The following is a 114,614-nucleotide window of genomic DNA, read 5'->3' on the forward strand; positions in this document are numbered from 1 at the left end:
GCTGGTGAATAATGTGGTATAAAGTGAGCACTTCTGCAGATAATGGCAACACATCAAACCGACAGTGAGGTCATTACCGAGTGTAAAGCATGATACTCATTTCACAGTTTGTTTTACTTAATAATACTGACAGTGAATAGGGCCTTTTAAATGAAATAAAAATAACTGTTATTTGGTGGTATTTGAATATGAGGCATTAGAGAAATCCATCCTTATGAAAAAGGAATCAAACAACCAAGTTTAAGATGTCTTTGATGGGGGAAGTAAAATGTAAAGACACCTCCAGTTCCACGTGACACTACCAAGTGTTGAACACTATAATCAACCTGGAAAGGAGATTAGCAGATGTTATCTATACACGTCTGCCAATTGCACACCTTTCCCAAGGATCTACTAGCTTTTATTTATATGGAAAGATTATTTTTCCTTCAGTACTCATTCCACTAGCGTTATCAACAACAGTGTTGATCTGTAATTTATCATTGCACACTTTAACCCAACTGCAAAGCACTCTCTCCATGTACACACACAGACTTCTCCACACAGTACCAAATCTGATATGGAAATAAAAGACATTCTTAAATTGTGTGACAGAGACTTAGGAAAAAAGTTCAAAGTACTCTAGGAGCTGTGTGTTGTGCAGGCAAAGTAGAAGAACAGATTAATATCTCTAATTACAAAATGGGGATTATCTTTAAATGTTTCCATTTGGATGGGTAATTAACTGAGATAATGGTTGCAAATACATGGCCTGAAGTGTTGTTACCTTTCATGTTAAAGCAAGGCTAATACCCATAAGGAAGAAATGTTCTCAAAGCATACTTACCACATTAATCAGGTCTTTCCATGTGGGAGGACAAATTCACTCCCATAAATTATGAAGATCTTCCTCTGGCTTTTATCTTTAAGCGGGAGAAATCCTACAGTGATTTCATGTAGAGAGCTTGATGGCTTGCTACTGTATGAGCTTCAGCAAGATTAATCTGACTCCGAAGCAGGCAGTGCTGTTTCAGTACTCATTTGCATGGAATATTGTAGTCAGAAAATAAAGATCTGCTGCATAGCTTACTTGAACACTGGTGTTTCATCAGTCATTGATAAGGCACTGAAAATAAACTTTGGTTAAGAAATTTAAAAAATGCAGTTTATGAACACGACTACCGTAGGTGAGTATGACTCAGTATTTTTATTTTTTCAGAAATGCACATTTTAATGAAAGCTCACACAAGTGACTGACAGGATATTACCTTGTTTATGTAAATAGGACAGCTGAACTGGAAACCATTTAGCAGATCCTTACATGGTAGAGGTTACAGAAAAACTGAGAGCTGTACATCTCGTCTCAGCAGCATAGGGGAACCAACCAGAACTTCAGACATGATCCTTATCTATGGAATATTTTCTTATTCTGCACTTTCAGATTCACAGTTTGGCTTGCTTTAAGTCAACACACGACACACAGCATTCCTGAAATTTGGCTTTATCTTCAGACCCAAACTTGGCTGCTCCTGCCCAGAGCTAGTGACAAGGGCGCTAGGTACATCATGCCAGGGATGTATCAAAGACAAGTCCATCCTTTCCTGGGACCTTCCCTGCCCACTCCATGCTTCTGAGAAACGTAGTCATCAGCAGATGCAGAGAGGCTGCTGCTCACCTTGAGTTTGCAGCTGGGGACCAATTGGCATAAACATAATAGAAGACGTTGTCACTCCATTTGGCAATAAAAGCTAAGAAGGAACATTCCTCCCCCAGACATTCAAACTGCTCCATATGCTCTTCGTGGTGAGCTAAGTGGCTGCCAACCCCCACCTATACACCAGACAGAGAGTAGCTGAGCAGGGAAAGAGTCATAATGTGCTACAGCTTCCAGCTGCTACCCTACGCCCTGACATTTCTGGAGTAGGTGTACATTTTGTGAAATAATACCCTTAGGCGTTTTGCAGAGAATAAGGTTGTTTTCCAGTGCAACTACCATCAGTCTCTGTACACACCACAAAATTGCTGTAATCCTCATTGTTCTAAATGACTGCCTCAGACTTAGTAAAAACACTTTGGTTATATCAAATAAACATGAAGATCTTTCTTAAACATAACTGCTGAGAGACTGGAGATGCAACACGTGAGATACAGCAAGCAGAAAACCAGCAAGGAGATAGCAAGGAGGGACCTTTGAAAATGACAGGATATTTTGTCTCTAAAACTCATTTCTGAAAACAAAACAAGGAAGAAGCATTTCATGCAATGATGAGATGACAAAAAATTGTAAGAGAAAAGGCATCACATAGGAAGGAGACAGGAAAAAATATAGCAGGAAGAAAAAGGGGGGAGTATGACAACAACTCAGACTGCAAGAAACTGTGAGAGGTTTAAGTTCCAGGCTAAACCAGAAATAGATATAAAATGTATTCAGACTCTGTGCATCCACAGCGATCAAAACTATGCTAGCTTTCTTTCCAACAGCTTCTAACACCAGTACAGAGAGTCTTACCTCTGTACGAGGCTTGTACACCTACCCACATCATCATAACTACTAGACTGTCTGGGATCTTTCCTTCGCTGATTTGGAGGTTATGGCTCTGAATTAAGCCTGCACCTTTTACCAGTGGTCAGGTGTTAACTACAGTGATGACTTCTGAGGTGCACGCATGTGTGTGTGTGGTGGGGAGGAATAATGAGGGAAAGCATAGCAACAAGTTCTTGTTCTGGGCTGGGTTGTCTGAGCCAGTTTCTATTCCAGTTTCCAGACCAAGAACACACTGTTTGTTCGTGGTCTGTGGAGACCTAACTTGTTACAGGATTTTTGGCTCTCCTCCTCATTTCCACTTGCTAAATTGTTATAAAAAGCAGTTATGTTATGGCAGGGATTTTCACCTTTGGCATTTCTGAAATATCTAGCCTTAAGCCTTCTTGTTTTTCACATTATTTCCTTGTGTCATCAAGTGGTGTAGCTTCAAGAAACATGCTGTGTAGTCATGATTAGCAGAGGAAAAGTTCTATGGCACTGTGAACTGGGAGGCCGAGGAGCAAGTGTGATCCACTTTGGATCCACATATCCACTTTGGCTGGTTTGAAAAAGTCCCTGCTTAATCATTATGCTTTCGAGGCAACCTTGCTTAATAAAAAGGGGCGCCTTAAAAGAAAATTCTGATTTCTTTGTCCTGCTGGTGTGTGTCAGTGGTGCTGGCACAGAGACTCAGACCCTTCATAGGATCCCCGCTCCAGCCCCAGATTCTTCTTTATCTCCAAATTCACAGCTAAGACTCATTGTAGAGACTCCTGTTTCAGAGGTCCACTGAACAGGAAGGCACAAAAGATATGATGAGGCATCATGGGAAACCACATCTTGTAACCGCTCTTCACAAATATCTTCATCAGGTAAACCAGGAAGTAAATCTCTCCAGGGCTGGCAATGGGTATAATTCTCACAATAAAGGGGGAAAAAAAACCCCAGGTCTACAAAGTGCAGACACAGAAGATGCTCTTAGTGGGAAGATGCAAGTTCAAATGTACGGGAGGGAAATGGGGTGAGAGCACAAGAGGTCTGAAGGCAGAGAGTTTTCCTCAAGGTGGAGAGGATGCTTTTACAGTAGACTTTGCTTTTTATTCAAAACTGGTTTGTTTTGTGCATGTTGTTTAGCTACTGCTCTTATTCAAAACTTGCCTTGTCCATAGACCAACACAATGTTCTGTTGGACTGTAAGAGGTCTAAACATCCTCTCCTTAGTGCAACATGAGTATCCCCCCATCCACTTTGACATCAAGCACAAGCTGATCACATAATGCTGGGCTAATATTAATTGTGCATATTGTAAAAGCTGAGCCTACAGCACTAAATTCAGGTGCTGCATACTGCCTCTCTCTTGCAATGGTGTCTAGCCCAAGCAATCTCAAATTGAAACAATGCATTTTTTCAGTGCCTACTCAGCTTTGCTCTTGCTTTTCTCAAGAAAGGTCAATTTATTGAGAAAAAGGGGGAAAAAACCCAAACTAAAATCAGCCAGGCTACAGTTACTTTGACTGAGCTAACCATAACTGCTAACAAGTACAAAAAGCTTTGGGAAACCACCACCACCACAAGAAATGTAGTTAAACTAAAAATATCGCAATACAGTTTGATTGAGACTCGATCACTGTGTTTTCAACAAAGGTTTTTCTTTTATTGTTTGTTTTCATGCAAAGGTCACTAAAAAGTCAACTATTGTGTTAAGTCTAAACTCTGAAAGATCTTGCAACTTCTTACCAAAAAAAGTCTCATATCCTCTGTTTTATTTGGGGAAGATTAATTTAACCTGAAACCCACAGTTACTATCCCTGATTAAGAGGTTCAGCACTCCAGAGCACTTTTCGTAGAATGGCTTAATTTCTGTTTCTATAGACAGTTTGACGCAAAAGAAGGTGCTGAGAAGGTCTCCAATAATTAATGTTCAGTAACTGAGGGGGTTAGGGACAGCATATGAAGAAGATCAGGGCTAAAGAGATCATGCAGTTGCTATAAACTATGTAAAATGGAGCAGATGCAATCAGGTATTTGCGTCAGTCTGCTTTACCTTTCGTACACATTTGCACATTCATACAGCTATTGTACATCTCCACTAAAAGCCAGGCACTTATGGGTTACACTTATCCTTCTGATTGCCAAGATAAAAGCACCTGGCTCTCTCTTCAGTTACCAGAATTTCCAAATCACAGTCACCCTTTTTTAAGAACATAATGGGGTTTAAAAATGGATGTTTTACATAAATTCATACAGGCATAGTAGCATTAGTACGTTATTTTAATTGAGACGACACCAAGCTCTAGCTGCTTTGAATGGCACTTCAAGTACATAGATGCATATTAAAAGCCACTTGCTGAAATAAACTGAAATAATCAAAATAAATTCTGATTATGCTTAAAGAAAAGTCATTTCAGAGCAGTAAAAATTGATAGTCAAATCTTGTTATTCAGCCATGGCACATGGGATTTATGTTTTGATGTCTATTAGTTCTTTAATTGTTTTCCCTTCAAGCATTGATTTGTTGAGATTTGATAGCTCTCTGGGGTTGTTATCAATTACTCTGAAATACTTTGTCCTGAAAAAATCATCAGTGCTATTGATAACTGGCAAGTCTGAGTGCTTAGCTGCATGATTCATGAATATCAACTGTTAATAAGAATTCCTGACTAAAAATACTAAAAGTTCAGTGCAGTAATAACGCTCTTTAATGCAGACCCTTTTCTCATAATAGCTGTCTTTATACAAAGGTCTCTGTTTCATACAGATGTCAGCAGTGGCAGAAAGTGCTTCCTTTTAGGAGGATGCTGGTCATGCTTGCAGTCGAACTGCTAAGCAGGAGGGTATCTGCATGAGCAATGGAAGAAATGGCTTGGATTGGTACCTAGTTCACCTTATCCCGAGTAGGGATTAGTTACACCTGCCTTCATCCAGCCTATTCTTAAAGACTTCAGTGGCTAAGACTGCCTAGGGAAGTCATGGCAAGGCTTCACCATCCTTGCTATTATAATTTTTCCAGTGTTTATCTGAGTCCTTCATGGTCCAGCTTATTTCTTCCTTATTTACCAAAGACATCAACAAGTGGTGATATTTTTCCCCCCGTGCAGTTTATTCCCATTGCTTTGGAAGATCCATTACTATTGTTTTTTGAGGCTAAACAACTTTAATATTTCCACTCCTTCCTCAGTGGTGAAATTTTCTACACCTGAAATGATTCTTGGTAGGAAATGTGTCCATCTCAGCCAGAAACCTGCACAGGAAAGCAAGTCCAACCAACTTTCATATATATCATTTTACTGCAGAGACATAGCAGGAGGTGCTCCAAAAGCCCACTGTGACCTCTGAATGCAACAGGCACCCTTTGTGTAAGCACCTAATGCATGACTCCATACATTTATGTAAAATCATACATACAGAGTTAAAAATGAAAGCCACATGTCAATATGAGAGATTACCCAAGAAAACAGCGACGATGGAAAAAGTAGGGATATTGAGATGAACATAAGCACTCAGTATGCAACTAGGTTGAAGTCCTACTGGGATTTTTGTGCATGTGAACAGGTCAGATAAGAAAAGCAGGGAAACTTTATATATCTCAGCATTTGGTTCTACTATGACTTCAGTGGAGAGCTGTATCAGACCATGGCAGCCAAATATTCACATTTCAAAGAGGACTTTAAGAATTAAAAAAATAATCCAGAAAGTTTCAAACAAGATCTGCTAAAATAAGGAAAAGATGAGAAGCATCAAAGGAATCCAGCATATTTGGTTCAGAAAGTTACGCAGTTATATCCTTTGGGATCATAAGTACATTGAGGTCCTGTGCACAAAGCAGCATTGAGACAAATGACTGGAAGCTGAAGCTAAGGAAACAAGATTCAAAGTCAATTCAGCCCACTAGTGTGGGAGACAAGACTGCTCAGGTTATTTCACTGGACCTATAGATCTGTCAGTTGACTAAATGTCAAGGAGCTGCACTTGTATCAAGACTTGATTAGGTTAATGTAGCAATTTCCATACTTGCTGAGTTTTGAAATCCTTAATTCACTGGGTTGTTGTCACTCTATAATTTTAATATACAGCATTTTTTCTTTGTTCAGAATATGAAGTTTTATATTGGAAGAGCCACTGAAATTTTTAGAGTTGAGAAGCTCGATTCCAGTCTGTTTCATCGCAAGAAAAGTAGGATTTTTTTCATATGCAAAAATACTGAATAGGTAGAGAATAGTTTAAAAAACAGAGTTGAGAGGAAATAAAACCATTATAGGATTTGACTCCAGCCTCCATCTACAGCACAAACAAAACTCAAACATGAGCCTTGCTGACAACCAACAAAGCTTCGCAGTCCTCTGTGCTTCCTTATTTCTTCTCGGACTGGAACAACATGCTGCCATGCCACCCAAAGCAGCATTTCTGACCTCCTCTGAAGCATCACATCGCATGTGAGAAAGCCTCTTCTGATACCACAGTCTTGTAGTAAGGCCCACAAGAAGAGACAACTCAGCAGAGACCTTCCCCTGAACTGCCCGTTTGTGCACGTGGCGTGGCCAGGCACCATTCCCGAGATAGATACGTGCTGTTGTGCTTCCCACAGCAAGCTCTACACATGCTCCTCCAGCATCTGCTCACAAAAACCTGCATCCCCTTTCTCCAAAATTACATCAGTTAGTACAAGTCAGGATGCAGGAACCAGGCTTGGTACTGGCAATTTGCTGCTAGAAATAACTGAGACTTTCACTTTCCTGGGCTGGCAGAGTTCCTCTATTGATTTGCCTTATCTTACTCAACTCTCATTATTTCTCTTAATTTGATTTCACAGATATATAATTAAGCTACTTAAAACACTAGCACTAACTGCTTAAAACTTATGTACGGGATAGTACATTAAAGTGTGTAAGATAAGGGTATTATACCCACCACCATACCAGGTGGGTATGAAATGGCTTTGATTGTCCGATGCACTGGCTAACAATTAGCAAAATACTGTGGGAACAGAAAACTGTTTCCAGAGATGCATCTGACTGCAGTTTTACAGACCCCTGCAGAAGCACAGAAACTTCAATCCAGTTTCTAAATTGTATTTTAAAACCCCCACAACTTAATATGGGCTTAAAAGGAAAGACAACTGTTTGCATCCAGATCTAATAAAAAGGCTTGGGGAAAGAAAAAGAAAAAAAAAAAAAAAAGGTGGTGATTCTGGCTTCATGGTGAAGCAAAGCCATAAGCATGTCTAGATACAACATTGTGGAAACAGGCACGAAATCAGATATTATGAATATTGCAAAGGAATTTATAAATAAAATATAACCAATGAGAATCTGTTCGTAGATCAGATTCTTGTTTCCAAGCAGATGAACTTTAAAGGGAAGTTGTTAATAAGTAATGTTTCCCTAGATAATGAGACACACTATGAAATTGCAGTAAGAAGAGGGAAAAATGATGGGATGGGGGGAAGCCAAGTGCAGCAGAGCAAGGAGCAGCAATTAAAAAATGCTGCTACACAATGCCAGAGCATTTAAATAAAACAGAAGATTGCAGAGGGTGAGGGAAATCATGGGAATTCTCCAAAAGCAGTTGAAATCCACAAAAAAAATGGCATGTGTGTAAGACATTTTTTAACAATGTTAACAAGAAGTTGAAGGAACCACACAATAATATTTCGTCAAGCTACAAAAAACCCGACAGACTCGTATAGTTACCCAGTTTCCAGAGATAAACAGATGGCACGAGTAACAGAAATGGAAAAGGTGACAGCTGAAATGAAAGTACAGAAAGTTGACGCAAACTCTACCAAACAGTAGAGACTCACACAAACCTGATAAACAAGCTTGGACGCAAACACAAGCCACAAATCAAACAAGGGCAAAGACAAGACACTGAGAAGGAAGGGGCAAGCGAGTGACATGGAAAATAAACCAGCAGTCAGTCAACAGCAAGTGTACAAGATGCAAAAAGAATACAAGAAAACCAGTGATGTTGTGTAGAACACTTAATGGAAAAACCTTACACGTAGAATCATTGTGTCGAGGGTTATGGAAACAAATTCATGTCAGCGTCTGTGACTTTGAGATTTCTCACATAAGACATGAATGAAACGCAAAAATAAAAAGTAAAGGTTTGTCAGCCCCAAGTAAAAATTAAGACAGCAGGAAATCAGAAGCCAAAGAGAGAAAATAAGATTTTTTTTCCCCCATGCTAAAGTCTGTACTAAATAGTGCAAATTAAAACTGTACAATAAGACAAGACTGGGATCTTTATTATAAACAACAGTTAGATACATGGAAAAGTATAAAGATTGAAATTTCACATAGGGGACACAGCGTCCAACTAAAAAAAGTGCATCTATTAACTTGCACTAAGCTTAAGACATACAACAAGTAAATGTAAAATTGAATAAAACCAGGATGGTTATGAGTCAGTCACACGTTCATAAGTGACACACTTGTTTATCACTGACCCTGAAGAAGTAAAAATGCTGCTGCAGATATCCATCCTTAGCATTATCGGTGGGATAATAACTAGGATTTTGAACTATCTGATATTTTCTCAGACTTCCAAGTACGTTCACCACCTGAGACAACAAATGGAGTAAGTTTCTACAGGATACTGCCTCAGCACACTGTAACTTGTCTGTTGATTGGAGCTACCACATCCTGAAAAATAAAGTGGTGAATGAAAAGGCAGTCAGCGTATGGCGTGAGATCAGCCAGATGGAACAGAAGTACCACTCCAGCAAAAGGCGGTGAGCTGCTGGGTTGCACGTCAGCTTCATTATCAACAGATGGTCAAGCAATACTTGGAAAGAACATCTTAAAACAAAAGTCTGCTTGATAAAAGTCTAGCCAGAATTTTTAAGAGTAGGTGAAAACTATTAGCAAATGATAATAGCTGCTGAGGAGAGGCTTTTCATTTTGTTTTTGTTCTTTCTCACTCAGTTAGTGAGTTGTGGGAATTTGGTGGTGTATTTTTTGTTTTGTTTTGCTTTTAACCAAAAATACCACAGTCGAAACAGGTACTTCACTAAAGTGACTGAGAGGTAGCTAGCTAACTGCCGAGACAGAGTGGCATTGCTATATGGAAACACATCAACTGAACAAGAAGGCTGAACTCACAGTCGAATGCAAAGTGCCAGCTGTCCTGCTTAATTGAGAATTGTAAGGCAGGCACTAGAAGGAAACAGGAAAATAAAGCAGAGGTATCCCAGCAGAGGTATTTGTCATTCTGTCAGGCTGACCCTGCGGGGGAAGGAAGGCTTCTCTGTGCCCATAAAGACGAGAACCGCAGAGACAAGCTGAGCCAGCTTGGAAGCGTTACTTAAAAGGTAGAGTGCAACAAAGGTGTTGTCGAAAATCAGAGCCGCTGTCAGAGAGGCTATTTCTGAAAAGCTAGAATTGCCAAATTCAGCCAAGGACACTGGGGTAGGTGGTCATGATACTTGCAGAAGTCAAGCTAAGTGGCACAGAGATAATAACAGCTCGTAGCACTAGCAGCGGGTCATGAAACAAAGCTGAAATATGATTTTGCTGCAAAACTAAATGGATCCACCTCTCTATAATGTGAAATGATATTCAAAGTTGAGATTTTAAAATATTGCTGGTCCCAGAGAAATCTTTACAGAAAGAAAAAAAAAAAGAAAAAAAAAAAAAAAGAAAATAAACCAGCAGCATTTCAGTGGAACAGTATCACAAACTGGCTGTTGTCTGCAGTGAGTTTGTAGAAATATGTGCATATCACATTGCCACCATATCATCATCACATAAGGAGGAAAACCAAATCTTCAATTAAAATCCCAAAGAATGCGTTTTTAAAATTGAAAGGAAAAAAGTTCACCTTTGGATTGAGAAATTCTCCCCCAATAACATTAATGCCAAACTATCAACATGCGACATCAAGACAAACGTACATTATCTGTGGAGCTCACTGGCCCCAGCATGTCTACAGAAAGAAACAACAGCAGGACTGATCATTCACAATGAAGATGATTGCAAAGTGCCCAAGAAGTCCAGGCCTGCTGGAAATACAGATTTTATCAGCATCAATCCTGCTCACTGGCACAAATCACTACATGGTGGAAGAGCTTATTTCTAATTTCCCTTCAGTGTAGAAGGCCTGAGCACTTCCGTGAAACACCATCAGTTTGGAGAGTGCTGTGTTTCTTTCAGGTTAGAGATAATTTTTTTATTGACAAATCTATAATGAAGTCAGCTAATCTACCCTAACGCAATGTTATTTGGTTTTAAATTTACTGACTCAAACAAACGTGACAGAGGGACAAGTTACGTGGTCTGCCCGTACAGGGTGCTGTGATCTTGCATAAAGAAACTGGAAACAACTTTCAGGACTTTTTACTTGGTGAGGACAGCGCATGTGCAAGAAGAAACAGGACCAGGACATTGCACTTCTGCATCTCAATCCTGTCTCACACAGAACAAGAGGGAACTGAAAGAGTCTATGGGATAACTTACCTGCTTTAAATGCTTTTAGCCACAGGAGACCGAGTCAATTTTGCCTGGAATTTACTCTGCTCATTTGGAAGCATTTTCTGTCACGGATGTGAGCATGTGAAGGCATGTGAGAAGGGAAGTGGTTCCTGATTTCATTCTGCTCTCCATCCTGCTCTTTTATGCTTAGCTGCATCTACCTCCGTACCATTGTGCAGGAGTTACTGTAACCTCCGTGTCAAGGGACCAAGAACATAAAATGGTTTAATGAGAAAATAATTCTGTTTTTTTCCATTTCTATTCAAGCAAGCTTTCTGGCACTATATAATTTATACTTGCTATCGAAATATCGTCAGACAACCTTAACCCAGTCCTTGGTAATGTTGTTATTACTGCAAGGCAGTGTTCCAGTCAGATTTGCATAACACATTGAAATACATGCAACTTGCTTTTGGGTTTTTTTTCTGCCTCTCAGCCTGATCCAAAATGTGTTAAATGAATAGAAGAATACCAGGAATGTTGCAAAGGCTCAAGCTCGACATATTGCATGTGGAACCACAGCACAGCTGAACTGTATCACAGCTGCATCACCACAGGAGAGTACATGAAGAAGCAGCCGTACTTTCTGGAGATATTCAAGGCGCAGATACTTTTGGGAAAATATGGCTGGCAAACTGGTGTCTGATTTGATTCTGGGAAGCCACAAGAGAAATACTCTATGTGTATAGCTTAACAGGACATAGGACTCTATGGATTCATTTTCCACCGTGCTTTACACTTGAAATTCACAAAACTTAAGTTTTAGCTTCTCTCCCCATGAACTGCTCAACAAGGTTAAAAAGAAGTTAACATCCAGTAACTGACATGAATCATCATTACACTGCCAGGAGTAGAATCCAAAAGAGATGTTATTAAAAACATTAGAAATATTTAGACAAGAACAAGAGTCAAAAAGCCAGTTCTTGGGTCTGTTGGATGTCAGCGTATTGCTTCAGAGTCCAAAGCAGCATTACAAACATCCAACTCTGGGCTTAGTGATGCCATTTTTAATAAGTTAATTAAAGAAATATTAAATTCCTATTCATAAAATCTTCCTTCTTCCAGATTGGACATTGATAAGTTAGTTCTCAATAAATAAAAGATCATCAGCTTTTATTCTATGATAAACCTTGCAATTGCAATGTGTTTGCGCTCTCCTGTGTTACCCACTGCATCTTCTCCAGCTGCTATGAGCTATTAGTAATGTTTCCAGAATGAAAACATGGAACTGTTCCTGTTTCTTCCCAAATGCCAGAATTGACAAAAATGAAACAGAGTGACATTGCCAACAGTTTTCACCTAATCTCATCATCCTTGCTGAAAGTAAGTACACAAATAATAATGCAAGGCATAACTCAGTCCTACTCCTACATAGGTTAACCAAATTTTTCCCTCGACTGAAGTGAGAGGAGACTCTTTATATGCCAATACACAATCCCTAACCAGAGCAGATGTGTCTATACTTCTCATTTCTCATCTATACGTCTCATTTCTCATCTATACCTTCATTTGAGGGGGACACACACAATACAAAGGAAAAAAATCCCAAAGAACAGGTCATAAACCCAGTAAAACAGGTCATGATCCATACATCATAGCTTAGTGAATGTCTGGCCATGATAAGCAGTCCACAGTTGTTTACAGGACCATGTTAAACAGCAGAATGTGTAAGTATGTTATTTCCACATAGCCACATGCCTACCACATAAGTTGGGGCCCATCATGATGCTTCAGTGCAACAAGCTTGCGAAGCAGCAGCCTAAAGCAGGTAGGTTTTACAGAGAACTATTTTGCCAAAACATTTGATTTTTCAAAATATTCCTTAGCTGCGTAGCCAGAAACTACTAAAGCAAACAGCCTCACAGTCCTTCAGGAGAGCCCAGTTAGGCGAAGCCAAAAACACTGCATAGAAGCGGTGATAAGTATAAATGTGATAAAGCAAAGCATTGATTTCCAGCCCACTAAATTGCTCCTTTGAAAGGCATCCACCTCCTTACATTGGCTACATGGGAAAATTAAGCTCCTGTGTTTTCCTTGCCTAAAAATAGCTGACACAGAAATCCTCTTTTCAGAGCTCCTTATCTCCAGTATTCCCATCTTACAATAGTACTGATAAGAAGTCCTACCCAAAGTAGATTGCCTTCAATAGCTCATAAAATAATTTCATTTCCTGTTTAACATTCAGCACATTTTGTGCTATCAAAGCTTTAAGAGCTTCCTGGACTTCCCTATTTCTGTCCCTGCAGCAAAGGCTTCTAAGAATCTGGTCAAGACCTCACTGCAAGCACAGAATCACAGCAATAACAATACATGTTTTATAAGGTTATACAATTAATGACATGGTAAATCTGCTTTAAACTAGTGTTTAAGGATAATTCTGACCGTGTTGACATTCCCTATCCACAAGTCCTTTAAGCAAAGCTGAGGAGGACGTATAAATGTAGATTTGGGGGGAGGTGATGAACAGAGAAAGCTCTTTTCCCACTCATGAAACAGCTGAAACAAGTAAGCAAAGCCACCAGCAGTAAGTGAACTCCGACAGCTTTCTAACACAGAAACATGGAGGCGAGTAGGTTGTGAGGCCTCAGCTGAATACAACCCGTAAAGACCCCTTTGATCCATCACCGGTGTCCCATCCAAACTGTGGGGAAGGAAAGGCAAGGTGGTACATCCCCTAAATGGAGAAAAATGGGAACACTCTTGTCATCAAACAAAAAGGAGTCAGATGGACTAAGGCTAACAGTACCAGTTATATTCTACTTACCTGTTCTACTGGTGCATTTCCACAAATTTAGGACCGTTCCCCTTCAAAGATCTCACTGAATGCAGCCTCTGAGCACTCAAACTGGAAAGCTTGCCCCTTAAAAGTTCCTGGACAGTCCAAAGGCTTGGGCATTTAATTTTCCCTTAGTGGGATAACTAGTTTGCCAAGAAGGACCCTAGACTGCAGATGTGGCTGTTATGACTGAGAAAACCATGTGACAGAAAGGTACTAGAAGACAGCTGACCTATGCTGACCACTGGCAAAACAGGACAAGACAAAGAGGCTGGAGGCCTCAGATCTTGCTTCAGTGCAAGCAACAGCATTTTTATTACTCAGCTTACAATAAAAATAAAATTAAAAAAATCAAAAATTAATCTCCACAAAGCTCACAGCAGTGTTCAACACACTTGGAAACAGAACACAAATGAGAGGTTCACCCTGAAGTTCCCAGATGATGGGGCAGAGCACACCCTCAGCACGGCTGCTGCTGACACAAAACTGGGAGGAGTGGTTGATATACCAGAGGGCTGTGCTGCCATCCAGAGGGACCTGGACAGGCTGGAGAAATGGGCTGACAGGGATCTTAGAAACTTCAGCACAGGGAAGTGCAAAGTCCTGCCCCTGGGAAGGGACAACCCCAGGCACCGGGACAGGCTGGGAGGGGACAGGTTGGAAAGCGGCTTTGCGGGAAAGGACCTGGGGGCCCTGGTGGGCTCCAGGTTGAACATGAGCCAGCAACGTGCCCTTGTGGCAAAGAAGCCTGACAACCTCTTGGGCTGCATTGGGAAGAGAGTTTCCAGGAGGTCAAGAGAGGTGATCCTTCCCCTTTACTCAGCACAGGTGAGGCCACATCTGCAGTGCTGTGTCCAGTTCTGGGCTCCTCAGTACGAGAGAGACATGAACATACCAGAGAGTGTCCAACCAAGGGCCTTCCACCTCAACCACTCTGTGATTCTGTAATTGTACTCAATACCATTGTGACAGCAGAATGAGTAGCAGCTATCAGTATATCACAAATAACAGTCGCATTTTGATGCTACTCATGGTGGCTCTAAGGCTGCCCATTACCCCCCAACAGCATTTCTACTTGTGGCTCAGTACAGCAGGTTGAGATCTCAACTAGAATAGTCACGGTAGGTTGCTGTGTCTGCACGTGTGTGTACACGCATGTGTGCATGCATGCACGTGCTTATGCATGAAAATAATGCAACTGTGATATAGCAACACAATACCATACAAACAAGAACAGAAAAAAAAATCATTATCAAGATAATACTGACAAGAGGAAAATATTTGGTTGTTATATGTTCAAAACCAGAAGAAAATCCCTGTAACTTGCTCTTCTAATTCCCTTTTGTCCTCAGCCCAAGTTGCCACAGGTGCCTCTCAGCAAGCTCAGGGGTAGATAATGAAATCTGCACCAAGGGCTACTGCACAGGCACAGAAATACCCAAGCAAGGTGTTAAAGTGTTAGTAAAGATGTATCTATGGGAACTTGTAACACATTGTAAAAAGTGACTTCATGTTATAAAAAAATTTGGACATTTTAGACTCAAAAGATACTTATTGCCTGTTAGGTTAGCTGAAAGATGTTGCCTGTTAAACACCTGGAAAGAAATACTCATGTTGAGGTTAATACAAGCTGTGATTAAAATCTTCACGTTCTCTTTGCTTTTTTCTTGTCTAAGATAATACAATATATTTAACATAGAGATGGACTGAACTTGTAATGCAAAAAGAAATATATAAAAGATGTACTAGAAACTACTTCTTTGCCATGAACAAGAAACTGCAGAGGACGTAAGCTCATTTTTCTTCTCTTTGTAGCTCACCTTTAGACACCTCACTGTCAGCCCCATCACTTCTCGAAGCAGGTGGCTCACGCTACTCCTGCTACTCCGGCGCAGCTCCTGCCTTACATTGCCTTCCCCCAAGGAATTCACCACCACCAGTTCAACTAGTTAAGCTTCCCTATTTAGAGTGAAATTATCACACTAAAACTTGAAGGTAACAATCATCATAGACTTGCCAATAGCAGGTCAAGCACTTTTTACAAGAACGTTAGTTTACAAGACAAGCAATTGCTCAAGAACATGGAAACAAAACAAAAAGAGAAATATGACCTGATTGGCTTGTGAAGGACTTCCAGCCCCTTCAGAACAGGAACAAACAGATATTACCAAACATTCCGGCAGCTTCAGAAAGACGGTCAGAGAGAGGAAAAGATCCTGGTTGAAAGGAATTTCTATAGAGCTGATCCCAGAAAAGCTACGGGCTCTACATGGGGCTGGAATGGGCAACTGAAAGAAGAGACTCCAGGTTCTCCTTCAGGACATGACCATAAATTTACTGCTTGACCTTAGACTAACCAACGTATTACTTGTGTGTTGATAGCCACCGCCTGGAAGTAGGATAACAGGTCACAGTTATTGTACCTCACAAATACAGTGAGGCTTAATTGTTAACATTTGCAAAGTGCAGAGATAAAGTTCAGATGAAAAGGTTCACTACCACTCAGTACATACAGATGGAGAGAAGAGATAACGCGTTAACTCTATTTGCTGATGTGGTGCAATATAATTCAATTCTACAACCGCAAACAAATCAAATGAAGAGTTATGGCTACGCACACATGCACGCACACACATTCTCCTTCAGCCCTGATGCTATCAGCTATTTGTGCAATACAAAGATGTGATCCTGAAAACCCCGCTGCGTTCATAGCCTTACAGCTCAATTCCATCTTCGCAGTATGCACAAATGTGGGCGGTGTGTCTCGTAAACATCTTGCAATACACACAGTGGGGAAAAAGATGAAGATTCTGCATATTTTTCCCTTCTGTTGGAATAAAGGCAGAATATAGAAGGCAGAATAAACAGAAATATCTGTATGTATGCATAAGGAAAACACAAGACAACTTCACACTTAATACATTCCTTATATTTTTTTCTTTTTGCTAATGTATCACGTGTGGTTCCAGGCGTTGTGTCAGCAGATGGCACGAGCACAGTTCTCACAATGAAGTGCTGTGCTGCCATCAGTGACATTTAGCAGAAGCGGTAGGGTACCCTTTAGAACAAACCTGTAACATCAGACAAAAAAATAGTCCTAGAAGCTCAGTCAGACTGCGAGGCAGTCAGAGCTGATGAATCACGACGATTGGCGAGAGTGGAGCCCGAGCAGGTAGCTTGTATTCCCCGTGCAGTTCTCACGACCTCTTCACCTACCGTACAGGGATTATAGCCAGGCTCACGTAGCAGATATAGCTGCTGTGCTTAAAGCAAAGGGCACCTGGCATCCTCCCACCTCAAACCGTGTAACCCGCGGGACAGGCAGCTATTTCCTTGTTCACTGGCTGACAAACGTACGTGACATAGTCCTGCAGAATTACAGGATGGTGAAATAAATAGATGAAGAAGGAAGACTCATCTTCTACTTTAATGGCACTTCAGTCTGAGACAGAGACTATATATAGACAGAGATCTATAAACAGTTTACCACCACAAGAAATTAGTTGAGAACCCAGCATCAGGTGTTCCATTCTCCATGTCTTCTTGGAATAAACTTATACGAAAGGGGGCGGGGGGAGAGAAAAAAACAAAGGCAAGAAATCTTAAAGAATTCAGAAATACTTTAGGCCAGGCTTTTAACAGCTTTATTCCCTTTGCTCTCTCAAAATTTCATGCAAGATTTAGAAGAATTGACCCCTAATATTAAAACTACATTGGTCAGTAGAATCGCTTTAAAATGCAAGAGCTCATTTAAATCAAGATCAAGGAGGAGAGCACGATCATCTGTTCTGAACCATCACTTAACTCAGATCACATTTCTCCCCCAAACCCTCAGCTGCCATCGAACAAGAACACTGCTCTCCCTGTTCAAATTCCTGCTCCGTGACGTTACTGATCCTATAGAGGGGCCTGATTTTAACTGGACTTTTCCAGTCAAATGCAGCCTCCTAGAAGAGCCACTCAAAGGCAACGCACTTGCACAAAGCTTATGCATTTGACAAAGTGATGGTGTTCCCACAAAAACATTAACCAAGAAGTTCTACCACCTCTTTGTTAAGGCTGACATATGCAAGTTCAGGCACCTTCATGTGCCAAGTTTCTCAGCTCTGAATGGAGCTGGTGGAGACCCAGCCAAGGTAGGCACCAGAGCCTGGGGAGAACCCTACCGAGCAGTCCTCAGGAGCCCACTCCAGGATCTCCACACTCCCTTGACTTGATTGCCTAACACTTTATTGACTATAACAGGAGCTCAGTCACCTAGCGTCTACCCTAAGGCCCAATTTCAGGTTTCAGGCTCTAGCTGAAATCCATACGCATTGCATCAAAACAGAAAACTGTTAGCATTTCAGTCACTCAAATTACAGGAAACAAAATGTGGTTTAAACACCACCTTGATAATCTTGGGTAAATTCTTCAAGGTTGACCTTCAAGAGCAGTTTTGACATGTATTAGCATTATATATATTAGTATTAGTTCCTGCTAATCCTTATCTGAAGCCTTTGCAAAAGTTTGCTTAGTTTCTTTTCTCATTTTATTCAAGTGATGTGAGAGAAAAAAGAAGAAGAAAGAAAAAGACAGGCTATGCTAAAGAAATAGCATTCTGTATGTACCTCTGGGGCAAAAACAAAAGAAAAAGGGGAAAAAAGGAAAGGGGGAAAAAAAAAAGGTCATATTCTTTGCTGCAGGAATGAAGACGGCACACTTGAGGGGTAGCTTCATCTCCAGGAGCTCTCTCCTTGTTCACACCCAACTCCCCTCCCTCCAGGCAAGGCCTTCAAAGCTCCTGGTGCCGCAGCGCTAGCGCGGCATGAGCCCCAGCGGGCCGGTACCCGAAAGCTCCTACAAACACGGGGAGGTTTGGTGCCATGATATACACCAGAGCACAGGAAGTAGTGGTTTGGAGATCAAAAGCTGTCTAGGTAGGGTTTGTGTCAGACACCACTCTCCCGTCCAAGAAAAATCTCACCCAAGCCGTGAGAGGGACTCCCTGACCTCAGAGGTTTCCTTTACTGCACCATTACTAAAAACCTTTTTATTTACAACGTGTATTTTATGCATGTGAATTTGTTGACTTTCCACAATTAGTAAGTTCTTTCTCAAGGTTAGACACCTAAAACAATACTATGGAAATAGTTCCAGGAGCACAAATATTCACTATAAGCTAAAAAAAAAAAAAAAAAAAATTAAAAATAAAATAAAAAAAAAAGCTGGGGCAGGAAGAAGCATACAGAGTGATAGTGGAACATGTGAACATGTCCCTTGCTAGGCACAGTTTCTCACGGCTCCTATGTGAAAACCTTCTTCTAGATAGCAATGTGAATGAGAGCAGAGAGTAGTATTGCAGTGTTCAAGATTGCTGGGTAATGACTCTCATTACTCTTTGACCAGGTAGGCTAATTACCCCTGCCCACTTGCAGCACAGATGCAGACACCCAACTTACCACTGGAATCACCACGGTGAGGGGCGAGGAAGCTGCTTTTCTAAGAACGTTTACGCTCTGAGGCTCAGAACCAGGTTGGCTGTCACAGGTACCACCCTTCTGGTCCTGAATCTACAGATCCTGCCCGTAACGTTCCTTCAAGAGCTTTCACAGAACTATTACCTACACTGCTCCCATCGGGTTTAAACATTTGCAGATGCATGAGTACAGTAATAACAAGAGTTCCAGATTCCACAGCACTGGCCAGTGGTCAGAGATTTCTGTATTCCAGTGCACGCCTGGCCAGATAACGGCAGGTCCCTTCCCTCGTGGCAGTGCTGAGGTTTGCCGCAGCTAGGACCTTGACAGGAGGGACTCGCCTTTTGGATGCCTCATCAGCATCTCACATGACTGGGGTGAAGTGCATCGGATTTTAGGGGGAAGAATTTTCCCTTCAGTTAAACTAACAGGCTCTTTGGTGGAGTTTTACAGACTTTTCTTGGAGTACGATGGGAGGAATCCATCCCGAGATCATTTGATACCTTCATTAACCGATTTCCTGATTCTTGAAGACTGCAAAGGTCTTCAGAAAAACCTTGCTGTTTTCTGATGGCATCATGCAAATCAAAGGTTAAAGTGACTTTACTCCAATATAAATCTTTCACCATTATAATAAGAACAAGATCTAATAATCCAGTGTTCTGTTCTGACTTAAAGTTGTCATTACATTGGAGCAACCAATTCTTCAGGCAAGGGAAAATGTTCAGATTGCTAAGGGGCTGCGGAACATTATTCCAATAACAGAACAATCAATAAACATCTCAAGGTGACTATTGACAAGAGAGCTGGAAGAGTCACTGTCTGTATCATTTCCCTACCATAAGCATTAAAAAAAAGGGGGGGAGGGAGTGGAAATACAAAGTCATTTAAAGTGCAAAACATTTAAAGAAGTTTGGTTCCATCATTTCACTATAGCAGAAAACTTGGGTAGAGCCTTTGTGAATACTTTCATTTTAGAATCTGTAATTACAATTTCCTGTTGCCACCTGATTTACCAAGCGGGGGCAGGAGGATGCAGTTAACATGCATATGGTAGGAAGGAATGGAATCATCAAGATTTGTACCAGAAGTCAAATTAGTAATTTTTTGTCAGTGCTTTTCCATGAAAAGTTGCAGAAATTGGTCTTTACGCAGAGATTCCATTTAATGATACTCTACAGTCAGTTTATTCACTAAAAGCAGCCTCTCTTCATAGGGAACAAAGGCATGGGTTAGTTATAGGTTCTCTAATTGACTGAAGTCACCTACTTTCCCTGCATTTTCATTTCAATATACAACACAGAAAAGTTATACATTCCTCATATCCCTTGACGCAGTGACTATAACAGCAAGCGCTGAAGACACTGCAGTATTATTAAAATATTAGATATAGTTTTGTCTCCATTTTAATGTGAAAACATTTGCAAGTTTTACTTATCCCTCCATTTTTTTGAAAAGTGACTGAAGTTTGAGATAGTGAGTGACGAAGGAGAAAAGACAAAATGCTTCCTGTTGGTTCAAGAACCTGGTTTGGAGGTTGGTTTGTTTGTCTTTGAGATATAACAAGTATTTCACTAGAAGCCTTTTGTTAACTTTCTGTTTCTTAAGCCAGCGAGCTGTAATACATCCATCTCCTTGAAATTATGTAAATATTGTTTTCACTGCAAACTTTGAGGTGTTGCTTTATGGTCATTAGGACCAGGAATTCCGCCCTTGACTTCACAACATGTTTTTTGGTGCAAGTTAAAGGAGTTAACAAGCCCAGAAATGACAAGATGTTAGAGCTAAACAAGCGAAGATGGAATTAATGTTTAGCATTACACAAAAGGTCACAAACTCAGGCAGCTGAGCTACAAAACGCCAGGTTTTTTGTGTGGACGCAAAGTTAACATACGCACACGAGGTGGTTGAATTTCTGGATGCAGTTGCTTAAACCCTGAGTATTTCCCTCATGCAGACTGGATGCAAAAGAAGAGTTGCAGAGACAACTAAAATGTGATGTTACTTTATACACAAAGTTTGGGTATGGATACCTGACAATAACAACTTAAACTAGGATTTCAGCATATCACTGCTTCACGTAAAAACAATTTTAGCAAGTTTCAATACCTAGTAAAACCTCCCTGTGGAGGAAAAATAACCAGAAGAAATCAAAACTATTAATATTCACTCGGCTGACACATATGAGATCTCTAGCCAGATTAATGGTTATACTTTTACCTCCCTATACAGTTATTAATAGATATACTTATTTCTTTGGCCTTAGGAATTCTGATAGAATAAAACAAAAAAGTAGCATTATTAAAAAAAGAAAAAAGGGACCTCATTTCACAGGAGGTCATATGAAAATCCATGAAGAGGAAAAGCCAGTGCAATGGCCACAGGCACATTTCCAAAGATCGTTAAAATCAGCAGACACCCACTTACCGTTGAATGGAGTCACAAGTCTCAACTCATTCCACTAGATGAATACTGATCTACCACTAAATAATTTTGTTCATCCCTGTTAATGCTTTAAAACTCTTAAAAATACCCCTACATATTTTTCCAGAAGACATCTGGTAAAATCATAGTCATGGTGTGCACTGACCTATACCGGAGAGCCCAGCAAAGGACGACAAAGATAACTGGAGCGTGTGACGCACGAGGAGAGGCCGAGAGAGCTGGGACTGTTGATCCCGGAGAAGAGAAGGCTCAAGGGATCCTACAACCTGATGGAGGGGCCAGGAAGAAGATGGAGACAGACTCTCCTCAGCGGTACCCACTGACAGGACAAGAGCCAAGGAAGGGCACAAACCAAAATACAAGAAATTCTGTTTAAATATAAAAATACCTTTTTACTGTGAGGATGGCCAAACACTAGAACCGGTTGCCCAAGGGGCTTGTGGAGCCTCTGTCCTTGGAGATGCTCCAAACCTGACTGGACAGGGACGAAGAAACCTGCCCTGGCTGAGCCTGCTTGAGCAAGGGGCATTGGACTGGGCATTCTCCAGAGGTTGCTTGCAATCTCGATGATGATGCAATTGTCAAGTCTATGCAAGTATATATAAATATATATATGTATATAGACTGACCTCACATTAATACTGGGAAATGATAGTTTTTGATCAAAGTATGCAACTGAAGAAAATTTAAAGTTCTACCACTTCCACAGAAAGATATTTACATCTGTTGATGCAACTGCCTTGTTCTGGATTTTTGTTTGGGTTTTCATGTGTACCATAAGCTATCCCCAGAGTGTATCCAGGGATTTAGAAATTTTTGGTTTTGTTTCCACTATAATTTGAATTTTTTAAGTATACTTCAGACATTTTAAACTCTATTAATTTCCAAGGAAGTTAAATAAAAATGGAATCTGTAAGTTTACACAGCTTTCTGTGACACATTTTAACCTTAAGCTGTTCTAACACAACAGTTTAAAAAAGGTTCTCAATTTCAGAAGAGTGGTACACTGACCATTTGTGTTGGGTTTGCGTGGCAAGGTTTTGGTAGCTGGGGGGGGCTACAGGGGTGGCTTCTGTGAGAAGCTGCTAGAAGCTCCCCCTGTGTCTGACAGAGCCAATGCCAGACGGCTCCAAGACGGGCCCGCCGCTGGCCAAGGCCAAGCCAATCAGCGCCTCTGTGATAACATATTTAAGAAGGAGAAAAACACTTAGAGAGGGAGAGCTTTTGCAGCCGGAGAGAGGAGTGAGAAGATGTAAGAAACTCTGCAGACACCAAGGTCAGTGCAGAAGGAGGGGGAGGAGGTGCTCCAGGCGCCGGAGCAGAGATCCCCCTGCAGCCTGTGGTGAAGACCATGGTGAAGCAGGCTGTCCCCCTGCAGCCCATGGAGGAAGGATGAGGGGGTGTAGAGATTCCACCTGCAGCCCGTGGAGGACCCCACGCCGGAGCAGGTGGAGGCACCTGAAGGAGGCTGCGGCCTGTGGGAAGCCCACGCTGGAGCAAGTTCCAGGCCGGACCGGTGGACCTGTGAAGAGGGGAGCCCACGCCAGGGCAGGTTTGCTGGCAGGACTTGTGACCCCGTGGGGGACCCCACGCTGGAGCAGTTTGCTCCTGAAGGTCTGCACCCCGTGAGAGGGACTCCATGCTGGAGCAGGGGAACAATGAGAGGAGTCCTCCCCTGAGGATGAAGAAGCGGCAGAAACACCGTGAGATGAACCGACCACAACCCCCACTCCCCGTCCCCCTGTGCCGCTGAGGGGGGGAAGGTTGAAGCCGGGAGTGAAGTTGAGCCCGGGAAGATGGGAGGGGTGGGGGGAGGTGTTTTAAGAGTTGATTTTATTTTCTCATTCCTCTACTCTGTTTTGCCTAGTAATAAATTAGATGAATTCCCTCTCTAAGTTTGGTCTGTTTTGCTCGTGACGATAATTAGTGAGTGATCTCTCCCTGTCCTTATCTCAACCTACAAGCATTTCGTTATGCCTTTTCTCCCCTGTTTAGTGAATGAGGGGAGTGAGAGAGCGGCTCTGGTGGGCACCTGGCCTCCAGCCAGGCTCAACCCACCACACCATTCCTCACTTTGTTTTGTGAATACGAAGTATAATCAGTGACAACCCATAAGCAAAATGCAGCAATAAACCCAGAATTTAAAAAGTAGTCAAGCTCCTGGGCACTGTGGAAGCATGTATCGTCTTACAATGACAGGACAACAACATTTTAAACAGCATATTCTAATCAAATTGGGGGGGGGGGGGGGGGGATCAAAATGCAAAACAGCGACTTTACAGTAATTTTATACTTGAGAGCAAATTTGGTTCACACCTGGAAAGGCCCACTGCTTTTATAGCTGTTTTTCACAGTACATAAGCTTTCTTTTAATTCAGAAGGACAGTTTCAGTAGGCTCAAAGGTCCTGCAGTGCATCAAGTAAAGCACTTACTGCAAGTATTCTCGTTAGTATAGCGAATGAATCACCAGTAGAATTTAAAATAGAATTAAAAGCTACATCTTCCTTTGCCTGTATAACTTCAAAACGTCTACAGTTCTTGTTTCATATACAAAAGAAATACTTTTAGATTACTCTATAGTTACCTAAAGCATTAATTATATATAGACAGCACATAAAAGCATACTAACGTTGTGTAAATCAAGATTTTATGGTTTATTGCATTTGTTTACAATATTTGTGAGGGATTTTTTGGTGTAGCTTGACCTGAAACCATTAGACATATCTACATAGGTTTTTTCAAGATTCAACTCTTTTATCACACAGTGATCAATTCTCTACATTCATCTTCTGTAGCTCTCAATTCCAGTTTTCCAGAGTTCATGAGTACTGACACTATTGAAAAAGTACAAGTTCAAACACACCTATACAAACAGACAAACTAGACAGAATATTGCAGATAAGGCTACTTTTTTTTTTTCTTTATACATATATAAATTTGTTTAAACCAGGCACAGAGAACTTTGGAACACACAATATTGAAAGCCACCTATGATAATCTTTGAAGGTTAGGTGTTTGCAAATTCCACAGTCAAGCATTCGTCCCTATAGCTTTAAAAATGAATACACAGATCTTGTATTTCCCCAGCACTTCAAGTGAATTGTACCTTAAACACAGTGGTTCTAAAACTGTACCATATTTACCAGAATAAGACTATAGATGAGCTAACCAAGTGCCACCACGTTCTATTCAACTGTGTGCTTTACTTCACAACAGAGCTGACTGCTCCAAGGCCAGCCTCACGACAGTGAAAAAACATGCACAACTGAACTGAGAGCAGGCAATGGCAGGGCACTTCGGTACAGCGCAGAGGTTCATCGTGGGGCACAACAGTAAAAACTACTGGCTGCAACAATCAGAGAACCAGTGCTTACACACATAACTTAAGGAAAACTGCATTATCAAACTGTACTTTTATGTGAAGTTCAAGCACAAACTTTTCGCAATAGTCCATATTAGCCAGAAAGCTCTGAAGAATATATCCCCCCCCCAGACTTTAAAGATGTATAATTCTGCACATTCAATTCCACATTAAGTCACAAAATAAGCACTCATTTTTCAGCCACCTGTGAATTTAACAAAAAACCCTCACAATTTAAGAACAGCAAATGCATTTCCAATCTACAGCTTCATGTAACGTTACTAATAATATGCCTTGTTAAGGAAAGTCTCTCAAAACATACATACAATATATACTGTGGGTGAAGGACACAGTGAACACATTATTTCCATTCTCTCTAACAAATATCTAGTGATTATGTGCAGTGTTTGAACGTTGATGTTAAAAATTACATGATTCCTGTTCTTCCAGTCCCGTTCTACTTGTAATGAGAATTAGAACTTCAGAAGTGCACGTACAACATGGACTGTGAAGAGTATAAATTAGTGCTTGTTCCACATAGGTGCAGCTATAGGTCCCTGTGGAGCCCTTTCAACAGTCACAAATTCATCAGGGTTGTCAAAAGCTTCATAGTGGATTAATAAATCTTGAATAGCACACTCCTCGATCTGGAAGGAAAACATAACATGTTTGTCAGTGCCACATCTACATTTACACCAGTAGCACAATTAAGAACTGGCTTTACTGGTCCTGAATGCATGTCTGCTACAGACCTCCTAATCAGGAAGCAGCAGTAGATGAGGCCCTTCTTCAGACAACTCAAAAGAAACCTCATGTTTGCAGGTCCTGCTCCTCATGGGAAACCTGAGCCACCCTGATATCTGCTGGAAAGGCAACACAGCAGGGCACAAGCACTCCAGGTGGTTTGCATTGGTGAAAGCTTTCTAACACAGATGATCAAGGAGCTGACAAAGGGAGACACTGTGCTGGCTCTCATATTTGCAAACAAAGAAGGACAGGTCAGGGACGAGAAGGTCGAGGGCAGCCTTGGCTGCAGTAACCATGAGATGGTGGAGCTCAGGATTCTGAGAGATGGGAACAAGACAAACAGCAGGATAACAATCTGGGACTTCAGAAGAGAAGACTATGATCTGTTCAGGGATCTGCCTGGAAAAAATAGTGGGATATGGCCCTGAAGAGAAGAAGGGTCCAGAAGAGCTGGTTGATTTTAAGGATCACCTCCTCCAAGCTCAAGAATCGTCCATGCCAATGAGCAGAAAGCAAAGCAAGAGTGGCAGGAGGCCTGCATGGACGGAAAAAAAAAAAAAAAAAAAAAGCTCCTGACAAAACTCAAAACAAAAAGAAAGCAGAGACAGGCGATCCAGAAGGAAAAGAGAGACATTGTCTGAGCATGCAGGAACAGAAATAGGAAAGTCAAAGCTCAACTGGACTTGAATCTGGCAAGGGACATGGAGGGTGACAAGAAAGGCTTCTACAGCAGCAAGGAAAACATGGTCCCACTGCTGAATGACAAAGGACATGGATAAGGCTGGGGAACTAACAGCCTTCTTCATTTTTTTCTTTAGTGGTAAGACCAGCCTTCAGCAATCCCAGGCCCCTGAGATCAAAGTTTGCCAATACCACTGCAAGGCCACTCTCAAAAAAAAAAAAAAAAACAAACAAAAAACTCTTTGAAAGGTTGTGGCAATAAGGGTTGGTTCCTGAGGATTGGAAGGAAGCAAATGTCATTTCATTCCTACCTTCAAGAAAGGCAAGGAGGATCTGGCTGACTACTTACCAGTCACCCTCAGATTGATCCCTAGGAAAGTGAAAGAGCAAATCCTCCTGGAGGTCATTTCCAAACATGGGGAGGACAAGAAGATCACTGGGAATAGACAGCATGGATTTATGAAGGGGAAATCATGCTTGCCAAACCTGGTAGTTTTCTATGGTGAGAAGGCTGGCTTGGTGGATGAGGAGTAAGCAGTTGATGTTGCTTACTTCAACTTTAGCAAGTCTTTCCACATTGTGTTCCACATCCTCACAAGCTTAAGTACAGACTACATAAACGGACAGTGAGACAGACTGCGAACTGGCTGAACTGGTGACCTCAAAGGGTTATGATCAGTGGCATAAAGTCCAGCTAGAGGCTAGTCACTAGCACCAATAGTGACATTGAGACTAGGGACAGTACTGTTTAATGTCTTCATTAATTACTCACATGATAGGACAGAGTGCACCCTCAGCAACGTTGCAGACAATACAAAATCAGGAGAAATGGCTGACACACCAGAGGGTTGTCCTGCTATCCAGAGGGACCCAGAAAGGCTGGAGAAATGTGCTAACCGGAACCTCATTAAGTTCAACACAGAAAAATGCAAAGTCCACCTCCTGGGAAGAATAACCCCAAGCACCAGTACACACTGGGGACCAACAGGCTGGAAAACAGCTTAGCATAAAAAAATCTGGGGTCCTGGTGGACAAGCTGCCTATGAGCCAGCAATGTCCTCATGTGGCAAAGAAGAGTGACAGCTATGAGGGACAGCGTTGCCAGCAGATTGAGGTAGGTGATCCTTCCCCTCCTACTCAGGACTGGTGAGACACATTTGGAGTACTGGGTCCACTTCTGGACTCCCCAGTACAAGAGAGACCTGGACATACTGGAGAGACTCCAGTGAAGGGATACAAAAATGATTAAGAACTTGGAGCATCTGACATATGAAGAGATGCTGAGAGCACTGCAGTTGTTTGGCGTGGAGAAAAGAAGGCTCAGGGAAGTCTTATCAAAGCATATAAATATCTGATGGGAGACAGCAAAGACAACTGAGCCAGGCTCTTCTCAGTGGTGCCCAGTGACAAGAGGCAATGAGCACAGACTGAAATACAGAAAATTACATTTAAACCTAAAATTCTCTTTTACTGTGAAAGTGGTTGGACACTGGGACAGGTTTCCCAGAGTGTCCATGGAGTCTCCATCCTTACAGATATTCAAAAGCTACCTGGACTCAGCTTTGAGCAACCTGCTTTAACTGACCCTGCTCTGAGAGGGGGTTTGGATTAGACAATTTCCTAGAAGTTCCTTCCAACCTCAACCATTCTCTGATGCTATGAATGCTCTAATCATGGACTCAGTCATCAATTTGACTTTAATACAGGCCTACCTTATCAAACAGCAACATAAAGTTATTCCTAAATGGTATTTAATACCATTATGTAAATGATACTACACATATAAATACATAATTAATCCTAGAAACTGGTCTCTGAAACAGCCATTGGAAACTCCTTGTGTTACTTCACAGCTGCAGTACTTAGTGCTTTACCTGGATCAAAGCCAAAGGTTTTTCTCTGCTCCTAATCAGAGCAGCTTCTTGCTGGAGCTCTTCCTCTACAATAGCTGAAAACATGACAGGTGCTATCACAGGGGATCTAGTTGGTGATGTTGCTAACCAAGGACTGCAAAAAAAAACCAAAAAACAAAACAAACCCCACAACAAATGACATTATGAGGCATCATCAAGAACAAGGTCAGCACAACACACAGAAACAAGCTCCAGAATCTAAGCCACTGTCAAACTTACTTATGACTCTCCAGCTGTGGAGAATCCAGGACATGGTCATCCAGACCTGGGCTACTTCTAGCTGTGCACCTGGAAAAAAGTAGGAAAGGAGAGTGAAAGCCACTAACAGAGCATTCTACTACATCGTACTGTGAGGTACAAATTTACAGTAGGCAATTACAAGTTTGTAGGGTTTTTCCAGGGGAAAGGCATTAGGATGTAATGCTGAATTTGTCTAAGTGTGATACTGTGACTAGAGAAGACACTGATGCTTGTTTCCGACTACGAGAACTTAATGGATTTTCAGCTTAGGCATTAATTCTGGCATTTCCTAACATTTGAGCATTTGAACTGAAGTGCTTTTTTAAAAATAAAAAAGGGTTTTTTACATGTAAAACAGTCAACTGAGTTATGCACTAACAGCATTGACTATAAATATTTGCAATTAATATGAAAAGAATGGCTTCAACTTAAAAAAACAAACAATTGTCCTGTATTCAAATTAAGTGTTTTGTGTGAAAGAACCAGTGCTAAAAGTGCACTAGTAAATTACTTCCTCAGGTGTAAGCCCAGAAACTATGGACTTTCAGTACATATGTTGCAACCACCTCCCACATTCATAAGAATAACATAAAACTAGAATTAACAGAATTGAAAAAAAAAAAACCCAACCCTGAAATATCCATAAAGAGTTCCCAACAGGAAGATACTTTGTTCAGTTGCAAAATGTTAAACTCTCAACAAAAAAAAGTCACATTTGGTATATTGTATGTCTTACGAAACAAGTAGATTTGTCAGAAAAATCCTACATCTGGGGGGAAAGAGATATTAAATAATGAGAATAGGTCCCTATCTTTGGCAACTTTTGCAATTTCCAGAACTCTTAAAAAAATGTTACAGCATACTATGAAATGCTAGCAGACTTTTTTGAATTATTCTATGGCACTGTAAAAACCTCTAAGAGTGTTGGTATTTCAATAAATCAGTCTCAATTTTCTTTAAGGCTTTGGTAATCCTCTGTAAGTGGCCACAAACTCTTGGAAAAGAGGAAAAATCTATAGAAAGCAAAGAGAATTCCAGTAACTGCTAGGTTCTCTGCCTGGAATATTCTCCCCAGAACACAATTCCAAAGACAACAAGAATCACGATTCCTACCACTAAGCAATGAGGGCAAGATCTCAAAAAATCTGAAATGCAACATCCATCATCAAAAAAGGCATTTAAATGAACCATGCCCAGCTTTTTGTCACAAAATATAATTTTGCCCATCAAACAGTCAACTACCCAAGGAACAGAATGAACACAAGTTTAACTGCTCAAAGAAAAAAAAAAAAAAAAAAAACTGCAGCAACAGCTGCCAGGGCATAACGCTGGACTTCAGAAGAGGCTTTCTACAGTGTCGTTCCCTTGAATTAAACCCAGCAGATACACCTTCTGCCAGGTCATATTGCTTCTGTGTTTCCACCAGGAAAGCACAGTTCATGTGAGTCAAGATGATCCTTCCCCTCCATTTTCAGTAATGGTGATCATATCAGACACTGGCAGGACAGCCCACGGTACCCTGGGTGGAGAGGAAACCAAAAAGGTGTGGTACTCTCCAAACTGGATGTTGCCAAATAACCGCTATTCCAGAGCTTTGAAAGAACTGACACATGAAACAACAGCTCCATGACAAGAGTGCTCACATCTGCCGTACCATTCTCCAGATTGAGACTCTATCTGCAGTTCCTTTATTTTGACCTCATTACTATGCAATGCTTTTTCCAGATGTGTTGAAGAATTTTTAAAAATGGGGAAAAAAAGTAGAAAATCAGTATCTTGTAATTTTTTTCTGTTTTATCTTTGGTAAAAGAAAACCAATGGCAGGTTAGAGAATCCTATTTTATTTAAGAAATGTATCGGGTCATGCCAGATAAGTGTGATAAATGAATATAGGAATTCTGTATGACACAGAGTCAAGTGCCATATAACCTGTTTTTTTTTTTTTAACCCAGTTTCTCATACCTCTCCTACCTAGCTAATTCCTTACCCACTTTACAGCTGGGTTAATCATTATTTCAGAGAATAAGTTAACTAAAAGAAATATAACTGAGTTTTTAATGTTGGTGGACATAATAAGCAGCAAAGCTCAAATCAGTAGACAATATTAAGAGACGCTATTAATTTAGCAAAGGATAAAAATGAACAGTATGACTGTGGAACAAAGCAATGGGAAGGGAAATTCAGAAGTACGAAAGAAAAGACTGTGTGAAGTGAAGGCTGTAGTAAACTACAAGCTGGGAGTTTTTTCAGCTTGAAGAGAAAAAGGAGAATCCAGGGTGTACTGATCATGATAATGAATCAGAAGTATGTGGCTGGGAAAAAACCAAAGTTGTTTCCATTTGATACAAATACCAATATGCCAACACATATAACAATGAACAAAGCTCATTTGGACGAGCTTTCAGTTTTGGTCTCTTAGGTTCAAGGAAGACTAACCTAAACTGTCATAGATGCAGAGAAGAGTAACTGATACTGAGTCTTCCACCGATCATCTTCTGAGAGAAGACTAAAAATTATCTCTAACCTAGAGAGAATGACTACACTTCATAGAGGCAGCACCTGGACTGATTTCTGATATACAAGGACAACACAAAACCAGATCATTTAAATGTGCCTTAAGTCAAGCAAGCGTGGCAGAAGGTTGGCAGGAATGAACAGGCAACTCTAGATGGACTTCAAATTCAAAAAGGACACATATAAACAGTGGAAGCAGGGACAGTGCACCAGAGGAAAATAGAAATATTACTTCTGTGTACAGCAACAGAGTTATAACAGCCAATGCTCAGCTGGAGCTGAAACAACTGAGGGATGTGCAGGACAAAAAGAAGGGCTTCTATATTAGCAAGAAGAAAAACAAACCAACCAACTACAGAGGTTTCCTGATGTCTAGAAAAAGCTCAATGTTACACCCATTTTCAGGAAGGAGGATATGGGGAACTACAGACTGATCAGTCTCATCTCAATCCTGAGGAAGGTTGTGGAGCAAATCCTTGTGCAAGTAGTTTCTGAGCACACATGGAAGAAAATAACTGGGAATAGCCAGCATGGATTTATGACACAAGCCAAATTGTGTCTGATCAACCTGATTGCCTTCTGTGATAGGATGACAGGCTCTTCAGACTGCAGAGAACAGTGGATGTCATGTTCTTTGGCTTCAGCAAGACCTTTGACATGTTCTGTTATCATATCCTTATACTCAGTCTGAAAAATATGGACTGAGCAAATGGACTACTAGATGGGTGGAAAATGGGTTGGACTGAAGGGCTTCAGGGGCTGTTGATTAGCTGTACAAAGTCCAGCTGGAAACCAAGTACCAGTGGTGGTCCTCAGGGACTGATAGTGGGACCAATCTTGTTTAGCATCTTTGATAAGACAGAGTGCACTCTCAGCAAGGCCACAGATGGATGGGGAGTGTGTGGGCAGGGTGCGGCAGTCCACATTCTGGACACCATGCTGCCATTCAGAAGGCCCTCAAGAGGCTGGAGAAATGGGCGAACAAGAACTCATAATTTCAAAGGCGAGTGCAAAGTCCTGTATTTGGAAGAGAATTGCTCCACGTAGCAATACGGGCCAGGGGCTGACTGGCTAGAAAGCAGCTCTGCAGAGAAGGACCTGCAGAGTCCTGGCTGGCAGCAAGTCAAAGATGAATCGGCATGTGCCCTTACAGCAAAGGCGGCCAACTGCATACTGGGCTGTACTAGCGAGAGTGTAGCCAGGCAGTCAAAGGAAGTGATTCTTCTCTATGCTGTATTTGTTAGTCTATGTACAGACTATCATATCCAGTTTGGGGCTCCTCAATACAAGAGGGATGCTGTCAGGCTGGAAGAAATCCAGTGGAGGGCTACCAAGATTAGGGGCTGGAGCACACAACAGAGAACTGCGTTTTGTTAATCCTAAAAGAAGGCAGCAAAGGAGAGATCTCATTGCTGTCTTCAGCTACCTAACTGGAGGGTAGAGAAAAGATGCAGCAAGAATCTTCTGAGAGGTGCACAGTGATAGAATAAGAGGCAACATACGGGAGCTGCAAAATAGGAAATCCCAGTTAGATGCAAGGGGAAAATAAATAAATAAATAAATAAATGAATAAATTGCACTATGGGGATGATCATACACTGGAATATGTTGCCCAGAAAAGTTGGGGTGTCTTCATACTTGGAAGCAGTCACAACTCAACTGGACCAGGCCCTGAGCAACATGATCTAGTTTGAACAGGAGGCTGAACTAGAGAATCTAAATTATTCTATGATTTCAACAGCAGTGGATGACTTTTTAGCTGAAGCCTAGATAAATCAGCTTCCAGCTTTTGCTACACTTCAGAAAGATAACAACATAATAAAAAGCAGGAAAGAACCAGAGAAAGGGAAGGAGGGAAGGAGGGAAGGAGGGAAGGAGGGAAGGAGGGAAGGAGGGAAGGAGGGAAGGAGGGAAGGAGGGAAGGAGGGAAGGAGGGAAGGAGGGAAGGAGGGAAGGAGGGAAGATGAAGGCAGTTTTTTGCTTGCTGGTTTGTTTAATTAAGAGCACGTTTGTACAACTTACTAAATGCCTTTATTCTGGTGTCATTTCTCAACTTTATCTCTTTTTTCACCTGCTTTAGTAATGCTCACCTTCCTGCACATTTGACAGTAACCAACACCGATCCAGCCCATTTGACAGCTGTGCTCTTCCTCCCACTCACAATCCAAAGAACTCACAGCACTACTAGAAATGTATTCAAGTAGATTGTTATACTTAACAACCCTGTTTCAGTACAGATAAAAAGTTCTTTCCAGGTAAGACTTCAAACCACAAAAAACCCCAAACAACAACCAAAAAAACACCACAACAGAAATTTCCAAAAACTGGAGTTAATAGTTCCAGTGTCACAGCACACTCTAGTGATCAATTAAAAGATAAGTTTAAATACCTGTATCATCTCCCTCAATTTAAATGTGGCTTTAAATTGTAGGAAGCAGTTCAGATATTTTGTAGCTGTTTGTACATACATACATCTGTGGTTTTTGCTAGCAAGGCACTCAGTCCAGATATTAAATCAACTGCAGATATTTCAACATGCTAGATTAATTCCTCAGCTGGCATCAAAATAACTAGGAGAAATGGAACAGACAGGAAAGGGGAAGCTAGCATATACAGAAAAATTGAAAAAAAGCCTCAAAAATATAGAACTTGGAAACCTGGAAGTCTTGAAAATTAAAGACTGATGCAGACACGTAAGTGATTCTGCCTGGAAAAAAAAACCAGCCAAGTATCATCAGTACTGAACCAACCTGATTATCTCAGTTGGCTGAACTCGCATGACTCCTGCACAGCCACCAAGATGTCCCAGCACTCAGGTCCCCAGTGTTTCTTGAGGATTTGTCATCTGAAGCCAGTTCAGGTCCAGTGCCTCCCTGATCTAATGACTGCTCTCAGAAAAGGAACACAAAGCCTGGTCTCCTGCAGAACCTCTTGGGTTTTGCTGTACCATTTGAGTCATATACTACTTATTAGCTCATTATTAGCCATGCCAGAACTAGGCCATTCCCACGCGAAGCCACAAAGACTTGTTTCCACTAAGACTCTTCACTGCTCCCTGGAGTAACACAGTGAAGACAACCCAGGCTGCCACAACAAAGTTAAGTCATGGCAGGCCTATGATTTTAGCTTGGACTATGAGCTACACATGCACAGCTGCACAGCATAACTCCCAAGGCTGAGCTGTCCCTGGAAACAATGCAGCCACATCCACACGGCCCAGCTTTTGTGCTGATCTGCCTCTGGACTGAATCCAGTTCACATCTTCACATTCACGACATGGTTCATCTACAGAAAATTTCTGGGTTGCATAAATTGGAAGGTGACAGTATATGAAAGAGCGTTTATGCAACCACCAAAAAACCCTCATCCAGCGACTTAAGAAAATTGTCAGTTTAATTACTGCACAGTTTATCAAAAGAAAAAAGACAAAGCAGGAACAGTAGCCATGCAAATATCTTTAATGTCTCATCAGTGAGTCTGACATCAGCAGATGAGGATTACTTATGCTCTATGCACATGCAATTTCCTTTCCTTAAAAAGGAAGAGGTAAGGGTGTGGATAATTTATCTTCACAGAAATAGCCCTTGAATGCCATAGGCAAAAATCAGAGCCTACTGTGACAGGAACTGTACAGTCAAAGAATAAAATTACATCAAACCAGAAACTCAACTTCTAACTTTCAGATGGATGAACTAGTCACCTAGGCTCTTTATATCTAATAAAGAGAAATAAGCATCTTCAGACACAATTCAAAACAACCTGAAATGGCTCTGAAAGTGCCATCTTTTCCAACTCATTATAGTCAATCTAGTCATCTAGGCTTCCACTAGCTTAATGTATCATTTTCAGACAGCTAACGTATTAGACCTGGATTCAGCTCAAATAATCTACTTTGACAGCATACAGACTGGGAGACTGCACAGACTAGACAAAGCAATGCAAAAGGAAAAGAAATGACTTTACGAAGATCGCAGAGCAGGTGTGACAAAGCTAATAATAGTATCCAGTTCAAATTCCCTTATTACCAGCCCCTGCCATCTCCCATATGATGAGAAGCTTTATTATTTTGCTTGCAACAAAATTAATGATACCTGGTTTTCTGCAGATTTGTGCTTCATGTCCCTACATCTCCACTCATCACAATAACTTCAGCGTTATCCTTCTGTTCCTGAAGAATGCCCACCCATCACACACACTCTCCAAACCCCTCCTACCTCTCTCCTCTAACACCATCCCACACACAATGTTCCTATAATTCTACCCTCATTTTGGTCTTTATCTACCAAAAGGACACATACTACTTCTGTCCTAGGGAAACACCAGTTTCTATACAAGCTGAGCAACTAAGAGGAAGGCTCAGCAGAACTTTCTTTTCCTTATGGAGGGGACAGTTTTTGGAGAAGGATGGAACAGGAGTTCATAAGAAAAACTAGCAGGTAATGAGTGTCAGGGCTCCCTGTGCACCAACAGGCTCTGCAACTCTTTTCCCTCAGCACAACCATGTAAACCTCAGTCAGGCTGCTATGAACAGAGTTGAGTTGCAATGAAAAGCTGTGCAAAGGCTCACAGGGGCTCCCCCTCTTTACTCAGGAGCTATATTTAAGCTCAGTCCCTCAGTCTTAGGCCTTTCTTGAGCAACGCTGCAGCTATGCCCAAGCCCAGCCTTGCTGTACCTGACCCTGACTTGACTTGCACATTTGACCTCAACCCTGCCTCATCCCAATAGACCTGTCTGCAGCTCACCCTGGTTTCCGTCACAGAGCTGCCCTGCTCACCTGACTCCGGCACAGCGCGGCTGTGCCCTTGCCAGGGAGGCCACTGCCCAGCCAGTCCTGCTGTCACCCTTGGCTCCCTTACTGCCATGGGGCAGCTGGCCTGTGCTGCTTCCAGACAGTGGGTGGGAAAGTCTGAAAGATTTTCAGGACCTCTGTCTTGTAAATATTTTTGAAATGTACAGCGTGCAAAGTTACTGATGATAGCAGGAAGAGATGCAGGTGAGTGGACAACTCAGTCATACAGACTTTCAGGAATAAGGCTGAGATTTCTCTCCTCAGCTTAGACAGTTATTTTAACCCAAAACAGAGGTTTATTGGAGGTAGCGAGAGAATGCGTGGCCAAAACAGTTTGACCAAAAAGCAGTATTGTCTAATAACTAGACGTACAATTGATGTGTACCTCAGAACAAGTTATTTTTGTCCTTAGAATTGTAGTTCCCCAGTAATTACGATACACAGACATAACCAATGCATCAATATTTAAGTAAGCCCTCTTCATCCATGAAAAATTGCACCTAAACAATTAAGTCAGCTTACAAAAAACCCTCAGATCAGGAAATGCCAGAACTGTGTTTGAATAAACTGATTTTATCCACTCAGTGATTACACAGAAATACTCCTAAGCAAACTCTGTTTCATGCATGCCATATCTGAATGTTAAAGAATATCTAATTTCTACAGAAGTTAGAAAATATAGGTTTATCATTTTTATATATACACACATATACAAGTGTACGCACACACATGTACGTATTTTGTTTGGAGTCTGCCATGTTTGTATCCATATATATATATTTACACACACGTGTTCGTATATATAGACACAAACACTTTGAACATCAAACAAAATATTAGCAGTGGCATTAAATTGCTTTAGTCTTTAAGCCTCCTATTTGTAGGAGTATTCTGTTCATAAAATTGTTTTAATGATTCTATTAATAGGATGCTTACAGGATTTTTTTTTTTTAAATGACAATTTTATCCTTTCTTATTTCAGCAGAATTTAAGCAGGTTATTGTGGTTCTTGTATAATGGTTGATTAATTAGGAAAAGACTGCTCTTTTACCTTATGGTGTTCTGGGCTGATGAATCCTCAGTTCCTTTATATCCACCTCTTTTGATACCAGTACCAGGTGAATTATTCGCACTCATACATTTTTCTTCTTCCATTACAAGATCACGAAATGACTTTGGCAAAGCAGAATGTAATGAAGATGACCTAAAAAAAAACAAACCCAACAACTCATTGTATACTTGCACTTTCCAACACTCCATATTGTTCTACAATTCTGATAGCAAAGGGGGCCTTTTCAGTTACTAAAAATACAGTATTACTTGGCTTTTGTATCTCACCATTATGACTGCTGGACCCCATTCACTAAAATAAGTCACTTTGGGTCAAACAGGTAAACATCAGAAAATAAATACCTACGAGAACAGAACAAGCCAGTAGTATGGAAATTTCATTAGAAAGAAAACAAAACCAAAACCACGAAAACCCAAAAAAACACCCCTCCATCTATTCCCCCCAACTCATCCTCTTAAAAAAAGCGGTTTTATTTTCAAATACACCTTGTCTTAGAGAAGCTGTACCTTTTCTAACATTATTATTCCTTGAAAAGTATTCTCATAAATCACATAATGCCCTAATACTTTTGTTCTAATACTGTTCGTTTACCACCACGAAAGTCAAGTATAGGTGATCTTTCCCCAAGATATTGAATGAGTTACCCATACCTGCTGCAGGTTCTATAAATCACTTAATCCACAATAAAATTCATAAAACTGATATGCTTCCTTTTCTTTTACTTGCCCAAGTATCATGTGCACTGTTACTGAGCTAAAGACTGCATATTATCTTTCAAAAATAAATCAGTATGAAAATACAGCAATTTAGCATCATAGCTATACTGAACACTTTCTCATTCAAAAGCCTTCTCATTTACAGAATTCAAGGCAGTTACCATTAGTCTTTCCCTTACCTATCAAGATTTTGGAATTAATTCTTCATACATCTGCTTACATTTAACTTTACTCAGCATAGTAGTCCCACACATTGTCAAATATACAAAATACATATTGGAAGAATAGCTCTGCTCATTATCTACGCAAAGAAATAAGAGATCAATTACAAGCACTACTGAAGTAAAACAAGCTTTCTATACAATCCTAATTGTTTGTGCAGCTACCATAAGAGGGGAAGCATTTGAAGCCAAAGACTGAAACTACATCTATGTGGTATACAATTTAAGATAACAAACATGAGGGAATTTAAACATTGCAACATTGTATCTGAAATCTTACAACAAAAGCATCTGAAAGTTATATATGACACCTGAACGCCATGCTAAACCACGTGGGCTTAAGTTCTGGGGGCTTTTTTGTTGGTGTTTTTTTCAATGCTGTATGAGCAGCACAGGAGGCATAGAAAGTAGAATGGGAACCTCCAGATGCAGGGGCTCAGAGTCATTTTGCACATCTTCTATTCCTACTACCAGCTGGCAGACAGGAGTCCAGGCAACTGTTTGAGTAGAACTTCCCTAAGCTTATTACATCAGGTAGGCAAATGATTCCCTTAGGATTTGCTGTCACAGAAGCTCCTTCTGCTACTAACAATTTAAGTAGCCTACCCATTTTAATGAAAATTCTGTACTGCAATCAGATCCACTTGCAACACAGCACCAAAAAACCCCCCCAAACAACCCCCCCAAAAACACTCAACCCTGCGTCATTTTCACCTTGTGAACCTCCAAAACAATTACTGGTGGCTTAAAATGGTTTGGCTTAAAATGGTACAAATTTTCCTAACAATAACAACTCTAAGTTTCAGCTTGTCTTGCCTGATACGCTGTCATTTCTATCTAATTTGTAGCATCAGAAGAACTAATTTATACATCTTTTTTAAAAAAGTGGAATATGACCAAGTTTCTCTAAGCTGTAACTGCAAGACATCAAAGCATGAAGTTCCAAAACAGCTGTTGATGTTTCAATATAAGCTGGAATACTGACAAACTGACAAGCTGGCCATTAAAATACACAATTGTTAATTCTCAAGAGAGACTTCAAATTTAATTATGCCTCCACTCTTGAAAAGCCATAGGCTTTCCTGAACTTAAAGTAAAAATAAAACAAATAACCAACACCCTCCTCCCTCAATCAAAGTAGATTTGGAGAACTAATAAAGTTAACACCTAGCTTCTTGCATGACATACTTTCAAAATATTACTACTATGATTTCCACACCACCCCTCCCTTCTAATTGCCACTTTTCTTCAAAGGAGGAAACATAGGTTCAGTCCCCCACAAACTATGAAACTGGAGGTTTCTTTTGGTGGAAAAGGTAGGATATTGTGTATGACAGACTCTGTCTTTCAGTCAACCAAAAAAGAGCCGGAAGGTCCCACACCCTTCTGGCAAGTGTGCTCACTGCACATCCAAGATGAATATCTTATTTCATGGGAACTGAAGTTCTATGGCTTTGACTATATTGCACGCGTGGAAAGCTCGATCTATTGCCAAATACACTCCGATAGTCCATCGTGAATTTACAGACTACAACTTTGCAAATATAATATTAGAGCAGATGAGTAACACCATTCTACCTTACATACAAAAATTCTTTGAACAACTAGCAGGGACAATCAAATAATTGATGGCTTGCCTAAAGCAGCTTAAAGTTTATTCAACAAATACTCCCTTCCAGCAGCTAGGCAAAATTTTAAATATGCATATACCTCCCACTGGTTCTTTGCTTGAACTCTTGAGCTACCAGCATTTTCCAGAACAGCAGCCAGAGGAACGCACAGAATCATGCATGGTGACCACATGAGCGTTAGACTGGATTCCATCCTCCTGAAGTACACCCTGGCCTTTCCACTTAAGATGGTTTGTGCAACACAGTACAACCCAGCTACTTTCAAAACCTGTTTAATCAGAACCTTAAGAGCACAATATATTTTCTGGAAACAGTTATCCAAGCATATTCAAAAATCAGTCCATACTTGCTTTTTAAATGCGAGGAACAGTACATAGGCAGTTGGTAGTTTAAAATTAAATAACACCCAAGAGGTAAGGAATTATCTATCAAACAGCAAATTAATAGCATGAATAGTTGAACTATTCAGAAGTCAGAACAAGGAAGTCATGCCCTATACTTTTATATGCCTTTTATGAGAGCTTCTCCTGATACCTTATTTCCTATGTTAAGAAGTAAATCGTTTAACTAGAGGCATCTAGCTCATGTGCTTAGGTCAATCAGTACAAATACTTCTGAAGAGTCATTTATCTTACACTGACAAATAAGACTTCAGCAACAAAACAAAACAAAACAAAACAAAAACTTCTGAAGAAGCCCAGATAATTAGATAAGCTATGCAATGTCCTTCAAAACCTACTTCAAGCTTTGTTGTATCTAAAAGTTGTGTATGAAAGGGAGAAGGGAAAGACCAGGCTGGAGAAAGACACACTATACAAACATCGTCCTGCAAAGGAGTTCTCATAGCCCCTTCCCTTGATACCCAAAGTCTGTCAGAGACAAGTAAATAAAATTTCAGCTTGAAAATGGCTAGTAAAACAAAAAAGGAAGTTAACAGATGATATTTAAGATGACTGGTTGAAAATACCCACAAAATGCCTACACCAGTGATCCCTAACATCAGCCCAAGCCACAGCATAGCAGGTCTGGGGAAACTCCTTTGAAGACTCCAGAAAAGACCCACCTGTGACCACTGATCACAGAAAGGCCCCTGACTTTGCTGGGTGCCTGAGGAAAAGGATTGACTCATGCAGGCCCCAGTTCACTTCATTAGTGGCCCCCCTGGCCAGCTGCAGCCGTCCTCCCGCATCAGCACAGACACCCATGGACTTCAGGTAGTGCACAAAAGCGCGGCTTCCCTGGTGCTGCCACGCTGGGTCACTGACAGGTAGAAAGGTGGTGAGTTTGTAACAATGTGTAAATTAGTGTGTGAATGAGCCCGTGCAAGTTGTGTAAGACTCTGTACATCGTCATTATAGATGGTAGGTTACATATTGTTTATGCATAATTATAACAGTAGTAAGATTAAAAATAGTAAATGGAATATTTTTTAATGTAATAAAAGGATAGCACGACTCAGCATTTCCTGTGTTGGTCACCATCTGATTCAACCATCAGTCTCTCCTAGCAAATTTTAAGCCTCAGAGCTATAACTGCCCTGTGGCACCTCCAGCAGCTAAGCCAAATAACTTGCTTGACCTGTGTAAAGCAGGTAGCATGGTCTTTGGAGCATTTGAGAGGATCAGTGTTAAGGATTCTGAAACTCATCCACTCATTGGAATTCAAAAGATAAATCTTGCAAACTTTGTCCTATTGTGAAGATCTCAATTAAAGTTCAGAAGTCAGGTAGAGTTTGAATCCTTAGGTGCAAAGCAACTCATTCTATTTTCTCTTTAAGACAAAATTGTGGGCTTTGCCCAATGTTTTATCAGAATAACTTTTGGGAGCTGGGGGGGGAGTAAATGAGACCCTAAATTTTGGTATTAGGAGTACATGGTTGAAAACAAATACAGATGACAGATATCTAAGTCCTCCTTGTATAAATCAAAACAAAATAATTCAAACTTTTCTTAGATTCACTTGAAACATTACATGTTGGGTATTTTTAAAACCAAAACATCTTAGGCAGTTCATTTTTGTAAATAACTACTGTAGTAACATACCTCTATAGCTTGTAAGTTGGGCACTAGAAATACATGGCATATAACTATTTTTTTTTTTTAGTTAGTTATAATCAACCCATAATATACAGATGCCTACAGAGAAGATTTCTTGTTCCTACTTTCACTGACCCTCAGAGGAATCACAGTCATCACTGTCAGAATCACTACTTGAAGGACGTGTCATGCCACACTACCTCAAATTGACCAAAAGACTGCCCATTTCAGATCAGACTGACGTGATCCTTGACAGGCCCTGTAGAATACTAAAGCCCTTTAACCATATAGCTGATTGTACTGCATGGTGTCCGCTAGAGAAGCAAAGCTTGTTCTGGTGTCATAACTGGAAGTAGAATACCATTTTAGAATCAATTATTATCTGATTTATAATGCACTGGGATGATTACAACATACTCTCACAGTTTTTCCCCATATGTTACTGATAAATATTTTAAACACCAGCTCTATTTTACCATTGTTATGTTCTGGGATATTACTGTTATTACTATGGTCTTAGTAAGATAATAGCATATGAACAGACCTATGCGGAATCTCAAATCTAAAGGCACTTCAAATTCAAGGTGCTGATCATAATAGCATCCATCCAAAAAAGAAAGACGTAACAGATAAATGAAATGGAGCAGAGAAGCAAGCAATTCTAGATATTACCCTAAACCTTTTGACACAGAAAGCCTCTCAGGAAGCAACTAGTGCAAGGAAGCAGCCTACCTTTTCCTCAGTCAGCTAGCAATGCGATTTTTTTTCTCTCTATACACTCATCAAATAGCTAACAGGCTACATGTCTATTTTGAACCTGCAGGAGCATAGCACAAAGGCAAAGGTTCCAGCAGATGCTTACTACTCTTACTTCTGAAAGGAGCAACAAATTTATGTAAAGGATCAAAGGAAACAGAGTCAAAAGACAGAAGAGGGAGACGGCTCTAATTGTGGAAAATAGACCTACGCTTTGAAAGGCAGACTCCTATTTTACTTTGAAATCTATTCAATGAAAAAGGAAAACTACTGCAATAGCATTTAAAACAGCTAAATTGTATAAAAAAAGATTTCATTTAAAATAGGGTGACTGTGGTGGGTATGCAGCAAGCTTTGTTCCCACCGAGGCACAAACAGGTAAGCTCCAGAGAGAGAAGACTGACTCACAATTCTTCTAGGGTACCAGTACAGAAGCAAGCTGCAATAAAAGTCTAGACCTTCTTGAACAGGGAAAGGGGGAGAACTGCCCAACATTTACCTCAAGTTAAGGGCATGCACGTAGGTATTTATTCTGTAGTAATTAAACATATTAAATTTACATAGGTTGCAAATTTTACAGTTACGCCTTTATGCTTTAATCCAATACCAACTGCAAATGTGAAGAACAAAGCATGACTTGGGTTAGCACCTCACTACATTCATTGTTGTAAACCTAGTTCATTGAACAAACAATAAACCATTTTTTTCTATTTGATACAGTGATATTAACTGGAACATTTAAATTGTGTGTAATCAGCAGTAAAAGACATTTTAAACGCATTATGCATCCTTCCACCATAAGAATTGTTAACAGCATCTGTCACTCCCTCCAGCTCCTAGCCACCTAGACAACTTTATTATCTATAATTTTGGTCTATTTTTGCTCTACTCCAAAGTCATTCTAGCCCCTTCCCCCAGGAAGGCTAACATTTTTCTTTAAGTTTTTGACAGAGAAAAAACAGCATTTATAATGGTTTTCAGTAATTTCTTCCTGACTAAGTTTCAGAGCTTGTGCTCAACCTTCTTCTTCTTCTATGCTTCACTTTGATACCATCTGCAAATACCACATCACACACATGCAAGAACCAGATGGATGCTGTCTTCTGACTCACTACAGCAAAATTTCAAAGAACTCTTAAACTGCAACCACTGCACTTCCCTGCCCCCTTTGAATTTCTAGATTACTACCAAATGTAGATACAAATAGTTCAATGCCAGTCTTTTTAATGAACAGAACCTAGGCCATTTTTATTTAAGAAACTGCTTCTAAGAGACTATTCAATGTAAAAATCCCCCAAAGAAAAAGAAGTGGTATCTGATTTGTAACATACCATGCATTCCCTAGTTTTGCAACTTTCATAGGTGGGGCTGGTGTGGTTATTAGTGTAGTAGGCTCCATGCTGCTAGTTACTGATCCATTATCTTTTGCTGCCAGGGCAATCATTTTCCTTTGCTTCTGAGAAAGCCTGATTCCATGAGACGTTATTCTGCTGTGAATTGATATTACAAAGAGAGAAGATGTAAGATCAGCGTCCTCTGAGATGACTCACCTTTAATCTTGCAAATTAAACTGAGCCATACTTCTTTCCTAGATTAAAATACTTTGTCTAGAGTGCCAAAAGAGGAGTATAGCTGGGGGGAAAGGGGTTGGACGGCTGGGGAGCAAAAGGAGGATCAATGAATATCAAAGGTGACAGAAAGAAAAATCATCATAAAAGTATTCTTCACAGAGATGTCTATAAATGAAAACATGCAGAGTAGGAATCAAGTCTCCAAAACCAATGGAGTAGAACCAGATGAAAACTATTTTCTAATTTTGCTATTTTTTAGAGACTGTCAGCAGCTTAGCTCCCTTAAACCAAAAATATTAATGCATAAGAAGTGTATTCAATATAATATAGCCATTTTTTCTATTTGTAATGATACGGTTTTTAAGTTATTTGGATTCTTCAGTCTTGGCTGTTATGTTCACAGCTTCTGAATCTACTTAGCCAGCAACTGTCTACTAGACTCCAGGACTACTGTCCGAGCTCTCCTTTACAAGAATGCTACACTTCAAAGGTCATGAAAGCCACCTCCAGTTCTCTTCCACATGTCACCACTTCAGAAACACTAGGTTTAATCCACTGCCTCCTGAAAATGTACATCACTCTCCCTGTGTCTTTGAGATGCTTCTGCAAGCAAGAACCACCCTTGCATCTTACTGAGGAAGAATTGTCACTATCAACCCACGGGTGCTGGGGGAGGTCAGACAAGAAACAAACTTCAGGATCAATTACAGCAGTAGTCCACAAGTAATTTCCAAAGTGCTAGGGACAAGACTTAATTCTTTTTGGTTGGAAATTAGAAAGCTCAGCATAGCAGGCCACTCTGATTTAAGATACTAGTTTACTAGCTCTTTCTTTCAAATTTCAACAGCTAAGATATGTTTTTGCAGTAGTTGACCAAACAAGATTACAGTAAAATAAAGGGATAAATTTTGTACGCTCACAGAAAAACACCATAATGAGCTGAAGTAAACAAAGTCGTTCAAAAACAAATAGGACAACTTTTCTCCTGGTTGTTTTAAACTCTGAGCTGCCTGAACCACTAAGTAAATTCATAATAGGCTGGTCTATCACACTTTTCTTTTATAGATCTTGGTTTTTTACCAACCCTGAATTTGCCTTTGGCATGGTTCCACATTTCTGCATACTTTCTTCAATTTCCATGATGGTTCTTAGATCCATAGCAGGAGGGCTGGCAGGGCTAAATGAAAAATAAAAAGTTACCTTACAAGACATTCATTTTTACTTACATTCCACAGTTCCAGCCTTCACTGAAATCCTCTAAATCATACATAAGATTGGTAAACGGATGTATAATTTATGTCTGTTTCCTCAATTATGGCAAACCTCAAATAGAATGTTTCTGACAAAACTTTTATAAATATATACATATTTAAGAGCACACTATAAAAATACTTTCAAGACTCATTATACTATGAAACAAAAAGATGTGAACTATGATTACTTTAAAAAAATTAGATACCTAAATCCAGCATACTTATTTAGTAGTCAGCTGCTCATGCTAAGTATTAGAGAAACATTGCTCACAGCTCTTTCATGAAGGTTGAAGTAGATCTTTCTTCAAAGAACAGGATTAAAACTATTTCACATGGCAGAACACTCTGCAAAGTTAGAGCTCTATACAAACACCAGTAATGTTCTCAAACTTTAGGAATCAGGGTTTTTTTCATAAATAACCTAATTTTAAACTTCCACAGAAATGAACATGAATTTAATCCAGACACTTCCAAGCTTTACATAAAACTATAAATTAAAACCTGTGTACTTTAAGGCATTTGTAAACTAAGCTGTGTTACAACTAGATTCAAGGACAGGTTTTGAAATAAAACATAAGCAGCACTCCCTCTCTCTCCCTACATAAACCCAACTGCCAGAGACTAACTAGTGAATTAACCACTGGGAGGTCACACCCAACCCTGTTGTCACTGCTCCTCCACAGTAGTTCAACCAATACTAGAAAAAGTGAAGAAAGAGTACCAGGTAGACCCATAAAAGCACAGTGACATTACAACAAAGACCTATGGTTTTATTTGTTCCCTTTCCATGCAATCCTCTAAACTGCATTTGAAAAGAGCTCTAAGACAGCAGATGAAGGTGGAGCTTCTTCCAACCAGTCTAAAGACCAAAGAGTTGGTTGTGGGATGTGTTACCCTCTCTGCGTAGACTAGGTTTACAAAATACATAGTGAGACAAAATACAGATCCCTAATGGACACTGTTCACCAAACAACAGACTTCGGAGCTGCAACTTTTAATTTCTACAGCTGTATCACCCCTAGTAACAAAGCCAGTCACAGCCACAAACCAACAGAGCCTGGGAAAACTGGGAAATTATTGCTGTATGATTTCCCTAAAACCTATTAAACCTTTATTGACAACTGTCAGAGACAGGACACCAGGTAAGACAGAATGTCAATCTATCACAGTACTACTCCTTTTTCACATGCAGATACTGCTACAGATAAATTTAATGATCAATTTTTTTATTAGCTCTATCAGTTACACCTATGGTGTTGATTTTCACAGACTGTTTAAGTCTAAAGGCATGCCTTAAAAATGTCAAAGTACAATAGAGCTTCCAATGGCTTCAAGCATGGTCTCGTTCTACAAAAAACTGCGAAGTATTCTACAAAGTGTTAATCAAGCAGGCCTGCTAAAAAAAAAAAAAAAAAAAAAAAAAAATTAGAAGTCCAGACTGGTAGCACTAAAAAAAAAAAAAAAGAAGTATCTAGCAATTGTCTTTCTCAAAGAATAATTAAAAAATGTACCATTTTTATTAAATTACCAAAATCTTTACTTCATGTGTTAAATAACGTATGATCCTTTTGAAGAGCAGATAGCTTTTTAGTCTGAATAGAATATTATTAGCATTCACTACCAAGTGTGGAACAGTGATTGTAAGTTAGGTAGGCGCCACAACTATTACTCTACCTGAAACTGGTTGCTACCCAATTGGGAGAGCTTGTAGAATTATTTTTGGCACTGGGAATGGACTGTGGAACAGACTGTGTCAATGCTGATGATCCCTTGTATGACTTCATCTCCTTGTTAGGTTGAGAGGGTTTCATACCCTGACTGCATGCTTTGTCCTTCATCTAAAAAAAGACAGAAAAATATGGAATAAATATTCTCACATTTTTTTCATTTAGCAAAAAGAGTGATGCTACAAACTTGAATGACATGTAAGTGAAAAGATTTTAAAGGATACCTCAAAAATATCAATAACACAGTGAATCCCTGATCAGTCTGCTATTTGTACCTTTTTTGTTTTTTGTAATTTCCCCCCCCCCTTGCTTCACATTTCACTTCTAAAGCTTTAACACTTAAAATAGGTACAATTCTCTCAAACTTATTTCTCTTTGCCAGTTATGCCTCAGTTATCCTAGACCATACTTCTGTCCAACTACAGTAGTTGAAGACCAGCAGGATTTTCCTGGAGTTTTTGCCTTCTGTTTTTGTTTTTTTGGCTTCTGAACTTCAGATGTGCTTTGCATTTTAAATGAAGTAGATAAAGACTTTACATAATTGCTCTTTTGGTTTGAAATTTTCTGAACACTACAGCATAAAGAAATTCTTATTACGGTACTACGTGAATAAATTACCCTTAGAAGGCTTAGTAAGAAATACTTATTTATATTTGCTTTATCAGACAAACAGTAACTACTTGAAGTTGTCTACTCCATTTTAAGGACAACAGCTTCTCAGAAACACTCCAAAATATAAACTTTGCTTTTGATGGCCTAGATAAACACAAACAACTAAATTGTTATGAACAAAGAAATGCAACCTCAGTCCTCTCTGGATGAAATCCTTTTGTGAAGTCAGGGGACTGCAAGTCTCTGGGGCTACCCACTCCTGCGTAACTACCTTCAGAGTCAGACGTTAACACTTCTGGAAGTGATTCTACAGAGTTAGTTTTATCCAGTTTTACTGAGCCTAAGAAATGAGAGTAAAAATATTAAATCATGAGAACCAAACTAAACAATGCTTAAAAAACCCCCAAACAACCAAAAAAACCCCAAAATCATTCACTTTATATGTTGCATACAAAATAACCAGAAGTTTACCTAGTCCGGTATACTAGACTGTAATAAGTATAAGCAAGTTTAAGACTATTTTAAATATATTTTCAGAATAAGATTATGCCCAGTTTTCTTTCTCTTTCTCACAATACAGTTTCAGGAACTAACACTGACAGTTTTCTGTTGAAAATGAATGCTTCTACATCTTTTCAATAAACAGTGACTGATTTATTTATATTCCAGGAAAAAAAACCCAAACCAAAAACCACATTAACAGAAATGTTCCACTTACTAAAACCACATGGGAAAGTGTCCATTAACTTTATTTGATAAAATAGATGTTTTTACAGAATCTGAACTTCGGGCACAAGCTCAATATGACAAACACCCTTTCAAACAAAACTTAATCTTAAGAATTCACTATTCAAATTCTACTATTTCTTTTCTAGTGAACACCATAATCTTTGCAAGATTTCCTTATTGAAGTACGGAAATCGTATTGCATGTTAAACTTTATGTTCTGTTTCTATACCTAAAAGGAACCATTGTCCCACTGACCTGTAGAGGGTGGACTCTGAATAATGTCTGATAGATTATATCCTCCAGAGCTGTCGGACCGTTTTCGTGGCTTCTTTTTTGCTTTAGTTTTTGCTCTTTTGAAAAGGGCTTCCCTATTAAAGACAAACAAACAAACAATCCGAAGATGGATTAAAGCCAAAGAAATTGAGCCTCAGAACCATCAGTGTCAATTTCAAGTTCTTCAGTCAGCAGCAGCGGTTATACTTCAAGTAGTAATACCTTGTCCCACCAGCTGTCACTAGCTGCTTGTTCCTGCTCTGCTTATGCACTGGCACAACTATTCAGTAAATTATTCGCAGGGGGGGGTGTGTGTGTGTGCAGAAATCCAGGAGGAAGAGAAAAAAATTCTTTCCAATCTAGACCTAGTCTCAGGTCTAGTACACTGCACAAAGACTTCTGCTGAGACAGAGGAAGATACAGCAGCTGCATAGGCTGGCACTGCCACCTAGGTCAGGTTAAACCTGCTACACACGGCTGCAGCTCACAGCAAGCAAACTACATCCAAGTCTGCACTTTCTTCTGTCTTGATTTCTCCTAAATTAGTGAAGTTTAATAAACTCCACAGTTGGTCTCATTTTTCCCCAACACAAATATTGCCTCCAAGATGATACTACTGCTACAATAAAGCAGGTATATGGTCATGTTACGAAAATGTCACGTATTCATATATATTATCCGCCTTCCAATACCTAAAGCGGGCCTACAGGAAAGCTGGAGGAGGACTGTTTATCAGGGAGTGTAGTGATGGGACAAAGGGTAATGGTTTTAAACTAAAAGAGGATAGATTTAAATTAGATACTAGGAAGAAACTCTTCACTATGAGGGTGGTGAGGCACTGGAACAGGTTGCCCAGAGAGGCTGTGGATGCCCCACCCCTGGAAGTGTTTAAGGCCAGGTTGGATGGGGCTTTGGGCAACCTGGTCTAGTGGAGGGTGTCCCTGCCCATGGCAGGGGGGTTGGAACTAGATGATCTTTGAGGTCCCTTCCATCCCAACCCATTCTATGATTCTATGATATTGGGAAGAGTGGAATCAAATAAGAGGTATCTTTCATTTTAATAAAACTACTAGAAATTCAGAATTATTTGTATCACAGCTACATTTACCCTATTTCAAAAAAAGTTTCTTGTGGAAGAACTATATACATACATAGTCATTCCTGCATCAATACTGTAACCTTACAATGTTTGGGAGTTCTTTTAATCCTTGGAGTGCCCTGTGCCCTAAAGGCTATCATCTAGCCTTTAAAAACACTGAAAGGTTTGAACTCTAATACAAAACAGCCTCTCAGTTCCCTTGATCTACTAGTCCTTATCTGTACTAATTCATTTAGCGTAACTTTTCTTGACACAAGTGGTCAGAACAGTGCACAATACCGCAGGTGAGGTCTTATCTGCACAGTGACATTGTATTTCACTATCCATGTTAGAAGCATGTTACCAAGTCATCCTATCAACTTAACTTTTCCTAGTTGTGATGTCATAGTCAATATCTCCAGTTTAAAAACTGTACCAAAAAAAGCAGTTGTAATTTCATTATTCGCTTGTCAGAGAAAAGCAGCATATTAAGTTAGTCCTACAGATTCTATTGCTCTCACCTCTATGTCTTCTGAACAATGTTCAAAGACAGAATAAACAGAAGTCCACAAAACCACCAAGGCCAAACTACCTGATCTACAGTTGTTTGGATCACATTTTCTAACACTTCTTAAAACACAGGTTGCTTGTTTTGCTATTCTACATCCAGACAGAATCCACTTTAAACTAACAGATTAAAAACTCATGCTACAAAACTTCCTATTTCATATGAAATGTCTGTTAATATTAAGAAGTCTAAATTATCACAATTTTCCAGACAGATCTATAAAAATCTGTTTTTTCCTCTTGTGATTTCTCTTAATTCACGGAAATTCAATGAACTCCAGTTGGTCTCATATATACACAGGTACTCTCATCACACGCACAACTCCCAAACATTACCGTGAATGCTTGTTTTGCTACCTTTACTTACATGCTACTTATAAATTGAAAAAAGTGCTTTAATGCAGTTCTGTAACATTTTAAAATACTTAAAGGAACTGAGAAAAGTCTTTGAAATCTCCAGGTCTTCTATTTCTTAATATTTCAGTTCTGAACCCAAAGGGAGTCACGCACTATCCAAAGGGGGATAAATACCATATACAGCTCACTCAGTTAAAAACGTTGATGAAAAATAGATACTTACTGAGAATTTTGTTCTGTATTCATTCCTTCCCTTAAAAAAACAAAGTTCTCTCCATCTTCAGGCTCAAAGGAACTTATGTCAGGTCCATCTGGATATGGAGTAATTACTCTCCTGACCATAGCCGGAATCTGTAGTTGTAAAAGCTGTTACACTAAGTTTCTCTTAAGTTGTATGCTAGCAAATATATCATCTCATGTAAAAGGACCAAAACCAACTGTCATTTAAAACATTTTTACAAATCAAGTAATAATTATTTAACAAGCTTATTTAACTTATCAAGTTAAGTTACATCTCTAAGCAAAACAGGAGAATTATTTTAAGTGACAGACTCAGAATGTGTATGCTTCAGCTGCCTATAACTCCTGACCAAAAAAAAAAAAAAAAAAAAAAAGCATCAAGGTTTTGCAATCATTCATCTTTTATTACTGTACAGTTAAAGAAAACTGGATTATAATGTGCCTTGGTTTACCCCTTTGCATTAAAGTTGAACTTTCACATTATTTTTCTTATTGCTTTTAAGATCTATATGATCACCCTGAACTTCCCATTGGAGAAGTCTAATTTGCTTTCTTCTCCTTTCTTCTAAGTAACAGATACTCTTTTCCATAGGTTTTGCTTATGTTTTTTCATGTAAAAATTATTATAGAACATTAATACATTTATACATATATTTAATACACTGTTGCAGCAGTGGCTAGTGAATAATGAAATATGAGCTCTAAGAGAGTGATAACAGCAGCAGCTAACCTTAGTTTTTGAGTCAGATGTTCCACATTCAGCCTGTCATCTACAGGCCCTACATGTATGTATTTATTACTCATCTGTTTTTGTTTTAAACATAATCAGCTTACACTCAAGTTGTACAACTTACCATTTTCCTGTAATAAACAGAAAGATCCTTTACAACTTCATCACTTAAGACATCCAAAGTCCTAAAAAAATAAATACAAATTTATCTTACCAGCTTAAAAAAAAAATAAAAATCACATTAATGAAAAATTTAAACAAATCTTTTAGATGAATCTCACCTACAGACATTATTACCTATTCATGGTGGTCACAGTCAGAAGGAAGAAAACGAACACAAAATATAAACTAGTCGATGCCCTTGTTGTAAGGCAGGATTAAACTCACAACCTTTCCAGACAGCCTACCTTTACTTAAGGCCACAGCCAATATAGACCTATATATTTAAGTTACCATGAACTTGTCATTACTTTACCTATTTCTGCATATTTTCGAGTCTTCCTGACATGTATCCAACACTCCAAGTCTACACAAATTCTTCTATAAAACTCAGACGCAACATCCCTTGACATTTATGCCAAAAAACCGAACTGCCTTGCCCGCTTGAGCAGCTCTCTTCACACAAAGCTGTCACGACTAAGTTCTATCTGTCTCAGGTGTCAGATTAATAGTCTTGCTACCCAGTAATGACATTTTCAGATTTTCAGATAGTCTTACTGAATTCAGAATAATACTTAAGGCAATATTACTACATTTTTACTCTTCTCCCCAAAATCATACGTTAAGTGTTTTTACTTTATAAAGATGTGAGGAGGAAAATTGCTAATATGAATGAATTCCTGTATCTGTTATACAAGCAGAGCAGTTGTGTGACATAGCAATGAAGTGCTGGCATTCTGAACTGGTTCAGATCTCTAAGAACTTCTATAGGTAAAAGGAAGCATGACAAAAAAGGCTAGGAGTGAACAGAGTGGATCAATAACAGAGATGGGGTTTTTTTGTTTGGTTGGGTTTTTTGGGGTGTTTTTTAAGTCTTTCCTAAAAAAGAAGTTCAATCAATGCTGATAAGGCTTGCTCTGAGAAGATATGTACCCTAGAAGAAACTTGAAGCCCTGTCTGAAAGCATCAAGAGAAGGAAGGCCAGAGCACACCTTCAACTTCTCAGAACCCTAGCTGAATCATTGTCAAAAGCAAGGGTAATTAATTTGTTCAGACCTCACTGCAGACAGTTAAAGCAAGGAGACTACCAGAAGGCAGGCCCATCCTCTTTGGAAAATTCACCAGCTATAACAAACCTACTTAAAATAAATTCAATTTGCATAGTAACTATCATGTTAAAACAAACAAACAAAAAACATAAAAAAGACCACAGCAGTTTTATGCATCTTCAAAAACAATTTACAAAACCCAATTAAGGTTAGGCCTAATGTCAAAACCCACTGCATTCATGAGAGGTTTTTTCCCCTTAATTCAGGCTCTTCATGCCAGATTATAACATAGGGTTTTGTACTACAGAACTGGTACACTATGTACAGATATTGAACTAATTTCTTTCTCCCTGTTTGCCAAAAATAAGCCTCCCTTTAAACTAGCAGCATTCAGTTGCATTTTAACATTTAACTGCTCTTATTCGTTCTTCCAACCCCTTTCCTTTTGGGGATGTTTGAATTTAACAGCTAGTACACGAACACATTTGCATTCCTCCTTACCTTGCCTCAAGCAAAGCTGCCATATTGAGTCCTATGAACTGCAAGCAGGACAGTTTCAACTGTTCAGCATTATACATAGCTGAGAACTCCAGCAACTCAGCAGCATTCTTTAAAGTAACTGCAAAGAAGAAACACAACAAACTAAATTGGATAATGTGCTGCAATATCATGCAGCAGTTTTTAAGACATTGCGCAGCATGACCTAGTTACCGAAGCATATCATATATTTCTCTATTCCTAGAAAAAATGCTAAAGCTGAAATGGCCAGAAACTACAGCAAGCTCCACAAAACTTTGTAGCAGCTTGAATGCAATGGCTGCTTCACAGAAATAGAAAGGCTCTATCTACAAACTTATCAGTTTCAATATATTGAAATTCAGCAGTCCAAAACAAAAGGGAAAATAAAGTTAAAACCAGAAAGTTTCATATACAGCATGAACAGTTCTTAAAGCTCCAAATGTCCCTTTAGCAGGGATAAAGAAAAAAAGGGGGGAAGAAGGGGTAGGGGAGAGGGAGAGAGAAAATAGAAGTCACTAAGAAATGCCAAGCAAAAATTGTATGCTGACTTCTTGTATGAAACCAAGCAACAACACTTAGTGTTTTCTAGAAGAGACAGATCTTCATAGCCATATAGAAACAGCACTGTTTCAATCAAACAGAAGAACCAGCAGAACTAAATACAAGGCCAGAAACAGAAACATAGAATTCATTTTATCATGTTTTAAAGACAAGAAGTTTGAATTCAATGAAATAAAAGTATTATAAAAGTTTGGTTTATTTGCTGTAGTGTGTTTGGTTGGGTTTTTTTTTTTGCTTTTTGCCTTTTTCTTTTTTTTACTTTATTTTTTAAAGAGTGTAAGCATATGGAAGATTATGCTACCCAAAACATCACCCAGACTAAAGAAGCAACTGTTAACAGCTATGCAATGAACAGCTAAATGGAATCAGAGCAAAGGAATATAAGCAAATATTTCTGTGCTGAAATAGGCAAGAACACTAACATCTAAAAAACCCCCCATTTTTTATTCTCTAACCCTTTATAATACAAGTGGAAGAACTCACGTTTTTCTGCAATGGCTACTTCACAGATTTCTTTGAGTCTGGATATAAGAAGTTGGTCTGCTACCACAAGAACATTACATATGAATTCCACATTTTGAGAATCTGGAAAACAAAGCATCACGTAAACACTGTGGGCAAGTCAAAAGTAACTATTACACATACAGCTTCAATGAGATTTTACCAACGGACAAATGTAACTACTTTGCAAATTTTGATGGGATTTTCACAGCACAAGGAATAGCTTAGAAGAACACAAATAAACATTTTTTTGAAGGAAGACAAGGAGGGAAAAGGAAAACTGCAGTTTGACAAACTAAAGAAAAGGTACAAAAAGGCCTGGGGTACAGCTATCACCTCAAAATATACAGCAAGAGTCACAAAAATTCGGATTCTCTACATAAGACTTCAATGCAAGCATATTAAGTACTGAATTTCTACTTAAAAATATAAAAATTGCAGGAGCTACAGTTGAGTTGAAAATATATTAATGGCACCTTTTATCGCAAGAGCTTCATCTGTATACAGGTAATCTACAATTATCTGTAGTATGTCAGAATGGATTGGCATTTCCAGAGCTGAACAACAGGAAGCCTAAAAGGCAAAAGGATTAAAAAAAAATAAACAAAAATAATAAAAGAAGCTGACTACTTGGAATAAAATACAAAATTAAGACAGCAATTATATTTAGCAAATGACTCAGACTGAGAGTCATATTTTCAAAGTTAAGCAATTATTTAAGCATTTACTCAAAATCTGTTCAAGTTCTTCAATTAAGAATTGATTGTAGCAGAGCAATTAAAATCTTCCCAAACTTCTGAATAAATATCCATGAAACAGTTCAGTGTTTCATCAGTTTGAGCATCTTCTCCAACAATATTATTACATTACTTTACCCTCGATTGTTTAAAAGTAGAACTACAGGAATCCCCTATGCAAGTACTGAACTGCTTTCCTTTCAAGGTAAAGCATCTAGTGAAAACATAAGTTCCCATGCAAGAATAAAATGAAAGTAGCCATTACTGTTAATCCCTCAGAAAACAAGGTCCTCGGCAAACCCTCCATTTGAAGAACCACCTTAACCACTAAGGCAAAGCTTTTGTATAAGCACACATTAGCCATTAAACCATGTAATTGTCACCATTCAAGTTTATGCAACAACACTGCTTAACAACTTTGGTTTATTTCAGGTGGTACTGAAGCAAAGTTTTATACTAAAAGATTTCTTTTGCTTCAGAACATGCTACTGGAACTGACATATGTCCCATCTGAAGTTTAAAAACCTCTTACACACATTAAGATTTTTATACAACATCTAGAGCACTTGATTCACAAAATATTTACTTATGAATTTAGTATGATTTAGATTTACTTACAAAATAATAAATAGCTTACAAACTACATACAACTGATATAGAAATCAATTATTCAAATGGACGTTTGACACTTAAAAAAAACCCCAAATCAATCAATCACTTGTCTCACAGTGTTTTGGATATGTTTCCTCAGGGATGACTGAGGAAAAGGCAGCACAGTAACTTACAGGACAGATAAAGTTCTGTTATGCAGTAGAAGAGAACTGCCAGTACTTTGCCAGCTTGTTAGATTTACATATTACCAAAAAGCTATGAAAGTTGAGAAGGCTCTTGCATACTGCTTCAGCTTTCAGTCTCTGAAAAATGCTTCTCCATTTACACACTTCCTCTCTTTCAATGAGCGTTATCAAAAGTATTCAGATACTTAAACAGAGGCATTTAGTGAAATTACGATGTCCAGGAACAACCAGGGCACTGATACACAGCTAAAAAGAAGGAACCAAGACAAATAAAAGACCTACACCCTGTAAAGCAGCAGCTGGTGTCTAAGTGAAATAGTCCTTGCTACCCTCTATTTCATTAACAGTAAGAGTCAACTTGAGATTCTACACATTGACTCTTGATTCTGCTGCATCTTTCACTCAGTACATATCAAAAGCTATTCCATACTGCATACTATTTAAATTGTAAGATCTTTCAGAGAAAGAAAATGAAAATTCATCCAAAGCAGTATTCCATAAGAACAGTCCAGCAGCTTCTAGAAATCCATGAACTAGCTCAAAATAAACCCTAAAACAAAAGTAATACTTTAATTTCCTTTGATATATGTTATTACATTTATTATTCTCATTTAATACACAATCTCTATAGTACGAATATAGAGCAATAAAAATCTGAGGGTTTTTTTCTTGCAAAAAGGATCCAAGAATCTAGTCTTTCCTTTTCCCCACTATTTAGGATATGTTATTCTAGGAAAACTGAAAAGCTGTCACTTATTTGATGCAACAAAACATACCACCACACATGTTTATTGGCAAGCTTACCTCAATCCATGAGCTGCTTAACATGCTGTGAAAATAATCTGTAAAGAAAGGCATTTCAGTTCAAGATACAATAAAATTTCAGTTAAAAAAGACAATATGACTTGTATTAAATATATAAAAATAGACACACATACCAAGTCTTGCACAAAGTACACACTTATGACACAGGAATTCCTTTCCATCTAAAGATTTCAGGGTCACATCGCAGAGGTATGAACTAGAAGATATTTAATAGGATCAGAACTGTGATTATTCAGAAGAGCTACAAGTTGTAAACTCTACAAATAAATGCTTACTTTGGCAAGTTAGGATTTATCTTTTAAAATAAAACACACCTGAACTTAAATAATACATAGAATGAACCTAAAAGTACAGGCACGATAGTTTCACGACACAATTTTTTTTTGTCCCAAGTTGAACTCTTAACATTCCAGTTGAAGTATTTCTTTCAAAACATTGTCAATTACTGTTTCAGAACTACTATGACCAAATAAACTAATTATGGCTAATTTTAGTCAATCTTAATGGTCTACGCTGTTACTTATTTCTTTTACTTTAGTAGCTACTATATGCTTTAACAATGCATTTTAAGAGTGAAGTAATCCAAATTCTGTGAAAAAACTACTTTTATACAACATAGCTTTTACTACACAAGTACACCATTCAAGCCTTTGGGTATAAATAACCCAGCTACACCAATAGAACTAAAAAACAAACAACATTTTGATAAAAGCATAAGGAATTTTTCTATTGAAAGATATTCCAAAGATTTTCTTAATCAGAAAAATAATATAAATTTGCTTATTTGCAATCCACGTAGTCTTATCGTCACAAAAGCATATTTGCAAAAGTCAAACTGCTTTTGACTGGTTTACCCACATTTCTCCTGGCATTAGTATTCTGTGACACAGTTAGTCCACAGAACACATTAAAGCACAGCAGAAAGAAGCAAAAATATAGCATACATAATCTATCCCAGATTACTAATTCATAGATCAGTCTATAAGCTTCTACACAGAACTTCCAAACACGAGTTACTGTGATAGAGACAAGTGTACACCAGAAGTTAAAAAACAGCTGAACAACCTTAGTCTACACTTAACAGATAGAGATAACATAAGAGGAAGATCGTGGGGGTAGGGGAAGCTTGATTTAAAAAGTTTACCATTTCTTCTGATTTAACTTTGGTTTGTTCCCATTCTTCTTGTTGACAACATTAATTTTTCCATTTTCTAACCTGACTCCATCCAACCTGCAAATCATTAACATTACTAATAAGTAATACAATTAGTATACAGTTCAAACCATTAAGAACAGTTTTACAAAGTAACAGCACTTCAGTGGGCTCATATTGTGAATATGAAAAAGGAGCAATCATTCATCACAGAAGACTAGAAAGGGCCAGTTGTTACTTAAAAGTCTTTGCTGCAGATGTAAAATAAAACTGGCACTCTTTCCACATCTTGTCTATCTTATTTATTACCTTATATGAAAGCTATACTGCTACAGTCAAGGCCAAAGTCCAACACCACAGAGTCAAAAATCCAGGAGTTATATATACTGCTACCAGGCAGTTATCTGAGCAAAACCAGTGGTTCGGAAGAGATGCATGTTTCACCACAGGCAGCTTTAGCACCCTAATTCATCAAGGAGGCTTGTGAATGGGATAGCAAAGACACAGGAGTGCTGCTGGTGGATTACAAAGCAATACACTTTCAAAGGGAAAGTGCTTTAACATGGAAATTTTACTTAGGAACTCAGTCGTAGCAGCAGCTTCACATCTTTGCTGATTAATTTTAGTGTTTGCAAAAAACACAGTGAAGAAAAAACTGCCCTGAAAAGGCTCATTCCCTCCTTTTAAAGGAAAAGACAAATGCAGGAAAATAAAACCCAAATCTGAGTAATACGGTTCTACAGAGACGTTTGGTCTCAATTCCATTGGTTTCATCCTGTAACATTAAAAATGCATCAGTTAAACAAGAACTTAACTTTGCTATGTGCTGCTTTACGCTAAATATGTTCATTGTCTATGGAAAAACTGGTAGATTACAGACCATAGCATAAAACTTCATCAATCTAAAACTCAATTAGATCAGCTGTCTCTAACAAAACAAGTATTGATGTTTTATGACAGACATTCTGGAAAGTCAGAAGATTGCATCAGATGTCTCAGAGAGCTCATGCCTTTCAAAAGATACACAGAAGTATAATACACAAATGCCCAAGAGGTTCTAGGACACAGTAAGGGCCAATAGCACAGTTCTATCATATAGAAGCCTATTGAAAAATGCTGCTTTAAGTACATAATCATGCTACGAAAGTCTGCTTCCAACATTATTTGAAAAGGTCATACATGCTTTCTCTTAGCAAAAAGCATCAAAACAAACTGATGTTGCTTTAAACAGATGACACGGTGTGTGTTGTAAACTGTTATACTTAGAAACAATAAAATAAGGAGAAAAAGGCAAACTTATCAACCCCAACTAGCCTTCTAACTTCACTAACAACTAAAGTTAGATCAGCTTACATAAAAACACTCCGTGAAGAGCTTGCCAGAATATAAATGCATTTCGTTTCACCTACCTTCCACTTAAATTGCTGAGTCCAAATTTCTTCGCAGCACTTTGCAACATTTTTATGAGGTTAGCTTCTTCACCAGCAACTTTGCCTTTTTTAGATTTGCTCTTCTGTTTTTCATTTATAACTTGCACTTGATTATTTCTATAAATCTCAAATGCAGACTTTCCATTAACATTTTCATCAAAACTCATTTTGCTCAGGTTAGAAATTAAAGTATCCTGATATTCTTCCGATTTTCCTTTATGCAGGATTTTTGGTTTATGACCATGAGTCAAAAGATCACAGGTGTCAGTGTATATGAACTGCAGAAGGTATGCAAACAGATCTGGATGAACTTTCTCTATTACGTAAAGATCACATCCAACAGCGTCTTCATCTTTACGGTAGACATCTGGAGTGTCTAGCTGGTTGTCACTGGAAACAAACAGCTTCTTGAAGAAGTCAGAGCGCACAGCCAAGATGTATTTGTGTACAGGGTAAGTTCTCGTGCCAATCTGAAAAGTCACATCATGGATGCTGTCCATTTCATCTGTTTCATCTAACAGCTTGCCAAAATCCTCTCCAAAACTTGATGATGACACACTTGGAATTTCATAGAGACTAGAACAAAATGAAATCCATCAAAAAACCCACTATTTACAAGCTCAGTAAAATTTTACATAGTATGTTTAATGAGGAGGGTGAGGTTGTTTCCATTTGGTTTGTTTGGGTTTTTTCTTACACTGCTAAGACTACTCAACATTTCTTGTCCTATTCTTTACAAGAAGAACTAATAATATGGTATTTAGGCAATTAAACCACATATGTAAGATCTGTCTAGCTTCAGAATATCAAATACAGTATTTTGTCTTTACAATGTAGCCATTAAATATGTATTATCAGAATATCTTATCTTCATCTAATTTGTCCAACAAGAAAACATAGAAATGTTTGCTGATTTCATATTACAATCCAAAGCAATAAGAAAAAAAGCTAATATTTACTTAGTTATCAGATGTATTGGAAACTATTATGAGAATGCAAGGAACATGGTTAAGTCTTCAACTTATTTGTTTTACTTTAAACATTTTTTCCAGATAAATAAAGATACACTTTTCGCTTCTATTTAAATGCTGATTATTGGTGATTACTGAAGGGGTGAATTTCTACTGTATTTAGAGCTCAGAGCATGTTAAGAAATACATTGCAAATGCTTGCCTTAAACACTTTAGATTAAAAAAAAAAAAATCAATGCTATCTGTACCAATTATGCAAATAAATAAGTTGAGGTTTTTGGGTAACTTCAACACAGTTGTTTACTAACAAGTGCTATTCTCTAGCAGTATGGATAACCACATTTACTGTGACTTCTGTATAAGCCAAAAAATGGTTTTGCAAAGCAAAATAATTTAATTGCAATAACACACACACACACACAGAGAAAAATTACAGTTGTTGATATTTTAGCTATACCTTGTTTTGGGATCTGACTGTAAAACAGCAAAATTGCAACCATTAGGGTCGGTGGCAATACTAACAGCTCGATGGACAAAAGTAAGCTTCTGAAGTCGAATTCTTTCATATACGCTGTTTGTATCATGTTCACAAGATGCATCACATGAAGAATTCTGAAGGCTTGATACAAGTTCTGCTAAAAAAAAAAAAAATTAAAAAAACCACAGAAAGGTCCAGCTAATTAAAATGTAACTGATATAACAAAAAGGCAAGATTTATCACTTCTGTAAGTCCATCGATGGAGTCACTGAATAAGGCTAAACTATGCTGAAGATTTCAGCTCACTTAACTGAAACGCAGGAAGACATTGTAAGAATAAGGCTTTACATTACATATAGGAGAGGTTTTATCCAGAATTTCTTGTGGGAGTGTTTTTCCCTTACATGAAGAAGTGGCAAACACTGAAATGAAACAAGCTGCGCATCAGTATACAACAGCACAAGATTGTTTTCTTGTCATATCACTTTACAGCAGATATAACACAATTGCCTTCAGAGTTCACATTGTATCTGTTTAAATTACACCCAAACTAACAAAATACTATTGAAAAACATATTCTCTGAATACTAGATTATTTTTGAAGACCTGGATAACTGAATACATGCACACCATTCACCACATTCATTAAAACCTTCCAAAAACCAGAAGCTCTCATTCATTACAAGTCAGTGATGAGCATCAACAAGACATTCAACGAGACAACAGGTCTGGATTCTGAAGTGTTCTTGAAGATACGAAACCACAAAAGAAGAGCAATAAGCAGAAAGAAGAGAGTGCCTACAGACACATACCAGCACCAGGACAAACAGCGAAAAGGAGATGTGTTTGATGCCTCTGTGATGAGGGAACTACTATGTGATGTGTAGAATAAAACAAAGCAACAGAGTAAAACTAGTATGCAATTCTAGATTGAGCAACAGAGGAAAGATTTTTGCTGTGAAAGAATACATAAACAGACTGATAAAACTAAAGATGTAATCTCAGTATCAAAGGAAGTAGAACTACAACATAAAGCTATAAAGTTCAAATACATCCCAGGTTGGAAGTAAATCCATTTCTAGCCATAGAGTTTTAAGACCCCTAAAAGAACAGAGCTGACAGTTTCAATTAAAATCTTGTCCTATAGTAGGCAGGTATCTTCCTCACAGAAAAACAATCCATTAGGACCTACTCAGCCAAGTTAATATGAGCCAAGTTAATACGGTGGAAATTGCTCTGGACCCTGTATTATGCCCAGATAAGGAATCTGGAAAACATGATAAGGTTTCACAGACTTCATAACGCAAGCAAGTACAAGCTCCTTCTTTCATTCAGTGCCAGTCTCTTAGGATTGGTCATCTAATAGGTGACAAGATCATTACACTGGACCCTTGTGCTACTGTTACTTTTCAGAAATACTCTTCTCCCTGGAAATCTCCACCTGAAAGTTAACTGAAAGCTGCAAAATAAGTAAATCTTAGTATTACTTAGGAAAGAGAACAGTAGTGGTCAATGCTACCAATTGTCAGCCACAGAGGAAAGAACAAACTCACCACATAATACTGTAAAGAATCAATTAAACTTTTATATTGATTTGAAGTACTTAAAAACCATTAAGAAATCACAGCTAACCTTTCTTTTCTGAGATTTTTTTCCCTTCTTCCAGCCACTTCCCTGTAAAGGCTTCACCGTCCTGTGTGACAAACATTATTTCGTTCCTATTTAAAGCAACATCAGACATGAAGACTTGCCGGCCATACACCCAACGACACTGCTTCATGGAGTTGTTAGATGACTTCCAGCAAAACACCTATAATATTTTTTCAGAGAAAGGGGAAATCCTCATATCATATAAAAGCAGTTACATATTACACACTGCTTTTTTTAAAACACAAGAACATGCCATCTTAAAGCTGCATATAAAAAGGAGAAAGACATTCTTCAAAATTATACCCTGAAGGGTTATGAGCATCTATTACAAAGAACCCACAAGTAAACCACAGAAAATCTATTATGATATCAAGATCCATTTGCCCATGAAGGGCATTTGAAAAGCTTCTCTGAATATTCAAACATCTTCACAGCAGTCACCTATAGGACAGTTTTTACTGATATTTCAAAAAAGACAGCAAAAGGTGTCATCAAGTCAAGAAACAAGTTTACTCTAGTTCTTAATTTATAGATTTGTGCCACGGTTTTGCTTATAAATCAGGCAAAATTCAAAGCTAGCACAACAAAAATTTAAACCATTTCCTGTTAATTGTTTGACAAAAATCTCAAGTTTCTCTGTACCAGCCAAGGTTTTGGAATGGAGTTTGTGACCAAACACAAACTTCAAAACATTCAACAGAAACATGAAGAACCGCATGCACTGTAGAACCCCCAACAAGGTATACTGTAGATGTCTGTAAGAAGTGAGCATGAAGCAACAATCCCATGCAAGGTAAAGCCCAGATGTGACATTAGTGGTACTAAAGTTGGGCTTTCATCTGTCAGTGGGCACCACTGAAAAGAGCCTGGTTCCGTCATCTTTACATCTTTCTTTTAAGTATGTATATACATTGGTAAGATCCCCCTTGAGCCTTCTCTTTTCTAGGCTAAACAGTACTCTCTTTAAGAGAGTACAATCAAGCCAGACCAGGAAATACTGATTCAGGAAACAGAAGTATTAAGATCCCATTCTTCTCCTTACTCAATAATTTATCAAACCTAAAAGCTCTAAAGATCCCAGCATTTGCCAGTATTCAGCATGGAAAGATATGCAATGTAGGTTGACATAGTTCCACTGATGCAGGAAGACAAAGTAGTTTCTCACTGCTAAAGCAGTGTCCCAAAGATGCTGAAGGGGCACTACCAATACTGTGGATGCTAGAGTCTAAACCTCACATGAACGAGTACCGAACTGGAAGTTTATAATCTCCGAGACAACTAATGACCTAATAAACAGGTAAGATCATCCCAAAACATAATTCAGTCAAACACAAGGAAAGAAAAGGAAATAACAACACTGCTCCCTATTTTGATACACAAGGTCAGTTTTTAAGATCCTTTAAGGAAGCATTTCAGTAACAAAACCTTTTTGTAAACACCACTAGATGGCACTGAAGGTTTAGATCTCCCAGTGAGCAGATCTAGAAAAGGCTAGTGTTTTGAAGGGTCCTATAAACTGTTACTCTATGAAAGAATGAGGGAAGGAAACAATAAATCCACTATAGTATTCCAGTTCTAAGTCAACAGTGTCTACACTTAACTGTAAGTACTAAGCCATTCACTGGGTTTAACTGCAACTTTTCAACAATAAAAAGGACATCTCATCTACATAACAGCTGCTTTTCAGCAAAGGCTCTAAAACTTCCATGTCCAGAGACTACTTCTGAGACTGTTTCTGGAGGGCATAAAGGTGACAGCGTAAGTAGGGTGAGAAGAGAGACAGGAGGGGGAACAAGAAAAAAAAACAAACCGGATCACATACGCTATATAACCACTTATGGATGTAAAAGTAAAGAAGTTTACACCTTCACTGAAAAGCTATTAGATGTTCACAGATTTAAAAATAAACTACTATATGTTACTTTGGTAGTCTTCCCATAGCCCTTTAAAAAAAAAAAAAAAAGCTCTACAGAAATGAATTGGGTATTTTCTATGCATGATTTTGTCCTGTCAACTTCTTATGTTTAAAGTTTGATTCGTCAGTATGAAGCTTTCTATATAATTATGTTTTCTAGGGACACAACTTACTCTTCCAGCTTCATCCAGCGCTAGAATGCAAATCTTCTGACCTCCATTTTCTTTAAGATGCTGGGTATCTACCTTATATTCCAAATATCCCCCAGTAACAAGAACTTTTTTAAGGTTCAGCTGTCTGAAAGAACACAAAAGGTTAAATTAGTATTTCTTCATTATATGCTGATGTTGCTTCTATGATAGGTACCTTTTTCATTTAGAGAAGCAGTAAAAAAATATAATTGAGGTAGTGACACTGAAAAATTACTCTAAGTTTAGTTTCTCCCCACTGATATTACTAACTGCTAATAAAATACTATTAGTAGATTGTAATTTTTGCTTTGCTTTTAAGTCACATCATATCCACGAGTTCTTCACAAAATTCCATAAGTGAAAACCCGTAAATGATTTACCTTTGATCTTCACTACAAAAATTATAGTGGTATAAATTTCATTTAGCTCCTTCTATTAGAAGGCCTATCCAGTAGGCCGTTTCTCAGGTTTTTGTCAGGTTTTGGTTTTCACCTGATCAAAACCATGCAAGTTATCTCTTTTCAGTTTCTTAGTAGAAGAGCGCAATACATGATATTAAATTTCTCCAAGTGCCAGCACCTTCACTTACAGCCATGCAGAAAACAAAATATAAAATAATCATTAAACTATAATGTGTCAATAAATACTGCTAGAATTTGAAGTGAAGCTGAAAAACTGCCTGAGAGTTAGCTGGGCAAAAACACTAATTACCTCTTCTAACCTGTTACTGCAAAGTAAGAGAGAATGGGATCAAATAATTTCCTAAATTCATGAATCATGGACCCAGTTTCTTCAACAGGTTTTATATTCAGGTTTTAGCACATGGACCAGATGATGTCATAAGGTCCCCCTTGCAACCTAAGTTACCCTTTATAACATACTATATCCACACATTAATTATGAAATTCAGACCCGAAATTACTGATTCAAAAATCACAGCAACATAACTAAATAGAATAGCAGATCTTTAATGCTTCTGCCAAGATGCATTTATACAAATTCACACTAACAAAGAAATACTAGTTTCAATATTTTTAAATCTATGACACAAAATATTTCCTCTTAGTATGTTTTTTTTAAATATTTTTGGTAAACAGCAACTAGCACCTTAGCGTCATCTAATAACAAAACCAAATAAACAAACAAACGAGAGCCACAGTTCATATGAAAGAACAGCAAATGACAGAAACTCAAGGGAACACTCTATTATCTCTACTTCAGGCACAAAAGTCTTTAAAATAGCTTGCAAGTATAAGACTACAGTGAAATCTTCACCTATTGTTCTTCATGACAAATTAGAAAAATAACACCTACTTTGAAGCCATCTTTTTGCACTGATAGTCTGCAAGTAAATAAACATCTCCTCTTTCAGTAACGCACACTGTGGCGCCATCGCTCGCAGAGACCAAGGACACACAGATATCTTTATGGTGTAGAGCAGAAACTTGGCGAGGTGCAGTTACACATTTTTCTCCATTAGGATCCAGCAGATAACCTAGAAAATACAACACACCCCAAAAACATTATTTGCCATTCCAAAGGCTGCATTTAGAGGACACTTTGCCACACTACTTTGAAGAACCTTTAAATGGTAAAAGACTTTTTAGGTAGTCAGATATTTCATCTTCAAAACAATTAGGGTACCATCACACATAGTTGTTAGTTCACCACAAACACCAGAAAACATTCAAGATTTGATACACAAAAAATTAAGTAAGGTATATTGTACAGGGAAAGCAATTTAATTTGTTAGACTCTGCAGTGGTACTGTCTTTGATTCCAAAGAAAGAACATTTATTTGATCAAATTACAATTCAAGACACTAGAAATACTATCACACTGGCATAAACTATAGATCATTTCAGACACTGGAAGATACCAAAAAAGCTTGTCACACAAATTACTGTAAGTGCACTTAAGCATGAAGGCAGGCAGTTATGTGAAACAACAGATGAGATTGGAACTGTAATGTAAGTTCTCTGAAAATATATTTTAAAAAATAAATAAATAAAATCAGGCCATTACTGCTCTGCTGCATCAAGAAACCTAACATAAAGAATCTCATACATAACAACCATGCACTTATATCTGCACCACAGAGTGGATCAGGGTACAAATATCCAGGAACAAGCATCAGGGCTACCTCTAAAGTTGGAAGCAACCCTGCCATAGGACACTGCAGCAGTATGCCCAAACATTTTAAAGAGGCAAGGTTTATTACCATAGGTCTATCATAGTGCCCAGCTGACACAACTATACCACTTGCAATCCAACTACTGTCTCCATATGGTACTGCACTGGGCCATGTGCATATCAGAATAATCTCAACAACACAGGCGATCACAAAGAAACTTATATAATGGGTACTTCTATAATGGGTACATATTAAAAAAAATCATTAGTAAGATACTTCTCTGACAAAGACAAGTTTTTTCACATACCTTTGCAATCTTAAATAGGAACACAAAAAAATGTCTGAACCTGATGTCAGAACTGATGCAGATTAACTGCAAGTACCAGAGCTAGCTAACAGTTTTGTTTGCACACAGATACAGAACTGTGTAAATGCAAATCCAAACCAATATTGCAATACCTGTTTATTAAAAAAGATAAAAGCAATTAAAATACCCCATTCATACAACAAATCAAGAAGTTCACTAGTTGGTAATACATTAGGTTTTTTCTTGACTTCAGAATAATACTGAGTTAAGTGAAGATTCTGGTAATGGTGATGTTGAAAAAAATTCTAGATATGGGCAAGCATTTCAGTTTACAAAGTTCATATGGAAAAAGTTATCAGTAGCATGTTTACAGTGCATGGTGAAAGAAGGACATAGGCAGGAGAGCTGAATGCTAGTTTATAATTTATTAAGGGCAGTACCAGCCAGACTGCTGGAAGAAGACAAGCATGCCTTAGGGTAATGTGCAACACAAAAAAGAACATTCTGCTTCCTGAAAGCCTTCAGTAGCAGGACTACACGAGATACATGGAAAGAGAAAGAATTACAAAGAGTTCAAATAACAGAGCTAAGTCTGACTAGCTCCCATCATCTCAAAATGTGAAAGTGACTGGTTGTAATGAAAAATATTCTTCAAAAGAAGTGTGAAGGGATGATGTCATCAGACTGGTTTTTTTCTAATAAAAAAAAGACAGAGAAGAGAAAGCTTAAACCAGCCTTCTGTTGTAAGAAGCAGATGACAGCTTTAGTACGAGTAACATCTTTTAACGGCTGGGTTTTACTTTCAGAACGCTTCTACCTTACCTAGTTGGCCGCCATTCAGCCCCATGGTATACACTGCTTCCTTAGTCCATAGCACTGTATGGAATCTGCCTGCAGCCACTCCAATCACCATTCTACCTTTCAGGTTTTTTGCCTGAACCTAAGCACAAATCCAAAGTACATCTTAATATTAAGCAGCAACAGGTGAATTTCACATGTACAAACTTCTGACAACATTTAACTCCTAAAGTCATTAAGAATGAAGCATTGGTATCAATCCACATACAGTCTAATAAGTCAGGATTATTTCAGAAGTTTGTCAAGTGGGACACTATTGCACTAGTGACAAAAAGAAGTAAACTTTTTGCGTTATCTAATCAGAACTAGAATGAAATCTCCTTAGGCTGTCTTCATATGTAAGATGTTGAACAAGATGGTACAGGACATGTATAAGACAGCCAAAGAAGACTCAGGTGCTGCAAAAGCATCACCTAAAACGTTTCAGCTTGTAAGTCCTAATGCAATAAACACACTGCAGAATACTATACTACTAATTCCACACTTCAAATTTAACTTGATTTTCCAGATCAAGATGATTAAGATCAAAGCAAATACTGTGGATACATAGCTATCATTACACTATGAAGAGCATCCCATTGTACCTCAAAACACTATCCTGGTGCACTTTGGCCAATTACTCTTTCCTACTTTTATAACACTGGTAGTGCAATGTTGTTCTACTCCAGATGAAGCTTCCTTTCAACAAAAGGTAATGGAACTCTTACGTACTTAAAAAAATTCAGAATAAGTTATAGATTGAGCATAGAAATATAGTCAAGCTGCTGATGCCCATCCTCTCTCTTCCCTGTCACTATTCTTCCCAAAGCATTACGACTCCAGAATCAACCGTACTTCCAGCAAAGGACACGGTCATCAAACCCTGAGATCCATCATCCAGTGATTCAAAAAGAGTAAAGAGCATGAATCTCATGTAATACATACCTATTGCTTTTATGCCATTTCAGCTACAGAACAATTTGGGGAAGAAAAGGGTTTTGGCAATTGTACCTTGTATCATACTTAGCACTACAAACTTTAGTACTGTTCAGGTTACAAACTAAGACATTTATCAGGACATATGTAAGTATTTAAGATTGAGATGTATGATAACACAGAATCAAGATTTTATCTGAAGTCACATTCAACTTTATTGTCCTGAAAAAGTTTAAAAATTATTTCCACAATCTTCACATTTTACTTTCTGTTAAAAAACAAACAAACAAACAACTAAGCTCTGACTGATGTTATTTTTACCTGTCTAGGAACACTGCAGTTGGGAGGAGGAGGAAGAATACCCAATTGATGGAAAGTATTTAAACCAAATGTGTAAACATATCCATCTTCTGTTAAAACAACAGTATGATCCTTAGCTGCAGCTATCTGGGAGCAGTAATGGCCAGTTAAGCCTTCCACAAGTCTTGGAACCTGAACAACAACAAAAAACAAAAAAACAAACAAAACAAAAAAAAAAGGGAAAAAAGTTTTATATTAACCAGTGGCCATCTATGAAACTAAAGTTGCACCAAGAGAAAGTCATGACCAAATACTGAACTACAGATGAAGATGCATTTGAACATACAATACACTCATTAACATACTTACCACATGCAATGCACCGAAGACAAACTACTTTTGTTTGAAATGCGTCCTCTGCTATCAGGGGAGATGATTTTTAAACTACCTGCTCTGAAATCAGGTTGGAAACTGTATCTTCAAGACAGCTGGACAAATATTAACTATTATGTCTTTTGGTTTTATTTTTAAATTACCATGAGCCATAAATATCTCTCTCTCTCCAAAACACGGGATAAACTTAAGAAAATTCCACAGAATAAGGAAGCAGTCCTGCATGTTTGACTTTTCATACACTAATGTGAGTTCTCCTTCATTCAACTGGGTAACATCCCAATTTCAAAACAGCAATTTGCAAAAAATTCTTATTTCACAGAATTACTTTTTTTTACAAAACATTAAAAAATTGAGCTCCTGTCTTCACTATAACATCCAGCAACATAATATCAAGTTCCACCAGACAGCTGATATTAGAAATTTTAAAAAATTATTGTGCTGCAAACTAAACGCACACTACCAGGTAGTGGGCACAAAATAAGATAGTAAAGTCTAAGAACCATATTGTCATCATATCTTAGTCTTCTCAAATTTTGTTTTTGCATATTGCAACAATGTACTATTTAAATGAAAATTATAGGTGAGTTTTCACTTAAAAGCTGTGCAAGTCTTGTAAGAACCAACCCTACCATCACTTTTCATGCCACTCCAGCTCCACTGTACTGCTGTTTCCTTTGTGCCAGCCTTGACACTCATCAGATGGAATCGCAAACCTATTTAACAAGCTAGCCCAGCCAAAAACCATTGCTTCCGCTTATCTGGCATCAGCTAGCCTTTAAAACAACTCGGCCAGAACACAGAAGTTTGACCACAGTATGAAGCTATCTTAAATTAAAATATATTTAAATGTACATTCTTCTGCTCTCTGCCACGTCACTAGTAGCACTGGAGAGGTTTTTTTCCTGTTATTTAGTGGGCAGCAAGGGAGTTTGTTTGAAATCAACAGCAAACTGGTTTGGAAAGTACACTCAAAGAAACTAATTAATTTTTTTAGACTTGCTGTTTGAAATAAAAGAAATATCATGTTGGACTACACAAGATAGCATAAGATAGAATACCAGGCATGTTTGTTCATCACCATGACCCAAGCGTCCTCCTTGTCCATGTCCACATGTGTAAACTTGGCCTTTGTGGGAAAGGAACACAGAGTGGAACTTGCAGAGTACTACCTGAAAGAAAAAGGGCAAAAAAGGGGTGGGGAGGAGGCAGTATAGGACAAATTAATTCTCTTGGATAATCTGAAAACACCTGCCAAAACTGCTTTGTGAAGAGGTTCAGCTTTAATAAAGATCTATTCATGAAAATACAAGTAAGATACTAGTATTAAAGCACAGGACTGCCAAATCAAGCCACGAGGAACACAAAATATTTGCTTTAAATTTATTACGTACTACCTTAACCTACTTGAAGAGGCCTACAGTTTGTATTTATTAAAATATAACAGCAAGAATATAATACAGCAAGCCTACTCTAGTACTCCTCAGCTGCTCTAAGCTGCCTGCCACATAAATGGAAACTGCTTGCTGAGAAATAACCAGGAAGAAAGAAAAAGACATGGGGGGGTGAGGGAACAAAACACTAAAACCAAACACAACAAAAAGCCCACAGACCCATTTTTTTTTCCATATAAATTTTCAAAACTTGGTAACATCTTTGATACTAGTTTCCCCTCACACACCCCTTTAAGTTCACTGAGAAAAGGTGCTGTCGTCGTTTAACCCAGCAGGCAGCAAAAACAACCACATAGCTGCTTGCTCGCTCACTCCCCACCTCCCCAGTGGGATAGGGGAGAGAATCGGGGGGGAAAAAAAAAGTAAAACTCATGGGCTGAGATAAATACAGTTTAATATGACAGAAAAGGAAGATAATAATTAATAAGAATAATAATAAAAAAAGTATTAACAAGTGACGCACAGCACAACTGCTCACCACCCACAGACCACCAACACCCAGCTAGTTCCCGAGCCACAGTCTAAACCCCCGACCAGCTTCCCCCAAGTTATATACTGAGCATGATGTCATATGGTATGGAATATCCCAGTTTGGGTCAGTTGTCCTGGCCATGTCCTCTCCCAGCTTCTTGTGCGCCCCCAGCCTCCTCACTGGTGGGGCACAAGAAGAAGCTGAGAAGTCCTTGACTTGGTGTAAACATTGCCTAGCAGCAACCAAAACATCAGTGTGTTATCAACATTATTCTCATCCTAAATCCAAAACACAGCACTATACCCGTGACTAGGAAGAAAATTAACTCTAGCCTAGCAGAAATCAGGAGACTGGTACCTACGTAAACCATTAAGAATACCTGTTTGATATACACGCCATTCCGAGGAAAAAGGTCCACCAATTCAGGATGATGTTTACCCTGTTGACCGCCATGACCCAAAGTAAAATTTATATTGTTTCCCCAGGTGTAGACTTCCATGGGATCTGCAAGGAAAAAAAAAAATTCTCTCTGCACCTTGTAAATTTACCAGTCTTGTGCATACTGACTTTGAAAAGCAACTCCTGCTGTTTCTATTTAAAATCTGCAGAGGAAAGCTGTTTTTTACCTAAAACTGAACTTTAAAAATATTTATTCTTATGAGAAGTATGGTGCTATCACAAAATATTTTAACAATAATATACAGATGATCAACATTACTTATATATATATTTTCCAGTTGCAGAAAATGCAAACATTCCTCAGCAGCAGATTTGTTACGTTTTCAGAAGACAACTACTACTACCTTAAGTTATACATGCTTTGCTTCAATTTAGTAAAAAGTCTTTCCCAAAAAACTATCATGCAGTCATGTATGAAAATCATAAACACTTTCAAATCAGAGGTGCGGCCAAAAACTAACACTTTGTATTTTTTAAATAACCTCTCAGTTACAGTAATATCTGAACACTATTTTCTGATGAGTAAAAAACTGAAATCAATGTATATTTGATCATGTTGTGCCACTATTAAAAAGACTGAAGAATTTTAACATATTTTACAATATATTTTAAACATATTTTACTCAGGATTTGTGTAACCGAATGTGTTGGGTTTGCGTGGCAAGGTTTTGGTAGCGGGGGGGCTACAGGGGTGGCTTCTGTGAGAAGCTGCTAGAAGCTCCCCCTGTGTCTGACAGAGCCAACGCCAGCCGGCTCTAAGACGGGCCCGCCGCTGCCCAAGGCCAAGCCAATCGGCGCCTCTGTGATAACGTGTTTAAGAAGCAGAAAAACACTTAGAGAGAGCTTTTGCAGCCGGAGAGAGGAGTGAGAAGATGTAAGAAACTCTGCAGACACCAAGGTCAGTGCAGATGGAGGGGGAGGAGGAGCTCCAGGCGCCGGAGCAGAGATCCCCCTGCAGCCCGTGGTGAAGACCATGGTGAAGCAGGCTGTCCCCCTGCAGCCCATGGAGGAAGGATGAGGGGGTGTAGAGATTCCACCTGCAGCCCGTGGAGGACCCCACGCCAGAGCAGGTGGAGGCACCTGAAGGAGGCTGTGGCCCGCGGGAAGCCCATGCTGGAGCAAGTTCCAGGCCGGACCGGTGGACCCGTGAAGAGGGGAGCCCACGCCAGGGCAGGTTTGCTGGCAGGACTTGTGACCCCGTGGGGGACCCCACGCTGGAGCAGTTTGCTCCTGAAGGTCTGCACCCCGTGAGAGGGACTCCATGCTGGAGCAGGGGAACGATGAGAGGAGTCCTCCCCCTGAGGATGAAGAAGCGGCAGAAACACCGTGAGATGAACTGACCATAACCCCCACTCCCCGTCCCCCTGTGCCGCTGAAGGGGGGAAGGTTGAAGCCGGGAGTGAAGTTGAGCCCGGGAAGATGGGAGGGGTGGGGGGAGGTGTTTTAAGAGTTGATTTTATTTTCTCATTCCTCTACTCTGTTTTGTCTAGTAATAAATTAGATGAATTCCCTCTCTAAGTTCAGTCTGTTTTGCTCGTGACGATAATTAGTGAGTGATCTCTCCCTGTCCTTATCTCGACCTACAAGCATTTCATTATGCCTTTTCTCCCCTGTTTAGTGAATGAGGGGAGTGAGAGAGCGGCTCTGGTGGGCACCTGGCCTCCAGCCAGGCTCAACCCACCACACCGAAATTACTTAAACTGGTAACAAGCTGAAAAGAACAAATTTCACTGTACAACAAGACTGAACTTGGGACATGTAGAAAAATGGAAAGAATAGGAGTAGAAAAGCATAAAAAAGCATAAAAATAAATACAAGCTACTGGAAAAACTATTGCCCTGTCAAAGAAAAACTTGTGTGCTCAGAGTTATTCTCACATACTCATTTCCTATTTGGAGAAATTGTCTTTAGAGTGACTGTAACTAGCTTGTATCAAGCTATCTTGTCTAAAAAACATTTGGAAGATTCAAGAACATATTCCTCCTCTTTTCACAAAATACACAGAAGTGATGCAAACTACTCTATCAAAGACACTGAAGTCTCTCTGACAACTTGAACTGAGATTAAAAAAAAAATCAGATTGAGGTTGAAAGGCACCTCTGGAGATCATCTAGTCCAACGCCTCTGCTCAGGCAGGATCAGCTACAGCAGGTTGCTCAGAACCATGTTCTCTCAGGTTCTGAGTATCTCCCAGGATGGAGTCTCCACAACCTCTTTGGGTTACCTATTACTTCACTTGCTTTTTATTTTTTTCCACCTCTAAGTCAGTCATTATTCTTTCATTTTTGCTACACATGTGCATCCTGCGCCTACTGCCAAGATTCTGTACCTGCTGTCTTATGATATTAGTGACGTCCTATCTTCAGCTATCTCATAACTTACACCATCCTAATTAGAAACAAAAAAAAGTTGTCTACTCTGGTACATACATCAATACACTGTTGAAACATATCTCCTTGTAAAACACAACTGAAGCTGTTTGATTTCCTACCAGTTTTCTTGAAGACCACATGGATTGGCCTATCTTTCATCACAAGATCCAGGGCTGATAAGCCTTCTTTATCCTGAACGTACAGACTAACGCCATGCTGAAAGAGAAGGAGAGGAGGGGAAGAGAAGAACAGGCGTTAATTTTAACTCCACAGCTTGAAGTAAGCCAGGTAAACATTTAAGAAGCTAAACAAATATTTAATTGAAGTTTAATATTGATAAAAGAAAATTTTCTGATTCAAGCAAATTGTAAGCAAATCTGAAAAAAAAACCAACAGTGCAATTCTGTTCAGCCATGTATACATCATGTTGCTCTATTAACTAGGATTTTACTGTATGAATACTTATTGAGTAATCAGATGTAATCAGTGAAACACAAAGGAAACACAGTTGAAGATAAAGCACTGCCATCTAGGAAGGGCAAATATTTACCAAAAATGAATTTACTAGCTTCAAAGAACACATCTTCTTGTGTTGGGATATTTACAGAATCAGTGTTGACTAGCTGGAGAAGTGAGAAAATTAAAAAACCTACTATGGCTTTGAAAACAAGCAGGGAACAGTTGCTGAGAAAAGGCAAGAGGACACAAACAGGCAGACAAGACAGCAGCAGGGAAGCTTCAGAAGCACAAAGCATCAACAGGTCATTGCTTTAGAACTCAGAAGTAAATATTCTCTGTAAATACCATTTTCTCAATACAAAAAAGTGCTGCTACACCAGCATTGGTTTTAAGGAATTCAAGTGTCATCAATCACATCCCTGAAGAGAAGAACCACAGGTGTCCCCAAGCAGAACCTAATGGATAGTACAGCTGTACCTCTGTACCACAGTTCATGGCTAATATAAAAGAAAATCTTACCGAATCCCACACTTAAGAGGTAAACACATGAAATACAAAAATTGAGGCAGCACAATTCATTCAAGCATGACAGAAGGAAAGCTGGCCACATCTACAGGAGGGATTTTAACTTGTAACTTCATTTCAAAAAACACTAGTCAGAAGAACGTACATTCTCCAAATTATAAACGCAACCCTATTAGCAACAGTGCTGGTATTAATTCACTATATAACAGAAAGACAAACCTATTTTTATGATTTAACAGGTAGCTGGATATTCTCCTCTTTGGCATAAGTCATTTACAAGCAGAACAGAGGCTGCAGTGATATTAACATGGTCCGAATTTGTAAAAACAAACCCCAGTTGCTGAGTGGCAGAACTTGTAGTTACACAGTCTGAGAATAAGCCATGACCGCCTTCAGCCCACTACAGAAGTCTGTCATCCACACCAGCTGAGTACCCCAGGGGTTGATACTGAGGCCAGTGCTGTCTAATATCTTCACTAATGACCTGGATGACAGGACAGAGTGCACCCTCAGCAAGGCTGGTGATGATACAAGACCAGGAGGAGCAGCTGATAAGCCAGAGGGTTGTGCTGCCATTCAGAGGGAATTTGACAGGCTGGAGCAATGGCCTGAGAGAATCCTCACCAAGTTCAACAAAGGGAAAGGCAAATCCTGGCCCTAGGGAGGAACATCCCAGTGTACCAATACAGCTGGAGGCTGACTGGCTGGAAAGCAGATTGGCAGAAAAGGACCTGGGGCTTCCAGTGGATAACCACTTAGTTGACCACAAGCCAGCAATGTGTCCTCACAGCTAAGAACGGTGAAAGCATCCAGGGCTGCATGAGGGAGCACTGCCAGCAGGCATTATTCAGCACTGGCAAGCCATATCTGGAGTGCTGGGTTCAGGTCTGGACTCCCCAGTACAAGGCAGACATGGACATACAGGAGCAAGTCCAGCAAAAGACAATGAAAATAGTGACTGAGGCATACAACATACAAGGACAGGTCGAGAGAGATGGGATGCTTAGCACAGAGAAGGTTGAAGGGAAGAGGAAGGACATGTTTTATCAATGTGTATCATAAATACCTGATTGGAGGCAGGGGGTAGGGATCCCAGTGATATCCAGCATCAGGACAAGTGACAATGGGCACAATTTGAAATATAATAAATTCTGTTTAAACCTAAAAAACATTTTTACTGGACTAGTATTAAAAGACAGGAACACAGGAGATGTTTGAGTCTGCATTGCTGGAGACATTCAAAATCCAACTGGACACAGACCTGGGCAACCTGCTCTAGTTGACCTTGCTTGAGCATGGGGGTTGGACTAGACAATCTTCAGAGATCTCCTTCTAGCTCAGCTATTTCATAATTCTATTCTATAATCCCTTCCTGTTTGTTGCTGTAATACCTCTCTATAATGCAGTACAGCAGAGAGACTTAAGTAAATGGGAGGCAGAGCACTCTCCATGAGCTGTTTCATTCTGCTGCTTAGAGGAGTATCAGCAGAGCCAGCTATCACAAAAAACTCACTCATTTACACAACTGATAGAAAACTAAAGTAAGTGTGGAGAAACCTGTATAGGCCTCCTGTAAGCAAATACCAAAGATGCAGATATACACACACACACTAGCGGACTAAATACTTTTTCATACATCCCATACACAGTTTCCAGTTTTCTAGAGAACAATCATGCACAATTCTCACTATGTAAGGGTACAGAACAGGAAATCCGTATGTAACAGTTACCAGGTCGTCAAGAATCAAAAACTACTGGATCCACAACCATTTTGCTTAAACTGTTTGTTGAAAGCAGAGTTTAATGCTTACAAATGGCTAGTCACTGCAATTTAAAAAGGCTGAACTCAAAATGAAAAATCCTCTGCCTTAAAACATTTGCTGTTAAGTAACCCTGAACCACAAATATTCCATTTTCTCACATGGTTAAAGTGACCCTGAACATCGCAGCTCTTCCCTTTGCTGTATGTGGGACAGAAAGAACAGAAGAGCACTCAAAAAATACACACAACTTGCTAAGTGATTGGGAAGAAACAGCAATTGCAAGAAAGGAATAAAGGGGACTGAGCAAAAGCCCTGGTTAAAACATGAATGAAATGGGGATTTACTTAATAAAATGCTCCATATCTTGAAGTGCTTATCTCTCAAATGTAAGATTAATTTCTAATTATAATGCCATTTAAGCTTTTATTATTTTATGTTCTCTTAAACCAAATTGGTATAAGTACTGAAGAGTCTATTTTTAGACTATCTTTTGTCTGAACACTCTCCACTTTTAAGATCCTGACCCTGGTATGATCCACACAAACCAGTCTTCAGGGAAGTCCACAATTAATCAGGGATCCTTACTCGGTGCTGATTACTGCATGGGTGAAGGCAGACATCTTTTATGAACACAGAGACAACTTTCAAGTAAATCAATGCACTGCGATCTAAACACAGTATTAAGATAACTTGCTTTCAGGCAAGTTTGAAAACCCACTTTTACATAACAAATACAATGCTAAAATTGTAGATACCAAGGAAAACTACGGTTGTAAATCACTCACCTTCAGTAATGACAAAACGCAATCAATGTATCCATAAAATATACTTCTGTGCAAAGCTGTCCATCCAGATTCTTTGTCTTTTGCCAAGAGATCTACTCCTTTGGTCTCAGCCAACCAGTCTAGCACACCTTTTTTGCCACAAGACGAAGCAAGATGTATAACGTTTCTACCAAAGGCATCTTTTATAGTTGCAGCATTATAGCAGTAAGAAGAGAGAAAGGCCTTGATCTGGCCTTCACTTCCTCTGGTTACCACAGAAATAACATCCAAAGCGTGCTGTAGAGATCGACACTTTGAAGTGCAGTCTGGCATGAGAGAACTCATCTTCACTTCTAAAGCTGCTCCTGTCCTTAAGGGGAACAACCCTTAAGTGTATCAAGGCACTCCGATTCAGTACACAACACAGTGCCTTAAGAAATTTGTAATTCCAAGGATGTAAATCCAGTCTTATTGAGCTGCCATTAGAAATCTTTGTACTGCTATGTTTGGCACTTGATCCAAATAAATATTTATAAATATATATTTTTAGAAGTCTTACTTCACCATCTTATATAACAAATATTCTTGTCCATAGAAAATTCCAAAAGTGAACTACCTCAAGTGTGGAGAGGGGGATTCCCCCTCCACACTACCTTATTCTTCTAGAACTCCATAATTGCAAGGGAGACCTGAAAGAGAATAAACCAGAACAGATTACTAAACAAAAAATTCTTTTCCCCAGCAACTGTACCAATTTAAATGCATAACAAACTAGCACTTGCAAGTACAGGAGCAATATGGCAAGGGTTAACTGACCTGCCCCATGCCATCTGAGCTTATATTCAGACATTCAGTCAGTTTAAAAAGCCATGACTCCCTTCCCCACCCCAGCCTCTAAAGGCACCTCCTCCCTTTCTTTGACATAAATCTTTGAGGCTACATGGTGAACTGGATCCAAAAAAAGTATTTTGCTTTCCCAGCCTTAGGGTCCTTAGGACCCTGATAGTTTACTGTCTAATTATATCACTACTTTGTGATCAGAAAGCAAGAACTGACCTAAGAGACTGCTGGGGAAAAAAAAAAAAGAAAACCAAAACCACAAAAACCATCCACCAAAAAATCCCCACAGCTGTTGAGCACACCTTGGCTAACAGAAGCTTTGACAGTCACACCCAGAAGGCAGGAGGGACCACCACAGTTTCCCTTAACCACTGCAAAAAAGGGATTATGCTCCACTTACTTTCCTCTGAATGTCTGACCATCTCCCTACTAAGTCTCTCCTGCAGAATCAACAGGAAGGCTCCTCTCCACCAATTCCGGAGGCACTGACAAAGGTGAGAGGAATGATGGCACCAGAGCAAAGAAAAGCAACTTGTGCAAGAGATGTGAATTCAGGCTGTTAGCACTCATGCAGAGCTAAGGTTTAAAGCTCCTAAAATAGGCAGGAAGAAGTGAAGGTCTAGGTTGGAAGGGGTGAGGGAGGAAGAAGAAGGAAAAGGAGGCAAAGATACAAATTCTTCATGAAAATATATTCACAGGCTGGGGCATACAGCATTTCTGTGTATCTATGCATACTTATCTTCAGCATATCCATCTTTCTCTGCCATCCACTTTCTCAAAAAGTAAAGAAGGCCCGACAGAAGCACTCATCTAGCCTATCAAATGCACGCAGTTATATTTAAAAGGGTTACAGTACACAAAGTGCAGATGATAGTATAAAAATCACACATAAATCCACCTAAAACAGAAATAGTGAACTGTATACAACACTGATACACTGCCTATTTTAATGTGAACTGCTATTCAGTCCCAAAAACTTTCACACTTCAATCTTTTCAAGCATAAATTGCAAACTGTGAAGTAGCACTCAATCATGCGTTACACTCCTTGATGTTTTTGCTTGCTATGCAAACTGTATTTTAAAGTTGCTCTATGCATAAGTAAAATACTCCAAAAGAAGCTGGACAATGCCATCGTGAAAGCTGAATAAATAAAACTAAAAATGTTAACAAATCCTCGGGGGGGAGGGGCGACACACCACATGATGACACAAACACAAAACAAACAAACAAACCTCACCCTGCTATCTTTCCAGCTCAGCAATCACAATAAATGTGCACACCCCACTCCCTTCAAAAAACCCCATTGAGCTTAGCTTTCATTGCTGTTCAGGCACTGAATGTATAACCATATTTTGCTAATGTCTCTGTCTGCAGAGACATGTCAGGGAAAGATGATTTTGTTTGGAAAATAGAACAGAAATCCCAGTCCTCCTATTTCAAGAATTATGGCAAGATTGCCACCAAGCTGAAAGCAATCAGTTTAGAGCAAACACACATAATGGCATCTAAACTTTTGAGAAAAAAAAATATTTCTACTCCAAGAGTATTCATTTAAACATCTCATGGCAAAGCCATCAACAATTTTTTTTCCACCTCATTCAGAAGGGATTAAATACTTGGAATGGAAATCTACAGATCGAAAGTTGTTCAGTATGTACCTTCAAAACAATTTCAAACAGCAAGCAAATGAAGCAAAAAAGTAGTTTTTACTCACTACAGTATAGTCCCTCATCCCTGACCAGGAGTAACATTCAGAAATATTTCAGAGACCAAAACTGACCATAGCTGTTTAGCTTACATTTGTCACAGTAAGCTTCAGTTCACTATACAGAGCGTTTTACAACCAACATACAAAATTCTGCAGTAACAAAGGAACTTTAACCTATACCTGTGTGGACTCTTCTCCTTTCACCTCCTCTAAAGCCTCAGACTATAAAGAAAAGTTTATCACTGTCACAAGCTTGAAAAAAAGCTCTAGTTTCAAGAACACAGCCCAACTTGCTGCTCCAAGGAATCAGTGTGTGACAGGTGAGTGCCATCAGCAAACTCAGATTGCATCAAATGCCCTTCTAAATAGTAATCATTTAAAAAAAAAAAAAAAAAGTAAAAATAAAAAGAACGTAAAGAAAAATTACTCAGGGGAGTCATAGAACAGACTAATCTGTTAGGTAAACTAGCATGAAATGGCATCACCACCCAAGGACACAGTCCTGCCATGCCCTGTGCCATACCTTCCCTTGTACAGATACACACCTATTTAAGACACTGGATTGCATGAGAAAATGATTCAGAAGGAAGTAAATCCTGGTTCCAAAGAAACCTGTGCCATTACAAGAAAGGAAAAGAGAGGCCAGAGAAAAACTTCTTTAAAGCACCTGGGCTCTAGCTTCACCAAACCCCGAAACACTGTGAAGAACACGCCACACATTAAACGAATAAAAAGTCTGCTACTAGATAGAAATACAACCCTGCCTACCTCACACAAACTTCATTATGGTGACATTTACTGCAGCTATGTGAAATCTGACTCTGCTGAATTATTTCTTCATAACTCATTCTAACTCAGCCCTCCTTTACTATAAACATTACAACACTAGATACTATATTGGTACACTGATGTATACACCTTGAGTTTCAAGACAGAAGACTGCAGATCAAGTTTTCACCCCTCCACAATAAAGACTGACACACCAGTAACACACAGTATCATGTTATTACAACATCTGAAAAGGGTTAATAATCAGATTTGACTATTTTTAAATACAAAGTAGGTCCTTAACTGAAACCTTAAAACTTTAAAATTGTGAATTGATGCTCATGTCTGTATGAAAATCTTTGTGCTGTCTAAATGCTTACTTCTAGTACATGGAGCCCCAGCTGAATGATCAGCACCTAAAATAAGCACAAAATAGGAACAGCACCAGCATTTTTTAAACTTTGAATTGAAATGTCTAGAATATGGTGCCCTTTTGATTATGTGTCTCTGCTTTTATTTGCAGATATTTCTGTAGGCTTCTCAGCACTAATCATATTCATGCTATAATACCAGTGTCTTCCTAATGCTGTAATTATTAAAAGACATAAAAATGTTCAAAAGATGATAATCTTATTTAGCTATTTATGATGCAATAGGTATAATTTATAATTCAAATTCTTTTAAAAAACTGATTCCTAATTAACATTTTCATTATAGAAAAAAAGGTACCAAAAATGGAGGAATTGGAGCAGTATTCAGAGAATCCCAGAGATGTTTTATTTCAGCAGCAAGCAGGTCTCTAAATTTTCCCTTAGAGACATGAGCTACTTATTATACATGTTCACAGCCCAGAAAAATTTAAAAGACTACAACCACCTTGGAAGCAATTCTTAAGAAGCAAGAAAGCATTTGTGGTATGTTGCCTCCTGGAAGTGAGTAGGTAAAGCCCTCTCACTCGGCACTTCCCCTCCAAGGAGTGTGTCAGATGTGTCATCTGACCTTACAGAGTCAGAACTCCTACAGCTGAAAAAGCAGCTTTCTACCTACTGCGTCTAACTGAAAAATATCTGTTTCTTTCAAGAAGTCACTACAAATAGGCAAAGATTTGGCACTTTTTTGCTAAAAAGTCTAAAATCAAAGCTGCCACACCTCTCAAGTATGAAATTAACTAAGATTCTACACATCTGTAAGATTAAGCTAACAGATACCTTTAATGACTAAGGATGATGATGGTAGATTTCATTTCCTGCAAACAGCAGAGGGCAGACGTGAAAAGTTGAGATTTTGGTCAATCATTGGGAAAAATGAACAGAGTTGGCAGAAGCTTCCCACTGTGGAGTTCCAGAAATATCTCCGCCTATCAAAGCTGCTTACAAGAGACTTTTAGTGGGTTAGTGGTGTTCAAGTCAAAGGGTTCTGTTTACCTATTTGTGTTTTCCAAGATGCTTCCCAGAATAGGTAAAAAAATATATAATCAGTTGTATTCTGGTAACATGAAATCTCACAAAAATTAAGCCAGAAGAAAGAGATGACAATACCAACGCAGCTTTAGGACCACCTACTGCCTATCTGTTTCTTAGTCACTACCTTTCAGAACATAAACCCAGTGAAGGCAGAGCGTATTGAGCACAAATTTTTCTGATGCCTAGACCACTGATATTTAGTACGAAGGCATCACGAACTACTGGATGAAGGAAAATACCAGACTGCTTGTTTCTACATCTGTAGGATCATGTTTGCCATCAACACATTCCCAATTTTCTTTTTTTCTAGAAAGTATTTCCACAGATATTGTGTGCTTTTGGCTTAAAGGTACAAGGGTGCTATCAGAAGAGAACCAGCCACCAACTCCTAACCACATGGTTGGATGCCAGAAATGTATATTGAAACTGCCAATCTGGGAGGCACACATTTGACACCAGAATTCAAACCTGTGGTCATTCAGATTCTTCCTGATGAAAGCCTATACTAAGAATTAGATCTAGCAAAATCCAGCTAACATGGATGCAGCTAACAGTACCAAGGCAGTGATTAGTAACTGCTATTGTGGTTTTTTTGGTCTTAATAGCACAAGAGACAATGGCCCTGGTATGGAAGTGAACGAGAAAACAGAAGAGATTCAGATAGTTAGAACTCAGTGCCACTTGAAGTCAGATTGCTGGTTTTGCATCTTCCATGTGCACTGAAGTAATTCCATTGTCAAATTAGTGACATGGCCTTGAAACCCAGCTTTAGGATGCTTTACTAAGAGTATACTTCTCAAGACCTTATTTGATCTTTAAACTGGCATAGCCTTATTCCACTCACTATTCTTCTGTTGTTTGGGTTTTTTTAAATTTATTTTTTAAGTGCTACTGATTTTTTTCTAAATACCAGTCACATCTAGGATGCACTTGGTGAAAAACTACCTAGTATTTGGCTATCCTAAAATGGAAGTAAATAATGGTTTCTATTTTCCATATAAAAGAAGCCTAGAGTTTTCCTTGTCAATCCTAATACCCCTCCTTTAAAAAAAAATAGTGTAAATAATATGGCTTTTAAGAAGGTCCAAAATTCATTTGCTCTTGCTTTTGATAATAAGTTGCTAAATGAAGACATGACTGACAATATCATATACTTCAGGAAGGTTAAGGCCATTCTTATAAAGGGCATTGTGAGTTCTTAAAGATTTCCAGGTTTGAGTGGAAGGGTGCTTGTTTTTCAAACGAGCATGCTGACATTTAATAATATTCTCCAAGTTAATCCATTCACACTTGTTTCATAACATCACAAAAGACCTGTAACCATAACAGCATGGAAATCCTGAAAATATTTGTACCCAAAACAAACTTCACCATGCAGACTACTTGATTAGTAAGCTACTAAAAAAAAAAAAATCTAAGCTTACGGAATTAAAGCCATGGGAATTTACTATCACGTTACTGATTTTCCAGGATTTTCTATTGACCTACTCTTACCTAAAGGCAACTTCCACTAATACGTATTAAAGTTAAATCTGACAAAAATGACTAGCAAATTGAAGCTGGGTAGTAATATAATAAACATAGCACTGGCATTAAGCAACATATCCTCAAGGAAACATAAATTAATTCCTAGATAAATAACAGCAAACACACCCTTCAGCTACAAGCAGCGCATTGTCCAAGGCTTTTAAGAACAGCTAGACTACTAATTTCTACTCCGGAGATTACATATCCACAGATAGTTTAACCTGTTCAGAAACTCCCTCCACTTTTGTTGAAGTCTGGGCATAAATCTAGGCTTTTCAACCCCTTGAACAATATTATTTGAATACACAATATATTTTATGGGGGAAAGTCACTGAATATGCAAGGAAAAAAAGGGTAAATCTAAGCTATGCCGCAGCTTAGAGGGGTTTGGGAGTCAGAAATTCCCACGCAGTCTCTTTTTAAAAAAGTAGCCTCTTCTCAACTATATTACAGGAGCACTGCAATATAAGGCACAGAAAGCAAGGGTTCTGTTCTTTTCAATACACAAAACATCAGGTAGAGCACTGTCTCTAGTTCAGATATCAAGTTTTAAGAGGAGTAGGTAAGTAGAAGAAAACTTTGGAAAGAGCAACTAGAATTCAAAAGATTTACAAAACAACCTGTGAGTACAGGCTGAGCAAACTGGATCTATTTTCTCCTTCAGCTGCATTTTCTACTGATCACACAGACCCTTTGAATAAGGCAGCTGTTACATAGAGAAGAAAAATCAAAAAACTCTAGGCCATTTTACCCCTGACAATGGGATAAGTAGTCGTTTGTTTAAATTTCATAAGAGATTAAGATTATATATCAGGAAGTAGTTTTGAATGATAAACTGAATGCTAATGAGGTACTCTCAAAATGGGCTAGACAACAAGCAACCTGTTCAAGTTTTAAACAAATGCGACCCGTCCAGAAGTAAAGCTATGGAGGAAAACCAACTTGCTTTAAAGAATATCATGTTCCACCATGCCCGCTATGTCTCCTGGGCCATGGCAGATCCAAGCTGCTTCATTTTTTGGGCCGGGGCCTCTGTTCCACTGCTTGGCACTGGCAACCTTTAGAGTTTCTTTCCTGACTTTCTACAGCTTCCACCTTTCACAGTGACAACAGCATAATCCTTATCAGGATGAGACATTCAGTCATCCAGCAACTCTAATCCATTTGCTCCTAACGCTGCTAACAAGCACTACCAATTAAAGGCAGACACGTCTGTCAAAAAAAACACCAAAGTACCATTGGTAGCTAAATTCAGCTACAACACGTCAGAGCAGATCTATTAGTCAGGAATCATAGTACATAAACAGTAAACTGTGAAATACTGTGCTTAGCTTACCTAGAAATAGTCAAAACTACTTATGTTTAATAACTTAATACTATCCGTAAAAATAAAACATACGGAAAGTGGTATACACAAAAGTACAGTGAGTGCAGTTATAGGCATTTCCACAATACACTGAGACCTTGCTCTAGATCTTCAGGTTATCCGTTTCAATAAAAAATAAGTCAAGAACAATGAACCACAAACATGTTCCAGAATTTCACCATACTTAAAACTATACCAGATAACTACATCAAGTCTTAGGAAGAGCTGACTTCTGAATGAACTCTGAACTTTTGGTACAGTATTATTAAAGAGTACCCACATCAAATGTTGTTAGGTGATTTTTTTTTTTTGTAAACCACAAATTGTAGTCAGTTTCTGTGAAGACAGACAATTACACTGACCATGTCAGCAAAAAAAAGGGCTGGATTTCAGAGATCAGGTGGTCGGCCCCTAAGAAGACTGCATGGAAATATCCTTTTAAGTCAATAACGAAATTTCAGCGCTCTGGTGCTTACGCTGCTGCTCAAAGCCAGCAGCACTGTGAGCTGCTACCAAAAGCCCAAGTATCACCAAGAAGGCCAGAAACACGACAGGCTTCCCGGCAATCTCTAGCTAAGAAAACCTGGCAGAGGCTGCTGCTGGTGTCAAGGAGGGGAAGGTCTGAAGCGTTTCAGAGCCAGCCACAGGCCAGGGGCACGCAGGGGGGGAAAGGCGCCGTTTTGACTCTCACTACACATGTCCACGTAGCCGGGAAGCTATGAGCGACAGAAGAGACTTATCACAGCAGGCAGCAGAACCACTTTGCTTCCGCCTCGAAGCCGATCCCCTCCCATCCTACGTGGCCGGCTGCCCTTTACCCTTCCTGGCTCTTCTGCCTGGGGCTCTCCCCATTCCTAGAGCCCCTCGCCACCCCGTCCCGTCCTCTCCGGCAGGGCCAGCCGTGGCACTGCCCCTCCCCCAGGCCCGGCTCCCCCTCCGGACACATCAGCAGGTCGCGGCCCGCCCCTCACCAGTCGCTAGATGAATGGACTCGGGCGGGCAGGGCGGGACGCGCGCTGGGAAGCGCGGGGGCTCATCCTCAGTGACACCGGGGCAGGGTCAGGCTGCTGCGGCTACCGCGACACCTCAGGCAGCGACGGCGACAACGACAGCCGGTTCCAGCAGCTCACAGCGGGGCGTCGGGACAGCTACCGCCGCACCCCCGAAGAAGCAAGCAGACGATTGGCCGCGGCGCCGCCGAACCTCGCACGCCGATTGGCTGCGACTTCCGCTTCGGCTCCGCCCCTACAGCGGAGCCCGGATTGACTGACAGACCGGATCAGGTGGCGGAAGGCGTGCGAGGGGGCGGGTCTAGTGGGCGGGGCCTGCCATGATGGGCTGTCCTGTGGTGTGGAAGGGTTAAATCAAAATGGCCGCCCAGGTGTCCAGGGTAGGCTGTGTATGTCGTGAGCGGGGGAAGGGGATGGTAATAACGGGGAGAGAGCAGGTGAAAAGGAGAAAGCTGAGGTGTTTTAGTGCTTTTGTTCTGTCAGTCTTAATGAGGGAAGCAGCGTGGCCGGTTGTGAAGGAGGAGGAGGAGGAGGATGGGTTTCTGGTAAGGCAACACCTCTCTGGGAGGACTTCAAAGCAGATAGTTAAATAACTAGCCTGCAGAGCTCTGGAAAGTAACGAAGTGAGAGAAAGCATTGAGAAGGCTGTGTTGAGGCTGATTGTCTTAAGCCAATGTAATTTATCTCTGTGACAGAGCAAGTGGCTTAATTCATATGATACAACTTGATTTTTATGAGGCTTTTGACACCAACTCATAAGCAGTCTCCTAAGCAAATGGTATGTGCACAAGGATTTGAAAAGCTGCTCTTGTAACTACCTACAGTTCACTTAATGTGTGTTTCAGGTAAACTCCATGAGGGCTCAAATTCTTTTTCATTGATGCCTTGGGTGATGTAATAGGTGGCACCGATTACAGATTAGTCTGGAGTGGGATTAGAGTGTAACATTTTAGAGTGGGAAACTAGGAACCAAGACAAGCAGTACCTAATGTAAAATATAGACTAAAAAAGTCACACATCACTTTTTCCAACATACAGAAATATATTAATGATGTATTAATGTCAAGGGCCAGAGCTTCTATGTATTTCTTTAAAGCCACAGTTTTATCCCCTGTGTGGTGCAAGCATTAAAAGATTTTAAAAACAACCCAGCTATTTTTTTAAACAACAAAACATATGAAGTTGAAAAAATTTATGTGTGTTCTTCAGCAGCAGTTCAATTTGGCGAAGATTGAGTAGAAGTAGCATGTAGGTGAATCTCAAGCATTTTTACCCATGCCATCTGACCCAGTTAATGTGAATTGTGCAAGCTGCTTTCTGTATTTCACTGTATAAATGTTTGGTTTGCCAGCAGTCATTCGCCACTGTAACTAACCCGGCATGCCACGTGAAATTTATTTATGCATTCTTTTCCTAGTGATAGTTTCTGCTTCAGTCCTAAGCATACCTCGAGGTGGCCTTGCTCCAAGTATGCTGCCAGCTGGCCTAAGAACAGTAATGACCATCTGGGGAGATAAGGAGGTGCAAACACAGCTGAAGTCAGTCGTGAACAATGCTTTGTTGTACAATAATGAATTCAACTGAATAGCTGGGACAGGCATCCTTTGGAGGGGTAAACAGCACAGTGGAAAGATCAAGAGGCTTAAAGTAGAACAAGGCCCAAGACAACATGAACAGATTCTAGATGAGAAAAATAATTTCTAAGAAGCTGGGCTGCCCCTCAGGTCTTTCACAGAAAATAATACTGTAGAGAATAGAAGACTATGGGAAGGACACAGAAAAGTTGGAAAATAATACTAAGTCATGAATAGGACCTGATTGAGTCAGCCAAAACCTTGGCAGAATAACCAAAGGCTTTTAGCAATGGGTTTCTGTGCAAGAGTCTGATCTCCTTTGCAGAACTTGTAATGTTTTCATGGAAAAATAAGATATTAACTACCTATTGTTTATTGTTCAGGCTTTTCTAATTGTCCCCAGCTCATAGGTCTGTAATAGAAATTTCTGCGATCTCGTGCTGCCTCTGCAAAAGCGGCCAAATACTGAATACCATTCACAGAATCAGGAAGATATAGTTTGATTTACAGGGATATGTTGAGGTGATAAGGTAACATTGTAAAACAAAAATAGCTTGAACAGGTTAACTTGAGCATCTGTTTAAATTACTAGTTTTGTTTTGGTTTTTTTTTACCAGTGGAAAATGACAACATTGTTGTGGAAAAATATACTATTTTAAGCCTTGCAGAAGAAATTGCAGGCAGTGGAGATGAAAAGCCAGTAACAAGTCATTGAAGAGTCTTTTTTAATTGGGTAGTCCAACAGCCAGATTCGTGAGTTCATGAAGCATGTAGTACGTGCATGACAGTTAGGAACTGTTCATTTTTTTTATTTTTCTTTTAACTGTGGTGAAAAAGTCTGAATTATCACAAATAAACATGTAATTGTCTTACAGGAAAAAAGTGTGTCTCTGACTGCCGTTGTTACTTTTTATAGCAGCTCTAGACTTTAAGTCAAAAATCCCTCAAAAAAATTGGAAGAGCAGCACTTAAGGAACACCAGTATACTTACCCATCTTCAGAGTTTGAGGTGAAACATCAATTTTGAGAGGCTTAATTAGCCTACAGAGTGTATTTTTTGTCTTAGTGTGCATCTCTGTTCATTGAGTGTTGAAGGGTTATAGATTGACTGTGCTCCAAATGTGTATACTCATTTAAGGGAAGGGGAGATAAATCTAGGCTATCGGGAGGATACTACATTAAGGAAGTTTCCTCACCCTGGGTTTCTCACAGCAGAGTTCCAGGCTCTAAATCCTCTGAGATAATTTATTTGGGTGGTGCAGCAGTTGGAACAGCTTGAGCTGGGTGCCTCTGCAGAAGGACACTGAAAAAAGAAATCCCTGGAATTATACCTTTACCATCTAAGTTTCCCTTCCCTCATGCAACAGTTCGGATCAGTAAAAATATTAGGGTCTGGGGTCTTCCTGTTCTTCATTGGGTCCTTTCTTTGTCTCTCTGCTTCTTATCTCTATGGTTGCTGCCTCTGCTGATGGTTGTAGCCTCCTTATCTTCTAATTTAAACCGGCTCTGGGCTCTTCTTTTACTTAACTAGGCAAGAATTTAGCGAAAGTTCATTGCTCGTGGCATACAGTTTTGGCAAATTCGGCCACTTATGCAAAGTTAGTTATACCAACACTTATGCTAAGCTTGACAACTAATATTTCCCAACCCCATTAGGCAGCTTTGTGGTGACGTATGGATCCTATCTATCCATCCAGAGTAGTCTGCAGAAATATTGAGGTACAGTTCCATGCCTTGTCTGCTGCACCAGACTTATGCTAATGGAGGAATTAGAGGAGAAGATGTAAGTAAGAGTAAGGAAAAAATGTACTCTGTACTTTATGCTATCACTGTAATGATCTCTTAACAGATTTCTGAAATTGATTCTGAATGTTGAAAAAAGATGGTAATTACTTTTATCAGCCAGTAACAAAAAGTTCGGGTTTTATTTCAAAAATGAAAATAATTAATTTTTTTCCTTTTCAGCTATACTAAGTGTCAAGTGACAGATTTCCTCCTTCACATTTCTATGCATGTGCCTTAGCTGGCCTAATTATTACCAGTGTCCTCTGGAGCCTTGAGTAATAATTCTTATTGGCAGCAGTAATACTCTCTGCTGAAGAAAAACTTAATCTGCTCCAGGCTTACCTTCTGCAGATACTAAATAAGTTCTTCATGATCTTTCTCTTTTATGAACTTGAAAAAAGTTTGCAGGGGAGTCAATGATCAGCTTATAAAAGATTATAAAATACTGGGAAATTTGTAATACAGAATTAAAAGTGTAACACCTATTAGCAGGGAAGGCTTGCAAAAAAACCCAGACTACTATTTATTTATCAGATAGCCACACACTCAGAAGAAGCATTTTTACACCAGTAAAATATGTCCAGATTTATTAAAAACATATGCATCTTGCTTTAAGAAAGCCTATCCTCTTACTCAAAGAGACTGGGTTGGTCAATTCCATATACCAGTACCATCTGAGAAGAATGTGGAGCAGAAGTCCGAGGATCAAACAGCATGGAAAGGAGGATGGGGACTCCCTGAAGCCTCCTCAGTCTACTGAGAGTTCCCCTGTGAAGGTAAACTAGGAAATGGAGATGCGGTGAGCACCCATGAGCTTTGACTCAATGAACCATGGCTTCAGCAAAGCAGGTTCTTCATCTCACAAGATTGGGAACACTTTCATGTAGCCGTGTCCTGGCAGATACTCTGACATCTCTTCTTTAACTCATAAGATTTCTAACTTGTCTTATTAGACCTCGGGAGCATTTCTGATGTCCAAGGTATATTTTCTGTTATTATAGGAGTCCAGACACCCAAAAAGGATAGTTTGTCGCCAGTGATAGGAGGTGTATGTGATGAGAAAGCATTGTCCCACATTTGTACAGAATTGCCATATTTTTAAAAATAAAAGTTTTGCAAAAACTTGTGGAAAAGGGCACAACGTACATAAAATGGCAGTAAACCAATCATTTGTGGGAACTGTTCAAGGGACAACTACTTGCAGTGACTGGAGTATAGTCTTCAATAAAATCAGAAACTGCAGTACATGTGAAGTGGATGTTATCTGTTGTGATGTTAAATATTTTGCAGAAGAGTAATTTTAAACAAAGTGTTATTTTGTGGGAAGTTTATTGTATAAGCGCAGTGAGAAAATTCAATTTGTAGTCTGTCTACCCTGCACATCTTCCACCCTGATCTCCCTGAATAGAAGGCACAAGGCTGCAGGCTACCTCAGCACATCAGCCTTCTCTGGAGGGGAGAGGATGGATGGAAAGACATGAGGATCGAGGATGTTCTCCTGGGCTTCCGAAGCCCTTTCCAGCCCACATCTCAGACTCCATAGCCATTGTAAGTAACACTGGTGGTCTTGTGGCCGTCTCATGCACGGGGGAGAGACAAGATCATGCTGGTTAGGAGGCACGGAGGATCTGTTTATAACTTCTGAACTTGTGGTAACAGAGAGGGACTACCTTTCTTGCCTTAATCTGATGATAGGAAACGAGATGTTCCTATTTTAAAAAAACTTTTTGTAAAGAGTAGGTAAACATCCAGTTTATAGTACAGCTGATTTTTTTCTGGCCATGGTGTGCCCAGGTGCAGCTATTTGAGCTGTGTTGGTGCCATCCCTGAACAAGGCATCTGACACGCTCATCTGGCACTCAGAGCCAGGCATACTGGCAGCAGCATCCCTAAAACTGCTGGTGGTACGGTCCAGCTGCGCTCAGTCTGGGTGGCAGAGGGTGCCCAGCTGCTGCCACGGGCCATTCAAAGCGTTGTGGGTCAGGATGCACTTCACAGCACCGGGCACAGTGGGACGCAGCCTGTCCCTCTGAATCTTCCAGTGTGCTCTCTGCAGGAGGTGGTGGCCCAGCTGAAGTGGCACCTGGGGTGTCTTGCTCCTGCTGTGTGACCCAGGGATGCCAGGAGCAGCTGGAGTCACCACGCCTGTCCGTCTCTGCAGTGACCCACCACTGTGGTGGGAGGTGTTCCAAAATGGCATAGCCACGCATTAAATGGTTTGTTGGCAAAGATAGCGTGGCATTGTCTTTACATCGCCTCCAGACAGGTCTCCTGTGGCCTTACCTTACTTCTTTCTAGGTCTCCTCTGGGCCTTAAAAACCTCTCTTGAGGTTTTTTTAACCTTCCGAACACTGATTTCAGAGTGTTTGGGAGATAGAAAACCTCAAGAGAATAAAATCTCCACAGCTAGTAGACGCACCTTTGCACTTACCTTGCAGTGCCATCTACAGTCGAAAAAATCTTCTGACGCTCAGATGACACCGCAGTATTGTTTGGTTAGCAGCTCGCAGGCTTAGCAGAGCAATTCTGCAACAAAAACTACAGCACCGCCGTTTTCTTCACGCCTGGAGCTGGTCGAGTGCAGGCTCGGGACTCAAGGCAGTTCTCCTGAGCTAGGCTCAGCTGTGCCAGAGATTCGCTCGATACTGCGTCAGGCATTCCTCACTCCCAGCACGGTCTGTCTCCATGCAGAATCAGAAGAAGCTCCTCTAGTAGGACTGCTGAAAACAGGAACTTAACTTACCTGCTTTAAATAGTCCCTTTGTATGAAGCTGATCACTGACTCCCCTGCAAAACGGGGAAATAGGGCTAAGGTGTGTTGAAACCTATGAATGACAGGCTGTATAAGAATGGTAAATATTTCAGTACTTAAAATTTGAGATTCAGTTTTGGTTTAGTGTATGATGAAACTACAAATGAACGTGCAAGTGAAACTATAAAAGGTATGAGTAGAGTTTCTTTTTCTACAGTTTTAAAAACAAAGATATTCCAAATTGTAAGGGGAAAAAAAACCATTTAAAAGCTAAAAAGATTCATTTTTCCTCTCAAGTTATTCCAACCTACCCAGCTTTAAAAAGATCGTGCATATGTACATTGTATTCCAGACAGAATATATCAGAAAATGTATAGAATATTTTTTAGAAAGAAAAGCTTTAGGGATTTTTGATTAATAGCTTTCAACATTAATTCTAGCAACTTGCATACATCTGAGTTTCCACTAAAGATTCTAATAGCAAAGGCCAAGCAGCAGCATATCTATGAACTGCCATTCTAATAAATACTATTTTTCTATGACCTATCACCACAGAACTCCAGTCATAGCCTTTAAGGATACTGAAGATTTATGAGCATTTTTCCATTATAAAAAACTGCATCTTCATATGCTCTTCGGTGTTTATCAAAAATAAAATTAGGTGTAGCGGTTGATTAGCAGTCGTGACGGAAATGATCGTTTGTATGATTTGTTCTGGTTTCACAAAGAGGATGCATAATATTTGATGGATTTCATACACTCTGCTGATTTGTAAATTTTGATAAAGTAATCCCAAGTTTGATATAATTGTTTCTGATTAGTTATTTAATTTTTTTTTACTTCCAGTTATGAAGACTGAAGTGGACTTCCATCTCCTCTACCAGCACTGGTTGCTGCAGTGTGAACACCCAGTATCAGACTGCAGGTAGAAAGGGATGTTTTAATAGAACTGGAGGCCAAAAGGTCATAAATGCCCGTGAGACAGCATGGAGTGAACAACAGTAGTACAAAAACCACTCCGCTCTCTTTTGCTTTCTTTGCTAAACGGACAATAAATTCAATGACCTGGGTCTAGCACCTGAGACTTAAGACCTCCAAAAAAGGGAGCCCAAGGAATACCATTGTAGCATATCTCACTGCACTCATAGTTGTATCTCATTTTCATAAAAGTTTGCCCTCAAGAATCAAGCCGGCTCCTATATTTACATTCATTCTAAACTCTTCAGTGCTGCTGGGCAGCCACGTGTGCTGTCCATAGGTATGCTCCTCTCTCCTCTTCTGACTGAGAGGATACATCTCATGCTGCCAGATGACGAATCAAGATGATGATCCACATCTTCATGACTGGTAGGCTGGATTTTTGCAGTGTAGTGAATATACCAGAGCACAGTAGCACAAACATAAATAAGCAAAGCTATTTGGAAAACAGAAAAAGAAAAAAAAAATCATGATTTTTTTTTTCCTGTCTTTTTTAAAATATCCTGGTGGTTGAATAGTTCCTATTAGCTCTGCTAACCGAGACAACGTTCTTCTCCACTCACTATACCAGTTCCCTACAAAGCAAAAATTCATAGTCCTTATGCTCATGTAGTTTGACTTTCTGTGTCAGGCTAGCTTAAAGAAAACTTCTTTCTTGGAAGATACCAATCTCCCTTTATGGTTTCATTACACAGGTAACATTGTTAGGTGTGCAAAGGGCAAATCTTTCCTAGCAACTGAACTAAAAGCATGGACCTCTTTCCTCAGAGCAACACAGATGGACTCATCATCTCCTGTGCAAACTGCTACAAACACTCTCTCATCTGTTCTGGATGGAAAAAGTCTTCAAGCTGCCGGCAGGGAGGCCTTCCAGAAAAAAGTACAAATCTGTGGATCGGTCATTAATCAGTGCGTAAAAGAATGTGCTGGCTAGGTGTCCAGCTCAGCTGCTGCTGCTCTCCGAAGGGCCTCCTATGTATTTTTCCACTAGATGACACTGTGGAGACACATTTGTTCTCCTTCATACCGCTTCTCCAAAGGCATTCTGGAAAAACAAATTAAAAAAATGGCACGATATATTTGTTAGTAGCATTTTGGAAAGCCTTATTCTTAAAACATGAGGGGAAAATACAATTGAAGAAGCTAAATTTTCTAGCAAATATGGTATAGTTTCCTGAAGTAGAACCAGGGAATAATCTTTTCAGACTATTGCAAGTAAATGAGTTAATTTTGTATGTTTTAAATAGTTGTGGTACCATTTAGAGACAGAGTGAATTTCTTTCACCCAATCACAAGCCTATTCAAATATTACAGAATCAAAATTAGGGAGAGAAAGTGGCATATGAGATTTCTATTTAATTTGGCCAGGAAAAAATATTAGTTCTTCCCCTAGTTTTGCCAAGGTCCTCTTCTCTGGGAATATATACTTTCCTTGCTCGGCTGAGAAACTTCTATTCCTTCTCATATGAAAGACAGCTAATAGCCCACAGCTGGGAGAAAAAGAAAGGAACCCATAAGATGGACCATTCTTCCCCCTTCTTTTCCCAATCAGGAACAAAGAAAGAAGTCTCCTATTACCCTGAAGATATTGTGTGGAGTAGGAGGACTCCGTCCAGCTATTTGATGGGGACTAGAGCAAATTTGCGATCCTATTTCCAGACCTTGGAAACTGAAATCGTCCCTTAGTCATGTGCAGTTCTGAAGCAGAATGTGTCCACACACTCCCGCATTTGTTTGATCTGGTGGTTATCTGAACAGCTATCCTTGTGCTAAATATTGCTCAGCTCCTGCCAGGGTGCCTGCAGGCAGCGGGACTATTTCCAGGTTCGGGCAGGCTAGCAGAACAGGGAGACTGACCTGAAGTCCCGACTGAGAGACAGTGACACTCTGCTGTAATTCTGATGCCGTTTTGAGCAAACATGAGGCTGTTTTAATTTGGCATCATTTGGAAGGGAAATAAAAGGCCTCGTGCTCAGAATCTGTACATGTCAATTCAGCAAATGTTCAGTACTTCAAAAAATTAAATAAAACCTATAGTATTTGAAATTCAAAAAGATGTTAAAAATGCAGAGACATTCATTCATTCTTCAAAGTCTCTTTTTACCATGAATACATCTTCCCTAGCTGTTACTGCTTCAGAGTTTGGTCAGCAGTAAATTGCTTCCAGAACATGTTTCTGCTACTTCTTGAAAAACAGTCTTACCAGCTTGGTGCTTTTTAAAATCTTTTTTACACAGAATAAACCTATGAGGGCAGCTTACATACGTACAGGATTGGATTAAGTTTTTACCAAGCTGGTAAGTATTTGCTCAGGTCAGTGACAATACTGTAGACCCACATCACTAGATCTACATTACATCCTGAAGTGATGTGGATTTCAAAAATACTCCTCTTTTAACCCAAATCAGACCAGATCTTTTTTTCAGCAGAGCCTCACAAACCTGCTTGAGCACAGGTGAGCAAACTGCAGCACAGACATGGGAATGAACGTCTAGGGCAGAGGATAGGATGGAGAGGCAGGAATTTCGTGGGCCAGCTTTGCCAACAAAGAAAACATCGCGGACTGCACCGTAGTCTGTTACACAGCTCACAGCACCCTTCCGACACCTTTCTTATCAGCAATAACACTGGAATACTAGCATAATACTGCCCAGACCACAAATGGATGTTTTAGCAGAGGTATGTAACATTTTCCAGATAAGTGGTAAAATAATTCAAAAACACTATGACGGCCAGGAAGCTCCAAGTCAGCTCTCCATACTAATTCTATTTCAGCCGTTTCACATAATAACAATGTAAATGTAATAGATACCAAGAGCACAGACTCCTTGTCCTGCAAAATAGTACAGAAAAAGATTAGGTAAGAAAAAATTCACAGATGAAAATGTTTTTTTTTTTTAAAAAAGAAAGACCAGAGGCAACTCTCGGCTGTAGGCGCTGGGTATCGGTTCACCCACCGATGATGCGGTTAAGAACACCCCGGGGGCCTGCCCTGCTCGCTGGCTGGGGCGGTGGGATCGCTGGCTGCCCCGGGGCAGCCCCTGCCACTCCAGCCCCCAGCCCCGCTGTGCCCTGACATTTGCTTTATCTCAAGGAAGGGGTTGGGGAGAGTAGGAAGAGCTATTTTGCCACTTTTTAGTTCCCGCTAATGGTCATTTCTCTCTGAACATACCCATTTGTTTGCCAGGTACTCTCCCTTGCTCCCTCAGCTCTATTTTTATATAAAATAGTAGGAAGAAAGAAATAAAGATAATTTTTCATGCCAAAGCTCATTAAACAAATTTGGTTCAGCTCCCAAAAAAAGAAAAGGAAAGGAAAAAAGTAACTCAGGAGCCTGTTTTTCCCCATACTTCAGTAGCATCTTTAATGAGCTGACCTGTGAGAAATTATTTTTGTCTATGTTTTAGTTGCCTTAGTAAAGAGTTCGCAGCAATGTCTCACCTCGGCATTGTCTTATGTCTTGGCTCAGCTATATGGCAGCACAACAAAACCTTTATTATGTTCTTACCAGCGCAGGCGCGTTGTATACTGAGTGACATTATGCTATCCTTCCACCAAAGCACGTAGAAACAAGGCAGGGGCAAAAGATACTCAGAGGTGGTATTCTGAGATCAGAGACCCATTAAGGAATTTTCAAGTGACTGGTGTTGCACAGCTGTGAAAGAGAAGAGACACAATACACAACTTTTATAATAAACAGGTCCAAATAGATGGGGTTTAATGATATCATGCAGTCAATGTGATGATTCACTGGTTACTCTGTGGGACGTTGCTGTTACAAGCCCGCCTCAGGGTCCTTTTCTTTCTGCAGCCTGCTTTTATATAACTTAAAGCTTTGTGCTCGGCTTTTTTTCAGTTTGAGCAGATTACAGACTGCTTTTTCTCAACTCCTTCCAACAAAGAGCTCTGTATTACCAGTACAGGCAATATCCTTGCACAACCGTATTTTCCCTGCCCTCACAAATAGCCAAACACCAAAGCTGGCATAGCTTTATGCAAAGGACAAGCTGGAGGAGAAGAAAATAACAGAAAACTTCTTTTATAAAGGCAGCTTCTGAAAAGTAAGAAGCTTAATCTGTCTGCTCCAGTCTCTTAAGGAGTATCTCCCTTTAACAGTTAGTAAATCTCTGATCTGGGACTCAGCTGCTCCTCGCATAAAAATGGCATATGCCGCTGAACCTTCAGATGCCTCAGCACCTACAGATATTTTAAACTCATAAGCACTCTCAAAAAGTTGTGTCCAGATGGTATAAGACTTAAACATAGTTTCTCTCTCTCCCTGGGACTTGATTATCTCCTATCTTGCTCTTTATATTGCTTGTACTGCTTGTACCTTCTAATTTATATCGCTGTAAAGCATTGCCATTTTGGTAAGGTGACACTATGCACACACCTGTAAGTGGCTGCATAGGATATAAAGTAGGAGAAGATTAGGTCTGTGGTTCCAATCTGTCCTGCAGAAGGAAAAAACAATCTAGAGAGAAAAGGAGAAGAGGAATTACCAGCTGCCTAGGACAGCAGAAGATAAACAAAACTATTATTCTCCCATCAGTCAAGGAAGCAGGAAAAAAAAAATCTGCAGTGAACTCAGACACTTCACCTAGGATTGCTTTTCTCAGATCCCAAAATGTAGGTATGTAATGAAAGAAAGTCCATAAAAATATTTTCAGGAGTTTTTCCTGAAAGCATAGGAAGCAATGTCATCCTGTTACCTTCAATAGAGTGCTCAGTCACCCTAACAAACAGTAGTGATTCATTCTATAGCATGCTTACATGGCATTTATCAGTAATCAGTATTTACCTATGGACAGCAAGCACAGCAATGCCTATAACAATATAGCTGCAACGCGAGGCTTCTGCCTCGTGCACCTGAAAAACTCGTAGGGAAGTAATTTCTTCTCTCAACACGAGAGAATACTCCCAGCGCATCTCTCACGCTGCAAGAGGAGTACTGAAAAGATTAATGCTTCTGAATAAGGGAGACAGGCTCTCAACAGCTGCCCATGCCGCTTGCGTGAGGAGGGAGGAGAGCGTTCCTTTGTGGTCCCTTACCTCCTGGGGGACGTGACACCCCCCATAAGACTACAGCTGCTGGAAAAAGTTCAGGTCTGTGACTCTGTAACGTGTCTAATTGGTGGTTTTTACCAATATGTGTACTAAAATCATGCAGCAGTAGGTATTGATAGTGTTTGTGCATAGTTCAGACATACATATATACAGCTTGTAATATAATTGTATACACCAACGCTAGTCAGACTTTCTACGTGCAGCTATGCAAACAGGGCTAACTCAAAGCACTGCTACAGCTATGACCCCTTCACAAGCCACTTTACCACAGAATACTTTTTTGTTTTCCATTAGATCTATCTTCCATGTCTAATTATAGCAACATTTTAATTGTCTAAAATAAGATAAACACGTAAATCCTAATATTCCTTATGAGGTATTTAGATAAAAATGAAAGAAGGAAAAAAAATTGCACAAGGTTGGAACTCTCAGCTTGTTCAAAATATAAGTTTTGAAGCTATCCCGTGAGAAATGCCAATAATAACAAAAACTGATTCAGCTGGGTTCATAGATCTGTTGATTCCTGTGAAACATTAATACTTAATGCATGTTACACTGCCTAGAGGCTGCTCTTTATGGTGAGTTACAGAAAAGCATTGGACATCTCCAGGATGCTCTACACGTTGTCACAGAAGCTTTTTAACAGCTGAAGAGCTGCTTTGTCCATAAGGGGAGTATCAGAGAGCCATGAAAGTTGCAGGCACATTTAAGGTACCAAAGTACCAAAAAAGGAGTGACATCAGTCATAAAATGGTGTGACCTAAGCAATGCAATCTGGTGAATAGCTTTAATCAGACTCCCAGTAAAGTCCAGAAATGGAAGGGAGAAACTAGTAAGGGACAGGAATGGGTTAAAAGAGCTCAGCACTAACTCTGTTTCTGTGGAAATCAGTGCCTTCCAGAGGAACAAAGCAGGATAGGTGGGTTTTGTTTGTTTTTTTTTAAACCAGTACCTGTAGTCCTTTCTTATTCATTACCTGTTTTCCTGAAGTAAAATTTTCTCCTGGGGTGAGAAACAAGCACTGCGTTATCCCACGGATCTAGATTTCTGTTACTCTTACAGTGAATAACAGGCAAGCAGAAATATTTCAGTTGATACAAATGCTAGTACAGGGCTGATATTCTTTATGTCTCTGTATAGACGGTGCCCAGTTTGAAGTGCAGCTCACTTCATGGGACCCAGCTAGGAACGGAAATGTAACATATGGAGCTGTTTGTAGAATCAGCATTGAAATTTAGTCAAGCAGCTTCTGTAATTTTAAATCCTTTCTGACCCGGCAGAGTTACTCCCTTTCTATAATTAAGTCTGTTGTAACTGTAATAGGAGCTATATCTGAGGTTGGAGAAATGTTACTTTAGCAAAAAAGAGCATGATAAAACTGCCTCATCAAAAGTGGAAAATATTCAAAGATATTAATTTTTTCAAAAAGAAACAGTAACTAAGTCATTTAAGCTGTCAAAATAATACTTTTCCTTATTTTCACATTATTGTGTTTACACAAAGACCTCCTTGTAAGCAAGATAATATATTCTATAATTTGCATTTAACATTGCACCTGAAATAATTTCCACCCTTTGCAACAAAAGCAGGTTTTTTACTTCTGATCCACATAATGCTGCAGCTCTGTGATTCTAAGGCCACCAGGTATTTTATATGACATGCATATAGCAAAAAAGAAAAAAATTATACTCCATTCCTATAAAAATAGTGAGTTTCAGCATATTAACACAGTCAAAGCAATCATAGAATCATAGAATCATAGAATGGGTTGGGTTGGAAGGGACCTCAAAGATCATCTAGTTCCAACCCCACTGCCATGCACAGGGACACCTTCCACTAGACCAGGTTGCCCAAAGCCCCATCCAGCCTGGCCTTGAACACTTCCAGGGGTGGGGCATCCACAACCTCTCTGGGCAACCTGTTCCAGCGCCTCACCACCCTCACAGTAAAGAATTTCTTTCTAACATCTAATCTAAATTGACCCTCCTTCAGCTTAAACCCATTACCCCTTGTCCTGTCACTACACTCCCTGATAAACAGTCCCTCACCATCTCTCCTGTAGGCCCCTTCAGGTACTGGAAGGCCGCAATTAGATCTCCCCGGAGCCTTCTCTTCTCCAGGCTGAACAACCCCAACTCTCTCAGCCTGTCCTCACAGGAGAGGTGCTCCAGCCCTCTGATCAGCTTCGTGGCCCTCCTCTGGACTCACTCCAACAGCTCCATGTCTCTCCTGTACTGGGGCCCCCAGAGCTGGACACAGTACTCCAGGTGGGGTCTCACAAGAGCGGAGTAGAGGGGCAGGATCACCTCCCTCGACCTGCTGGTCACACCTCTTTTGATGCAGCCCAGGACATGGTTGGCTTTCTGGGCTGCAAGCGCACACTGATGGCTCATGTTGAGCTTCTCATCAATCAATACCCCCAAGTCCTTCTCCTCGGGGCTACTTTCAATCCATTCCTCGCCCAGCCTATAGTTGTGCTTGGGATTGCGCCAACCCACGTGCAGGACCTTGCACTTGGCCTTGTTGAACTTCATGCGGTTTGCACGGGCCCACCTCTCCAGCCTGTCAAGGTCCCTCTGGATGGCATCCCTTCCCTCCAGCGTGTCGACCGCACCACACAGCTTGGTGTCGTCAGCAAACTTGCTGATGGTGCACTCAATCCCACTGTCCATGTCACCGACAAAGATGTTAAACAGTGCCAGTCCCAGTACCGACCCCTGAGGAACACCACTTGTTGCTGTTCTCCACTTGGACATTGAGCTGTTGACCACAACTCTTTGAGTGCGACCATCCAGCCAATTCCTTATCCACCGTGTGGTCCATCCATCGAATCCATGTCTCTCCAATTTAGACACAAGGATGTCGTGTAGGACAGTGTCAAATGCCTTGCACAAGTCCAGGTAGATGATGTCAGTTGCCCTTCCTTTATCCACCAATGCTGTCACCCCATCATAGAAGGCCACCAAATTTGTCAGGCACGATTTGCCCTCAGTGAAGCTGTGCTGGCTGTCACCAATCGCCTCCTTATTTTCCATGTGCCTGAGCATAGTTTCCAGGAGGGTCTGCTCCATAATCTTGCCAGGCATGGACGTGAGACTGACCGGCCTGTAGTACCCTGGGTCTTCCTTTTTTCCCTTCTTAAAAATGGGGGTTATGTTCCCCCTTTTCCAGTCAGTGGGAAATGGAAACAGCTACAGCAGGTTGATAAGGAACAAACAGTATAGAAAGCAAAAGAAGCCAACATAAGTGATGAATTTTGAGTAAAATGAAAAATTCTGGTTGACTTCAAACTTACACAGAGTGTGGTCACCTCATTGATTGCCAAAGGTATCTAGCAGTGCGTGGAACAGTCCAACATAACTTACAGATAGGAAAAAATAACATTTCCATGTTACACATCAGGACCAGTTTCAGGTAGGCAAATGTCACTGCCAGGGAGGAAATGGTTGCCAAAAAAAAAAAAAAAAGAACCTGTGTAGTGGCTGAGGTTGCTGCCCAAGATACCCACATCGAAAGGCTTTCTGCTATGGATCTCCTCTCTTCCATGCAGGATGGAGGTATATACATGCTCCCATGCTCATTTACAGAGGCAGCATAGGTCTGTGAGAAAGTAGTTTTGTATTAATCCAAAAATATAAACTAGCCTGATTGTATAAATATAAGACTGGTTAGTTTTCCAAAACCAGGAATCTTTTCTTACTGCAGGTAAACAGGCCAACCACTGAGATACAGAAAGTCAATGGAAGGCCAAACAAACTAAAAATACTCCTGTCAAAATTCACTTGACATCTTTGCTTAAAAAAAGTTTCAACCTTTAGCAAACATAATTGAAACAAAGAAAAAATGATCTGTTCAAATCTACTCCAAGCTTTGAGGTAATGTTATTTTTTTAATTAATTGAATGAAAACTAGTTCTTTTCCCAATCCAACTAAAGACTTCTGCTATGCACAGTTAACATATTTAGCTCTTTTTTATTCTGAAGCTCAACATTTGACCTTTTCACGCACTCAGTATTGCTTTCTGCAAATTATCTTTATTTTTAGATTAAATAATTACAGCACTTCTTTTTTTTTTTTCTCCAAGATGAAGCTGCCATTAAAAAGTAATTACAGGATACATTCTCCCCATTCATGTTTTACTATTAAAGGCATTGCCTGAACACTGAATAAACCTTCTTTAAGACTATATTTGGCAAGGTAAAACATGAGATTTAATAAGTGTAACCTAATTTATATCTTTTGTTTGCCTTAAAGACTGAATAGTAAAATTTAGGCAACAAGAAATGCTAATTCCATTTTTTCCCCATTCCCAGAGGAGATATTTTGATATTATACATAGAACCTGCATTGTTAAGTAGTGCTAATCTACTCATCATGAGTCTGCAAACAGTATAAATTTACCTTGTAGAGGCACCAGCTATGAGTATTGGGGAGGAGAATATCTCTGTAACCAAGAAATAGTTAGAAGTCCTAAAAAGTGCTCTGACTTGAGAATTTAGGTACTTACAATGAATAAATTAAATGCCTGGAACCACAACAAGGTTAGCATTTGCTAAAGTGTTTTTGTTTTTTTCTGAATGAAGGAATTCATCTTCACACAGAATCGGAATCTGAATTCACATGCTGATGGATTATTCATTAGCCTATTATCAATTAACCTGAAGGAAACAAAGACCTTAACCAAGGAAGAAATAATGAGAAGAGTTAACATACTTTTGAGAAAGCTGAAAAAGATTTGAGATAACAAAATGATTGTTCTAGCTTTCCTGTTCCGTATCTCTACCAGTGTAAATGGCAACTATAAAACCTAGGAATTACTTCATCCTATCTGAATTGGAAAACTATTTAATTCTGAGCCTGCAACATAAGTAATTGTGTGATTAGATTAAAACATTTCTACAGAGCTTCTGCTCCCATTAAAAACATCTGCAGAGTGTCACATTACCTGTGGCTTTCACAACTTTACAGCATTGTCTGGCTTGTGCACATCTTGGCTAAAATGCCAGTCCTAGCCTTTCTCGAGAGTTTTTCAACATGTTTTCCTTCTCTACTCACACAGGCTCATTTTCTACACTGGTCAACACTTTGTAAAAATAATCACATACCACCTAGGGCAAATATATAAATAAGTAATGTTCCATCAGCAGGCACCATACAGCCAGGGTTTGTTTGGGTTTTCCAAAGAGATTTAGGAGACACCAAATGAAGTGCTGAGAGTTAAGGCAAAGCACAAGCCTCAGTGATCCATCTGATTTTAGGGAAGTATTACTGCCTACCAAGTCCCTAAAATCTTTGGCTCATGAAACTGTGGCAAATAGTCCTGGCAGTCCTCCTGTGCTCCTGGAAGGCGGTAACATGCTGTCACTGAAAAGGAGTGTGATTTTAAGAGCATCCTTGAAAATGCCAAACCTTTTGTTCAGCCTGAAATATAAAAGTAATTAAAGGCACCTCTATGTGGGTGTAAAAGACAAGTCGAGCTGTGATCTGAGAAATGTTCATGGGACAGACGGCACATACACAAGCTAAGGAGTCAGTTATGGCCACGTAGGTCTCTGTGTGTGAACGAGCAGAAGAAATAAAAGAGTTGAACATCCTGGTGGGAGGCACTCGGAGCTTTCAGGGGATGCAAGGGATGGATGCCACGTTATGGTTGTCAAATTGCCCAGGGAGCTGCATGCTTCTCAGGCAGTCCGTGAAACCTCAGAGTTAGTTGACAGGGCTGACAAAGGGTTGCAAGCTGCATTCGATCACTGTCATAAATTTACTAAAACAGACAAGGCTTGTCCACAAAGGTCCATGATGACATGGTCAACATTTTTTCTCTTTGCTGTAATGAAGAAAGATTTTTGGCTCTGTTGATCGTGAGTAATGTTAATGACACTTAAAGTTCTTAATTGATTCCAGAAGACCCAAGTTTGGTTCTCTGCTTCTGAAGCCCTTTATTAACTTTAGATAGGAGAAAGGAATTTTTTGAATGATGCTAAGTATCTGCAAAATCATAGAGATGTATGCACGAAGGAGAGTTTTGAAAAGGCATCTCCCATGAGAGTGATGGATATGCTCAGAAAATATCAGTGTATAATTGTATCTTAAGTATTTTCCAAAGCATACAACTTGTATGCATACTTAAAGATCAGCTAAAAATCAGCCTGTCATTTATTTTCCAAAACCATTTTCTCCATCAACTTTCAATCCTGTTTGCCCTCAAAAAGTAAGGGGCAGGGGGAGGGGACAGAGCATCTCAGAATGTCCGTTAATGTTACTGTGTGCATTATTGTCCCGAGTGCCAACACCCTCCATACAGGTGACATGCCAACTAACAGGCACGCTTTTTGGTAGGTTTGCTAGAATGTGGGTACAATTTTCAAAAACGTCAAAAATACTTAGAAACTGGGAAACTTGGGCTTCTTAATATCAGTCATTTCTGAAGACAAAACTTAGAAGAACCTTTCTCTTTACTGCCGATTTCACTGTAAGGCTAGTGATACCAGAATTATCTCAGAGCAGGTTAACTGAGATACTTGTAGGTCTAGCCACAGCTACCAAGAACCCCATCTGGCAGTGTGTGCATTATATAGTCAGTTTTCCATTGGGTGGCTCCACCGGGTTTGAGGTACGCTAACTTGTTATTTCCTGAAGGAAGAGCAGAAGAATACAGGCTTTTGAAACAGTTCTAGCCAGCGCTAGAGCTCCTAGCAGCATTAAATGAAATCTTGTCCAAGGCCAGTCTTTTTTCTCTTGTATTTTTCCAGCTATTGAATTTGCCTTTGTTCTCTTGCGACTCTGAACTGTGACTTGGATACGTGAGATTGGGAAAGTGAAGGCATTTTTCAAACTGATACCAGATGCTGGACAAAATGCCAACTGACTGGAAATTCAGCTGTCATGGCATATATAAAAGCTACCTCTACTTTATGTAAAAGCAATAGATGATTATCTTTGTAATACCTTTTGAGTTTCAGTTGAAAACACAGTGAAGAACAAAGGAATGCATCCTGGCTTTTTTTTTTTTTTCCTTTTTTTCTTCTGTCTTCTCATCTGGTTCTGTTTCCTGGCTTGCAGCAGTTCTGTAAAGGTACATGAGTCTGCAGTTTGTCTAAGCATGCCAGAAAGAACAAGTTGACTAGAAGGAATAAATGGAATACTGAAAGTGCAAAAAAGTGAGCAAGCTACTTTTCTGTCACTGTAGAATGGCAAAATTAAAAAAAAAAAAATTTTTACCTGTAGCCTCAAAAATGTCAAGGTATTATGCAGTTCCTATTCATTGGAATAGGAATATATAAATGTAACAAACCATGCCCCTGTATTTTTGCAAATATGAAATATTGGCTTTTTCACATTAAAACGGCTATTAAATACTGAAACTGTTTTCCATTCAAGGAAGCACTCACAGCTGAGTATCATTTAGCCCAGCTTAAATACACCCAAGACCTCCACACCCAGTGTGATCAGTTCCCAGTTACAGCAATAACTACCATCAGTGAATTTATATTAGAAGCAATAAAACATATCCAGCACTGAAAATTTCAGTGGGATTTTTTTTTTCCCAGTATGGCCTAAAGATGATTTAATCATCTTAACAACTGCTTTCTGGCCATTTTCCCTGGCACCACATTAATTTTAAAATGTCACGTTTATTTACTTGGTATCAGTATCCTGAACTTCAGAATATTTTAGCCTAGTTGTAAAAGAAACAACTTTTGCCAGCCTGGATCTAATTTCATGTCGTAAAACTCTTCAAGCAGGAAAGCCTCAGCAAGAACACCTTTGTTACGTTGTCTTGCATCACCTCCTTTGGAGACTGGGTCGGGCTGGCAGTTGTGGCACTGCCACCTATTCCCCACTCCGCTGTGTTTCAAGTGATGCATCTGTAGGCATGTTTTGTTTGGGGGTTTTTTCAACATTGCATAACAAAAATATTTTAATTCTGTCTTCCAGAAAAGTGTGTAACTTGTAGAATGAGATTTCTTCCACTTAGGGGAACCCCTGTATCCGTGCACTCATATTGCCTTGAGGTTATCAGCAACTGGAAGCTCCTTTTTCAGTTATTTATTTTACCTTGTTCTTCCTTTTACCTTTTTGGTGTATGAATAGTAGGAAAAAGGACATGGGGACCGAGAGCCTTTGTGCTGTAGGCTGTGACTGTTCTGTCCCAAATGTGAGTCAGAGCAGTCTCAGTTTCTCCTCTCCTTAATCCCCATGAAATAAATTGTGGGTATCCAAAGTTCACCCTGAAACTAGTACAACCTTCAACCTTCTGCTCCATGCGCATACCACATTTCCATGGAGGTCATCTACAGCTGGAGAAGGGAAAGACCTTCAGAAAGCCATTTTACCTCCTTCAAGGCATTTTTACTCTGTGAATATGGCACAAAGAGGTCCTAATAAAACAAAGAAACAGCCTAACAACTTTACCTTGGGGACTCTGCAGTATATTGTGCAAGTGTGTTTCTAAGAGTTTATTCAACATCATCAAGCATGCATTATAGTTCTGAAGTGCATTACAAATATATGGAAATCTAAAATTAAAGTGGTCAGCATTAGGGCATCTGTTGAATTTTAAGAGTAGAAAGTTTTGAATTCCTTAATAAATATTTTTAATAAATATTTCTAATAAATATATTCAGGTGACAAGAGAATTTCATAACTACAATTTGTCTAAAAAAAGTTTATCCCAGATAAACACTTTTTCTTGTCACCTGTTATTTATATTGTAGGGAAAGAAAGATCAAAAATAGATTTAAAACAATCAAATGTTTTCTGTTTCTCCTTAGTAATTCAAAACCTACAAATTTAAACATTTTAAAATTTTGCCCCCTTTATTCTCATGTCTCTCCCTCTGTTTGGCCAGAGAATGTAACTGGATTAATTAGGTCCACTGCTTCACTTCCATTTTTTTCATTCTTTTGGCCTCCTACGATTGAAATCTTTCAGAGCTAGAAAATGAAAAGAGATGCTGTAAACTTTTAATTGTTTTACTTTTTTTTTAAAAAAAAAACCCCACACATTTAAAACAGTAAGGATGCATAATTCAACAAAGGAGAATCTTTTGATGGGAAAATCTTTCAAGTGAAAAAATTCGGCTAATGGTGTTCCTGTTCATAGTACTGAAGTACTAGTTCTGACTTGGGAGGTCCCTCAGCCACAAATCACTGGAGGTTGGAAAAAAATATTGGGGAGTTCACGTCTGCATGGAATTTAATGTCTTTCTTCAGCAACCTGTGTTGGCCACCATAAGAGACAAAATGCTGGACTAGGCGGACTTTTGCTCCAACGCCATAAGAAGACTTTGGCTCTTTTTCTGGCACTGAAGTTCTTTCCAGTTTATATTCAGGAATAATAAACCTAATGGGGCAGACCTCAAACTGTTTATGACATCAAACTGATAATAATAACAGACTTTATAATGTAAAATGCACATAATACCCATAGAGGATACTGAAATAGTTCGGTAAGCCCAGTAACATTAACTTTCAATGACTAGCTGCTCATCATGCTTCACTATTGCATTAAATCCTTAAAACTAGCATATTTTTAAGCATATGAACTTGGACAGAGAAAGCTGAGGTATTTTGATCCTGACATTAATTTTATTAGAAAGAGAGTGCCAGAAGAGAGTCTGTTCTTTGCACAAAACCCCTAAGTTTTGACAACCCTGAACTAAGGGAAAGAGATTCCCAAAGCTGCAAGAAGCGGTTAGGAAAAGTCAAAGATTTTCCCTGTAAATGTATGTGTACGTAAATACATACAGATTTACATACACACACCTGCCACTGCGGTCTTTGAGACTCTTTTCAAGCATGGCAGAAATATAGGTATGTATTAGAGTCGTGTCTTCACTAGTTTGTTTAACTGATCACAGCACAGGGAGCCCACTATGAATTCTGGAGTACTTTCTTTAGCTAGGTACACTAAACTAACACTAATACAGTATGCTAAGGAGACAGTTCTGTAGTGTAGGCAAGCTTATTTTTTATACCAAGCGTGCATTTTTCTTTTCTGCATTTTACCACATCATCTTTACCCATCTTGAATTACTATGACTAGCTCCCCTCTTCACTCAGTTTTACAGCCTCCTTTGAAACAGAGGTATCTTCTGTAGCCACTTGCCCAGGCAAGCCTTTGGCCAAACTTTAAAAAGTTAATTTAATCTTTCTGCATGTCAGTGTACATCTAGCCTCCAAATCACTTTTACTGCCTCTTTCTTTCTTTCTTTCTTCCTTTCTTCCTTTCTTCCTTTCTTCCTTTCTTTTTCTTTCTTCCTCTTTCTTTCTTTCTTTCTTTCTTTCTTTCTTTCTTTCTTTTTCTTTCCTTCCTTCCTTCCTTCCTTCCTTCTTTCTTTCTTTCTTTCTTTCTTTCTTAAGTCAGAATGGAATGCAGTATTTCAGGTGTAGTCACCAGTGCTAACGGGGAGGGAAAGTATAATCCTCCTCTTTGCTGACAGAATGGGCGACCCCCCACAAAAAATTCACTGTCCTCCTTGTTCCTCCCCACCCCATTCCAATTTCTAAACATGCATTCCTTTCAAACCACCTGAGATGCAGTAACCCAGAAAGATGCAAAGACCTTGAGATAAAGCAGGAGAAGGCTGGGAAGGCAAAGCCAAAGAGGAAGAGTTCGGTAGAGAAGGACTATGTAAACCTACATGTGTCACGGTGGTCAAAAGGAGGCAACAAAGGATCAATGATCACGGAGGAAAAGAAGCCGGGAACTGATTCACCAGGCTTTTTAATCATACTTGTAACTAAGTGGAGGCAAATCCCAACCAGGCAGAGAGGTTGCATTTTACATCTGCTTTGTCAGATCGTAAACAACGGCACAATGTGTAAGACAGTGGAGAATCAAACCCCATATGTTCTCAAATCTGCTGAGCCTTTTATGTGCCTTTTTTTTTTTTTTCAAATGGGGAATTCATCAAATTCAACTCTTCCCTACAAAGACTTTCAGTTTCAACAGATTAACATGTTTTCATGAAAAAGGCTTTACATGGAAATACTCCCAGCTTGCAGTCCCCTGCGGTTAGAGCTCCCGCAGCCCCGGGTGCTGAAGCCAGCCACTCTTACCAGCCGGGGAAGCAGGGCAAACCGGGAAACACCCTTGGCACCGCGACCGGCTGCGAAACCTCAGCACAGCACAGCCTGCGGAGCGAGGAACGAGTGGGACTGTCGTCTGAAGTGTGAGGAACACATTGGCCCAGATTCCTTGCAGATCTGGGTTTCTGCTTTTCGGAGCCAGCAGGGAAAACAACATGTTTCAGCTCTCCCTTCCTTTCCCCCACTGTAGCTAGGCGACCGCCCTAACCCATGCCATCTTTTAAAAGTCCCCTAGACACCAATAGCAGATGTCACCTGGAACCCAGCACCTCGATCCAACCAGGTGCCTTCCCCACACACTATAACTAAAATAAAATTGCAAGTTGGGCCGAGACCCAGGATTTTGAGTTCAGCGTCTGCTCAGAGGGACCGTGTGCAGCGAGGCAGGTCACTACGGCAGAGAGCAACGCTAATCCAACAGATAATCCACTCTGCCAACTTCCCAGCATTGCCATCGGACTTCTAGAGTGCTGCTCCTTGAAAGGACATCCCAAGTGGACACGAACAATATACAAGTTTGACAGCTGAAGCCTGCTCACGTAATTCTCCCTGCAGTGAGAACTGGAGGAATAAGGAGTTATCAAAAGGTGGGTCCTTTTGATCCTTCAAAAAGGACTACAATCAGAAGACTTATTTTGCAGAAGGAAGAGTTTTACTGGTTGTAGTGATTTACTCTAAGTAGAACTTACATGGAACTTACTCTAGGTCATAGAACTAAACCTTAAATAGTTCAAGTTAAACTAATGGAAAAAAAATTTTAAAATCCACATGGCAATCTATCGAAGGTAGCTTGAAAGTAAAAGATCCGCATTGGTCCGGAGCAAGGAAAGAATAAAAGCAGGATTAAAAGTTTAGCCTGACCTGTTTAAGCATGTCAAATTCTCAGTTATATTCTGATGAACTTGTAAGCAGTTATTCACTTTGGCTCCTGTTGCAGATTCTCTACATGTCAGAGCGTGCAGAGCTGGAGCACGGACAGCGGGGCGCGCACACAACGGCAGCACCTGGAGCACAGCAGATTCTCTTCCCAAGTTGTTTTTCCTAGTGTATTCTTGACTCCAGCCCCGGTAGCCAGCTTCACTGGAGGAAGTCACCATCATTTCCTTCTCATTTGAGTAACAGGTTTTAACAATAAACTGCTATCGAGTGTAGAGATGGACTTTTTGGAAACAAGGTGAGCAGGTAAACAGTTTGTCTTTACAGTTTCACTAGTTTCAGTGTTGCTTATATTCAGGTGGGGGCACTTTGTCTCCTGTCGTGCCTTCAGTCTCCACCTAAAGCATGTAGGGGTCCCCAGAATTTACAACAGTGACTCAAAAGACCCAGAGACCACCAAAAAGGGTTATTTTTAGCTAAAACCATTTTCTGTTAGTACTGGGAAAGCTTAATATGTTTCCATGGTACTAAAAATCAACGTTCTTTGTATTAGACTGACTTTTTATATTTCAATATAAAAATAGATAGCATATAAGAAAATGCAAACATGGTCTTATCTTGTAAAGTGATTAATGGCTCCATGATTTCCACATAGATGCATAGATAATCATACGATTTATCCTGCATTCATCATATAGACACTGAAAACCAGGACAGATCAGCAGATCATTTGGACAGGTGTTTTTGTGTCTGGAACAAAGGGCTAAGTTAAAAAAAAAATAAATTATTTGAAAATTGTCTTCTGTCTTGCTTTAATTTATAGAAAAATGAGTAACTATATAAGTAAGTTTAAGTGCACCTAAAAGGAAAACCAGGACATGCATGTTTATGGGTATGAGCATGTGAATGCTGAATAAAACATTCAAACAAGAATTCAAGGCAGCATTTGGTTGCCTAAGTATTTTTGTGGCACCATTTTAAGAATTCTGATGGTGTTTCTTCAAATGAAGCTGAGTCCCAAGGGAAACAGAAGGTGTCCTTTGGAGGACCTGCTGGATCTCTCCATGTGAGGAAGCAGATGGAACTTGCAGCTTGTTCTTCCACTTTTGTGGGAAGATATTTTTGGTAAAAGAGAAGAATTCTGGTGAGCTACTGCTCACTTGGTGTATAATCTTCAGCACATCATAAATACCCTTCCAAGGCCACTTCCTATGAAGTGCTGAGTATCTTAATGCAATATTGAGACAATGTAGAAACACTTCACAGAAGAAACATAAATTTCCTTGTCAGTAAAGAAAAAAAATATTTTAAAAAAGATGATAGCTGTTGCATGAAGTCCTACTCCACACTACTCCAACTCCTTGGGCCGCAGCCAGAGTCAGGCCACACAAAATCTCATAAAAGGCATCCAGCATTGTTTAGTATCTGGCCAAGGGGCTTTGTGAACATTATTTAGGATGAGATTCATCTCAATTAACTTAATGAACAGCCTTAAATTTTAGTGTCTAAAATAGTCTTCCAGGTTTTCTTAAGGACAGTGGAGTGACATGAGCACCTACAAATGCCACTTTATTCCTTGCTAGGGTGAGAGCCTTAAAAGGGGTAGAGCGACTCCAAAAATGTCAAGCAGTATAGTTAGCACAGGTTGTCCCTATGACTCTGCAGTTCCTCGGGTGGGTGTCACATTTTCACTTTAGGGGAGCTGAAATACTGGGGTACTGATTTTCAGAAGCAAGCAGTTCTCATCACTGTCACACAAAGCAAGCTTTAATCTTCCGGAGAAGAACGATCAGAGGTTTCCTTCATGATTCCAGATGACCAGCACATCACCCAGCCTGGAGCAGCAGAACCACCAAGAGACTGAGGCATTGCCTCAACTCCCCTCCTTAACATGAGCTTCTCTGTCAACCCGTCAGCCACAGGAACAGTTTCCCTATGGTAAATTCCCTTCCAGTTTTAGTCCTTCAGCCAAGATGATATATTTTCAAATGTTATATTTTAACTCAGAAGTTTTGCATAAACTTTATGCAAAAAACTATGAGCCGATATTCTATGGGCCATGCAATGCAAACTCACAAATCAATCGTAATAGCCAAAACTGACCTGAAAATACATCAGGTTTTTTTGCTTCATTTTCCTAGTGCAGATTACAAACACGTCCAGGAAATCCACTGAGTATAAATGTATTCACCAGAAAGTACTGTTTCCTTTTTCGCGTATGCCTCTGAGAAACGTTATTTTATTTAAATAAGAAGAGAAGAGAGCAGATTAACAAGTGTTTTTCTTCCTCTTGCAAGCTTAAGCAGGCCTAGCAGGTGCAATTTACTACTGGAATAATAGGAAACAATAGGAAAATATTTGTTATTTATTATTTGCATTAATGCAGCACATGCAAGCACCTGTCAGGGAGTGCTCCACAAACATGGAACTAAACCACGTTCCCTGTCCAAAAGCTAACCTGCTGTGCAGGGCAAGAGGCACAGACCCACCTAGACAGTCACGGAGAGCCAGGAGCTACTAGGACAACTTTCGTCAGCACGATGAGCAGATCAGTGTAATTGCTCATTAAAAATTACATTGCATCTAAAAAATTTATAAAAAATGGTTATGGGTATGCTCAATAAGTATTTTTTCTATGATTTATCTCAGATTTTCTGTTAATATTTTCAGTTACCTATTTCTAAAAGCTGTCGCCTTTTGGAAACTCTTACTGGTCACTGAATTTCATTGTTGTATAGTAGGCCAATTTGGTTTTTTTTCTTTGACTTTTTCAAAGAATTTTAACAGATTAGGACAGCATGTCTTTCTCTTACAAAACGCAGGATATCTTTACTTATCTACTTTTCTAAGCATTATACTAAAACAGGCATGTGGATCTGGAACGCAAATGCCTTTTAACCAACTCAAAAATTCCTGCAGTGTAGTGCCACTGTTTTTCTAACTCAACATCAAAGCAGTAACTTCCCAAATTTCTGGAACTACTTGCAACTCCAAGATCTCACTTGTATCACTATTCCTTCAGCCACTCCGTATTTCCTTTTCTCCGTAATCTTCATGTAAGGATCATGCTGGTCTATCAGCTGGGCAGCCCCTGCCTACCAGCCCAACCCCAGGCTTTTCTGCACCATAATACCACTATCAGGCCAGAGAGGGGAAAACAGATTTCCTACAGAAATCAGTGTTTTAGCTCATTATTCCCCATATTCCAAGGTCGATTTTCTTAAGTCTTCATACTGGATTCATCTGTTCATTTCCCCTATGGCTTTTGGCAGCTGTAAGATTTCTGCTGACTTTACCAAAAAAAAAAAAGGAACCTAGCTGATCAGGAAAGCAGGAGGAGTGTAACTGACATTCGGGGAAAAGGAAATCTAGTGTAAGCGGTCATCAGAAGGGTAAGGAAAGCCCAAAGGAGTCACAGACCCAAAGCGCTCGGATTCACATTGCTGAAACTGGTTATTTGAATCTACTGGTATGTCTTCTGCATTAATTAGATGTTATTTAACTATCTCGATCACTTTATAGGGACCAGCGGCCCAATACAGCCCCTACGATAGCTCCCACCATTCACCTCTTCCTCAAATACCCCCTCCGTGGAGTAACCCGAGCGAGTTACTCATCTACAAAACAGCATTTGTACCACCCAGACTGTTCAGCCTTGCCCGGGCGGTTCTCGGACAGCTGTAGCGACTGAAACTGGTAAATATTTTACATACAGATAGATATGTAGGGTTTTTCCTCACCATAATGAAGTTTAAATCTCAGACTTAAGCTGTCAATTTGCGGCTTTTTTTTTTGTCCTCTTTAATATTTATTACATTTTAGGACCTCTAAAGATGCCTGCGGGTTTGGGGTTGGTTTTGCTTTAGTTTTGGAGCTTGTTCGGTGTATTTTGCTGCTGCTGTTGATCTCCCCCGAAACGCTTTCCCCGGATACATGAGTCGGGGCAGCTGCCGGTCTCGCCCCCCGCTTCCAATGCCAAGACGCTCCGTTGCCCGCGGACCCCCCTCGTCTCCTCCCCGCACCCGGGGGTCGGGGCGGGCTTCGGGCGGGGGCCGCGCCGGGTGGTCCCGCCCCGCCAGCAGCCGGCACGGCGACCCCCGCCCTGGAACCCCCTCGGGATCTCCCATTCCTGCCGGACTGAGCACGCCGATCGGAAAAACTGCGGAAATCCCAGCAGCCAGGCTCCGGCGCGGCTCCCCCGGCCCCGGCCGCCGCGTCGGGGCG

The 114,614-nt window shown here is 39.6% G+C and overlaps 1 protein-coding gene across 9 annotated transcripts; it reads right to left on the bottom strand.

The window, feature by feature from the left end:
* Positions 1–24,285: 24,285 nt before the first annotated feature.
* On the bottom strand, positions 24,286–86,425 carry IBTK (inhibitor of Bruton tyrosine kinase). 9 transcript variants are annotated; one of them, XM_054820694.1, is made up of 30 exons: positions 86,227–86,425; positions 77,603–78,270; positions 74,190–74,286; positions 71,619–71,743; positions 70,375–70,485; positions 68,942–69,112; positions 67,670–67,787; positions 65,721–65,901; positions 64,389–64,512; positions 62,283–62,460; positions 61,004–61,072; positions 60,630–60,807; positions 59,181–59,777; positions 57,763–57,849; positions 56,732–56,814; positions 56,598–56,635; positions 54,736–54,832; positions 54,242–54,343; positions 53,180–53,297; positions 51,595–51,655; positions 50,724–50,851; positions 48,481–48,593; positions 47,688–47,836; positions 46,832–46,995; positions 44,989–45,081; positions 43,665–43,820; positions 36,953–37,105; positions 28,577–28,645; positions 28,319–28,451; positions 24,286–25,663 (listed from the first exon to the last, which is right to left on the bottom strand). In XM_054820694.1, exons 2-30 carry the CDS (start codon positions 77,924–77,926, stop codon positions 25,538–25,540), a joined length of 4,143 nt encoding a protein of 1,380 aa, XP_054676669.1. In that variant the 5' UTR covers positions 77,927–78,270; positions 86,227–86,425; the 3' UTR covers positions 24,286–25,537. The 9 variants fall into 9 exon arrangements, with proteins under 9 accessions (XP_054676669.1, XP_054676668.1, XP_054676667.1 ...); XM_054820693.1 differs by having other exon boundaries at positions 43,665–43,823; XM_054820692.1 differs by having other exon boundaries at positions 50,724–50,866.
* Positions 86,426–114,614: the final 28,189 nt, after the last annotated feature.

The sequence above is a fragment of the Grus americana genome, chromosome 3 (genome assembly GCF_028858705.1).
Source record: "Grus americana isolate bGruAme1 chromosome 3, bGruAme1.mat, whole genome shotgun sequence".
NCBI classification, from domain to species: domain Eukaryota; kingdom Metazoa; phylum Chordata; class Aves; order Gruiformes; family Gruidae; genus Grus; species Grus americana.

Coding starts and splice junctions, on each gene's coding strand:
- IBTK (XM_054820690.1), bottom strand. CDS start 77,926: ATGAGTTCTCTCATGCCAGACTGCACTTCAAAGTGTCGATCTCTACAG. Junction 56,636..56,731: donor TGTACTTTGTGCAAGACTTG/GTATGTGTGTCT, acceptor CTTTCTTTACAG/ATTATTTTCACAGCATGTTA. Junction 28,646..36,952: donor TCAGCCCAGAACACCATAAG/GTAAAAGAGCAG, acceptor ACTTTTTTCCAG/GTGCACAGCTAGAAGTAGCC.